This window comes from Misgurnus anguillicaudatus, chromosome 7 (genome assembly GCF_027580225.2).
Source record: "Misgurnus anguillicaudatus chromosome 7, ASM2758022v2, whole genome shotgun sequence".
Taxonomy (NCBI): Eukaryota; Metazoa; Chordata; class Actinopteri; order Cypriniformes; family Cobitidae; genus Misgurnus; species Misgurnus anguillicaudatus.
Genome location: NC_073343.2, coordinates 28,953,193 through 29,063,455, shown reverse-complemented (window position 1 = coordinate 29,063,455; position 110,263 = coordinate 28,953,193). Strand labels below are relative to the sequence as shown.

The 110,263-nt window shown below is 37.0% G+C and overlaps 1 protein-coding gene and 1 long non-coding RNA gene across 3 annotated transcripts; both read right to left on the bottom strand.

Moving 5' to 3' along the window:
* Nucleotides 1–38,394: 38,394 nt before the first annotated feature.
* On the bottom strand, nt 38,395–90,483 carry LOC129416996 (uncharacterized). Its single transcript, XR_008635651.2, has 4 exons — nt 90,252–90,483; nt 39,288–39,426; nt 39,109–39,185; nt 38,395–38,683 (listed from the first exon to the last, which is right to left on the bottom strand). It is a non-coding gene; the product is annotated as an uncharacterized lncRNA (long non-coding RNA).
* A 5,965-nt stretch (nt 90,484–96,448) lies between these two features.
* foxg1a (forkhead box G1a) lies at nt 96,449–110,006 on the bottom strand. Of its 2 annotated transcripts, none has more exons than XM_055171334.2 (2): nt 108,073–109,544; nt 96,449–96,810 (listed from the first exon to the last, which is right to left on the bottom strand). In XM_055171334.2, the coding sequence occupies exon 1, from the start codon at nt 109,349–109,351 to the stop codon at nt 108,095–108,097; it is 1,257 nt and encodes a 418-aa protein (XP_055027309.2). In that variant the 5' UTR covers nt 109,352–109,544; the 3' UTR covers nt 96,449–96,810; nt 108,073–108,094. The 2 variants fall into 2 exon arrangements, with proteins under 2 accessions (XP_055027309.2, XP_055027310.2); XM_055171335.2 differs by lacking the exon at nt 96,449–96,810 and adding an exon at nt 109,555–110,006 and having other exon boundaries at nt 107,143–109,433.
* Between the last annotated feature and the right edge of the window lie 257 nt (nt 110,007–110,263).

Here is a 110,263-nt window from a genome sequence, read left to right as displayed (position 1 = left end):
ACCTGTTTGTTTGTATGTCTGTCTGTCCATCTTGTCTGTATGTCTGTCTGTTAGTCTATCTATCAATCTAACCTGCTTGTTTGTTTGTGTGTCTGTCTGTCTATCTATTGATCATGTCTGCCCGTCTGTCTATCTGCCTGTTTGTTTGTCTGTCTGTCTGTCTGTCTATCAATCTAACCTGCTTGTTTGTTTGTGTGTCTGTCTGTCTATCTATTGATCATGTCTGCCCGTCTGTCTATCTGTCTGTTTGTCTGTCTGTCTGTCTGTTTGTCTGTCTATCTATCTAACTTGTTTGTTTGTTTGTCTGTCTGTATGTCTGTCTATCTATCATGTTTGTCGGTCTGTCTGTCTAAATAGAGCTACTTAATATTTATTAGAAAAAACAATTTCCAGCATGCATCACAAACACTTTACCTTCCTGACATCAATCTTAGTATGAAAACTCTAATTATAAAGTCACATGAAGTGAGCCGGTGTATTTCAAGCTTTAAACACTGTCACATGGCTCAAAAATAGCTGCTGTTTGCGCAGTGTGACTGCGGGAATTTTACCTGTATTTCAGCATATCAAACACCTTTTCAAACCGCTGCTTTGACAAGTTCCCCGGCTGTCACCCTGGCTGAAGTGACTGTGGCAGTAGCTGTGTTAATAAACAGGGTTACTGGTTAGTAAATATTTGTTTCACATCTGAATTTGAGACTTTCTAGTTAAAATGTGTTTTCCTATTTAAAAAAAAAATATTTACTTTTCAAGCACAACATTGAGTACATAACATGAACATACAGTACACCTTCAGTAGCTACACCATACTTAAAAGTCTGTTTCTTTCTGAAACAAACCGTGCCCGACAATTCACATGATACCTTGCATCGAACAACATGTGACATGTCATGCATTTACTGCCTGTTTACAAATATGCCAATGGCTTTGGACGCCTCGCTCGACATTGTTTACAAAGGAGATCCACTAGTATAACTCTCCCATCACGGAGAGGAATCTGAACAGACAGCTCGCATGGATGAAAGCATAAACAAACAAACCTACAGCGGCCTCATGCTTTTACAAAAAGACCTGAGGACAGGAGCTGTCAGACACTATCTGGGTCTGTCTTAAATCTTGAAATCGTACCCACATTCTTGGAAACCTTGGCGCTCAATGCTAAATGGACTATGCTTTATGGACATTCCTATGGGGTGAGACATTGTGTTATGCCAAACTGATATTTTTTACAGTAAAACATACTGTATGGGAAACCAGGAACATTTTATAAAATTTGCTGTTTGGGTCAAAAGTGGGTTTTTCTTGATACACAGTATATACAGTATGCAGAATAGGGGTCTCCAACCTTTTTTTAGACTTTACTTGTTGATTTTATTTTATTTTACTTGTTGATATGTTTTAGTATTGTTCAATACTAAGCCAAGCTAATATTAAAATATGTAATAAATAAATATTATAACTGAGACTATTAATAGAATATGATTTGGGGTAGCTGGTGCCCGTGGGCACCACGTTGGAGACCCCAATATATAATTTTTTAAATAAAATACATATGCATATAATTTGTGACCATGTCTGTGAAATTTCTAATATAATAATGATATTTGGATCATAAAATGTTGGTTTCGCTTTTTGATTTTAAAATTTTTACATAATGTTTTTTACATTATGTAGGATTATAAACAGTAAATGACAAAAAATTATTTCAGCTGGACTTTCACAGTCTGGGTCACATTTAAGGCAGTATTTCTATATCATCAGACTTTCAGAGATATGCTTAGGTCAAGTGCAGTTCAAGTTAAAATTGAAAATGGTTTACATTTAAGTTGTTTACATTGCAAAACAAAACAAACAAAAAACAATAAATAGGATGGAACATAACAATACAAAAAATACATAACTAAAGACAATAGAATAGAAAAATATATTGAAGAAGATACAGCAAAAAATAATAACCAATTAAAACAATATTTCTCAGCAAACATGTTTAAAACATTTTAATTAAAGAAAAGAAAAAGCTATTAAATATCTAAATGATATCAAAAGCACATGACAAAAACGACAAGATCTACTCAAACAAATTATTTATGACATTTTTGTTAATTTAACTGTGATAAAGAGAAAAATAGCTAATGATTGTCACCTTTAAAAAATTTTTTTTTAAGTTTAATAGTTCACTCAACATAATGAGGATATGCAAATAATGGTTAAAGTCATCTTCCTGTTTTTTTTCCTGAAAATATAAACCACAAACCAAATATATACTGAAATAGCTTGACACATTGAACCTACATTATGAATTTGTCTACTGATGGCGAACCTCTCAACACTTCAGTTGCTTTTCTTCAATTTTAATAGCATAAAAGAAACAAACAGCATGAAATTTGATTTCAGGACTCTCCTAAACTATTTAGTCATTAAAAATGACTGCAAATGGTTCATAGCCATTTTGAATTTTTCTTTTTGTCTTTGAGGTTTCAGCCAATCAGAAGCAATCATAGCTCATCAATGTAGTGCTTCAGAGACACTGACCAGTGATTACACTCTTATAAGATAAGTGTGTGTACAGTATGTGTGAATGTGTCTGTGAGGGGTTGGGAACTGGCCAACCATTGGCCAACTCAACTGCTTAAAAAAAGTTCAGTCTACTTTTTGAAAGTGTTCTTATTCCAAAATGCATTTTTTACATGGTTGTATTTATGTACTGTCAAACAAATGGTCACAAAACGGTCTCAGGCTGTCACTGGGGCAGTGCCTTTTGAAGGACCTAATACAGTACTGTATGTATCATTTAGGTACAGATATGTATACATGTATACATAACCACATCTTTAACATTGGGGGGACATGTCCGCCACTTAATGTCTATTGTGGTTACGGCCCGTGTACCAATATGTGCCTTTGGGGTACTAATATGAGGTACACTGTAAAAAAACATTGCACTTAAATGGACACTTTTTAAATATTCTCATTTTCCCTAGTTAAACATTTGATTTTTACCGTTTTGGAAACAATTCAGCTGATCTCCGGGTCTAGCGGTACCACTTTTAGCATAGCTTAGCATAATCCATTGATTCTGATTAGACCATTAGCATTGCACAAAAAAATAACCAAAGAGTTTTGATATTTTTCCTATTTAAAACTTGACTCTTCTGTAGTTACATCGTGTATGAAGACCGACGGAAAATTAAAAGTTGCGATTTTCTAGGCGGATAGGAACTATACTCTTATTCTGGCGTAATAATCAAGGACTTTGCGGCCGTAACATTGCTGCAGCAGGCGCAGTGATATGAAAAATAGTCCCCTTGGTAACTTTCAATAGCAGGGGACTATTTTCGGGCACTGCGTAATATCATTGCGCCTCCTGCAGTCATGTTACGATGTAACTACAGAAGAGTAAAGTTTTAAATAGGAAAACTATCCAAACTATTTGGTTATTTTTTTGTGCAATGCTAATGGTCTAATCAGATTCAATGGATTATGCTAAGCTACGCTAAAAGTGGTAGCGCCAGACCCAAAGATCAGCTAAATGGATTCCAAAACGGTAAAAATCTAATGTTTAACTCTAGGGGAGCTGGAAAATGGGCATATTTTCAAAAAAGTAGAGTGTCCCTTTAATTTTTTTTAAAAGTATAATCAACTTGGATAAACAAGTCATTTCAACTTTTATTTTTTTATCTTGACTAGTGATAAGTTGCAGTAAGTTTTAAAAAAGTTTTAAAAACTTAAGCTAATTCAACTTTATTTTATAAGTTTTATAATATAAGTTTACATTAACTCTCACAAACCATGTCATCTCACAAACAAGAGAACTACGTTTCTCATACTACTTTAAAAGAGTATGTGAGGTTTAGCAGCCTTACATTTAGCATGCAAGTTACATTCCTGCTAAGGTCACTTATACAAATTAACAAAAGTACTTGAAAATTAAACTTCAAATGCATATTTTAAAAATTCAGCAAGGTAGGAGGACACAATCACCTATACTGCTAACCCCAATGTACCTCAAAAGAAAAAAACACAAATTAATTACAGTAGATGGTTTTTAATATAATTTGTTCTGTGCATTTCCACAATAAACCCACCAGCTCCTCTTTTCTTATTAACAGGGTCTTATTAACACCCTGGCCTCTTCTGCATAGACCTGTGAAATGTTTTTCTTTAAAAAATCCTGCTTATTTCATCTTTACACACCACTTTTTAACACAGGTTTTCAAGCTATGCAACTTTTATGGTCAACAATTTACGGCTTTTATTATACTAATGGAACACTAACAGATACATCACCATTAACTAAATGATGTACAGTAATGAAAATCCTCTTTAGTGTCGTTTGTTTTTAAGCTTACCCACAGTGCAAAATTATAAAAAATTAAACATGTGCCTTTAAACATTTTAACAAACAGAACAAAGTGTTACACGATAGACTGGTTTATTTTTTGGACTATACCTAAACCCAAAACAACACATGGATGTAGCAAATCTAAAAATTGAGCAGTTTCAATATTTGACATGACCTTATTCTGTCAATATTAAAGATATCAAGGTTATATTTCCACAGAATAGTATTTACATTACGTATGTATGATTTTATGAAATATAAAATTTATTATAATATTTTCTGTATTATATTTTATACATGATCTATATTATTATTATATACATTATATTATAGATTACTATATCCCACTTATTTTTTCTACACATAAGAAGATGCACATAATGACAAATCTTCATGCTTTCCTTCCTCACTTTTCAAATCTCTATATGAAAGTCTGCTTAATGCCTAATGTAAATGTCATGTAAATGTAATGAGATGTCCAAACGGGTAATTCTCGCGAAATTAGACTCATGAGATGTCATGAAACATTTTGATAAAAAAAGTAAATCCAAAGTAAGAGTATTAAAATAAGAAGCATACAGTTACAAACATCTCTTCATTTACTATTTTGCACATGATTTCAAATTAAATCATACAAACCAATTTGATATTTTTTTCCACATTTAAGGGGAAAAGTTTCATTACCGCAACGTGTCCATGACTGGATTTGGTTTTTCTGACATGGAAATATTTATAATAAAAAATCGAAAAAATAAAAAGCTTCAGTGAATGTTATACTATAAACATTTACAGTAAAGAAACATGTGGTATTTGATGATCATTGGTAAATGTAGAGACAATAATAAGGAATATAAATGTGTCCAAGAAAAATGTTGTCATCCTCCGCAAAAATGTACAATCATTGCTTAAGCCCTCAATGAACTAACATTTTTAAAAAATTGTTGGAAGGGACATAACTGACTGTGACACTCAATATGGCTACCAGGTAAGCAGTTCTTATAATTTCTCTCCAGATAAAAGTTGAAGTTTTGTTTGTCAGAGTACCTAGAAAACTTTTGAGTTCTCATAACTGAAACATGCATATATTTAATGTAATATCATGTTGCGGTAATGACAATTTTTGATAATGATAATCTAAAAAACTTAAATAATTCTATAGGAAATATTTTTTAAATCCTCTAAAAAATGGTTATAGTAAGTTCAGAACTTAATCTTGTATGTGCAAAAAAAATTGAAGTCTGGATTTCATGAGAATCACGCAACTCACTTGATCTCTTGTCAATTTAATTTTAGATACAGATGCGCGTCTCTATCATATTAAATGTCATATTTGTTAACGCATCAAATACTTCTTTAATGTTTTTCGGTCGATGGACAGCACTGGCTTCCTCCAGCGACAGCAAAACCTCACAAATAAAAAATGCAAAGCAAAACAGAACTTCACCGATAATAAATATGATAATAGGTTTCTTTCCGAGCTCTTTTGCTTGACAAACTGCTCTACAATTTTCTGTGCACTAGCGCTGCAAAAAGCCCTTATATGGAGCTGGTTTGGGCGTATTTTATGCAAATTACCAACCTTGTGCACCTGGCCGCTTATGTAGAACACTCAAAATTCACTGACGTAAGAACAAGTACAAGAACAAATTTATGTGCGTACGCACGTGTTGTGAATTAGGTGGAAAGTTTTGGTGAGAAGGTCAAGTGCGAGTATAAATACGAAAAACAATTATTAGTGAATGAGACCCAATGCTTTTCGGTTATCAATTTAGTAGTACTGCAATTTTAAAAATATAAATCTGAATAAGAGCATCGATGGAATGCTGTTTTTTTTTTTGTTTAAGGGCTGCTATGTGACCCACAGAACGATTATTTGTGTTTGTGTCCCACACCTTTCCGCAACGGCATTTTGGAACAAACACGTATTTACGGTTCATATTAACCCAACGCACGCCACGATGTTTGGACCCTGGGAAAGGCCCATCTCCCCAAGGGCTTGCTGGGCCAATCTGGTGGTGTTGTTCTTAACCCTGGGAATCCTCGTCCACATTGTGCACACAGTGAGAAAGGTAATCCGGACGGATGGTCTCCATGAATCAGGGCTACATTAAGAGTCTCAGCCCCCTCATTATCCCGCACCACATTTCCCCCAGGGGGCCGGTACCGTGCCTTAGCCTCACCACATACAGGCGCTCATTACCAATCTGCCAGCCGAGACCCGGCTCGGCCAGAGTCCCTGGTCTTGCGCAGGTAAGGGGCCTGGTTCCTTTCTCCACCTCAATACAACATCCACGGACTCGAGGGTGAACAGAAACAGCATGCCTTTCAAAGGCGCTGCAGGTGTCACTATCCCAGAATCCACCAGGAGAACCCCTCCCCTTACATTTGCCCTCAAGAACAAACAAGCTGACGGGAGAGAGACGAGCGAGGCCGGAATAATGGTGCGGTAAGTGTTTGCCTCGCTCGCGCAGATTCCCTCATGAGAATTTATATTCCCACAATTTCGAGATACTGATATTGGTGGGAGAGTTTGGGATGAGCGGCCCTCTACCAATTAGGCTTCTTTCCCAAGGATGTTTCCCAAGGCAGAGATAACTATTATAGCACAACCAAATATATGCTTTTTTGTATTTTTCATGTATTCAAATTGAGTACGAACGTTTCGACTGTATTCGAAGTGGTTCAGTAGGTCATTTTACTCAAATTTATTGGCAGATGGCTATTTGTTCATGCTATTTATTGTTGCTAAGTAAAGGCGCAAATACAGATGTGTGTTGTCAGCAAACAATAATGTTTTTTAAACAAGAACTAGAAACTGTCAATAATAAACAAATAAATAAATGTGTGCTTGAAATCAATCATCCCTTTGTGTTTGGGAATAAACACGCCTCTAGGCACGCATATTGCCATTACGCACAAAATCTCAACATTACGGCAACATATCAATGAACAGCCTTAAAATAAAAGTACTCATGGGTGTTTTTAAAAGAGTAGGATGCAAGGTGCATTTATAATAAACTGCTAAGATTCTGTGTTCTCCATCAAATTGAGCAAACATGGTTGGGAGTCATGTTTGTTTCCAAACACATGGTATTGTTCGAGTGAAACTCGACACCAGCATGCCAGTTGAGTAAATGTGTGGCTTTACAGCGGCCGCTAATCCGACGTCTTCTGTTCCAAAGCCGAGTTTACCTGCATTGTCTACGACAGCCTCGGCTCAAAACTTCGTCGCTTCACCTGACTCGACTTTCCCAGGCTCTCGCCACTCCAATCCAACGTTCCCTTGAGTGCTGTTTATAAAGTTCCCTTAAGCTTTGTCGCTTCTGTCCGCCGGGCACCGCATTACTCAGCAGGACATGAAAGGGGACACTCAAGCTAAATGAAATATCCCTGACAATCTCACCCTGAAGAGACAACAGGAATACTAAACCGACGTGGTTTTATTAGATCTGGGAAATTCTAAATTGGATTTAATCAAGAAACTTTATTGAGTGAAGTGCTGAGCCAAGCGTCCGACAGGCCGAAAATCCTTATAATTGCATTACGACAAGTGATTACGCAAACGTTTCCCATGACATCTGCACAAGTGGCCGGTGCTGCGCGTCGGTTGTTCTCATCGGATGAGAACTGATGATATCGGTCGCATTAACCACACCCCTCCAGAAAATAGGATCACTCATGACAAGCTTGCCCATGACAATCTCTCATTAGGTTATTATGTCAATAATTTTGACGAATAAACCGTCTGATGAAGACGCTTACTCACTTCTCATGGTCTAGTGGTCTCAGGGGGTCTGACCTCAACAGAGTGGACTGTTGATGTGTCTGAGCCAGCTGCTTACATGTTACATGAATTTCATGGCCTAAAGTCCTACAAATAAGACAAGTTTATGTTGTGGCATTAATAAGAATTATAACAATCTTTTGATAGGGACTGTAAAATTACATCTTTAAAGGGATAGTAGCCAAAAATGAAAATGATGTCATCATTTACTCACCCACATGTTGTTACAAACCTGTATTAATTTATTTGTTCTGATAAACACAAAGGAAGATATTTGGATGTTTAAGGAAAGCCCCATTGACATCCATAACAGGAAAAATAATACTATAGAAGTCAATGGGGCCTCTGATCGGTTTGGTTATAAACAGTCCTCAAAATATCTTCATTTGGGTTCATCCAGGGTGCAAAAAATGTCTCTTAATAAACATCAGACGGTATAAACTTTGATTAAGCTCTATGATTCCTTACTATAAATTTGATCTAATAAATCCTAAATATTAAAAGTTAATGTTTGATACACTTTTAGGGGAAATCTGTACAATATTTGCTTTTGATGCACCCTGAGGTTAGATGAAACCCCTCAAAATATGAGGTGTATGGTACAAAATAGACAAAATACTAGGGCTGTCAAAAAATTAATTGCCATTAATCGCATACAAAATAAAAGTTTGTATTTGCATAATGCAATTGTGTGTTTATTGTGTGTAATTATTTTGTATATATAAATACACACAAAAATGTATACATTTAAGAAAAATGTAATGTATAAAAGTCTAAATATATAAAAATCTAAATAAGTAAATAAATAAGTAAATAAGTAAATAAATAAATAAATAAATAAATAAATAAATAAATAAATAAATAAATAAATCTATTTATTTATTTATTTATTTATTTATTTACATACATGCATGTGTGCTTTTTTATATATACAAAATAAGACACGGTGCACACACATATTATACGCGATTAATCTTTTGACAGCCGTACGAAATACTAAACCTTTAATTCTTTTTGTTTTGAGAAAATAATTTGCCAAAAAGGCAAACCACAGTGTATTAGGGAATTTTATTAAATGCATAGAAATTTTGCATAATATATTTGTGATTATTGTGTGTAATTATTTTGTATCTATAAATACACACATACATGTATACATTTAAGAAAAATGTAATGTATATATATATATTTTTTTTAGCTACATATAATATAAAATGTATAAAAATCTAAATAAATAAGTAAATAAATAAGTAAATAAATAAATAAATAAGTATATGTATATGTATATGTATATGTATATATATATATATATATATATATATATATATATATATATATATATATATATATATATATATATATATATATATATATATATATATATATAAATTAAATATATATATATATATATATAAATTAAATATATATATATATAAATAATATATATAATATATATATATAAATATATATATATAATATAAATAATATATATATAATATAAATAATATAATATAAATAATATATATATATAATATAAATAATATATAGTTATATATATGTAATATAAATAATATATATATATATATATAATATAAATAATATATATATATATATAATATAAATAATATATATATATATATAATATAAATAATATATATATATATATATATAATATAAATAATATATATATATATATATATATATATATATTTATTTATTTATTTATTTACTTATTTAAATACATACATGTGTGTGTTTTTATATATACAAAATAAGACACGGTGCACACATATTAATCTTTTGAAAGCCCTACGAAATACTAAACCTTTAATTCTTTTTGTTTTGAGAAAATTATTCGCCAAAAAGGCAAACCACAGTGTATTAGGGAATTTTGTTAAATGCATAGAAAACCTAAAACTTTAGAGGTAAAAAAGCAAACACTGATTATAATTGTATCTGTTATTAATATTTTTGATCCTTTATTGTGGTAATACTTTAAAGGGATTTGTCATATAAACTTTGCACACGTGATGAGTGTAATTTTTTTGGTAAGCTTCCTTAAATTCTTTTCAAAGCTGAGATGAACATGCATGTACAAAACCTTTAAAACATATTTTAATCAAAATAATGAATAAAAATTCAATAAAAAATTGAATAAAGAGTGAAGATGTTGATTGATGTTAATGTCCTACTTTGTATATATGAAGTAACACTGACAAAATTATTGGTACAACAAATTGGTTTATAAATATTTTTAGTTATATTTAGTTTTTTTTTCTTTAGAAAACATACATTCCAGAGAATAATATCATAATTTTTACTCCACTACATTTCATAAATACAAATTTTTGTTTTACATTTAATACTTAAGTACATTTACATTCTATGCATTTGGCAGACGCTTTTATCCAAAGCGACTTACAGTGCATTACAAGGTATACATTTTTATCGTATGTGTGTTCCCATGACCTTTTGCGTTGCTAATGCAATGCTCTACCACTAAGCTACAGGAACACTTAAATACAATAAACATCTAGTACTTTCTTACTTTTACTTAAGTAAAAAGTACTAAAGCATACAAGCTTAATGTATTTAGGTAATTACCAAATTTTTGTGTAGTGTAGTGAAGTATTTTTTTGTATGACAAACACTTGGAAAATGTTACTAAAATACTTAAGTACAGTCCACCTCTGCTTTTACTGAATATTTTCCTACTTATTTCCGTACTGGAACAGAAGTGCCAAGTGTTAATTTAGTCAAATAGCATCACATTAGCAGTGATAAACATGTATCGGGGCCAAGCACGTATCTTAATTCTTTGATGGACAGATGGCTGTCAAATCAGATGAGAGTGATAAGTGCCTTGCCCTTAAAAACAACAACTTCCTCTTCATGACCCTCTGACCCTTGACCTTTAACCTGACTCTTGTTCCGTTTTCTTAGCTCACAGAGGGGTTTCTCCACAGGTGCAGGACCGAGAGGTCACCGAATGTGTAGCGAGTGACCACCAATTGATGCCCCTCCCAAACAACCAGGAAGCAACAGGGATCTGACCCACAGGCTTTTGTTTCAGCTCAATGTCACCGGGAGCAAGAAAACCCATGTGATCGAGTGACAACAAGGAGGAAAGAGAATATTTCAGGCAAACATCCAATCAAAACAACATCAACAGTAAAGCGAAGGTGCAAGAAGCGATATCAAAGAAAAACAAACACCAATGTTTCACATCAATTCAGCATCACAGATGACTGCGTGTGTAGGAGGATTTCATTTCAAATGTTAGTATCTCGATTAATGTGTTTGCTTTCATTACTCTTATCCATAATCTACGGAAGTGTGTGTGTGCAGATCCTTGCTTTGTTTTTCGTCGCATTAATTCATGCATGTACTTGGTCTGTCACTCACCCTCTTACACGCTCACTCAGGCATGCACGTGTCCAAATGATAGCTACTGTAATACAGTACTTGGCTTTTGAGTTATCTGTATATTCTCAAGATGTTTAATCTGTATGTGTCTTTGCATGCATTCCTTGAATACACAGACATAAATGTGATTTATTCATTCCTAAGGTCTTCATGTGTGAAGGAACTTTGGTGTTTGCCACAATACAGAACATAGATGGGGGCTGCAGCCCAAAGCTTAAGCTAGGGCCACAATAAAAAATTTTTGTTTCTGATTTCTGATCGTAAATATTCAACATGATAAATATTTCCGATTTGGGACCGGAGCGCCTCCGACGTGCTTCCGAGCAGATTCAGATGCTCTTAACAAACCCCAACCATGGAAGCTGCTACCCAGTCTCACAAAGCTTCGTGATACAGTCACGCATTTTCTCGATTATTCCCCCGTGCTATTATCACGAAATTTCGTGTTTTTTCGTGATCGTATGACGAATTCCTGTTTTCGTGTGACTATCACGTATTGGTTACTCAACTGCTTTTTCCTATTTTTAAACCATTGTCGCTTCGGTTTAGGGTTAGATTTGGTGCTTGCATTAGAATGACACTTTATATATTGGTTTATACTATTTTTTCTGATTTATTTTTTTAAATGTCGCCTGGCATTAGGGTTAGAGTTGGGTTTGGTTAGGGATGTCATTTTATGTAAATCTAACCATAAACCGAAGCGACAATGGTAAGAAAATAGGAAAAAACAGTTGAGTAACCAATACGTGATAATAACACGAAAACAGGAATTCGTTATACGATCACGAAAAAACACGAAATGTCGTGATAATAGCACGAAAAAAGAATCAAAAAAATACGTGACTATATAACGAAATTTCGTGAGACTGGGCTGGGAAAATCAGATAAGGTTATCGGTTCAACCACGAAGACGATCGGGACTTGACCTAGGATTGTCGTAAGGGGTCAAATCAGCCCAAATTCAGCCCTGATTATCTTTATGTGCTTTAGGCAGCTGACGCGCTGCCCATGACTTCAAAGCCTGTGAAGGAATCCCTGGAAATGGGTTTGGAGCGGCTTTAGAGACGGCGTAATGGAACAATATAATTGGCAAAAAACAAATAAATATTTGAAATCTATGATACTAGTTTCTTGCTAGAAATGTTATGAAAAGTTTTTGAAAATGAAAATAAAACTTCATTTATACATAAGTGTCTTACAAACGCTTTGTTGGACGCCATTTACATTTTTTAAGCTTAAAGGGACACTCCACTTTTTTTGAAAATATACTCATTTTCCAGCTCCCCTAGAGTTAAACATTTGATTCTTACCATTTTGGAATCCATTCAGCTGATCTCCGGGTTTGCCGCTAGCACTTTTAACATAGCTTAGCATAATCCCTTGAATCTTATTAGACCATTAGCATCGTGGTAAAAAATAACCAAAGAGTTTCGATATGTTTCCTATTTAAAACTTGACTCTCCTGTGGTTACATCGTGTACTAAGACCGGCGGAAAATTAAAGGAGCAATGATATTATGCAGTGCCTGAAAATATTCCCCTGCTTTTGAAAGTTACTAAGTAGACTATTTTCGGGCGGTGCATAATATCATTGGACTTGCTGCAGCCATGTTACAGCAGCAAAGTCCTTGAATATTACGCCAGAATGAGAGTATAGCCATATCGACCTAGAAAATCGCAACTTTTAATTTTCCGTCAGTCTTAGTACACGATGTAACTACAGAAGAGTCAAGTTTTAAAAAGAAAAAATATCAAAACTCTGGTTATTTTTGAGCGCGATGCTAAATGGTCTAATCAGATTCAATGGATTATGCTAAGCTATGCTAAAAGTGGTACCGCCAGACCCAGAATCGGCCAATCGGCTGAATGGATTCCAAAACTGTTAAAATCTAACATTTAACTCTAGGAGAGCTGGAAAATGAGAATAAAGTGGAGTGTCCCTTTAACCATGCTCGGCCAATCACCAAACACACCATGCATACAGTTCAAAACCTTTAAAGCATAACTGATAAAATATTTTATTAAGAGCAAAAATATTAATTGTTCAAAGTTGGAAAATTGCGTTATACAATTTGTATAATAATTTATAAAAAAATATCTTTTGACAGCTTTCTCTGAAGCCATTTGAATTTTTTAAGCATGACCCTGCTCGACTGATCACCTTCCCTATGGACGCGCACTAATAGGATTGTGGGAAATCAAAGGCAGTGAAAGATACATCGATGTTGCCTTCAGGATTCTATCAGGTAAGTCAGGAGACAGGAAGTACACCAAACTTTGCATTTAGACGTGCTCAATACCTTTATAACTTGGAATGTGTCTGCCGATCGCCTAGCTTTCGGACGCAGCCATTGTAAGTGAAATCTCTGCTCGATCATCGACTGTAATTTCACTTTACTTTCATTCAGTCAGTCATGACAAACAGGTAGCTTGGCAACTCCGAGGTCTACATCCTCGTAACAGTCAAGTTAGTAATTAATCCTTGGGGGTTTTCATTCTATCGCGACCTGTAGCACATGCAAAACACGGGAAACGGCAAATTGGATTTATTTAAAGTGATTGTCGGCCAAATCGGTAGGTGGGTTGAAGCGTAACTTGCTTTTCGCATTATTTGTCAGTGCTCAATCAAGGTGTCGCTCACCTGTTCAAGTGGCGATTTCGAAGGCTCCGTCCCCCTTCGGCGAGTCGAAGGAGCGAGCGCGTGTTAAAACAAGCACGTTCGAGCCTTTTAAGATGTGTGAGCCGCACTTCAAGCATATCAAAGCAAATAACAACAATTATTTCTCTCTTTCAAACCCCGGCGATTATTTGTACTTATAGAGGTGTAATGAATAATAGCAGTTTACTACGGGAGGGGAGGGCTCTCTCTCCCACCGGAGAGAGGAAGAATGAATTAATAGGCATCACACCACTCAGCACAGTGCGTGGTGGAGGAACAGCATGATTACAGTATGCTATCAAGAAAATTAGTTGTTTCAATTGAGTATATCCCCAGCATGCCGAAGCAACATAACAACTTGCTTTTGTTTACAGAATGCTTCATTATGTAAAGACAAGCTCAAGATTCCAAACACCTGCTACCACCAAATCACATATTCAATTATTGTGCTTGCTTAAGATCATCCAAATATTTTGTCCACTTACCAAGAGCAAAAACAGTACTAAAGTGATTATGGCTGCGGAGTCAAATTTCTGCTCCGAAGCAGCAGGGCTTGGGAGCGGTGTGGCAGCGAACCTTTGTGAAATCGACTCGCCCATATCTCCAGAGGTCGTCGAGTGGGGTTAGAGGTCGCAACCTGCGGTCATTATTCACCCATAAAGTACTTTGATGAGTAATGCGACACTTTGTCGACAAGGTTTTTAGATAAATACTGCGATTGAGTTACTCCGGGACAGCACGACATTTTGATAGAGGCGTGAGAACTAATCCTTTTATTGATTGCGTTTTAATCGCGCAAATCAATCGGCGTCTGTTCGTGGATAATCGTCGATAGTGAGGCTTGTTCCTGCTCCCAAGCGACAATAATTCTGAACATTATATATAAGTGCAGGTTCATTATTAAAGATCCTTATAACTCCCGCTATATATTGCGGCACATACAGCATGTAGAGTCAAGACGGCAAGTTGGACGTTAATTTAGCCGTCTTCATATAGACACAATACTCGGCCAGGTTTTTCCACTGTGCTATTGTGTGGAGATTGGAGGGCACCATCCACGGATCTGCCAAGGTTGCCTTGTGTGGTTTTTGACTGACAGGAGGCCTGCGGAAACGGGCTGAGATTGGGGGGAAAGGCATTGGAATGGGAACTCCACTCAAGATTTGAATTGCCTTCTCCACTCCAATCAGCTTGGTGCAAGTTAAATGAAGTGCCTTTGCCGCTCCCCCTCCACCCCTCTCACTCCCCATCTGCAGAAAGAGCCCGTGCAGGAGGCTGACAGCGCTACAATCAGTTTGCCATTCACCGCTGCCCCTATTTTAACTCGTATGTGTGGAAATGGCATCGATTGTTAACTCCGACCTTAGCAATTAGAGCGAAGAGAAATATTTGAAGCGTTTCGAATAGAGCCATGCGAGTGTTTTAAGGACAGATCAGTTAAGTGTTAGATAAAGGAAAACACCGTGTTTGTTTTCTCTCTCCGTCTCGGTGACGTCGCCAGAGACCGCACAGAGGCCGCGCGCATTGTTTCCGAACTCGACGACGGGGGTGTCTTCGATATGACGAAACGTGTGTCTGGCATTTGCGAACGAGTCTGGTATTAAAAGATGCGCAAGAAAAAGCTCACCGTTTAAACAAATACTTCCCCTCGGCCGCGCACACAAACACATGCAAATGCATCGGCGCTCACAATAGATGCAACTCGGGCTCGTCGCAGGAACAGGAGGTGCCGACTGAAGTATTTGTTTAAATGAATTGGCGCTAGGAAAAAACAGATGCAGCAATTAGGAGCCCCATCGGCGCACACCGGAGACATGACAAGAGTGCATGACAGTGGCTTTCACCCCAGCTCCCCCTTGTCTTCAACATGAGTCCTCTAACAATCCCTGTCAGGAAAACTCTTTGAGAAGTGCTTGCACCAGACAATGGCTCTTCACCCCTATTTTGTGCTCTAAGTAGTGCTGCAGAATGCTGGAAAGAGCTGAAAACAGCGAGTAATGTGAGAAAGACGGGCAGCCATTGTGGGAAGTGTGAAAACCAGAAGGGCCCTTTTCAGAGGCTTGCCTGAAAGTGCTATGAAGACCTTTGGTCCTTTGCTCTCTCCGAATCCCCAATTAGACAAACATTAACATCAATTAAGCCTTTATAGGACACAGGTTCCATATAATTACCTTAATGGGTTGACGCTTTCTTTAGCAGCAAATTCTTAAACAAACTTGAGCCTTTGTGCGACGGGCTAAGAAAATTTTCAGCAGGGAGTATTTGCTTTTGTCAGACTTTCTAAAGAGACAGACGAATTGTTCTATTTAACAACAAACACCTTCAGAGAGGAGCCAAAAGCAGGCCCTGTTCCCACCACTTCTGACTTGAACGCTCCAAGCTGATTATCCGCCGGAGACAAAAAATCTGACCGGCCGGGGAAGCGAGGACACATGCGGTGAGGGGCAGCGCACAAAAGGGCCCGGTGAGCCCAGCCCAGCAATGTGAGCAGAGCACCAGAGAAAGAGCCCCTCCACTTGAATTAGCTCTCTATTTAACGTCCCAAAGAGCCAGATCCGTTCCCTGTCTGTGAAACAAAGGGGAAGAATTAGAAAAACAGGATCCCTCTTCATAAAACATCGTCGGCCAATCGTATAGGAGGCGCGGTTAATTAAACGCGGACCCCGTTTTGTTTCCTTTCCCTTCCTGTCCTGCTGCCTATTATCTTCTCTAATGTATAACGAGGCAGAAAAGATAAAAACTTTCATGTCACGCCATGAATCCTAACCTTTTATATCGCAGAAATTCTCACAAACACATTTATTGAGTTTTACGAAATACAGTCATAAATACCTATAACTGTACGACAACGGCACTTGAATTTAGGAGCGTTTGGGAACAAATTGTTCAGGAATCAGTAGCGCAAATAACATTGTAATCATGAATAGTTTTATTCTCCCAGCACTCGGGGGTCTTAAAATTCAATGACTGAATATTCAATTCTTAAGGTTCACTTTTAAATCTAACAATGCAATCAGTTTTCGGAAACGAATAAAATAATATCCGTATCGTAGTTAGTTCATATTTCATAAATGGTAAAATTTCAACATCACAATTTATTACAGATGTGGATGAGGGAGATATTAGGTGGCACTTGGCCTCTAGAGGGCAATGGTTACATAGCCCATTCACTAGAAGCCAACACCAGATATCACATGTATCTGCCCCTAATGTGTCAAGGGCTAAATATGTAAATCACACTATTTGGCATGTATAATTGGACATATCTGCTCTTAATATGAAAATCCTTGTAAGCCAGCACATAGAAATTTGTATATATTAGCATATATATGTTATATATGGATATAGATATTTTAAACAAGCTAGCCATGTAGTCTTCATTGAAAGTAAACTCCTTTATGATAAGCGAAACGTGTGTGAAACCTTGCTAATGGGAAATGAATCATTATATCGCCTCCAGTCTTTAAAAATCACAGTCCAGAGGGTGGTATTGTTATTTGTCTCGCACCTTAACAGTTGATGGAGTTGCAGAATAAAAAACACAAAACTGCTAGTACGGTGAAAAATGTCTGCTAGCATCAGGAACGAAATAGCATTTAACCCTTGATGATAAACACAGTATTTGTTTTTTTGACATTCATAAACAGAGCACGATTGCAGTAAACTATCAGAAAAAAAATCGAAACTTGACAAAATAACAGGCGGAAGCCAAAAATGTGTGCCATCACTACACATACTGGGCTTTGTCTGTGATCTAACACAAGTTTGGACACAATCTGAGGAACATTTAACAGACAATAATGTCTCGAGGCAATGCCGTTACTGTGACTGTGAGAATTTCTTATTTCAAAACAAAAGCTTTTCAGCCAAAATCGTGATGGCGCCAGCCAATGAATGCATTTTTTGAAATGTAAAACAAGACAAAGCTACTGATGAAAATGCAGCATTAAAAAGATATTTTAAAGTGCTTGTTTAACATTATAAAAATATATATTTTTAAGATCATAATTACTATTAAGATTTTTTTTAAACAAAAAAATTTATTGTTTTGTTCATGCGTCCAACAAAATATTTTATGTTTAAAATCTGCTCGCAATGCAATGCAATGCAAAAAAACAACATTTAAAATGAACTTCAGTGTTCAAAAAGGGTTTATATTTTTATAGTTTTGCTATTTATTCTCTATTTAACATAGCATTAACCTAAATTATTTTAATGTACAGTTACCTGCATCTTTGTCAAATCAACACATATTTTATGCTACTTAAACATAAAAAAATTAAGTTAACCAACTTCAACTAGTTTTTATAAGTTATGTCAGCTATTCATAGGTCAAAACTTAAAATAGTATGTTGAATTGACTTGAAAAACCAAGTTGTTTTAACTTCATGCTGCATTTTTTTAAAGGTGTGGATATATAGTGTACACAGTACAGGCACACAGTAACATTATTTGTATTTAAAAGCAACGAATGTCAATTGAACTGTTAAAACAACATTTAAAGTCAATGTTCAAATAGGGTTTTTATTACAATTTAGATTTGCTATATATATATATAGCCATGGGCAAACAGTGATACATTATTTGTATTTAAAAGCAACAAATGTCAATTGAACTGTTAAAACAACATTTAAAATCGAAAAGGTTCAAATAGGATTTTTATTATTACTTAGTTTAGCTATTTATTCTCTATTTAACATTACATTAACCAAAATGACTTTACGTGGATAGCTATATAGCAATGGGCACACAGCGCTACATTCTTTGTATTTAAAAGCAACAAATGTCAAAACACCTGAAACTTGGGTTCTTTCGACTCCAATAGGAGTTCATTATCCTTACACTAATGATTTATTTCCAGCTTTTAAAAGAAATATCACTGGCATTATGTCAAAATCACGAAGCAATTAATGTATATTTCGATTATATTAATGCTTTCAGAGTGGTAAAGCTAGTAGTACATGGCTAGGTGAATTGACAGTTCAATTGGAAATCCCAGCGTGAGAAGTCTAATGACTGACAAAGACGAAAAAAGATTATTACAGCTCTTTGTTGAAGCTCCATGTTTTCTAATAACCTCCAATCAATTGGAAATTGATTGCTTAATAACCATTTATTCAATCTCGTAGTAAATAACGTTTTAAGTACTGTAAGCGGAGGTCCTAATAATTACCCACTGCCATATTCTCTCCGCTAATCTGTGTGAATTTATGTCTTAATTCAATATGCACTTTTGTTCTTGCAAGTAAAATGAGGTTTAAAATGGATGTGGTTATTAGCTCGAAGCATTTATTACTTCAATAATTCTATCTAGAGAATAATCAGGCAGTTTAATAGCTTTATCTAATGGATTTTGGTTCTTCTGCTTTTGCATGCGGCACCCCGGACCCCCCACCCACACCACAGACAAAATCTCGCCTTGGTCCTGTTTAAATCACAGCTTGTCCAATCAAACCTACTCTGTGGAGCCTGCAGCATTACGGTAAGTCTAACAAATGAACACACGGGCGCAGAGATTACAAACACACTTTCATTCATGTTAAAATCTCTTGGACAATATTCATTTTGCAGTCCATCTCTTTCCCAGTCGGATGCACGGAGTGATAATAGCCGCCACCTTTAAAAGTCATGCTTCAAGGCTTAATCTTTACCAGCGGTAAGTGGCTACATGTCCTACAAATGCGGCGAGGTGATTTTTATCTGGGAGAAGAATGCCACTTGTGTTCGGGTGGTAAAGTAGTTACAGAGACTGGAATTACACGGTGAAACAATCCTGAGCTCTGTGTCTGTGCTTCTCCACAAACCGTGACACGATGGCAAAGCTATATGGGGCCATTTAATCAGTGCACAATAAAATGTATTACTACGAATGTTTTAGAAATTTTGCCGCAACCGAAATTACCGAATTTTTAGTTGATTCAGATCAGAGAATGTTAAGGTATCGATGTGCACAAAATGACACTTTCAGCATTCCTCCCCATCGAGTCGAAAGGATGATTGATGTCGCCTCATTTCTGTTGGCGACCGAGTTAATACGCAACATAAATAAAGCTTGAAAACAGCTCCGGTCCAGATTTGCTCAACTAAATAAACACATCAGCACAATCTGTCAAGTCTTCAAATAGTCATCATGCTCGACTTGCCAAAAAGGGCTGGAAGCACCGGGCCTTTTTTTGCCGACTGTCGGGCTTTGCTTCTTTAGGAAGTGTTCAAACATGGCACCTCTCTATCTCCATTCACACCCTCTCCTCCTCATCACCTGAACTGTCTGATGCCTGTCAATCTGGAGCCGTGGGAGGATATGAAATACGGCTTTGAGTTGTGGTGGCGTTGATGGGGAAGGGATGGAGAATAGCACACCAGTGGTGCCAGCAAGAGAAATGGTGCGGATTCCTCATTCCATCCCATCAGCACCCAGGGCACTGTGAGGCTCTTTTTAAAAGAGCAGATTGACTGCTGCCCCCCTCTTGAATGAAACCCCAACCCTGAGCAGATGTCAGAGATGGAAGCCAGTGACGGGCCGCCGAGTCGGCCGCGAGGTGTGAGGTTTTGTGACAGGTCCGCTGCTAAAGGACCAGACGCAGCGGGGTTTATAGCACATCCATTGGATATCTGAAGCCTCTCAGAAATGGATGGAAGAGCGTTTGGGACCGGGAGGGAGGGGGGGCGTGTACATGTGGGGGGGGTGTTTCATTGTGAGAACCCCACCGGTTTCATTTAGCCAATGTTTACAGATGTCACAGAAGTGCAGTTCGGTGTCGTGTCAAAACTATGATCGTTTTTAGAATCGAGGTTAAGAAAACGTTCGGCTGACCGACCGCCTAATGCTTATAATCCCACGAACAAACAGTTTTCTTCCGTGCGGCAACCTTACACTTGGAATTTTTCAGCCAAGCCAAAACGTACGACGTCTCGCGTATCCTTAATAAAACAAAGCATTAAAGTATTTGTGAAATCAGACCACAACTAAAGCCCTTAATGCGAGCATGACGGGGTCTCCTTGGAGCTGGTGAGCTGAAAACATTTCAACGTGGCACGATGGCAGGAACAGAATGTCTGTTATCATTTATGTATTCACGGTTGGTTCTGTGAACGCAAGGGCTGCGTGTGTACTAACCGAGTGGCAAACTGATGATCATTTGCTTTGATATCAGAGTTTACTAATCACTTGAGGTGATGGGACTCAAAATTATTTCGCTCCATCTGGAGAGCAACAACAGCAGATTTTGCTGCCCGCATGTTCATATTACTATCCTTAAGGATCGGAGCGGTTAAGATCTTGTACGTGTGTTTTCTCGATGTGTGTGTGTTCCTTTCGGAAAAACGTACCCCCTGAGGTGCTCTATCTCAGACAATACCTATCCATATCTCTTTTCTGGCGCATGTAGAGGCCCAGATGGTTTAGTATTCACTTGTGTGCCAAGCAGATGGACCTGCGATGTACTTCAATGGTCTCAATTATATATGCACACGACTACCGAGAAGGAAATCAGAACCAGTGAAGTTTAGGACCATGATTTCTAGTATTGGCCACCCACCAAGCTTGGAGACCTTGGAGATGTCAGTGTGTTCGAATGTTATGTGTAATTAATAGAAAAATGTACATCCCACAGGTGCTGGTTTGATTCGTTGAAACGACACGAAATTCGTTTGCCAACAGAGATATTTTGTCAAATTTAAGTGTAAGAGTTTATTTTTCCGGATAAACTAGGAACGGGGTGCTGTGATAGTATCACGTAAACTTGTTCAGAAATGACTTCCAAAAAGCAACCCATCTAAGTGTTACCGAGAAAAAAAGGAGGTGAAATCCCCAACTTCATAAAATCGAATGCTGTTAACTTTTCAATGCCAAAAACAGAATTTGCGTTGAACAGACTTGCTATTGCCGTTTGGACATAATAGAGGGTATCTATGTTTCTGTTATGTTTGGTTCTCAGCATCATCAAGTGTAAACACTGGCCAAACTGATGTAAACACTTTCTGTTTTAATAGAGACTGGATGGGCTCACTCTAATTGGACACTGTTGATGGACAAACCCCAAACGGAGAAACCCGAGAGGATGGAGGAAGATTTTCTTCCCCCTTGCATTTCCACACCACAACCGTTTGTCTAATTGTTAAAGTAATTTTTGTCTATAAAAACTCAAGTCCTATTAAAACCCCATATGTTATTTCGACCTTTATTCGTGATAAGGACGCAACGAGACCACAGTGACGGCTTTTTAAACACATAATTAAATGATATATTGCGTGCAATCCCTTGAACCAAGTAAGACGTGCCATTTAAATGAGCTAATAATGAAACCATGTCATGTTAAAAATACAGGCATAATTCTCCGAAACTGACAGCCTGATCGAGACAAATAAGTGTTAGCATTACTTACTGTTAGATTTGTGTAGACATGTCAAGGCTTGCTTTCTCCAAGTCTTGAAATTTCACCGAACAAACCTGTCAACTGCGACTTCTGTATTTTTGGTTCAACAAATTCTCGCTTAAGCTTGGAGTACATAACATGACTTGCCGCTGAATCTACAGTAGCTGGATGCTACAGATGGGAAAAATATTTCATTGTAAATCAACGTTACACTGCTGGGTTATTTTCAACCCCAAAAAGGAACCAATGCGGGTTGTTTCAACCCATTATTGTGTCAAATATACAAAAAAATTCTGGGTTAATTCAACTCAATGTATGCCTAATTTGGACCCAACATTGGGTTGCAAAAACCCAGCAATTTTTATAGCGTAAGACTTAATATTGACTAATAAAATGTCTTTCTTAAATTCATCTTTAAACACACTAGAGTTTAGTGATTTCCAGAAGCAGCTTTGGTTGTAATTGCAAACAGTTGACGGGTCAGTGGACGTTCTGAAGGCAGACATCAGACACTGTGTAATTAAATGGCTGTAATTACCACTATGCCATTTCAAATGTCCAGCGTTCCTGCATTATAATCAAAAAAGTAACAAACACCCAAAGCCACCTGGAGGGGTCAATGCACAATTATTAAAACGGGAAGAACTTCTTCTAATGACAAATGTTTTCTAGAGTTTAACTGGTTAGTTTTATTACTGCTCAGCATGACGAAATTTTACATCGGAGTTTAACAAGTTTATCTGACCGACTTAATGATAAACCAACTTCGAAATCTAATGGCACAGTAATTCTTAAAAATCTACTTAAACGTTATAAATTAATCCATTAATCTCTTTTGCAAGTAGTTTTGACGTGATAAGTTATAAATAATGTTAAATTACGATGTTTTATATTTTTCTAGCTAGTTCTTGTCTTTTCCAGCATAAGTAAAGAGACTTTTTTCAAAATATTAATTTATTTCCATGTAATGAGGTTCTGTTACGCACCTCCACAAGGATTGTGAGTGTAAACTTAGAAGCAATTATCAGCAACAATGCAATCTATGTTTTCTGTAAGTAGCTAATTATCTATTTAATTGTAATATATACACTACGCTACAAAGTTTAAGGTCACTATGCTGATACTTTTCTCATGATCTTAAAAGACTTCTGATCTAAAGGTGTATGCTTTTAAGACAAAACTTTTTTGATTACAAAACTAACATTTTTTTTAAATGGATGACTTAATGAAGAAAATGCAGCCAATTACAACCCAGAATAAACTGGAATGCATTAAATACTCTTAAAAACATTTAATGGTAATACTTTAACGAAGCTTGTTGATAAAATGCCAATAATATGATTTACAATTTTTTTTAAAAGGGTGGTTACACTGTAACAAATACTTTGCTGCCTTCAATTTTTCTGTTGAATCAACTCAGATTTACAAGTCATTTCAACTTACTATTATTTATCTTGACTAGAGATGAGCTGTTATAATTACAGGTGAGTTGTTATAACTTATAAAATATACTTGGAAAAATGTCAACTTCATCTCTAAGGGCTTCAGACTGCCACCAAAATTTGAGAGTGTGCCACTGAATTTTACATCCAGTCGCACATGTGCGACCAGTAAATTTGAACACTTTTTTGTGATGTGACACTGAATTTGAAACAGCACACTACTTTCTGCATCTATCATTAAAGTATTTATTAGTAATACACTGGAAATTAGTAGAAATGTGAATATTTGGTTAGCATGTTGATTTACAGTGTGTGCCCCTAAATTTTCTGGTTGCGCCCCTAAAATTTTCAGTTGGGAGCCACTGTGTTCCTAGTGAAAAAAGTTAGTCTGGAGCCCTGTCTCTTGTCAAGATAAATACGTATTTTTTACAGTGTACTATAAAGATAACAAAATATAATACTTAAAAAATAGTTTTGAGCAAATCCAGATTTATAGATGTGACATTTGCAAACAAAACTTTAAATATAATTTCTCAAATAATGCATTTATTACCAATATATTACTGAAATATGTTACCAAAAAACTGAATATGTGTTTAAATTTTCCTAAACCCCTGAAACCTCCAGACATCAAAAAATATCATGTGTTTTCTGTTTTAGAGAAGGGAAACATGCATCATGAACATGACAAAAATTCTGTAGGAATTTTGCAATGTAAAAATGCAGCATTTTTGTCAAATCAACATTGTTACTTTAACCTAAAAAAAAAATAAAGTTTCAGCAATTTCAGCTAGTTTTTTTTAAGTTCTGTCAACTTATCACATCAAAACTTAAAATAGTAGGTTGAATTGACTTGCAAAACCAAATTTATGACATATTTTACAGTGTGTGAATTAAAATGCACAAACCAGAACCCTTAATACTCGACAAATAAATAAATTTTCAAAAAAAGGATTTTCAAAAAAACATTAAACATTTTTTTTTTATTGTATGCCAATTTATGAGGAAAAACTATGTAAATGGATGTGACATTTCTTTGTGATGGACGCAACAAATCTTAAATTTGCACTTACTTAAAACATAATAAGAAATGCTTTAAAAACTTTAACAGAGAGTTTGCATGGATATTAAAATCACTGAATATTGAGATATCAGTATGGTTAAAAACTTGGAGCGTAACTTTTTATGATGCATGTTTGTCATTACGTCTGCACCCTCTTCACAAGTGCTTTCTGCATGAGCTCCTGTGTCTGATTCCAGCTACGACTTCCTTGTCAAGCGTCTGCTTCAGCACACACATCAGCACCCTGCTGTACCATTGTGGCCTGTATTCTCATTTCAACACTGGGCATTCCATCTACATTCGGCCCATTACAATGGAGGCCCCAGCATGTTTTCTCCCCAATTCAGCTTAGCCTCTACAAAATCTTCCATTCCTGTCCCTACATATTTTCTTTGACTTGACATATCATCTCCAGTCATTTAAAAGGATTTTCAGAAAAACCTTAACAACCTCAAGGATCTGACAGATGACTGGCCGAATGTCCGAAATCATCTCAGAAACACTATGTGAAGTTCTTAGAATCAAACACCATTTATGAAGAACATCCTGCACGTGGACGTTTTTCAAATTTTGTACATCAGCACATGGGAACAAATTTGGTTTCACAGAGGATGCATGTGAATGGACCTTCAGGTATTCACGGTCTAGGACGGAGAGTTGCCGCAGTTCAATGGCAGCCATGGAGTGGGACTCTGTGGGACTTAGCAGCAGGAACAACACACCGGGCCCTCGCATAATGGATTCGCTGAATGTCTACCATCTGGTGTTTGTTTAATACACAGAGAAGGTCAAACGGCCAACGATCCTTTTCTACTCTCCTGCATTCACTTCTTAGATTGGGGAAATCATTGATTTTACTCCTCAACCGGATGATCTTTGTGTGTTGAAGCTCAGTATGACAGTGACAACAACCTTATTGCTTAAAACAGCTCTCTGTAGGCCTGAAACAACCTGAATTCAGCTCGGGAAGTGAAGGCTCAGTGGTGCGTCTCGGCTTTGATTGAGGCCCAGGCGCACGAATTCCCCTCACGTCTTTATGCATTTAGACAGGCTGGAATTATTGGAATTTCACTCGGCTTGCATCTCACGTACGCACGTACAGAATTTCATCCTTCATCAGATGTCCCTTATACATTTTATTGGCCATCAGCAGGCGCACGCACGCACACATCTATCCAACCGTCGGTCCGTTCACGACACCTTATAGGACCTTGCGGTTTTGTAGGACTGAATGGACGCTTCATGCACGCTTCTTTCAGTTTTATTCACGAGACACTCGGTTGCATCGTGTACCCAGGCGGCGTCCTCGTCGGTGGAAGTTACACATGCTAATGATCTCTTAAGTGCTAGACTGGAGAGTAAACCATGACTAACTGCATAGCTGAGAGAGAACAGGACACGTGCACGGTCTCATTTGGCAACAAGGCAGGCTTTCCTCTCAGATGGAAGGCAACTAAATACACTTAATTGAGAGTGAGTGGACGCAGAGGACAGGGGTGAGCAATACAAGCTGTAACTTGGATTTACTTGATTACGAAAACACATTTAAGGACCCTAGTCTTTGCCGCTGTTAATGAGAGACTTAATTTAAAACTAATGAGATTGAGATATATTGTTACAACAGAACTTCTTCCGCTACAGATTAAATTAATCCTGCTACCAATCTCAAAGGGTGAAAAATAAATAAAACATTTTTGTTTTTATAACATAAAAAAAATTATTGGAAAATGATTAACACACATTGGGAACATGCGTCCATTTCCCTAATCTAAGGCCTTAAACTGCTTCATAGCACACCAGCCTCCTCAGGAGAGAAACAATGCAACTCATTAGGATGGGCAGGGCTCATCGGAAACTCACAATGCTCACAACCTCCACAAGCAGGAAACAACTTTGAGCCCAGTCCCGGGAGGTAAGTCGAAAAAAAGTGGTAAAATCATTTAAATCTCCTTAATGAACTGTTAATAGGTCAGTTTGTCCGGTCAATTTGTGCCCAGTCTGGGCCTTCCCCCCTAAAGACCTTGAGGTTCTGGGTCAGACCAGCCAGGACAGGAGGTGCACCATGAAAATAAATGCCTGTATACATTTTTATACGCTGAAGGTGTAGCTGAGAAATTAAGAAAGTTTTTTAGTCTTTAACGTTGTGATGATCTAAATATGGGGGGCTTATGAAATCCAGTTTCTTCTGTATGTTTAAACTATGAGGCACAATATTTTATTTTTTATTTTAAATTGTACCTTTTCTGTCACTGGGGTGGTACTTAAAGGTTCATTTTTGTATCTTTATACAACACATTGAAATGGTGTACCTTTTGGGAACAAAATTAATGGGGCCATGGCATGAAAATCTGACTTTCTCCATGTTTAAGTGCTATGATTGGGTCCCAAGTGCTTCTATCAACCTAGAAAATTTGTAAAAGAACAACCCAGTAACTTCGTTTTGGTAAACCATTCTCTATAAGCACATGAAAAAATAGGTCGTTGAAATTTGGCTCTCCTTATGATGTCATAAGGAGCTCTTATTATAATAATACCACCCCTTAATCTGCACTATCCAACCACAGCACTGCCATTTAGTGCAGAGAAAAGCACAATTGAGTTTTAATTGCAATAAACCACAATCATTGTGATCAGTGTTTGAATTTCATCAGCTCATTTGCATTTTAAAGGACACGCCCAAAACGGCCCATTTTTGCACACACCTACAAAATGGCAATTTTAACATGCTATAATAAATTATTTATATGGTATTTTGAGCTAAAACATCACATATGTGCTCTGGGGACACCAAAGATTTATTTGACATCTTAAAAAAGTCTTGTGCCATGGCCCCTTTATGCCCAAAAGGCCCATCTTTAAAGGGATAGTTCACCCAAAAATGAAAATTCTGTCATTTACTCATCCTCATGTTGTTCTAAACCTGTAAGAATTTCTCTTTTCTGATGAACACAAAAGAAGATATTTTGAGAAATGATGGTAAACATACAGCATATAGTGTTTATTGACTTCCATAGTAGGAAAAAAATATTTTGGAAGTATTGTGATAAATGATGAAGAGAATATTTTGATAAATGATGGAAAGCACACAGTTGACGGTACCCATTAAATTCCATAATTTTTTTTATTCCTACTATGGAAGTCAATGGACACTATGCGTTTACTATAATTTCTCAAAATATCTTCTTTTGTGTTTATCAGAAAAAATAAATTCATACAGGTTTAAAACAACATGGGGGCAAGTAAATGATGACAGAATCTTCATTCTTGGGTGAACTATCCCTTTAAGGACCAATTTTGTACCAGTTTAATGTTAGGGGGTCAAAACATTTAACGGTATCTTTAAAGTAATATTCCACTTTCATATTTTTTTTATATAATTTCCTCATTTGTCATTTAAGATGTTTATGTCTCTTTTTGTTCAGTTGAGAAGAAAGTTTTTTTTTGAGGAAAACATTCCAGGATTTTTGTGGACTTCCAGGATAGCTGACTTTAGTGGACCTCAACGCTTTGCAGTTTCAATGCAGTTTAAAATTGCTTCAATGCAGCTTCAAAGACCTCTAAACAATCACAACCGAGGCATAATGGCCTTATCTAGTAAAACGACCATAATTTCTCCAAAAAAATTACGTACGTACGCAAGTACGTTTTAACTACAATTTCTCGTCTTGCACTAGCCTTGTGATGCGCCAGACCTAACGTTTTATATCGAAAGGTCACAAAAGATATATGCAAAAATATCGCTCCAGTGTGGAGAAAGAAGACCGTTCGAAATTGTGGTTTAAAAGTACATATCTGTTTGTTTTTTTGGTGAAAATGACAATCGTTTGTCTAGATAAGACCCTTATGCCTTGGTTGGGATCGTTTAGAGCCCTTTAAATCTGCAAATTGTTGTGGTCCAGTAATGTCCACTATATGGAGAAAAATCATGCAATACATTTCTTAAAAATCTTAAATTCTTTTTGACTGAAAAAGACAAACATCTTTGATGAGTAAATTATCTGGATTTTTTATTTAAGTTGAGTAATCCTTTAAAGGTACAGTTTTAAACTTTTGTTCTGACAAAAAAGTCTGTACTGCCTTCAATTATTTAGTTTAATCAACTCAGATTTACAAGTCATTTTAACTTACCATTATTTATCTTGACTAGAGATGAGTTGTTAGAACTTATAAAAATGAATAAAATGAAGTTGACATATTTAAACTATATTTAGTAGCAACTCATTTCTTGTCAAGATAAATAATACTAAGTTAAAATGAGTTGTAAATCTGAGTTGATTAAACAAAATAAATTAAGGCAGCAAAGTTTTTTACACTGTGGATGAACGGGTGGACGCACTGTGCTAAAAAACTGCCGTGATCATTTACTAGTGATAAAAGCAACCACATATTTTTTTCGAAAGTACTGTGGAAAAAAATTACCAAGTCTTTAGCCAACATGAACTTTTATGGATTTTAATTATAGTATCGTGTGAAATTCAAATGAAGCCTTCTGAGAATTTCATTATTTAATCAAGCAAGTTTTGTCTAGAATCTTTGGACTCTTTTCCTCAAAGCTTTTCACATTCATTAGGATTCAGTTGATGAATCTTTTACTGCTTTATCGTGTCATGGGATCTAGCACATTTTTCCCAAATGCACTGATTTCATAGATATTGTTATGTTTACCATGCTTAATTGTGCGATACTGTGCATTACATGGCACATTGGCCACTCCTGTTCTTATATGGCAAAGGAAAATGTGCGGCAATATAATCTGTACTATAAAGAAATACAGAGGCAAACTGCACATCTTTCTCATCAATCGAAAGATATCGAAAGTTGAGCTTTAACAACTCGTTTTCAAAATCCCAAATGGGCAAACAAAATTAAGATCTCAGCTTAAGGGTTTTTAAAATTCTCGATCAATTAATTATTCAAGCGTTTTAACATTTTTACAATGTCACAGAAGAAACCATTAGTTCTTTTTTTTAAGTATTTTTTCATTTCAATTTGCACCGCAGAAACATTTGATGAATTTGACGAGTGTCGCGGATTTAATGTTGTCCCACTGGGAGGAATTATTTGATTCCGAAAAGAAACATCATAATGGAAAATGTGGATCGAAAGAGATTGCAATAGATTGCTGTAATTCAGACTCTTTGGCAACGTCTTAAATCATTGCGAGCTCCGGTCCCAACCTTCAAAGAAACGCTTGACTACAGTGAGAACCACTGTACCACTTTTCACCCCAGGTAGCGATATAATGCAGCCAATGATTAATTTTAATTAAACACATTTCGGAAAATGATATTGAATGTTTGAACCCCCGGTGCTTTAATTACTTTATTGCCTCTCAGCTCTAACTCTGAAATGCTTTGGCTGGATGACATACTGGAATATATCCTAAAAAAAAAACTCACAGCTGGCATGCAGAGAGCTTCTTCTAATTTTCTATAGCGCGTTTGCTATAAGCGCGACAAAATCCGAGTATGTTGAAAATTAATATACCGCTATGATTGCTAATTTGCTAGCAAGCAAACAGCTGTTTTGCATTCGCAGTTCAATTGAAACGAACATCTAAGCCGCACGTTGCTTTGTGTTCAAATAATGAAAAGAGGAGCACATAACCATGATCGCTTGACCTCAGAAGACCTTATAACTCTGCTCCCATTACATCTGCTGGACAGCTGGAGAAAGTGAAGCAAGACACTCGGGTTTAAGCACACCTTAAGTGCGGTTAAGGAGGTAAAGAGGGGCCAGCACTCCAAAAGCTTGAGTTTGGTCTTCATGAGCTCTAATGACCTGACAAAAGTCAGGATTATTGGATGTGCGGAAAGACAAATGGCATCTACAAAGGGTTCGGCCTTAAGCCTCTTGAAGATCTTCTACCCGAGCAAGACAATTCCAACAAGCTCTTTACCCATCCTTTGTCTATGGCCAGAGAAGTTGAAACAGTTCAATGGGAGGATTACCCCCACTTGAGCTGGTCTAAGAGAGATGAATTGATAAGTTCCTGTTGAGGTTAAAGCAGGTGGGAACAGCTTTGCTGATGTTTTTTGTAAGCACTTCCACTACGGTCAAAGAGGAAGTTGTTTCACTACGGGGGAGCTGTTTGTAGTCTTTAACTCGGAAGTATGTCAACTAACGACAGTTAAAGACGCCTTCTTGGAAATCAGTAGGCGAAAGAGACAGACACATACAGTAGTGGCCAAAAGTGGTGCCTGGATTTGTCTTGTTTGCTAATGCATACTCAGGTTGAAAGCATCAAAATATGCGGTGTATAGTTCAAAATGGACATTAAACTTTAAAGGTAGAGGTCAAAATAATTTGGCAAAAAGGCAAACCACATGCAATCTGGGTTTCATTGAATATACAAAAAATGCACAGGTAAGCAAAAAGCTTACAGGTAATAAATTGACTATAATTTTATCTTTTATTAATATTTGTTAATCCTCTTTTGGAAAAGTATTTTGTAGTCATTGCCCTGGATGTAAAAAGACTTTTTAATTCATTTCAAAGCGTCTATATCATCCCAAAGAGTTTATACTCCCAAGACACCAATGCAACATGCATAAAAAATGTTTAATGCACTGTAAAACAAACTCTGCTGCCTTACATTTTTTTGATGATTCTCAGATTAACAAGTCATGTCAACTTACTATGATTTATCTTAACAAGAATTGAGTTGTTACAGCTTATACAATGAGGTTGACTTTTTCATCTGTAGTTATAACAACTCATCTCTAGTCAAGATAAATAACAGTAAGTTGAAATGACTTGTAAATTTGAGTTGATTCAACAAAAAAATTATGATTTTTTTATAGTGTACATTTTAAATATCTATATAAATATTTGATTTGATTATATAGTGTAAAGATGACAATAGTTCAAAGCTGGACATCACTTTTGGCCACTACTATATTCCAGCTCATACACCTTGGTTTTGCAAGTCAACCACAAGCGTGTGGAAAAAAATGTATAATTGAAAATTGGCTCCCCTGGTGATGTCAGAAGGGGATAATACCACCCCTTAATCTGCACTATCCAACCACGCCACTGCCATTTAGTACAGAGATCAGCTCATTTGCATGTTAAAGGAAAAACCCAAATCAGTGACAAAGTGACAATTTTAACATGTTAAAATAAATTATCTATGATATTTCGAGCTAAAACTTCACATATGTACTCTGGGGACACCAAAGATTAATTTGACATCTTAAAAAAGTCTTGTGAAATGTCCCTTTAAAGTTTTGGCTTGTGATAAGTTGACATAACTTAAAAAGTAAGTTAAACTATTTCAACTTTATTTTATAAGTTAAAGTAACATAAAAAATGCATGTTAATTTGACAAAAATGCTGCATATTTTTACAGTGTACAAACCAAGCGTGCCGCACAAGCCTTGAAAAGTGAAGCCAAAACGTCTCGATCGCCTCCCAGTGACTGGTCCCAGTATAGGTCATAAACCCCGCCTCCCCATGTTATTTAATGTGACTTGAGACCAACTAAACAATTTAATTACATTTCAATTATCTTTTTTCCAAAGCTGTTTTCTGTCATTAACTGTAGTTTTATCACGCTGATGTAAATTCAAGTGTTGGTTTTTAAAATAAGTTTGTTTTTAGTTAGTTATTTAATGCTATAAAAACGGTGGTGTCACGTCACGATTGACAGCTGTGATATGCGCATTCTGCAAGAGCAAGGGCGGGGCCTTGCTTTCGCGGCTTTACTTCCTGCTCACTACTGTGCAGGACTGGTCCAGAAAACGCTACTGCCCAGACACAAGACCCAAGATGTCAGCGCCGTATCGGGACACTAACGGCTTCACTTTTCACCAATGGAAGAGAGCAAATGGACGTCGTCCATCTTTTTGTACAGTCTATGGTACAAACGTACAGTCAACATTTGAAGTGGATCAAAAATGTTGTCCAACTTTTATGAAAGATTTTGATTCACTTCAAATGTTGACTAGTGTGTTTTCAGTCAAAAGAAAGATGATCATAATTAATGGATTATGTGTCATGACTTTATCACTGTTTAACATCTTGTTAAAAAAACATTAACACATTTATCAAAAGTTGCAGAACAGATGTACAGTAAATAGCACCACACGTATATTATCTGGATGTCACGAATGAATGCCTATACCTGGTTGTCGGAACAACATTTTCCTCTTGCACACTGATACACCGGCGTCTATCAAAAGAGATTTCCGTAAACCAAGCCGTTCTGGTCTGAAAAGGCCAGAGGCAATGGAACCAAGGGCTGATAAGATCTTCATACTTGGCTAGAGCTGGAGAGGCAGTGAAGAGTTAGACAGGGAGGGCAATACATCAAACCTCGCTCCATATAGCTACCATTGAGAAAGAAGTATAAATAGACAGGTTCTCAGGGTGCCTCTTGAAGACCAATTAGACGGACTTGCACTTAATACCCGAGATGTCATTTACTAGCTTTTTGTAGGACGGGGTTTAGTCCCTACAGTATGTATTTTACCAAGTCAAATATTGGTTGATGACTGGTCAGTATTTTATTTTATTGTGGTATTGGATAGCATAATCTCAATGGGTCTCATTCACTTATCATGCGTATGCAAGAAATTGTGCGTGAAATGTGCATATGGACGTTTTAGCGAACAAATCATGATTCATATTAAAAATTCTTCTAAATGTATGCAAAAATGTAAGAACAACTTTACAATAATCATAAACAAGGAAAAAGAACCCTATAATATATATATTATATAAATATATTTCCTTGTTCATGATACATGTGGTCTAAGTACTTACATTTTTGCGTACATTTAAAATACATTTTTGTATGAATGTTTTTGTTGAATCATGATTTGTTCGTTAAAACGTCAGTACGCACATTTCATACGCAATTTCGTGCGTAACCTCTGACCTGCTGACAATATAGTCCCAAACGGCGCAGGACTTATTAAACATGAACTACGAGATTTTAGGAATAGCTTCTATTGCAATGCTATACACAAATTCAGGACCAACAACATAAAACTAAACACAACTTCCGGTAGACTTCCACATAGAATCAAAAACTACTGTAAAATTACTCTGTTGTTAATGTCTGATAACAAGGGCAATAAATGACAAGTAAATTACCTTCCTTCATATATATTATATGATCTAATGCGTATCTACTATCAGCTAACGTTACTGTGTAAAATGAATACAATGTTAGCTACAGGTCCTTGAATTCTTGCCTGGCTGCCAAACCTCTCCGCACAGTTGTGATCCATGCTCGTCGTCTCCCATCATCTTTAGCAAACCAAAACATTTTATTTTTTTGAAAAGTTATTTGTTTCAGAGGTCAGTTTAGCCACTAGTCAGACCGATAAATAAATACAGACTGGAAGTTTACTTCGGTTCATGGGCGTAACCGTGACAACGCGTGTGTTTCAATGAAACCGTCTATAGGAGACTGCTTAATACACTGTGTTATAACAATAATGGGTAACACTTTATGTTACGGTGTCTTTGTTACACATGCTACATGTAATTATTATAGTAATAACAGTTAATTATGCATAGTTACATGCAACTAACCCTAAACCAAACCCTAACCCCAACCCTATAGTAAGTACATGATGTTAATGATTATTACTTAGTACTTAAATGTATAATTACACTGTAACAGTGATGCCGTAAAATAAAGTGTGACCCAATAATAATAATACTATCACTTTTATAAGTCAACAGTGTTTACTGTCTGTTTGTCTAGCAATGATTATTATTTTTTACAATTTTGTACATTTCTGTGTATTTTTCTGATGTGCACAGCAGTGATGTCTGTTGCATTCTGTTTTGTCTATAGTCTATGAAGGCGCATTCAAGAAAGCATTCAGAAAATGTTATAATACTTGATCATATGACAATAAATTACTTTGACTTGACTATAAACAGTTAATGTAATTCTTTTGAAAATGTAACATTGTCATGAAAGTGACCCGACAAAAGATATTTTAAAGAGGAAAATGTTAATTGCTCAGGCGAGATTTGAGTATTTCCTAAAAGATGTTTCTCCTAAAATTGTTAAACTAAATTAAGAGCGCTGAGCTGTAAAATTGCTGTAGATTGTTTAGGTAAAATGTGACCCTGAACCACAAAACCAGTCATAAGGGTAAATGTTTTTAATTGAGATTAATTTATCATCTGAAAGGTGAATAAATAAGCTTTCCATTGATGTATTGATGTTTGTTAGGGTATACAATATTTGGCTGAGATACAACTATATGAAAATCTGTTTTAAAGTTGTTTAAATAAAGTCCTTAGCACTGCATCCACACACAAAAATAAAGTTTTGATATATTTACGGTATGAAATTTACAAAATATCTTCATGGAAAATGATCTTAACTAATGATCTTTGGCATAAAATAAAAATCATTTTGACCCATACAATGTACTTTTGGCTATTGATATGAATCTACCCATGGTACTTAAGACTGGTTTTGTGGTCCAGAGTCACACATATTCCAATTTGGATAAATCTGTTAAGAAATGTTTGAGTTCATATTGAAATCTTCAATAATATTGACTTTTATATTATTATTTTATAATATTGACTGGAGACTTGGCAAATCTGAGCTCGGTTTATGATCTCTTCTAAAACTATTTGAGCCATTTCTGAGATGTCTCTGTCTTTTTCTCATTAGAAATATCTGGGTGATTCTCACGAAATTAGACTTATGAGGTGTCATGAAACATTTTGATAAAAAAGTAAAAGCTATCAAAAAAAGAAGCATACAAACATCTCTTCATGTACTATTTTGCACATGATTTCAAATGACATAATACAAACCAATTTTGCTGTTTTTTCCACATTTAAGGAGAAATTTTTCATTACCGCAACGTGTCCGTGATTGGATTTGCGTTTTGACATGGAAATATTCATAATTAAAACATCTAAAAAATAACTTATACTATAAACATTTAAAGTAAAGAAACATGTGGTATTTGGTGATCATTGGTAAATGTAGAGACAATAATAAGGAACATAAATGTGTCCAAGACCAATTTTCTCATCCTCCGCAACAATTTTCAATTTCATTGTTTAAGCCCTCAAGGAACTAACATTTTCAAAAATAAATTTGTTGGAAGGGACATAATTGAGTGTGACACTCAAGATGGCTGCCAGGTAAGCAGTTCTTATTTAAAATTTAGTTAAAATTTTGTTTGTCATAGTACCTAGACAACTTTTTATTTGTCATTACCAAAACATGAGTTTGTAAATGCATATATCTATTGTAATATCATGTTGCGGTAATAATAATTTTTGATAATGATAATCTAAAAAATGTTAATAATTCTATAGGAAATATTTTTTAAATCCTCTAAAAATAATGATTATAGTAAGTTCAGACCTTAATCTTATATGTGCAAAAAATTGGGCTTTTTAAAAATTCTGATGCTGAACACCTTCTAAATTTGGATTTCGTTTGAATCACCCATCTGAGATGCATGAGACAAAATTAAATTTTCCATTTGCTCTATTTTTAATCTCACTGATGTTTAGAAATAAATGAGATATTAAAAAAAATCTAATTTGTGAATGTATCAAATCATGATACATTCCTTTATGGCCAACATGGAATATTTTTACATAAAAAACTGCATGTGTCACACCACTAAAATGAAAAGACTATAGGAAAGGCAAAAAGACGAATAAAAACGAAAATAGGAACGATGACCAGCTACACAACATCAGATATAGATTTTCCTTGGAATATTTCTATACATTTTCCCCTACAGTCCAGTGATATGCGTCAACTGCCTATAAATAAACAAGCTTGTTAAACAAGCTTAGTAAAGAATTTTCACCACAAGGTAATATAGATCCTGGCCTTCAACAGCCAAAAGCAGAGATTGAATGTATTGATCGAGTTAAATGGCCCAGTCTTTAATAAATACTACATTATGACGGCGAGGTTGTGTCAGCGTGTTGGCTGATGATGGCAAGCCCCTCAAAGTCGGTAATCAGAGGAAGTTTGGGGGAAAGATAATCTTTCGCTCCTAGCATCCTCGGAGACGCAGGCCAAGCAATCAGGGGATAGCAGTGATTGCTTGGGTTGCACTTGTGAAATCACAGCCTGCATTGGTCCCAGACCTGAAGGAGATGCTAAAATCGACCTCTTCTGAGTTTCTCTTTTCAAGTAAATACTGATTGGGGTCTCCATAAACCATCTACCACCTTCTTCTTCCTCTGGCATACAATCTGTCACATACACAACAATAGGGGTAATTTATTGTACTTCGAATACAAATGTATGGAGACTGATAACGTGGCTTTTCGTAGTTCGGGGAGGAAAATACAAATATGCCCGGCATTTCGTGATAGAAGACAAAATTAACGTATAAGTCTATCCGAGCATAAATTAAATATAAATTCATGCCGTCAGCTACATGCGAATAAGGGGGAAAAGTACTGTATGTAAAGCGTGGTCCGTGTGTAGGTGGCAAACTGGCAAGTACGCAAGAAGAAAAGCGAGAGGACCTGCTCCAAGATGGGTTGCGTTAAGATTTCACACATGCGGAAAAAGCCAATAAACAAATAGCTATCCCTTGATGGCCTGAAATCAGATGCTAAATGAAGTCACTTGGGAAGAAGCCGACAAATGTAGCCAAGGCTCAGAGAGCATCTTAGACTCCGCTGTCTTCTTCTGACCCGACCCCTTAAAAAGCCTTTCTCTGTTTCATACTTCTATGATTCAATTCGGTAGGATCATGTATCCCAAAGAAAAGGCAATTAGTAGATGACACTGAAATGGCAAAGGAAACAAGCTCTAAACACGGCTCAAGACAGCTGTCCAGATATTACCCGTCGCTCGAGCAAACTGCACCCGATTAAAGTTTAATGCGGCTTTTAAGCGAGGATTTTGCTTATCAGCGCGAGGGAAAATATTGTTATTGATTCCATCATTTTAGAAGTAACCGATCCTTTAAGTAATTTCTGCGGGTCAGTTTTTGAGTGTCCGCTTCGGTTGGATCACAGAAGCCCGGGTTCATTTAGTATGCAGGGCTTAATGCACAAAGCGTTCCCAATACGATTCAGTCACATCTGTTGAAGGACAACACTCGTTTTCGATTGGATGGCCAACGTAAACATTAACTACGGTTCAAGTCGGAGCAGTTGAATTATGAAAATTGAATGCTGTTCAGAGGCGTCTTAATTGATCATTCCAACGGAGAAGAACATTTTAAGATATTGATCCACCACCATCTTAAAAGTAGCTTTTATTTAGCTAGTAAATAATGAAGTGTTTAGTTAAAACTGTTTGGTACATTTATTTTTAATTAATGCGTTTGGCCTTCAATTAATTCTCAAGACTCAAAAGCCTGGCCTAACCTATGCATATCAACTATAGGTGGACTTGAAATGAAAGTTTATCAAGAGCAATTACGGCCGATCCCGAAATCTCCCCCAAAACGGCAGGGCGTATTCGCTTTTAAAGCGGGACGAGGGAGACTTGGCAATAAAGTTGGGCTCATTGTGCATGTCCCTCCACTCCAGCAAAGAGACTGCGGCGATATACAATAGCCCTGCTCAGGAATGGAGGTGTGGGCTAATTTGTCCATCTCCTGCAGTAACTCTCCACTGCTGTAAGAGAAGAAAGACCACATTCAGACCTCAACTGGATTACGCGGGCCAAAAAGAGCAGGATGTTGAAAGAATGGGAAGCTTTTGTTACATTCCCTTTCAGATCATATAAGATTTTGATTAAAGAACAGTGGTTTTAATGCATATTGGTCGATTCAAATCCAATCTGAACTTTTTAGACATTAACGTACAAACCGACAACAGTAACCCGAGCCTAAGTAGTACATCTTTGGCACATTAAGGGTCCTTCAAGAAAGGAAACCAAAGACAGAAAATATAGGTTCAGGTTTCAGCCTTCAGCCAGTGTGAAAATATCGTCAATTCGATCAAAAATTTATAATGCAACTTTCCAGGTCTTAAATTTCCACGGGCTGCACTTGAAATGGGCACTTGTTTCCCCATTATGGCTTTCTTAATCAACTTACGTCCGAGTTGTCTTGCTTAAAGATCACTCCGACGTATTGGATGTTCAGTATCTAAGGTATGTGTTCCTCAGCCGGGCCTGATGAAATAACACAACAGTTTACATATTTCTAAACCCGATCTGCAGACCGATTGAAAAATCCATACCGACAATCAAATTTCCTTGAAAATATATACATACAAGTCTGCTTTGAGGTGACTGAAATGAGGCAAATTCGGTTTCAGGAGACAGGAAGAGAGAAAGTCTTAAGGAGCACAGATCGGGCGGTAAATGGCTACTCATCGCGACCAGGAACGAAACTCATCCATCCCAGGAGACACTTAGAGAAGGGTGAGAGAGGCAAGCGGTGAGGAAGGAAGAATATGTGCTGCTCTCTTTTCCTTGCAGCTGGTATGAATTATTCAGCTGGGGGGTGGGATCGCCTTACATTAGCCATCTTGTTTCTTGTGCCTTTAATGACAGTTGTTGTAAACATACATAGACAAACACCATTCGCACTCCTACACGGCTCGTCTCTCGTCTCACTCGGAGAAATATTTCAATTCCTTCGACTCCGAGATTTCGAGAGCATCCCTAGTAAGATGGCTTCCGTCGTCCGGTTCTCATCTGCCGTGCCAGTTTCTATAAGGTTTCTATGTGTGTTTTGAAAAGTCGGACGGGAGGGGCTTCGTACAAAACTGTCAACACCACCATTTTCAATAAAATCAGGGTGGCGAATGACACGTAAGTGTTTGTGTGCCCCTCCTCTCGAAATCACAAGGTCAAGGGGAGACATTTGGCCCCTGCTAAGAACTAAAGCCCTAGCTATTCAAAACATTTACCCATTCATGTTTAAGAGATGTCCCGCTAAATAAATGATGACTGTTTATGTTAAAGCTAAAGTGTCTGGCTTTTCACATAAAGGTCTCACTCGAGTTCTTGTGGCCATGAGGGCATCGCAGACTTCGAATGAAGCGTTGAAAACTGCTACGCCGTCTCCGAGAGATATTGTAAAGAAGGACGTATGTTTTACTTCCTACCTTCACCTTTGGTCTCTCCTGTTTGTTAATTGTTAATGCTTATTTCAAGATCAAGAGACGATACAGGATATTTGAGATGGCCAAGATATTCATCTTGTCTACTGCACATTTCAACAGTGCTGACTGTTGGACTGAAGACTCATCACAAACAAAAACAGAACCTCAAGTTCCCGCAAAGGCCTTAAAGGTGCCTCTCAGACCTTCTAGTACTTCTAATACACAAAAGAGTGCATGCTACAAAGTTTAAAATGAATAATTTCTGCTCAAAATGTTTAAATGTGCAGAATTTAAAACCGTATTTACCTTGAACAGGTTTTGTACATGGTAATGATATATTGTGAGCCTCAAACACGATTGTTTCCTCCTCCTTATGTAAACCTCATTAATGCAAAAGACAGCTGGAAAACAGCCCAATCTCAACATAACACCAACTGTTACGTTACAGTCATGATGTACGCCCCCAAAATTAAATTACAATTAAATGAATGACAATATTGTTACAATGCTAAAAAACAAAGTTGTGACTGCTGAGTTAGCGCTATATGCTATTTGATGCTATATGCTAGCATTTAGGCTAAAGTTCTACATTTGATGTTACAGTATACGTTTTGCAGGTCCATACTCAAAAAAACACAAACTAAATACTCAGAAACGCTCATTTCCAATCTCCGAATAAAACATAGGTCATGGGTTCGATCTCAAGGAAAATAAAATGCACAGCTTGAATGTGCTAAGTTGTTTTAGATGAAAGCATCTGCCAAATCCATAACATAAAATATAAAGTTTTTCATCAAATTAAAGTGGTGCCACAGTTACAATACCTTTTTGGTGGGTTTAAAGGCAGGGTGCATGATCTCTGAAAGCCAATGTTGACATTTGAAATCACCTAAACAAACACGCCCCTACCCCAATAGAATCTGGACCTTCTTTTGATAGACCCACCCCACACATACCCAACCCAGGCAATGATGTTGGTAAGTAGACACGCCCCTTACTGCTGATTGGCTACAAGTGTGTTTTGGTAGTCAGCCCAACTGCCTTTTCCTAAGTGTTTTTAAACATCACGCACCCCGCCTTTAAGCAAAAATGAATTACAGTACGTTACAAGGTATACAGTGTTTTATCAGTACGCACCCCTGTATCACGAAATTATGTACCTATAGTCACGTAAATTTGTGATGCCCCATTCAGACAGCCAGTGACCAGCAGTAGCAGAGCGACGCAATCTCATTCATTTCAATGGAAACCAGGCGACTTTCGGCGGCACGAGTGAAAGTGACCGCTGGCCACCGTATGGGCGTGTCCAGCGACGCGAGAAAGTTAAGAAAAGTTTAACTTTATGCAAATGTCGGGCAAATTTCTGGAGCGACTACCAATGAGAACGAAGCAGTGGAGTTCCCGTCATCCTTCTCACGTCAGTTACTGGCGCGGATGGTACTCATTTGTTTATGACAAGCAGATTTAGAAATGCCTCATTGAAAGAGACGGGCGACACACAGCGATAACATCACTGGCTGTCTGAATGCGTCTTCAGTCTTTTGCGTGACACTGACACGGTTTTCCGCCTTTTTGCATGAACATGTCACGCATTTCTGTTTACGTGTCACTGTCACATATTTGTTATTCAACTGTTTTGTCCTATTTTCAAACCATTGGCGCTTCGGTTTAGGGTTAGATTTGGTGTTTGCGTTAGGATGTCACTTTAATTATGGGTTTATACCTTTTTTCATGATTTTTTTTATATTTTATGATTTTTAAACCATTGTCGCCTGGCATTAGGGTTAGAGTTGGGTTTGAGTAAGGACGTCATTTTATGTAAATCTAACCCTAAACTGAAGCGACAATGGCAAGAAAATAGGACAAAACAGTTGAGTAACAAATAAATGTGTGTCATATTCACGCAAAAAGGCGGAAAACCGTGTCAGTTTCATGCAAATTACTCACAAATTTACGTGACTATAGGTACGTAAATGTCGTGACACTGGGTTGCAGTACATGTGTGTTTCCTGGGTTCATACTCATGACCTTTTGCGCTACTAACACGATGCTCTATCACTGAGCTATACAGGAGCACATATGAGTAATCACTTATAAAACTCAAAATTTCTGTTATTACAACATACTATATAAGTTACTAAGGTATATAGTGTATACTACTTGTATATGTTTCGTGGTGCTTAGCACTCATGAGGTGAAATTAGAAGAAACATCCAGGGATTTGGTCTGCAGGCAATCATCTATCAACGGCTGGACTTTAGGCACTACCCCTAAAAAAAAGCACTGAGTTCTCATTGTCCCGATCTGCCCTTCGCACTCAAGCGGACCAGAGGAATGTCAGGTCTCCGAGGTGAGATTGTGCGGATAGCTTCAGCTGATCACTCGAGGAAGTCGCATGTGTTAAAGCGAGCCTCAGAGGCACCTCGTAGCAGCTTAGGGAAATTGTCATATTGATACATGATGAAAACCGGGGGGCCCGACGAGCCCTCCTTAATCCTATAATGCAACGCTGCACGGTGGATTTGGTTATCGCCTAGTTCTCCGGTGCCGTATCTTTGTGACCTGACATGTTGACCGCGATCGTCGACTGCCTATTCACCAGCTTAGATCTAGTTTCCCTTTCCCTGGCTCGCCTTTTCTCTCTCTCTCCCGTTTCTATCTGAGATCTGAGAGCAATGTTACCACACCGCATCTTGATTTGTTTGCGTCGAACCGCAAAGGAAACAGAAGCAGAGAGCCTGAAATTATCTCGCATTATTTTCGAACGCCTTGCCAACTAGTACGAGCTATTTTAACTCTATTTACTACCCGACCCAAGATCAGAAGCTAAGTGGCATATGTATGTCCATTAGCCGCAGGATTGAAGCTCGTGCTCACCCACCGCCCTGTTTTCATAATTAGCCCTTCCCTGCTAAATGTCAGCGTTTACTGCCGCACATGCATCTGACAGGCCCTTGGCAGCATATGCTAACTCCTAAACAACACTGATATGGCTAAGTGTTTCAGGAAGCGAGGCCTCGGTTCCAAGGGGTTACGTAATGGAGCCGGCTTCTTCATTAAAGGCTTCCTGCCTGCAGTTTAGTGTGCCTCGGGTCCCTTGGCTCCTTGCATTGCCATTCATGCTGCCCACATGCAAACAAATATTAATTTTACCCCAGCACAAACAATAACAAAAGCAGATGTCAGTCAAACACTCTCGAGCGCGCCGGTGACCTGCAGTCTTAGGGAGGATCGGATGAGGCCGGCTTTGCAGAGGCTTGGTTATGCGTGAGAAGGCGGAGATTCTCTGGAGAACTGTTTGCCGTCTCCGCCATTAGATGGAGCGCTTGCTGTCAGTGGGAATACAGTAACAGGACCCTGTCTGTTTCTGCTTGCCTCTCACATCAACACAATGAAGTCAGACGAAACTGATTAGATAATTAGCATCACCATTGATTATGATCATATTATTCAAATGATAATGCACAGACACAAGAGCCAAATGATTAGATGATATGCGTTCTCTAACTTGTTATTTAAAATGAAATCTAACAGTTTTCTATAGTTACTAATGCTTATGTATGGATATTTTAATTTGTTATGAAGTGATTCGGCATAGTATGTGTTGGTAATGTTACATAAATATGTTCTCATAAATCACAAATTATTAAAAATATGATGCAAGAGTTAAATTTTTCATTAAAAAGTGACAAGAAGGGACAAACTCAGCTGTTGGGTTAAATTAACCCCGAAAATGTTTATATTTGACCTAACAATGCTAAGTCTAAAAACAAACAATGCTAAATAGCACTAAAACTGGTTCTTGGTTCGTATTCATAGAGGAACGATTTTAAGTGCCATATAGCACCTTTGAAGTACCTGTGTAGAACCATATAGTGCTATGTAGAACCATATGTGGTGCTATAGTGGTGCTATATGAAAAACCAGAGGACGAAAGATGAAGGGTTAAAAATAAGTTTTGAAACACCTGATTTGACTTTTCCTCCTCTTTTCTCCACCAAATTAAACATATCATGGCTTGGCAAACTATATTTTTAAAAATGTAGCCTATGTTCCTCTGGCAAAATGTTATGCTCTCCTTCCATTAATGTTGTTTCTAAAAGGAAAACTTCTACAAATGCATATGCAAGAAGGTCGTAAAAATAAGACCTTTTTAGAGCTGAATATCTACTGTCTTTAGTAAGTTCAATCATTATTTAACGCCAAAATGATGGTTTGCGCAAGCTGTTAGTAAATCTGGCCCTTAAAGGGGTCATACGATGAAATGTTTTAATTTGTAAAATAAGTCTTTGGCGTTCCCAGAGTTCGTATGTGAAGTTTTATCTCAAAATACCCTACAGATAATTAATTATAGCATGTCAAAATTGCCATTTTGTAGGCCTGAGCAAAAAATGTGCCGTTTTGGGGTGCTTCTTTTAAAATACAAATGAGCTGATAAAATGCAAACACTGATGCAATGATGGTGGTTTGTTGAAATAAACATGTTTCATCAGTCAGTGATTTTTACTTTAATGTTTATTTAATTAATTAATATTACTAATTATTTGTCTTTAAAACACAGCTTTGGTTTAGTTTCGATGAAGGGATACTTGAGCCTTACTGATAGGGTTGTGGGGGTACTTAGGGCTAAAAAGGTTGGGCACCACTGACCTAGGAAACCAAAACATTTGTTATTTTCGACGAGGTATTTGTTCAAGAGTTTAGTTTAGAAACTAGTCATACAATTAAACAAACAGAAACCGGAAGTAAAGTTCGGACCTGATGCGGTACTTTTACTCATTTTAAAATAGAACTAAATCACTACCTGTACACAATAAAAGAAAAAAGAAATAACAAAGCAAAAAATACTTTAGATTACTGTAAAGCCTTAACCTCCTAAGACCCGGGTTTTGGTTTATGTTTTTTTTTCCAGATTTCTACCAGCCATTTTGGGGTTAGGAAGGACCAATAAATATAATAGCCAAATTGTTTTCTAAGAACATGAAGCAGTGTATTTGTCCATGTTTGTGTACAACAGGTTCCAGTTACACAGAATTAAGTATTATGGTGCACATATGTGGACATCCAGGTCTTAGGAGGTTAAATCTATCATTTGACTAAATTTGTAATATGTTATATCCATTTCATTGTGAATTTTTTTTTATTCCTGTATCTGTCTATTGTATTTGTCATATTTGATATAAGTTATTGATTAGGGCTGGGTATCGATTCAGATGTGTTCCAGATCGATTCAATTTCGATTCACAAGCTATCAAATCGATTCGATTTCGATTCTCGCTTCAATTTTCGATTCCGTTTCTCGGGTCGGTTTTTATACTCGATTCAACTCAATGAATATAGATTTAATACAAAATACAATATTAATAAAAATAACAGTGAACAGCAGTTTACAAGTGGGTAATTAAAGCCGTTCTATGCAGTTTCTGCGTTTTTGTCAAACAGCGACCCCTAGAGTCGCTGGAGAATACTTGCAACTGTTGTAATTTCCCACTCTAGTACTCCAAAGATAATGACCAGGTAATGTTTCACAATTTCATGCAAATATTAGGCTACTGCATAGTCTACTTAACTTCAGATGATGGTAATAGGATAATAAGAAGTTTATTCCAAGTGTAGAGTGCGTATAACAATAAAGTACCGCGTTTGCTAGCTTATAACGTTTTTACATGATTGCAGCTAAATCACAAGTAAACATTACAAAATGCCACGACAAAGTTAATTGTGTACGTTGCATTATTTCATAACGTTGTTCGTTATAATGTCACTACACATGATTATTGCTATTTATCAAAATAGTTTGCAAATTGTGCATGTTTACACTATTTACAACCTCTAGGCTTATTTATGTCCTGATAATTATGTGAGATATTGACAACTGTTGTCATGATAATCACATGACATACTACAAGCAAGCGCAACAACATACAACATAGACCGCAAACAAGTTTACAAATGAGAGATTTACTTACTAGTCCATCAACAAGATCACCAGATCAGCATCCCATCCAGTGCTGTCTTTTAGCTCATGCCAACGAGTAAAAACCTGACCGAGTGGGCAGTGGCGCCGTGGGACTCTCGTCCGGTTCCTAACGCGGTCAGATTCTCTTTTCCTACTCTCTTCCGAACGCGCTTTCTTAACTTTTAAATCGTTTAGCCTCACGGCTCAAATTCGCACGTGCAGTTGTTGTTATAGGCTTGATCGACTTCATGCAGCGCTGCAAGAACCGACAGCCGGATGACGTCAAAGTGCCGTCTCGGATCATTCTCGCGGTACTATGACGTCATCCGGCGGTCGGTTCTTGCAGCTCCACACGAAGCCGAACAAGCCTAACGTGTGTGACGTTGTTGCCGTAAAGCAAGTCGTGATTCTCGCAAGATTTGTCAGGGGCGGTTCTCTCAAGCTTGCATTGGCGGTTTTGCTAGCGACGTCCTCCCCGAGCTTCAACAGGAGGAAGATTCGCCCTACTATGACTTTGTTTACCACTGAAATAACTTTGAAGCTGTTATATTAATGTACAATAACTGCATAGTGTGTCTTTAATAAAAATAAATTAAAAGCCACAACACTAACGTTGTTGTCTTGCTTGCGAAATCTAAAATGGTTCCAAACCTCTTACTTTTTATGTGAAGGTGGCATCAACGTCGATGAAGCACCTGAAACCGCCTTTTTAAGCACTGAATGAAAGAATGACAGGCGGCTTGGTAACATCGCGCAAGGCAAAAAAGAGGGTGACATCTAGTGAAGAAGACTAGTAATTTGATTAACGTTAATCTTACATTCAATGTTGAAAAATATGAAAAAAAAACTGATTCTGCTATTTGAGAATCTATTCTGAATCGACCACGTTTTAAAAAACGATTAATCGAAAAATCTATTTTTTTGCCCAGCCCTATTATTGATACTGTATTGCCCTTCTATGATCACTGTTCAGAATAATAGAATGAATAAAAAAGCTGTTCTGAACCTGTATTCATTTCTGAACACAAAAGAAGATATTTTGAGAAATTATGGTAAGCACACAGCTGATTGTAACCATTGACTTCCATAGTAGGAAAAAAATATTATGGAAATATTGTGATAAAGGATGAAAAAGATATTTTGATAAATGATGGTAAGCACACAGTGATGGTACCCATTGAATGCCATCATATTTGTTTTTCCTACTATGGAAGTCAATGGTTACCATCATTTATCAAAATATCTTCTTTTGTGTTCATTATGACAGAATTTTCATTTTTAGGTGAACTATCCCTTTAATAAAGAAGTTAATTTACTAAAACCAATGCCCTTCACTGACTCAGTAGAGGAAACATAATGGCGAGGTTGCCGATAGATCTCCGAGGTGCTGATGCAGAGAGTGGGGACTTACTGCAATGATGCTTGACAAAATATTTTGGTAGGAAATAAGTCATTACCAGAGCCAATGACAGGCGGACGATGAGTCTGGCATTGATCGGGAAGGGGGGTGACGATCTAATCTGTCCATGCTCGCGAGTAACTCCATAGGGCGCAACTCTCTCAGATTTCATCGCTCTGCCCCATAACCAAGAGGTGACCAGTGAAAACGACCATATAAAAAAATCTTCATCTCCGCTCCACCCACCCCCCAATCGCACTACGACCCCCCCCCCCCCCCCGCTTTTCAGGGCAGGGCACGAGCTTCTCTGTCTTTGTGCAATTAAACACTCCATCTGTCTGAGGAGCCCACATTCTCCCGGTGCATTCGCAGCCTCTTCTAATTGCAATTCTTATTAGAAATCAAGACACAATGCACGCATTTCGACATCCCTTCTGCGAAAGAAATGTAGACAAAAAAATCAAGCTAATTAATAATTACACATAAGCTGCTGATCTACATAACCACAGCCATCCCTCCAGGGTTCAATTTAAGCTTGATTATGATGCCATACATCAGCTTACATTGTGCATCATACAGACAAAAGGTGAGCAAACACGCACACTTGCATACTTTACGTATGTGACAATGTTGCCGTGCGGCACAAAGAACGTGCATCTTTTTGATGTGTTCTTTGGGTGAAGTGTGAATTGAGGAAGGCTGGCGGCCAGATGGGACTGCTGGATCAGGTTACCTGTTAAAACTGCGCATCTGCCCCTACAGTCAATCTCGCTGATGTCTGTGACAGGTCGATGGAGCCCATGCAGGAAGGGCTGAAGCACAGGATGGTAGGACTGAACCGGGACGGGCCTGACCAATACCCCCCCCCCCCCCCCCTTCTCTCTGGGGTTTCGCTGGACTCGGCAGGAATTCTGTCAGGCCACTTGGTGCACTGGAGTCAATGGGGCAGAGGGACGGTTGAAGAGTTCAGTTACACAGAGGCCACAGGGCTGTGGCACCCAGTCAATACAAAATAGATTTACAGAGTCTCTTACATAAGTTTGTGAAATGTCACAGGCTCCTCTGCTCCCCTTTGTCTGCAAACACGGTGTCGAGTATTATCGCACATTCGCTCGCGGAATCGCCTTGGGGAGGACGAGGCCTTTCTTATCCGGTTGACATTTGCTCATGATAACAAACCGTTTTCAAACCAATATTATATATTTCGTGTTCCTTAGTCACGTTTCACAGTAACCCCACAGTTAAATTTCAATGTAATAGCATTATAGACAGACATCTTTGGAGATGTCACTTATAGTATAGATGGTTTCAGCAGTAACAACATAAACAAACGGCTTTCGTGGAACACACGTAACTTCCGGTAAACTCCGCAAAGAATCAATAACAACAAAATCCTGTAAGAGTAGTTTATTTCTGATAACAAGCAATATAAACAACACATAGATTACCTTAGTTCAAATAATAGCTAAAGTGTATCAAAAACTACACTTAGCTAATGTTACTGTGTAAAATGTGTATGCAATCTTAACTACAGATCGGCTGCCAAACCTCACATCAAATGCGGTGATCCATGATCGCCGTCTTCCTTCGTCTTTTGAAAACCATTTTTTTTTCGACGAGGTATTTGTTTAAGAGTTCAGTTTAGCAAGTAGTCAGACCATTAAACAAACAGAGACCAAACAGAGACAGTAAGTTCCGTCCAGACGCGTAATCGCGTCACCGCACATGTGTCTGACGCACATCAGACGCACATGCTTTTTCGCGGTTACCCGCTTAGCCCGAAGTTAACTTCCGGTCTGTGTTAGTTTATCGGTCTGGCTAGTGACTAAACTGACCTCTGGAACAAATACCTCGTCGAAAATAAAAAATTTTGGTTTCCTAAAGACAAGGGGAGATGGCAAGCATGGATCAACGCTGTGCAGAGAGAGGTTCGGCAGCCAGGCAAAAAATCAATGATCTGTAGCTAACAAGATTAATTTTACAAAGTAACGTTAGCTTAATGTAGTTGATACTCTTTAGCTATGATTTTAACTAAAGTAAGTTACTTGTTATTTATTTAGCTTATTTTATCAGAAATAAACTACTCTAAAGGGACTTGGTTGTTATTGATTCTTTGCGGAAGTCCACTGGAAGTTAAGTTTGGGCCGTTTGTTACGTTGTTGTCGCTGAAACCGTCTATAAAACACAAATAAATGCAATAAATTCTCACAGATCAGTATTTATAATTGTTTATTTTCTAAGTATTGTCAAATTTACAAAACAAAAACAACATTTTATATTGGCGAAACATTACAGTTCTGTGCTTTTCTACTTTGTAATGCAATAGAAATACACAATGGGTGATTCTCGCAAAATTAGACTTTTGAGGTGTCATGAAACATTTTGATAATAAAAGTAAATGCTATCAAAATAAGAAGCAAATTACATCATACAAACCAATTTTGTTGTTTTTTCCACATTTAAGTGGAAAATTTTCATTACCGCAACATGTCCATGACTGGATTTGGGTTTTTTGATATGGAAATATTTTTAATTAAAAAATCTAAAAAATAAAAAGCTTCAATGCATGTTATACTATAAATATTTACAGTAAAGAAACATGTGATATTTGGTAAACATTGGTAAATGTAGTGACAATAATAAGGAATATAAATGTGTCCAAGACCAATTTTCTCATCCTTCGCAACTATTTTTTTAAGCCCTCAATTAACTAATTTTTTAATTTTCGGAAGGGACATAATTGACTGTAACACTCAAGATGGCTACCAGGTAAGCAGTTCTTATTTTTTCTTCCAGATAAAAGTTGAAATTTTTTTTGTCATAGTACCTAGACAACTTTTTAGTTCTCACTACCGAAACATGAGTTTGTAAATGCATATATTTAATGTAATACCATGTTGCGGTAATGATAATTCTTGATAATGATGATCTAAAAAATGTTAATAATTCTATAGAAAATATTTTTAAAATCCTCTAAAAATTAGGGTTATAGTAAGTTCAGACCTTAATCTTATATGTGTAAAAAAATTGGCTTCGAGGGCTTTATAAAAATTCTGTTGCTGGACACCTTCTAAATATGTATTTCGTGAGAACCCATATACGCCTAAAATAACAATAATTTAATAAAGGTTAATTTCAAAAGACTATCGTTTTTTGTTACTTTTAATATTACAGTATTGGGCGCATGCAATCATCTCAATAAAACATGGGGGTAAAAATGAATTTTGACAATTCCAGTCAACTTATTTTTCATGTGATCATTACTGTCTAAATACCTCTGCATTAACAAGATTTCAATGGATATGTGGAATTATCTATAAAGCATTTCAGCTGTCACTCACATAAAGGTAAAAGACCGATCTTTGGTCTTTAATGGTCTCAGACGAGAAAGAGGCCCTAACCCCACCACCGGCCTTCCTTGTCTATTTTTGATTTTCCACTTATAAGTGATTTGAAAGTTGATTGTGAGCAGACAGTCTGAAACTTTCCTGTCAGCTACTTTAAGGGCAAATAGATAGCCTCATGAATTATGCATCGGAGACAATTTTCTCTCAGCCACTGAGTCATCAATCAGAAGCTTTCCGAGGACCCCAGAATCAGCCGACCTGGTTACATTCAAAACCTTTAATATACAGCGGGTAGTTTGGTGGGCATTTACGAATTCTTCGCTCAAAACGATGCAAAGAATTTCTCTCTTCGCCATCACCGAGTCAACTACTATACCTTTTCGACCGTTAAGCTTTTAGCATTGTTTAAAACGAACGAAGCGCAGGTGCAGAACGCTAGCGTTTTTCAAACAAAGATGTATTTTCGTAAGGAAAATACATGCAAATATTTGCACGTTTTGTCTTTTTTTGTTGTTGCTAACAGAGACGCATGGCTAAAAGGACCCTCCAGAGCAGCAATTTGATCCATGATTGCATGCATTTACCCATGTAATTGAAATAATGAGAGATGATTGCTTTGAGCTATTAGTCATAAGTTCCTGATCTTTTTGTTTAATCCTGGCATCAGCTGTCAGCGTGCCGGTAGGAGCTTTGGGGAAGAGACACTAAGGATATCATTTGCATCACCTCAGACTGTAATTTTTCCCCCCTATTTTCTTTTGTCTGTCTATCCGTCTCTCCAAACCGATGTTCTTAATTTTTCCAAGGTGCACGGGAGATCTCACGATGTTTTGATGGGACCGAGCCCAAATATTCACGCTACCCATAACCAGGATGTTGTCAGCCGCAAGCAAAATAAAAGTCTTGGCAGCAGGTGCGAAGAAAGTGTAATTCTTTCACAGAGGCCATTCTGCCCTAATGGGGACACGCAGTATAACACCGCGTTATGTATCACTCCGCCGACGACAAAACCTCACAGCGTTTTGCAAACCAAGTAATAATTCCCCATTGTATCGGGCCCAGCTGTCTGTGACGATCAAAACAACAAAGGAAAAGAAGCAGGAAAAAGATAGAACGGCAATTAATCACAACCATTATCTTCAAGACGAATCAAAAGGTGTCAAGCTGTTTTCTAAATATTACTGTGCCAGCATTATTTGATTATGAGTTTGACACAAGACAGCTACAGCAGGTATCATAAACATCTGGTAATTACACAGAGACAAAACATTCGCCTTGTTTATATCAGCTGCGGCAGGCAGACTTGTTTAATTGACTCGTGTTTCATTGTTAGGCTTCAACTTGTTTAAAAAACACATGGTATGTGCATCAGGTGGTTGAAAAAATTGTTAAGTTATTATTATTTTTTTTAATTAACACATTGCATGTTTGTTTTAAGTTACCTTCGATATAATAAGCATTGTTTAATTTCTACTCTGAACTTTCTCTTATATTTGTTGTTGCATGTTATATGCTATGCATACTTAAAACCTAAACAGTACTGTTAAACTTATGTGTATTTGTCTGTGAAGTAGGCCTGTCAAAATTTACACGTTAACGCTAATGTATTTTAACGCCACTAATTTTATTAACGCGTGATTAACGCAACACGCAATTTATGTTTGACCCTTGGTCTAGCCAACAGCTGGATGAATAGAGACCCAGCAACTGACCCGCGTTAGATGAGTAAGAGGTTTTCATAAAAATAAGAACATTAAGTTCTCGTCTAGCGAATCCAATGCTCTAAATGGTCATTAAATATCTTAAATTATCTTTTTTTATGTTTTCTGAGAGGTGTACCGTCCCAAATCCATAATCTAAAGCAAAGATGCGTCTTCGTTCACTTGCTCGTATTTTGGTTTCGTTTTTAAAGCATGCAGAAATTATAGAAAATAGACTGCAATACTTGCATGATGTTAAAATAATTATTAAAAGAGATAAAGTTCGGGACCTGATTGATGATAAAAAAGTTAATTAAGAGTGACAAGACTCAAAAGCGATCTTCCTGACGCTGATGTCTGAAGCGCATGCACACAAACACGCGAGTGCGTGACCCCGATATTTATATTAAAAATATCTGTTTTGACAAGAATTCACGCAGGTATGACCTATAATCTGTTATATCTATAGTGAATGTTTGGTTTACTGTTGAGGAAAAGTATCTGTTGTGCAACATTATATTAAATCCTTGCATTAGCCTAAAGAGCGGTCTGTCTCAATGTCAAAATTAAACAATAAAAGAAAAACATATATTTAACATATATTGATATTGTTTTCGCTTTGCGTAAACAGGTGTAGTTCTGTCATGTTTTGTCAGATTCCAACAAATCATGCATTGTTTTGAAGTTTTTTAATAGAGAATGTTAAAATATAAATAACAAATTTTTGAACATTTGCTCATCCAAACTCAATTTGCCAGCACAGGTCACAAATGATGCAGCAGCAGACAGAAATGGAGAAAGAACAAGGTCTTCTAAAGGGAAAATCATATATAAAACCATGTTTGATGGTTCTGTTAAAAATGTAAACAGGCTGTTGTAAACATACATTTGCATATAGCATATATATTTGTCCAAATCCATGTTGATAAGTGCATTAAAAACTATGAAAAGTGTTACATTTAGGTACATTTAGAACAGATTAATTTGCGATTAATCGCGAGTTAACTCATGCGATTAATCTAAATATTTTAATCTATTGACAGCCCTACCATAAAGTATACAATAGTGGCCATCTGAGAAGTAAAGTTATCCCATGTCTAATCATAATACAGAAGCAGCACTTTTATGAAAGCTCTGCCAGGTAGGTACGAACGCTCCTGTATTTTTGTGCCGGAGAGATGGTGCATTAGACAGAGTGACAAATCCGGCAGGTGAATGCGTGTCAATTCTCGGATGAATGCTCGTGTGCCTCCCTATACTCTTTTTGAGCCCTCTCCCGAAGGTAACGGGTATTAGTAAGAGATCTCTACATATTCCCCTGTAGGCTTTCCTTTAAAGAGCATCCTCTTCAAACGCCTTCCTATTCAGGCGAATCTTTCATCTAAAGCATCCACTGCAGGCTATTATGAACCTTAACACTTACAAAAGACTTTTATTTTTTATCACATCCACCTGCGCGTCAAAGAAATGATGTGACACACACATTAGAGACCCCATTTCTCTCCGAATCCGGGTTCCCGTCTCAAAGGGGAAGGCTTTTTTTGTTACGAGGCGGTTTTTGGATGGTTCAGTGGTGTTCTGAAAGCGTCGCTGTTTGTCTGACGGTTGGTTTCCGTTCTGTGCGAGTCCTATTCCTTCTGTCAGCACGACTGTGAGTGTGGGCAGGTATACACATGTGCCAAATAACCAAGGTCACCTCAGAACTCTCTGAAATGTATGAAATCTCTCTACTTTCTGGCAATTTAGTGTTCTTTTCTCTTTTTCTGTAGGAGAGAGAGTGTGAGATCCATAACACGATATGCAATACAGTCTGCGGTCACTCGCCTGAACTCTCGCATTCCAGGTGGCCCCAGTGTGCTTTTCTGCTCAGCGGTGTGAAGCTTTTTAGTAGCGTCGTCTTCCCCCAGACACAATTTCAATGTTCAAAGCATTATGGAAAGTGATGAGAGAGATCTCACTGTTATCGCCTAACACTCCTGCTACCGTAATTAAATAGAAATGCAAAGCACAGAGCAATTTGGACCCCGGTGCAGGCTAGATATTTCCTTTAACAGTTACAATTTAATTGGACCATATCAATTTATTTCACATTTTGAAATGTCATGGCTTCGCGAGAACTAACAAAATTTGCATCCCGCGCCGAGCGTTATTGCACGAGAGCGAAATAAATATATAAGTCTAAATGCCAGTGTAAATGCCAAGTATTTCGAAAGCCGCTAAAGTAGGCTTGTAAAAGCACAGCGTCCTCTCTCCTGTGTCTGCTCTTGGCAAAGTTTGCCAAATGCTTTCAGTGCAGGCAGTCGAGCTGGCTTAAAAGGATAGCAAACTGTGTCACGCCATTGTTAGTGTTTTGACATCTGTTTTCAAACTCAAAGAATTACTCATCCACACAACCAAGGAGCCGCAACTCTGACACGCAGCCAATGAGGACAAAGGACTCGCAATTTGTCCCGTAACAAATTATAAAATACACCAGAAGCCGCACTGTAAATTAGCCAAGGTCTTTCGACTGCGCTCCAATAATGAGATAAAATGTGCTGCGGTAATTTAAAAAGGATTTTATATCATATGCTTTCTATTGCTGTCATTACACTATGACCTCCAAGTGTGCGTTTAAAAACAGAATTCCCAATTGCAAAGTGTTAAACAACTTTAAATACGAACCATTCGAAAATCTATTGCTGTAACGTAAGCTCAGTTTACAAAACAAATCTTGCACGTGTGGCGTGACTAGCGCAGGTGTAATTTTTTTAATACACATTTGAATGCATAACATTAATACTAGGGATGCACCGAATCCAGGATTCGGCCGAATACTGGGCTTTTTGACAGGGTTCGGGTTCGGCCGAATCCTAGATTTTTTTTCCACCGAACCCTAGGCTTGCGCTACGCTGGTCGACGTCAAGCGGACGTTGATTTCACACATCATGTTCTGACGTGGTGATGAGCTTTTTCTTTCTGTGAGCCTTAGGGGTGGTTCACATTTCGCGGACGCACCTGAAAAAACGAGCGTGTCGCACCGCATTGCTTTCATTATGCATAGGCTTATGTAAATTGTCAAAATAGTTTTTCCCACTTGTCATCCTGGCATAATGTTGCCTATGCTTATTTTTTACGGTTAAAATTAAGTAAAATGAAAAATACACTGCTGTGGACGTTGTTTACTTCATTAATGTGTTTTACTGTGTTAATGGAATAACGATGCGAGTAGGATTCGGTTTTCGGTTTCGGCCGAATCTTAAACAGTGGATTCGGTATTCGGCCGAACCCAAAAATCTGGATTCGGTGCATCCCTAATTAATACAAACTAAATCTCAGCCTTATCAACTAAATAAAAATGCTGCTGATTTGCACTAGATATTTGGTAACCCTGAACCGGAAGACCTTTCCTCGAATTCTCTCGGCCTCGCTCCATTCCCAAGTTTCATCTGTGACGCTCTAACGCCTCTAAAACTCAATTTTGGAGTCGGTCTGGTGATGTTATCACCCGTGACCCCAACTTTTACAAGTTGGCGATTTCACTCCGTTCCTTTTAACTTTTTCAACACACAATAGATTTAAAAGGAACTTCATTTGTGAACATCCTGCCTTCTTGGACAGCAGCAGATGAATCTGTCATAACAGCCTTCACATTTATTTCTCATCTGTGCTTTTGGGTGGCGTCTTTTTGAATACAATTATAAATACTGATTAATTCATTTCACTGTTTTGCCATTCCAAATAAGTTGAAAGATGAGCAAACTGTCACTTCGGCATGCCGCGCCGGGGCAGCCGAGGAGACAAACCTGCCCGGGATAAAAAAAAACTGCCTGTTCAATGAGGCCTCAAATTCCAAAACAATTTATCACCAGATTAAATATCCCTGAAGAGGAGAATGACTTGTCCAAGGGCTGTTTGTAATTCAATGCAGCAGCAACATTGTCAAGTGCCAAGGCTAAACTGAGAGACCTATTACTCCTCCGTGACAAGTTTAGCCCCCGGGTGTCTGCAGAAAGCCTCTTGTTTCTCAAAAAAAAGTACCCCCCCTTGTAAAAGTGTTGTCTGCGAGTATTTAAAGTCATTATCGCACGGTATTTACAAAACAGCCCATCAGAACAGTTTGACATTTGACCAGCTATTTCACTGATTGTGTACAATAGAGGTGTCACGGTCCTCAGAAAAGCTCTTTGGAATGTGTACAAACTTTAGGCAAAGTTTAGGTTATCATGTAGCACTCAGCAGAAATGAAGACGTGCTAAAGGAGAGATAAGACGGTACGAGGGAACGTTTTCGCCCACATTCCTCACCTGCGCGCTGCGGTGAGGAACTAGTTCACTGACACATGATGAATTAGCTAACTCATTACTGAAGACAGGAGTTTTTCTTTCTAAACAGAGGAAAGGGCTCAGAGAAGCTTTCTTTTGACACCGCCCTAATGACTCTGTTGAAATGTGGAAGTATCTTTTTGGTAAGACAAATAAGCCAGCACAGGTTTCAAAATACTAATAAAAATGTATGCTGTGTTATAGCATTTCACTATCATATTTATTTATGTGTTTACCTGTTTCAAGGTATACCGAGGTTTTAAAGAGTGAAAGTTTCAAAACCACTTACGGTGTTACCATTTCCGAGCTGTATTTACACAAAATTAATTAAATCATTAAGTCATGTAATTGATTTGATGTTAACATTTAATATAGATTACATTTTTTTTAAGAATATTATGATGTTGCTTAAAAATAAAATCTATTGTGTCGAGCTGAAAAGTTCAAAATAACACAATTTTAGTGTTGCAATGGCAATACCGCAACATCGTGAAACCATTGTATTTTTAGTTAAAGGAGACATATCATGGAAATTAGACTGTAATTGGGTCCCCAGTGCTTCTATCAACCTAGTAAGTGTAAAAAACAACAACCCAGTAACTTAATTTTGGTAAACCATTTTATGCAAGCATGTTCAAAAATAAGTAATTGATATTTGGCTCCCCTTGTGATGTCAGAAGGGGATAATAGCACCCCTTAATCTGCACTATCCACCACAACACTGCAATTTAGTGCAGAGATCAGCTCATTTGCATTTTAAAGGACACACCCAAAACGGCCCCTTTTTTCTCACACCAACAAAGTGGCAATTTTAACATGCTATAATAAATTATCTATATGGTATGTTGAGCTAAAACTTCACATATGTACTTTAGAGACACCAAAGATTTATTTTGCATCTTATAAAAAGGCTTGCGAAATGTCCCCTTTAAGGTAACACAGACAAATAAAATATAGATGGTACAGATAATACAGATAGCTATAAAGATCCATTTAGTACAGACAAAATCTCGTGGCAAATCGTTATGATTTTACAAGGTGGCTAATTTAAATAAATTAGCTTGATCTCACTTATACAATGTTGTTGGATTTACTTTCACACCTGTGACATTAGATTTAGGGGTGTGGCTTCTTTATGGCTCTTTTTCTAATAATTGTACGTTTTGTACGATTCAAGTTTGTACGAATTAGCATTTTGAAATAACTACAGAGGTCTGACGTTAAGTCTGACGTGTTTTCAGTCAAACATCACAAGAGTAAAAAGAACGAAAAGCCTGGAAAACACTGCAGGATTTTTGCACTGATATTAGATTATTGCCTTATCACACTGTGTGACATGGATCGTTTAAACTTGGGTACAAATAAAGCGGATAAAGCATGTAGACTGTACGATGATGACACAGAAGCTTAGACGGCTGCGTCACACGTTAGCACAATGTCACCAGCATGTGGTAAACAAATACCGGTACGCAGATCGTAGCAGCAAACACACTGTGCGTTGATCATGCTGACTTTCTGACACTCTCAGAAAAAGATCGTAGGCTAGTTCAGGCATCTTTGAACATCTCTCACTGTACGACATAGGACCACCGATGAAGAGCCACGATCACAGAAATCGCGACGATTGTTTCAACAAGCTAGCAATCTTTCGTCTGGGACAGCCAAAAATCATGCAGTGTATCCCGGGCTTAAGACAACTTCATCTAAAATATGTGAATATGTTTCCATTACCCTTTAAATTGTGCAAATTGACATTGTGAATTGAAAATACGGCCAATGGAAACACATCAATTTCGTAAAAACTCCCATAAATACGCCTTTACGCTCGCATGAGGTGGTTTTTCAGGCAATTCGAAAAAGGTGTATTTTGTAAAACTTCAATAGAAACCTGGTCACCTGAGTCACATAATTATTATTTGAAAATGACGCGGTATGTCCTAAAACCTCCCAGACACACCTCAATACGTGTCTGCTCCCAAGTATAAGAGTTTTCCTTGCCAATAATGTTTGGATAACACTCCTACATCTCTTTTGATTTAAATAATGTACTATTACCTCCAAGAAACACCTTTAGTTTGCCGCTCCTTAGTAAAAAGGGCTTTCCTTGGCATAAATGTTTGGATAATACTCTTACGTCTCCTTTGGTTAAAAATTATTCCTTTTGTGGTGGATGTAGTAAACCTATCAACATCAGTCGACGTGATGTTTGGAATGACTTATCGCTAGTGCTGCCTCACGATTAGTCACGACTAATCGTTTGCAGAATAAAAGTTTTTGTTTACATAATATATGTGTGTGTACTGTGTATAATAATTATGTATATATAAATACACACACATACATGTAAAATTTTAAGAAAAAAATATATTAATATAATAAATATTTATATATAATATAAATTATATAAACATGTATATACACATGCAAATATTTCTTAATTAAATACATGCGTGTCTGTGTGTGTATTTATACATAATTATTATACACAGTACACACACATATATTATGTAAACAAAAACTTTTATTCTGCAAACGATTAGTCGCGAGGCAGCACTACTTATCACGAGAGGAAAAACTATGTTCACACTGGAAAAAATGATTCATTGAATTTAATTAATTTTTTAAGGTAAGTGGTTGCAATCAATTTATTTAAGCTACATTTAAATAAAAGTTTTATATTTTATTTTACGTTAATAATCTTTTTTGTTTAAATGTAGCTTAAATAAATTGATTGCAACCACTTACCTTAAATTCAATGAATCATTTTTTTCAATGGAAACGCCATAATTTCCCAGTTAGAAAATATCGCTAAAGTTTTGGGCAAATCTAATGGAAACGGAGCTTGTAAAAAACAGGTCTCAAAAACGAATTCTGAGATTAGGGGCATAAAAGTTTGATTTCAACCATTAATTTCACTCATTTTTGACATGACCATACTCAGTCAATATTAAAGGGTAAAACTTCAAATAATAGCCCGGGCTTTTATTTTCCCAAACCTATCGTCACAACAGGCGTCTAAAAGAGACAGGCGTTTACCACATATTACGTTTTATTTATAATTTAAATGTGTTTAACAAATTAGTTCGTGTAAGAATAACAGTCTTAAATTATTGCCAGCATAAATAAAGCAAACGAGGATATGCTTTGTTATTGGTTGTTGCGTTAAATCTTACACAGATACAACAGTGCTATTTTCTGATTGGCTATTGTGCTATTGTGATTGGCTATTGTGTTTTTTTTGATTGGCTGATAAGTGGCACGCAGCACGCTCGACTAGAACTCCAGGGGAGATGGGCTTGATAGAGAGAGCGGTGCAGCCAGATACATTTTGGGCGCTGCAGCATATTAAATATGATAGTTTTTCCGCGTGAGAAATACAATGTGTGGCGGGAGTGACTGCATGACAAAAGACTGAAAGCCCTGCTATTATCAGCGGCCTCAAAACACTCAAGTCCCGACTCTCCCGATTGCCACTTCGCCACTGTCATCATCACTGCAATCCTGATGACGAACGTTGTTGTGTTGTCATAGTGATGAGTAACGGAACGATTGCGTCTGTCACGTGACATCTACCAGTAATCAAAACTTTAGCGTGTGCAATCTGCACTATAGAACTGGCTTAAACAGACAATCTGACAGGTTTTAGAAGATTAAATACAAACCGAAACTAAAAAACAGACCCGGCCTTTATTTGAGAGAGGCGTTTATTTACTCAAACCTGTCGTCACACCAGGCGTCTAAAAGAGACAGGCGTCTATTTGGGACTCGGCTATTATTTGAAGTTTTACGGTAAGTGCTATAATTGGGTCTCCAGTGCTTATATCAACATAGAAAATGTGAAAAAGATCAAGCCAGTAACTTAGTTTTGGTAAACCATTCTCTGTAAGCATGTGAAATAATACCTCATTGAAATTGGGCTCCCCTTGTGATGTCAGAAGGGGATAATACCGCCCCTTAATCTGCACTATCCAACCACGCCACTGCCATTTAGTGCAGAGATCAACTCCTTTGCATTTAACAGGACACCCAAAAACGGCACATTTTTGCTTAAACCTACAAAGTGGCAATTTAAACATGTTATAACAAATTGTCTATATGGTATTCTGAGCTAAACCTTCACATATGTACTCTGGGGACACCAACGTTTTATTTGACATATTAATAAAGTCTTGTGAAATGTTCCCTTTTAAGATATCAAGGTTATTTTTTTCACAAAATGTTCTTTACATTATGTAGGACGTTTTTATGTAGCAAACAGTAAATCACAAAAAGTTACTTTAGCTGGGTTTTCACACATATTTATCACTTCGAATGGCTTTGGACTGTCTCATAAAAGACTACATGATACCCATGAAAGAAACCTATTGTCTTTAACATGACAGAATATGGCAAAGGACACACATAAATCAGCCTTATCAGTTTTGCTAGTCATCGTTTAGCAACAATGGCTTGTCGAGAAAAGAAGAAACAGCCCAAATATGCCCTGAATCTGTGATATCCATCTGTTTGGAATTAGTCTTAGGATTTAGGAGGCAGTCAGTCATAATATTTGGCTATCTTGGAGCGTTTTCGCTCAAAGACCTCCCCCACTCCGTCCTGGGAATCGCCCTCCATTTGCCACTACAAATAAACTTCGGATTCATTCACCAAGTTTGGTGACAATTGGACGTAAACTGTTTTCATCACTTTAAAAGAAAGATTTGCCTCCTTGCTCTCTAGTGAAAACATCTTTTGACTTGAGCCAACAGTGCAAATTATCAAGGAAAAACAAACAATCTGGGAGGGAGCGGACCTCTTTGTTCCACACACACACGGATATGGGTGAAAAGCCCCTGTTTTGGCCGACGGAGGGATGTGGTCGCAGCGTACACACCTGTTATTTCGTCTTTTTTTTTCATTATGAACGCCTTCATGACAACAAAGCTGCTCGGAGCAAAAGACACCGCCCATTCTTTCGACCACTGTACTGTTTTCTCCACAAGACTGAATAAACCCCATTAGCACCTTGAGGGTAATTATATCCTCTCAGGTGTCGCTTAATGCCTCAACTTGACAGCTTTTCAAATCTTTGTGTCATGTTTTGGAAGGTCAAAACCCTTCACCTGACGTCAAAGGATGGGAAATTTACATTTCCACAAAAAAATCTACAAATCTGATTGACAACCATGATAATTTCAATGTTTTGAAGTGTTTTAAAATGGGTGTGGCAAACGAACACATGTATCGGCATACACACACACACACATTGTTAACCTGATCCTAGCCCTTGTTATCGTCTTTGTTTCCCCTCCTCTGACAAAGAGCCCCAACAAACCGTGTTTCACCTGCAGAAACACAATGTAAACAAGTGACTGATGGCTTCTAATAATGAATGTGAAGAGCCATTGTTCTGTGCGGAGTCATTGCCTCATGTAAAGATTTAGTGTCAAGCCTCAGGGTTGCTACCTAATGCTTGTCTCACTTTTCCTCATAAACTTCAAAGAGAAGTTGTCTTCAAAAGTCACAATAAAGAACATAAGTAGAGCCCCGAGTTTGCAGAGCGCTCATTCAGCGGACACCCACCCATGTCATTGTGCCGATGGGAAGATATCTTAGATGTCAGGGGATGCCCTGCGTGGCTGAACTCTTCAGCCGAGGTTTCTGCCAAATCCCAACAGGAAAGAATCCATGTTGTGTGTTTGTTGATGCAAAGAGGGCTTGTCTTTTGTGAAGGTAATTATCTAGTGTACAAACATGATCTTTTACCGATGTGCGTGCTTGTTTGTCTTAGTTCTGAACGATCTCTGCTGCAGGGAAAGAAAAAAATCAAAACACGTTTCAAGTTCAGAAGTTCAGAAGTGATTATACGGCAACAAATTGATGCTTATGTGAATTTACCGAAGTTTGTGCTAAGTTTGTGCTTTTCCAAATAAACAAACATCCGTTTGATCATTTCATTTGGGTGCAGCACGCCGTCACATTTGCGCCGTATTTAAACGATTTTCCTCTCCCTCCACGGAGAAGGGGTGGGGACTCCAAATGCTGTCAAGGTAAAGATTGAGGTCGTGAGAGCTCACCTCTAATATGTGCTTTGCAGGACAGTTGGCTGTGGGGGCTACTGGTATCCATGGCAACCACTGATAAGGATCATTAGTGGGGTCACTGGTTACTATGGAAACCCATGAGGCTGTCAGCAGGTGGGGGGCAATTGGTCAGATTCGTGCTTCGAGAGCGCACCACATCCTGTGAGAAGACGGACGAGAGGTTAACTATAGCAGGGAATGTGGCTGTTGCGGGTCAGAGAGGCTGTCATTGGTGAATCTGCGCCCCTCTTAGCAACACTGCCAAAAGCAGAGCTTTGATAAGTAAGTCTCAACAAGCAGCACACTTGATACTACGCTTTGTGGTGGTCTGTACCTGTCCAGGCATGCAGATGAAAACAGGGGTCTGATACTACACTCTTAAAAATAAAGGTGGTGTTACAAAAGGTTCTTCACAGCAATGCCATACACCAGTTTTGGATATTCAAACCTTTAGACTTAATAAACAAACAGGTTTTATGGATGTTAAAGCCAAGAATCGTTTTACTATACTGTCGAAATGTGTAGCACATATATTTTTGAAGAGTATAACTCATAAGCAGCCCTAAGAAAAGCCTATGTTATTAGAATATAAAGGAACAGCACTGAAAAAAGAATTGAAAGAAAACACGAAAATTATAAAATACATTGTAGTTTATTGCCAGTTATGCTTCTTAATAAAAAATTATCATTAATATTTGGTAACACGTTTTTATTAATTAGGGCTGTCACAATGATTAAATAATCATTTAATCGCGATTGTTCGACCTCATTGCGATGATTTCAGATCACCACAATGATTGCACATTTCTTTAAAAAACACAAGGGGGAGCTGCAGCGCCGTATAAGCCAGACAGTATCAGATGGAGGCTCCTTAACTGACAGTGTAACGCGATACATAACGTGATACATAAAGAAATGCTGCAAAACTTTTACAAGCAGTATGAACTGCCAGGTAAAACATACATTAAAACATACATACTTTGGGGCGGTTTCCCTGACAGGGATTATCTTAAACCAGGACTAGGCCTTAGGAAATATAACTAGTTTTAACAAACATGCCTTACTAAAACCATTACTTGTCTGTATTTTGAGGCAAACAAAAGGCACTGATGTATTTTAAGATATGTCAGTGCAAGTTGTTTTCAGTTTGGACGGATCTTCAATTTTTTTAGTCAAGGACTAGTCTAATCCCTGTCCGGGAAACCGCCCCTTTATTGTGTTTATATCTTATGAAGAATTTTCATTTTTTGAAAAATATATGTATTAAATAATTATTTTTAAATCTGTATTAATATTTAAATAGGACAGCCGTGGTTGGATAGTGCAGATTACAGGGCGATAGTGACATCACAAGGAGAGCCAAATTTCAATGACCTATTTTTTCACATGCTTGCAGAGAATGGTTTACTAAAACTAAGTTACTGGGTTGTTCTTTTCACATTTTCTAGGATGATAAAAGCACTGGGGACCCAATTATAACACTTAAACATGGAAAAGTCAGATTTTTTATGCTATGGCCCCTTTAAAATAGCAGGCATTGGTGCTTTCTAATCATATTGATGGCATGTTTTCAGTCGTATTTTCTGACTTTATTTAAGACAGTTTACTCATTTACCTACTAAAATATTCATGACTTGCAGAGAATTACATAATATTAAAGAAGACAACACTTTAAAAGTTTTAAAATAAATAACATTTCTGTAATCATTTTGTAATATTTAGTTCTTTTCCCATGACACACAAAAGGTGTATTCTCCCATGCAACAATAATTACACTAATACACAACATAAATCCACAAAATATAATTTTATTAATTCGCTGTAATCTACATTGTAAAAATTCACACGATTGCGAGGAACAGATCCAAATTCAGCCCTTTACCAAGCGATCTTGATTCCAGTTCTCAGTAGGGACTGTAAACATCAAATCTTGAATTCGTTATGAATTTGAATTCAAATATTGCGCCTCAAGAAGCTTTATAACATATTGCTTTACGGCAGTGATGTCAAACTCTCATTGGCTCTTGCGTGATACGTCACAGATTTGCGCCCTTGTCATCTTTCAGTCGATATAAATTTGAATTTTGAAACGTTATCGTGGATTAATAACTTTACTCTGTACTTCATATACTTCAGAGAGGACCGCTGCTGTAGCACATCCTCATTTTAACTACTTTTTGTACTGCTTTTGAAAATTTGCAATAAATTAATTATTGTGATTACACTTGTGTCTGTCTATTATGCTTTTTATTTTAACAGTACATGGACTGTATTAGTGGCACAAAATATATTTTAAATGTTATATAGTCCTACATATTTCTATCCATTACGTTGCATAATATAAAATGAATACATTACATTCATATAAATTTCTGGTATAAAAAGGGTTTGGGGTAAGCTTTGGAATAGGGTTAGGGTGGTAACATTATTGATAAAATGATAAAAGGGAAATTATACAGTAATCTTTAAGTATGAAAGATTTGTAATTAAATGTTTTACATTTTGTAGCAGTAAAAACTTAATAATGCTACTATTAAATGTTTCAGATACGTCTACATTTTTGAAAGTTGTGTATTAATACTACATATTTATAGTGAGACTAGGCAAAATAAATATTTGGTAACATTTAGTTTGGAGACCAGTTCTCACGTTTAACCACCCTGCCTATTAGCATTCATATTACTTGCATATTGGCTGTAATTAGCACCAATGAAGCACAAAATAATGCCTTATTCTGCATGACCATGTTCTACATCCCTAAAACCTACCCACAATATAGAAAATGCTGGGTTAATTTTAACCTAACGTTGGGTCAAAAAGGGACAAAGTTGGGTTGTAATTTAACCTATGCTGGGTTGTTTCGACCCTAAATGCTGGCTTGTTTAACTCATTGTTGGGTCAAATATAAACATTTTGTTTGGTTGACCCAACGCTGGGTTGAAAATAATCCAGTATTGTTTAGAATGCAATAGCTAAACTTAACAACTATCTTACTAACTATTATTAATAAACAGAATTTAGGAGTTTACTAAGGAAAAAGTCATAGTTAATACTTGGACCCAAGACAATTCCCAAAGATAAAGCATGACCAATTATTTTTACATTGACTGTTGACTTTGTCTTTAAACAGCAATATTGATAGTTTTTTTTTTTCATTTGCGGCGGCCCTTATTTGTGGTTTATTTCTCCATGTATTTAATAATTTGATTCACTAAATTGAATTGGTTGTAAGCAGAAATGCATACAATTTTAAATTGCTTTGATATGGAACTTTTTCTATGTAAATGCATATTAAATATAAAAAGTGTTGGGTTTTGAAGTTCATCTGGTAGAGCATTGCACTAGTATAAAGGTTGTGGGTTAGATTCCCAGGGAATGCACATATTGATAAAATGTATAGCTCGAAAGCACTAAAAGTCACTTTGAATAAGCCAAATTCATAAATGTGACCCTGTCCGTCAAAACCCAGTTAAATAATTTTTTCATGATTTACAGTTTTCTGTACTAAAATCATCATCATACATAAGAACATTCTGTAAAAACATTACCTTGATTTTTTTTTGTAATTGCTTGTGTAAGGTCATGTCAAAGATTATAATTACTTTAAAATCAATGATTGAAATCAAACTTTGATGCTCCAAATCCGAATTTTACATACAAGGTCAAAAATGTAATTCATAATTCAAGCAGAGAAATGTAAGGATTTTATCAACGGTGATCATACTTGAGGAGAACAAAACAAGTTCCCTTTTTCACATTCCGAGTACTCTCTCAACATTATTTACCATTTACTGGTGTTTTTAAGAGTGCAAAGCATCCATCAAATACTGTAGACATTTTTTACTATTAATTTGAACCCTAAATGGATTTTTTCCATGACACAGAGCATGCAAAGTTTCCATGGTGACGGAAACCACTGCTCAGCATCTCCTCAGTAAAAGCCACAGTGATTGACATTCAGTGAATACCAGTGAAAGAACGTGAGGAGGAAATGTGCACATTAGAATATGCACATAGCATTTACCCTGTGACAACTCCCTGATGTGTTAAACCACAATCTGCCTCAAGTTGGGAAAGAAACAGACTATGTTTTAAAAACACGCACCCACCAAACTAGCCATACGTGATAGGAAAACTGATTAAACACGACTAAGCCCCTGTTTAGAATAACTACACTGTGCCAAGTGAATTGAAACCTTTCAGAATAACAGATCACAATGCTACGGCTAAAAATAATTTTTACCCATTGTTGACAATTATATGTAAAGCGTTCGAACTGACAGCATTGTTAGAGATGTCTGACACTTCCTCTGGGAATTTAAAACAGATTGCATCGTAAGCAGTAATGTATTATTGTGAATGGTGAGAAATGCAGAGAGATCAGTGTGCATATGCAGTATGTCAAGTACTACACTGTGTATCATTTGTTACTTTAAAAGTGAAAATTTGAAATGATATCTCTGATAGGAAAACAAGTAGGGCTGCAAGATCAAAATCACAAAAAAAAACATTAAAAATGTGCATATTGCAATGATTTTAAATATCCGCATGATTTTATTACTTCAAAAAGTTATGAATATTCATAGTTTTAGGTCGATGATGAGAACTGGTGAGACAGAGAGAGCGATGCTTTCTGTTTCCATAAAGAATATGAAACAAGTATGTTGGTTATGTAATTATTAGTTTAAAGTCGCCATGAAACGGAAGTTTCGACTGCCTAATTTGCCTGTGGTGACGTATATCCGTCCAAGTGAAACCGGCTTTTAAAATGAAATAAGGCAGAGCTGGATCTAAATTTGTCCACTTAAATCTGATTGTATCGTTTGAAGTTGGGTCGTATTGCTAATCGCTCACTGTACTTATCCAGCAATAGTTAGTTTGTCTAGAACAAAGCATTCACTTAACTCAACTGGGTAATATACTTATGTCGCAATAGTTAGCCTGTCTGGAACCGAGCTGATTTAAACCACAATACTGTATGACACTTGCACAACATGTGAACTGCCCCTACGCTAATAGGATTCTGTTTCTCTCTCCTTGTCTCGTCCTTGACCCCGAGGACAATGAGACAAACAGACCAAGTTCCTGCTGCTGTGAAGGTCATCACACCACTGATCTATCTAACTTCCGGTAAACTCCGCTAAAAATAAATAACAACAAAGTAGTTTATTTATATAACAAGCAAAAAAACAACACATAGATTACATAGGAAACCAAAACAGTTGTTATTTTCGACGAGGCATTTGTTCAAGAGATCAGTTTAGCAACTAATCAGACCATTAAAAAAAAAACCCCGGAAGTAAAGTTCGGATCCAGACGTGTATCGCGTCAGTGCATGTGCGTCCGATGACTATTTGATGATCTATATTAGGAGCATTTTAAAAGGTACTGTTCCATTAACAGCTTTTGTACCTTTAAAAAAAAGGCACACTTATTAATAATGTGGGTGTATATGAGACATAAAAAAGTTAGAAAACACTAAGGCACCTGGGCTTCACCACAGACATCATATCAACCAAGCGCCTATGGCCATGTCAGAGAAATGGCCATTGCTGACTACCATCCTGTCTTTTTCCTGGGGGACAAAGACTGTTGTACCTTTCAAGGGTGATTCTAGGTGTATCTCGTTTCACCCATACCTCTCTCCCGCCCATTTGTAAAGCCAAAGATCATTAGCCTCTTAAATTACGTTCCTCCTCTGCTACTTTTTCCAACAGCCCGCTTCTTCTCCTCTCTATGACACCTAGACAAATTAAAACATGCTGCAAATGAGATGCTGTCGCACCATCTCATAGTGTTTATTTTCATTCGATAGCAGGGGGTTATTCTGAGGTCTCTTTCTCAGGTAATCTTTTAAATCCTTGCTTGTCTTTTAAATCCGGTTTGATGTGACCCTCTAAAATGCCACCCACATAAGGAAACAATATCGGCGTTTGAATGATCAGCTTGACTTGTAAACAGTGTTGCGTTGCAAATCGCTTTCAAAATTCTTGGCAGTGTCATTTGTGCATGGTGGTTCATGGTAGCTGGCAAGAATGTTCACAGGCTTTATAGGTGTGTATACAGGTTTGGCTATAATTGTGAGCAGGGCTCCAGACTAACTTTTTTCACTAGGAACACAGTGGCCCCCAACTGAAAATTTTAGGGGAGCAACCAGAAAATTTAGGGGCACACACCGTAAATCAACATGCTAACCAAATATTCACATTTCTACTAATTTCCACTGTATTAATAATAATTAATTTGATGACAGACGCAGAAAGTACAATGTGCTGTTTCAAATTCAGTGTCACATCACAAAAAAAGGTCAAATTTACTGGTCGCACATGTACGACTGGATGTAAGACTGGTGAGGGTTATATTTTACAAATACAGTCAAAAACAAACTTGTTATTGGACATTTTAGAATAGATGGTTGTCACTAATAGTAATGTTACTGAATATGTGATCTAGTTTGTGAAACCCCAGCTTTAAGTCATTTTTGGTGATTCAAGGTGTTTTCACACATGTTGTTTTTTACCGTACTCGAAACGCCGCACCGTACACCAAGTGACAACGGTCAGCGCTGTCATTGGTCTCTGACAGCTCTTACCCCATGATCACCCCCAAAAGCATCGTTAGCCAACTACTCTCTTAAGTTTCGTCGTTACTGACAAAGTTCAACAATTTGGTGTTTCCCGAAACCATAGTTCAAACGAACATTCGCAAGCTGCATCGCAAACTTGTGTGGTTTGAATGACAGCTCTTCTTCTGTCGTTAGAAGTATAGTTCTTGTTATTATAATATGTAGACTTACGTTGATCATGCTTTTGAACAAAATAAGCAAAAAACATGTAGGAACTTGCGCATGAATTAAATATCTTGAAAATAAACAGATAACTAAATAACGATAAAACCAGTCTTCCGATGCAATTTATGTTTTTACAGCAATAATCTGACATTAAATTGTACTTCAAATTGTATTAGTACTTCACCTCCAAAGTGACATCATCAACTATGTTGTTAAACCAACATGGTTCAAACGACGAATGTGCGACAAAGTTACTATGCTTTCGAGAAACGTGACAAGGTAGTTAGTTTCTCCAACTATGCATCGTACTATGGTGGTTCAGCAGCGAGTTACGTCGTTGTTCAGGAAACGCACCACAGCATGACACGAAGAGCAAAGTTAGCAAGATATGAAAATAAACGATGCACGTCTTTGCGAAGTTTCTTTGCTTTTATGCGAAATTGCGCAACTGATCTATTAAAGCCTTCCCATGGAGCCGTTTGCTAAAAATACCGCTAATGTCACTATTTGTGTGTATGAAGGACAGCTGTGAATTTATGAAATCATCATCTCATACCTCCAGGAGACAGCGAATCTCTGCAACGAACCAAGATTGCCCTATTTGTTGTTTACCCACAATATAACACCCGGTTCACGCCACAACGGAAGCCCAGTGGCTCAAACATTTCGAGAACTTTCTTTCTGTTTGTAAGGAGCTGTAGCTCATTTGCATTTAAAGGTACAGACATTAAAACTCACCCAAATACGGGCATTTTGGACATGCTATAAAAAATTATCTGTGGGGTATTTTGATCTGAAACTTTACAGACACATTCTGGGAACACCTGAGAATTATATTACATCTTGTAAAAAGGCCATCATAGGTCCCGGTTAAAGGGATTTCAGTGAATAAGAGGTGGTTAAAATAAAGCTGTAGAATACTGTGTTGCTTTTGCTTGTGTGTATCAGACCGCTGACCAAAATATTGCTGTTATTTTTTTAATCATACCAATTTAGGTCTTTCATTTTACAGAGATGCTGTTCAATTAGTGGATTGTTTGACCCATGGTGGTGCCTTTTATAGCTATTGACTGTGTCTGTGCCAGTCCTGGGGTCAAGTTGTTTCAGTTGGCGGTGCCAAGGCAGGTGCCAAAGATTAGTGCCGAGAGCGTTTCTGTACCTTGAGGAAGCGATGTTTTATTTGCAAACTGAATTGGACTAGACTCATTCAACACAAACAGTCGGACACTGCCGTAATACTGAAAGGAATTTTTTGTTTATATTTAAGGCCGGTAATCTGGACTGCCACGAAGCCAGCTGTAGCTGTTAAAACATTTCGCTTTTCAAAACAAAAACTGAGATAACATGATGTGTGGAAAAAACCTTTAAGCTTTCCAACAGTAAATGACAGGTGTTTTGCCTCAGCTCATACAGCTCATATTTTGCATGCACTTACGGAGAGGGATTTCGAATCCCAGAAAGGCTAAACAAACAACGCATGTTCAAGATACAGTAATTTGCATTTCCTATTGCTTTGAAAAACTTTTTGAGGTACAAAACATGTTATAAATGTAACTGAGCAAGAAATTCCCATCATTTCACTGTGTAGGTTAACTATAGACCCCTATGAGTGGTGGCTATGAGTAATTCATTTCTAGTCAAAATAAACTTGAATTTGTTTGCATGTCGTTTATGCCACAATAACTTGTGAGATGCATAATATTCAATCATGTTTCATTATTTTATTTTACTTATATTTAGGCTATAGTTAGACCAATGTCTATTAAATTTTGGGCTTGTTTTAGCCTAGAGATTTAGGCTGTGTTTGGACAGCTATTAAAGGAAAACACCATCGTTTTTTTTATATTTTACTTTGTTCCTACCTCAACTTAGACAAATTAATACATACCTATCTTTTTTTTAATGCGTGCACTTAATACTTTGTACAGCGCATTGTGAATGTGTTAGCATTTAGCCTAGCCCCATTCATTCCTTAGGATCCAAACCACAGACTCTCTTCTATTGGTGAAAAGTGAAGCCGCCAGTGTCCCGACATGGCGCTGACATCTTGGGTCTTGAGTCTGCGCAGTAGCGATTTCGGGACCAGTCCTGCGCAGTAGTGAGCAGGAAGTAAAACCGCGAAATCAAGGCCCCGCCCTCACTCTCGCAGAATGCGCATATCACAGCTGTCATGACGTCACACCACCGTTTTTATAGCATTAAATAACTAACTAAAAACAAACTTATTTTAAAAACAAACACTCGAATTTAAATCAGCGTGATAAAAACTACAGTAAATGACAGAAACCAGCTTCGGAAAAAAAGATATTTGAAGTGTAATTAAATTGTTTAGTTTGTCTCAAGTCCCAATGAATAATATGGAGGAGGTGGGGTTTATGACCTATACTAGGACCAGTCACTGGGGGGAGATCGAGACGTTTTGGCCTCACTTTTCAGGTCTTGTGTGGTCCGCTTGATCCAAACAGGAATGAATTTAGAGGAGTAAAAAAATCATCACGTTTTTTGTGCCATCGTGTAAGTACTCATCATGTAACAGTCTTTAAATAGGGAAAACATGGAAGTGTTTGGTGGCTTCTAAATTCATCCCTTTTTCGATCCTAAGGGATGAATGGAGCTAGGCTAAATGCTAACATATTCAAGACACGCTGTATGTACAAAGATTAAGTGCATGCATTGAAAAAAGATATGTATGTATTAATTAATCTAAGTTGAGGTAAGTACATAGTAAAATATTGAAAAACGGTGGTGTTTTCCTTTAACGCAAAATTGTTTGCGGAATTTGCATCATAGACTGTAAAAAAGGTTTGCATAGCAAGATTTTTTACAACACTGTGTAATATACAGTAAGCTTTATATGAACGGTATGTGCCACTAAACCATTAACCAGCATTTGACATCATTTTGCGGGTATAATGCTGTGTGAGGGGAGAGAGGGAACCAGGTGCTCTCCTCTGATCAGATACTGTATTTCTCATTGAGACCTGAGGGAATAACGCTAGCCTTTGACTCTCCATTGGGACGATTATAATGAGCAGCCAGTTATGTTCTCCTGAGGGTGGAAGATCTTACTTTGTCTTCATTCTGCTGATTTGTGATGTCTGAGGTTTAGTCGCTCCCTGTCATACTCGGTAATCACCTGTATATTGTGGACAGACACACCGATGCCCGACAGATCTGGTGATTATTTTTTATTTTTAAGCCTCGGTGGCCGAATGAAAAAATTGGCTTTGAATGAAAAAATTTTTAAGCAAATGTTAAAAAAAGACACCTACAGTTAAAATAGCTAAAATTATGTTTTAACGGTAATTTACTGTTTGGTATTTTTTCTGTAAAGGCAATTGAAATTACAGAACTAGTTAGCGAAGCTTGTGAATCATTTCAGAGTGAGAATCTTTATCCTTCGCACTGTTTTTTTATCATCTGTCTTTGACAATAAATGCCTGGCACTGAGAGACAGAATGGTTCATTCCTAAAGAAGGGATTTGCCATCATGGTTTTCCTAATGAGCACAGAAGGAATTGAAAAGTGAGAGCCACAGATAGGGCTAGTGCCCTCAAGCCATTTTAGAGAGGTGGGGGGAAAAACAACCTCCTTAAGGAAAGGGTTTTGCTCACTGGAGTACATCCATCCTTAGCTCACTCCGTCCTTTCATTCAAACTCAAGGAAGACCAACTCAGACATCAACTGCTTCACGGCCCTGAATGACAGGGTCCCTCTCATTCGCACAAAGCCAACAAAGCTCCCGTCTGCCCTTTCCCACCCCTCCTGACCCAGACAATGCAGGTAAGGAAAACGTCACGCATTCAGCGGGCCAGCCTTTACCCCCACAGGTCAAGCCCTCTTAAGCCACTCGTTCCTCCCGTGTTAACAGCAATTAACTAGAAATGAAGCAATTTACAAACAAAACCGGCCGATCGTATAGGAAACGTCTTGTCTGGGTGCAAAGGGTTGCCGTTCGAATCACACCACCATCCCACCTCATTGCCCCTTCGCTTTTCCTAAAAAGAAAGGAATTCTCGAGCAGCGGAGGAGTGTAAATTAGTTTCCCTTTCTCTTTCCTGGTTGCCTCAAAAAAGCCAACAGAACACCTCTCGCCCCATTCCTCACGTAATGAGGACGGCTACACAAAGCTCTCCAAGTCTGTAAAGGTGCCATGTGCTGTTAAAAAATCTAAAAAGATTCCTTACAATCAGTTTAATAGTTCATGAAATTATTCTAAAGTAAATATTTAAACATACTATAGTAGCACTAGGGCTGGGTATTGTTAGGAATTTCACAATTCGATTCGATTTCAATTCTTGAGGCTTCGGTTCAATTCGATTCGATTCGGCATTGATTTGCTTTCTTCGGTATCGATTCAATAATAAGTAAATACACAAGCAATTAAGTACCTGAGTATATTTTTAAATAATGTGTGTAGTATTATTAATGTTTGATCACGTTGATGGTGCAGGCTTGAAAGAAGTGCTGCTGTTTGACATCTTTGATCTTTCTGTTTTGATAAAGCGCGTCTTGTACAATGCTGAACGCTCTCACTAGAGTGTTGCCCACAGCGCCACCACTGGCCAGGGGGGCTGAATCGATTCATAGGATTTGATGAATCGATATTGAATTGAGAAACAAATAATTGCAATGCATTGATGAATCGATATTTTAACCCAGCCCTAAGTAGCACGTTAACATATGCGTTTTTATTTGTAAATAAAGAGACAGCATGCTCATTTAATTTGAGTGTTTGTTTTAGGGATGTATAACGATTAATCACGATTAATCTATAGCAGAATAAAAGTTTTTGTTTACATCATGTATGCGTATGAAATGTGTATAATAACTTTGTATAGATAAATGCACACACATGCATTTATATACTTAAGAAATGTTTTCATGTGTATATACATTTGTATATTTTGTATTATATATAAATACTTAATATATAAACATATATTTTTTCTTAAAATTATACATACAGACAAATCGCGATTAATCATTATGCATCCCTAGTTTGTTTAGAAAAGTTTTTTAAGAGACAACGCAAAAAATTTTTGTAGAATAAGCACCCAGATTTTATAATAGTGAATACACAAACATTAGCATCGACAATGTAATCGCATTGTTTTTGCATCATAAGAATTAACGTTATTATGGGGCATACAAACCAAACCCGAGTTCAGCGATTTGCACGAGTAAATTACATACAAAGTCAATGCAAAGACTCGATCAGACGCGTCCTCACGTGGGGCGATGTGAATGACACAATATGGGCAGCACGTTTGCCGCGAAAACCTGCACTATTCATCTCAAACGCCTCAAAATATTCAACTTGAGCGAAAAATTCACATGACACGGAGTAAAATCCCGCAAGTAATCTAGAACGAGTAACGCGATCCCCTGCGTTTGGTGTGTACATAGCATTAAAGTAGACTGACACATCACAATTGTGATGCACACATATATAACAAGAGCCCATGTTTTGTGTCACAGCACCTACTTTGCTTTTTTATATACCCAGAGTGCATTAAGATCAAATAAATCAATTGTCACAGTTCAAAATCAATATTCACACTTCGTGAGTAAATGACAAAAATTTTGCACTGAAAATAGTAATACACATCTGTTTTTGTGTTTTATTGAACATCAGTCCTGTCCCACGGGAGAGGATCCACACAACTAACATCAGTATTGTCGTCTAAACACCTATCGAGATTGACAAGTCAAACAAGTGTAGAAAGCGACTTTATGCAGTGACCGGAAAGATGTGTTGAAACCAAAAAGAGTGGGTGATGTCTTCAAAAGCCGTGAGTTAAGACAGTGGAAAAGGGAGAGAAGAGACCTAGATCCTGATTTTGTAAAATCTGAAGTGTGAATGTGTTCTTGGCTCAAGTTGTAAGGCGGTTCACTGCTGTCAAATTCAGACGCGAGCTACTAAATAACTCCAGCTTGTTGTGGTGAGGGGACATCTCCAGAGAGGCTATTAATTTTTTACCTCCTAGTTTCTTCTGTCAACAGGGCTGAATATAGCATATGCAACTGAAATGTTCACTTTATGAGTTAAAAGGCTAATTATGAGATGTTTAATGTCATTCAAATAAGCACCCGCTAGATTTCACATGTAGTTGGACACATACACTCTATGCTGGGTTATTTTTAACCCAGTATTTTAACCCCTGATTAGGGCAAATATAAACATTTTCTGGGTTAATTTAACCCAATGGGATGGGTTAGACCCTTTTTGCCCAAACGCTGGGTTGAAAATAACCCAGCATTTTTTTATAGTGAAGCCAGAACTCTTTTGAACGTGCACTTTTAGAAACAAATTGTCAAAATATGTACCACCCCTGGAGGTTACCGTGATTTCAGCAAGTAGGATGTGATCCTAGATCAACACCATTGTTGGATCAACATTTTTACTAACCAATCATATTGCAGGATTATGATTAGGGTGTATGTTAGATTTAGGTTTAGGATTGGGTTAGGGGCTTAAAAAAATTTGTCTCAAACTATTATTTCACACTAATTTGAGGTGTAAAATATGGTTAAAGTTTGAGTTAAGGGTAAGTTGGGGTTTCTTTTAAAAACGTTGATCCAGGGCCAACAAAAAATGTTAATCCAGGATCACATCCTACATGGTGGAACTGGGGCAGCATCCTTAAAAAGGTCCTAATATATGTACCGTATTTTCCGGACTATAAGTCGCATCAGTCAAAAAGGCGTTTTGTAGAGGAAAAGGCATATAATAAGTCGCACTCGCACTGGACTATAAGTTGCATTTATTAAAATTAAAATTAAATGATTGCACAAAATCCAAGTCGAAGAATAGACATTTAATCTGGAAAGGCAAGTTATTCAATTAAACAATCGCACAGAACAGCAGACTGAATAGGTGTCCGTACATGTTAAAGTAAAATAAACATATTTACATGACATTAAAAGTTATTTACATGATACACAATAACATACAGAACATACCTGCACTGTAAAAAATACTTTGCTGACTTAAAAATTTTTATTGAAACAACTTGGATTTACAAGTCATTTCAACTTACTATTATTTATCTTGACTAGAGATGAGTTGTTGTAACTACAGGTGAGTTGTTATAACTTATAAAATTAAGTTGACTTTATCAACTATATTTTATCTCTGTTGACATGACTTGTAAATCTGAGTTGATTTAACAAAAATTTTAAGGCAGCAAAGTAGGCTAAATTAACACGACATGCAAATCAAGTTCAAAAAGATTGGTCAAATAAACCAATCAGAACACTATCCAACATTCCCTTTAAACGCAAGGGCGCAAGTTCCATGGCGGGTTGCTATTACTATGACGGATTTACCAGGCGCACGCCAGGAGCGGTTCACAAACTAGTTTTTTTTGGTCAGTGGCAGTTTTTTGAAACTGCAAAATAGCATCAGGGATGGTTTGCGCCGGAACACGCCTCCTTTTTTGCGCTGAACCGCCCAGGGAGCGCAAGTTCATTCCCTAGTTTGCCGATGTGCGTCTGCGGAGGGAAAAACCCGCTGTGCGCAGGTGCAAAATACGAATGATACATGCGTCACTGACAAAGTCAATTGCGCTGGGTGCAAGATAGGGCCCACTGGCTGCGTGGTGTGAGCCTGGGGTTTCTGTTGCGTGTCAGTTGCGTAGCTGCGTCGTGTAAAAAATAGGCATCGGTTCTATTTCTAGCATGCAGGCGCTTTCCGCATCTCACGCAGGCAGTCTGCAGGCTCTAACCTGTTAACATGGGAGACGAATTAAAAATGGACACGCCACGCATTCAATGTGTCACCGGCATTATTCGCACCTGACTATAAGGGCCAATTCACACCGGCTGCGTGGCGTATCTGTTGCATGTCAGTTGCGTGGCGGCTGCGTCGCGTTTTCTGTGTCTGTACATATCAGAAGCGTGCCTGACGCGGCGCTGACGCGCTGCTGTTGCTATAGGTGACATATATTTTGTCTGGAAACGCTTCCAAGACGCTTGCGTGTGGCGTGAAAAATAGGCGTCGGTCCTATTCCTAGCATGCACGCGTTTGCCATTTTTGGGTGTGTCCTTTTAAATGCAAATGACGTGCGTGTCATGAGACGTGCGTGTCATGCAGGCGGTGTGAACTGTCAAACCTGCTAACATGGGAGCCTAAATAAAAACGGACACGCCACGCAGCTGAGACGCACACCCCACGCAGCCGATGTGAATCAGCCCTAAGTTTCCGGACCAGCCAAACTATGAAAAAAATTGCGGCTTATAGTCTGGAAAATACGGTATACATTTTGCACCAATATGTACCTTTGAGGTACTATGAACTTTTCAGATGCATAGCTGTACTTTTTGAAAGGGTGCCGCCCCAGTTACAGTTGAGGTATATATTTTGACAATTTTTCTGACAGCGTGAACACCATTAAGGTTATAACAGTGATGCCAATTAATCTGATGGTAGTAGCTAAGTCAGGCCAATATTATTGCTTGTTTGCAAAAACATATGTTAGCATTGAAAATGCAGGGTTCCCACAGCTTAGTTAACTTCAAATTCAAAGCCCTTCAAGGACATTCCAGGTCCAATACCCTCAAATTCAAGGACTTAATGTGGGGACACATTTCAAGCGAGAGCAGGGTTACATTGTGTTACCTTTTAAGATACATTATACAGTTCCCTTTCAAGGGAACTTGCGCTGCGTCACTGCGGTGACACTTTGAGTACGCCTCCAGGGGGAAGTGTGTCTGAATGTGTATATCAAATTCAACCAATAGTGAGGCTTAACAACATTTTCAAAAACTTCCCAGGGCCTTGAATTTTTTCCCCAGATTCAACAACTTTCAAGGATTTCAAGGACCTCTGGGAAACCTGAAAATGTTTTGGTTTTGCAAAAGTAGCTACGTTTTTTAGGTGAAAATGTATCTAAACACACAAAAGCAAATGCCCTATTCTTTTTCTTGACTATCTTGACCAGCATTATGATTATAAAAACTATATTATTTTCACTTAAACTGTTGATAATGGAAACAATGATATTCATAAGTGACATACCGAATATTCTACCGTAATCAATTTTTAAAGTTTGCACAAAACTTTTCGAACACTGCTGGGAATCACCTTCATAACAACTAGATAACAGTTTCATCCCTGTCATACCCAATGTGTGCGCACAAACTGGGGATTGTTATTTTCAGGATAAAAATGTGTGCAAATATTAAAAATGGAAAATAGCACACACTCATCCTCCCAGCTCCCACGGGGGCAGGGTGATATTGGGCACACTACTCTGGTGTCAATTTATGCAGTCCGTGCTTCTGTTGCTTCGATTCATTAAGATGATTCACGCTGCTGAAATGCTGTGTGGAAAGAGACGGAGTGCAACAGGAAAACATTAATTATTACATGTGACTCCATACTTTAAAATATACCAGAAGTGCATTTTTTTCAGGAATAGGGTATAAAGGAAGAGCCTGGAAGTCCTTGAAAATTAAGTTTTTAATGGATGGTAATTAATCATCATCAGTAATTAACTATTGCAGTTTTTTCAACCTAGTTACCAAAATTTTGGGACATATCAAACATAAAAAAATGTAAATCCCTGATGCAATACACAATTGTCTATAAATAAATTAAATATTTAATTTAAAACAAAGCCTGAATGGATTTACACGGTTGCAAACGTATTAGGGATGCACGATATATCGGCCAACATATCGTTATCGGCCGATAACTGCTTATTTTTAATATTATCGGTTATCGGTCTGATAGCAAAATTAGGTCGATAAATGAAAGGCGATAAATGATGGATTATTTTGGTTTGTTGAACCACTTCACTTGCTCATTGCTGGCCATGTGAAGTTTTGATTGGTGCTTTCTGTGACATAGCACAAAGATGACACGTGTTGCGGGCTTAAGAAGAGTATGCTAGTCTAGCGCAAAGACAAGATGTCCGCGGTCTGGGAGATTTTCATTGTGAAAATAATAAGAATATTTATCGGCCTATATATAAAAATTACGTTTCGAATAATGAGATAAACTACATATATACATATATATATATATATACATATATACATTAGGGGTGGCACGGTTCATGAAAAAAATCCGAACCGTTCGGTTCGCTTGTCTCGGTTCGGAGCGCGTGTGTGCCATACGGTTCAACGGTTCATGGCATGCGCAATGTAACCTCATGCCCTGTATGTGACCCCAGATAGCGTGTTTCCCTTTAGCGAATAGCGCGAAAGAAGAGGTGACTGATGTGGAGAGTGAGTGCTGCCGGTCATGTTACGTGTAGAAATGTCAAGAGGGAGAGAAATGGAAGTCTGCCCGGAGTTGGAGGAAGCCCCAGCGTCGTATAAGTTTGGTGTGTGGAAACATTTTTTATTTCATGTTACCTATGATGATACAGATATATAGAACTGCAGGCTATGGGTTGAATGTGTTCAAAACAGCCACACGCGACGACAGCCTTCTCTCCGCCCATTTATCTAATCTGAGGTAATGAACACTGTTTTACGTCTTTTTGTATTCAGCGCTATTTTTAGCCTTTCATTGATAAAACGAAAGCGGCTGATTTCCGCGTAGTTTCATTTTGCTACCGCGTGAAAGTTGCGCGATCTTATTTCATAAACTGCCCCTTAAAGTAATCAGGACAGAAGTAGTCAAAAGTGGACAAAAGATACCTATTTAAATATAACAGGTATAAACGTTATGTTTCTCTCTCGTCCACATATACTCTCTGCAGTAAAAAAGCAGCCTCTCAGTGATAAATCTTAGAGCTACACTGAAGTTGGGATTTTGATAAATGCAAGTTATCTTTGTGTGCTAAAAAGGCACATAAGTTCATGTAGATGGCAATACACATTCTCTTTTTTGCCAAATAAATGAAAAGCACGTTGAAATCATCAATGTCTTCCCTCTTGCTGTATCAAAATCTCACCTGGCTTTCCTCAGGGAAGGTCCCAATAATGTGCTTAAAGTCAAATTCAGTTTGTGCATGATTACATGAGATAACTTTTTTTAATACTGTATCCTAAATTATGGATAATTAATACATTAATAAGATAATACATTTCTGGAGTGTTAAAAATTAAAAGAAAAAATAACAACAAGAACCGTACTGAACCGAGAACCGTGACCATAGAACCGTGATACGAACCGAACCGAGGGTTTTGTGAACCGTGCCACCCCTAATATACATACATATATATATATATATATATTGTACACTGTCAGATTGAATTGTACACTATCAGATTTTTTTCCCCTTGTATCTCTAAACAGGAAGAGCAAAGACTGTAACATGATCAGATAGCAAAACAAACTGTAAATGAACAAATGGCTTCAGTATTTGTATTAGACAATGTCTTATGTTCCTAGCTGTTACTGGTGCGGTACCCTTTCAAAACGTACACCTTTGCACCTAATAACGTCAGTATTAGTACCGTACCTCAGAAGACAGCTTAGGACCATTTTTTGACAGAACACTCCTACAATAAAAGGGTTGAATATAGCTTCACCAATGCAATCAATGCTACAATTTCCCTTAACTGGGACATATCATGAAAAATCTGAGTTTTTCCATGTTTAAGTGCTATAATTGGTTCCCCAGTGCTTTTATCAACCTAGAAAATGTGAAAAAGATCAACCCAGTAGCTTAGTTTTGGTAAACCATTCTCTGCAAGCATGTGAAAAAATAGGTAATTGAAATTTGGCTCCCCCTGTGATGTCAGAAGGGGATAATACCGCCCCTTAATCTGCACTATCCAACCACAGCACTGCCATTTAGTGCAGAGATCAGCTCATTTGCATTTAAAAGGACACACCCAAAAATGGCACATTTTTGCTTACACCTACAAAGTGGCAATTTTAACATGCTAATAAAATATCTATATGGTGTTTTGAGCCAAAACTTCACAATTTACTCAATTTTTTAAGGTAAGTGGTTGCAATCAATTTATTTAAGCTACATTTAAACAAAAGTTTTTTGTTTTGGGTTGTATTATATTTGTAACAATATAAAAGTGAGTAAATGACAGAATTTTCATTTTTGGGTGAACTATCTCTTTAAGACACTTTAAAGATATTTTGTGTAACATGAAAAATGTGTTTTACATGGTTGCACACAAAATGTGGAACACAAAAAATTGAAGTTTCAGTTTACTAAATTGAATATAAATTGAATAAACTGACAAAATTCTGACATTGCATGAGCTAAGGTAATTTTATATTGGATACTAGTTTATCAAACATATCCAGTAGGTCTCACAAAATAAAAAAGTGAAAATTTGTGCCTAATGCTTTACCGCAAGTCATGGGATACAAATACAAAGTGTATTTTAAACTTGTTTAAAGAATTATTGGATTAAACAGAAATACAGATAGCGACCACCAGGGATTTCTTAGTGTAAGGTAAAACGTGGTGGAGAAATCTATACAAAACCATTTAAAAAAGAGAGTTCATAAAGAAGGAGTCTCAAAATACAGTGGAGAATCTAATTATAACCTAATAAACATAGTGTCTGAAGCCCACCACAAAGATGGCAATACAAATGGAGCTGGAATTCCTGCTAAGCCACTCAGGCCAGTGATCTCGGATCACAGATTATAAACATCAGGAGAAGTCATCAGCAATATCTCAACTCCAGATAAAAACTCTAAGACATTGTCTAATACAAATACTGAAGCCATTTGTTCATTTACAGTTTGTTTTGCTATCTGATCATGTTACAGTCTTTGCTCTTCCTTGTTTAGAGATATTATGATAGTGCAGCATTAAAGGATTAATCTGTTAACGTCTGGAAGTTTTTTTTCTGTTTAACACTCATGTTCAGTTGAAACTGATTTTATTTTCTTTATGTTGGGGCCAGAAATGACACGTACACTGTCAGACAAAATGGTCAAATTATGTACCCCAGCTTTCACTGGGGCAGTACCCTTTAAAGGGACACTCCACTTTTTTTGAAAATATACAAATTTTCCAGCTCCCCTAGAGTTAAACATTTCATTTTTACAGTTTTGTAATCCATTCAGCCGATCTACAGGTCTGGCGCTACTACTTTTAGCATAGTTTAGCATAATTCATTAAATCTGATTAGACCATAAACAGGTCTGCTGCAGGAGGCGTAATGATATTACGCAGTGCCCAAAAATAGTCCCTTGCCATTGAAAGTTACTAAGGGGACTATTTTCGGCTGCTGCGTAATATCATTGCGCCTCCATGTTACAGCAGCAAAGTCCTTGATTATTACGCCAGAATGAGAGTATAGTTCCTAGCCATATCTGCCTAGAAAATCGCAACTTTTAATTTTCTGTTGGTCTTAGTTAACGATGTAACTACAGAAGAGTCAAGTTTTAAATAGGAAAAATATTGAAACTTCTTGGTTATTTTAGCACGATGCTAATGGTCTAATCAGATTCAGATTATGCTAAACTATGCTAAAAGTGGTACCGCCAGACCCGGGGATAAGCTGAATGGATTCCAAAAAGGTATATCAAACGTTTAACTCTAGGGAAGCTGGAAAATGAGAATATTTTCAAAAAAAGTGGAATGTCCCTTTAAAAGGGTCCATATCAGTGTTGGGGTAATGGATTACAAGTAACATGCATTACGTAATAATATTACTTTTCTGAAGTAACGAGTAAAGTAACGCATTACTTTATAAATGTACACATTAACATTTGAGTTAATTTTTTTTTAAAGTAATGTGAGTTACTTAAAAGTAACATAAGCATTACTTTCCATGAAAGTAACTAAGTAAGCAATTTGTTACTTTTTTGGGGAGTAACTTAATATTGTAATGCATTACTTTTAAAAGTAACTTTCCCCAACACTGGTCCTTATATATGTACTATTAGGTACAGATATGCACCTTTGAGGTACCAGTATGTACCTCTAAAGTGATATAAACTCTTTGGAGCAGTTTCCCAGACAGGGTTTAGATTTATCCAGGGCTAGGCCTTAGTTATATTCATTTTATACCACAGGCCTGTAGAATATTTTATTCTGATTGGTTGAGAAATGCTTCGCGTCGTGCCATATTACCACCTTGGGTTGGGTGTGCATTATTTTCTTATAATTCAACGGCCCATCATCAATTATTCCTTACATATACAATACAAGTAGTTTTTACAAACATACCTTATAAAAAATAAAAAACATTACTAGTGTCCATCTTGAGACAAAACAATTGTACTGATATAAGTTGTTTTTAAATTAAGTCAGAAAAAAAGCTATGGCCAAAGCTGTACTTTTTGAAAGAGTACAGCCCCAGTGACAGCTGGGGTACATATTTTGAATTTTTTTCTGATGGTGAATTGTATTTGTAGTTGTATTTTATTCCGATTACTCATTAATACAGCAACCTGGGCTACATTCACTAAATGAAACTAAGCACATGTCCTTGCCGAAACTGGAGTGGTGTCATCATAATTACAAATAATTGCCTAAATATTTTTCTACTGATCTCAGAACAGTCCGTGACTTAACTCTTCTGACCCTGTCTTCCTCAATCATTACTTCATCACAAGTAACAATGTTTTGTAATGTTTGGTATCATCCTTCTTCTGTTGCCTGATAAATTCCTCCCCGGGGATTTCGGGCTAATGCTCTCAAGCACCGGCCCGCTCCCCAGCCCGCTCTTCTCTATCAACAGCCACTTGTTCAAATAATTACAGAGTTATATCTCACTTTACCTCCTTTTTCAAAACTTCTTCCCCCGGCCTGTTGCTTAGCGTCGGTGTAAAGCCCAAACCTTGCTTTACACCAGGTGTACTCGTCTTGTGTTTATGTTAAAAGTGCAAGTTAAGGACAAGACAGTTAACAATACTGTGCTTGGCCTTTCTGCGATGTCTAAGGTTCTCGTATATCAAAATCTGACCATAATCCTAAATATAACCCAGCGATTTCTCTATATTTATGTGTAGAAATAAATACAGAACATCAAGGTTTTTCGCCTCTTGCTGTCACTCTCGCACTTCTCACCTCTCCAATCAGCCAATCCAGAAGGTCCTCATTTCTCATTGCCTTGTATATAACATCTGGATTTGAAGGCTACAGATGACAACCATCCATTGCACTGAGGGCCAATATGTGTTTAGATGTGAAACTATGCTAACTTGAATGAAGTATGTTTGGCTCTTTCCGCAAGTAAAGAAGTTCAAAGCTGGCAGTCAAGCAAAGGCTCATCCAGGACAAAACGATAACGAAAACAGTTCTTGACTGGATAAACATTTTAATAGATGTATTGGTGTCCACCAAATAAATCCAAGAACTTGTCTTAAGATAATTTATCCTTTTGTGTAATTATTTTATTTATACATCATTCCCTTCTTGAAAATATATATATGCAAGGAGCAATGTACAACATTAAAAAATACAACTACAAAAATAAAGACATTGTGTATCCATAAATTAAAGTTTACGGCTATATGTAAAACACTGCCTTCTTATATCCATTTAATATTATTCAAATGCCAAATATAATGGACTGAACATTACAAAACCCTTATCTCTTTACATCGTATTTGCATGATAACATTACATAAGCTTCACTGCTAAAAGCCATTTCCCATTCTGAAAAACATATCGACCACAAACAATCCTTTTGCACTTTGAAAAAAGCAAAAATCTATTGCACTTAAACTCCTTGATTGTACAAAACTATTGTCTTAATACAGTTAACAGCGTGCCATTTCAGATCTTTGACTTTTAAAACATTGTAAAATGACATCTTTCAACAACTGCACGAGAAAAAACCTCATCTCTCTCCTGAAATTCGTGACAGTTTTAAAGGCTTTAAATGATGCTAATGTATGCCCTCCCTCGCCGTGCAAAACCTTTAAAATTGAGCATAACAAAGTAAAATGTCTTTAACGGTGCTTTAAAATAACAAAACATATTCCTCCCACAAAGGATTCTCACAGTACTTTTGAATTAAAAATGAAGCCTTAAATCACATTTTCTACAAAAACTGACTGTGGTCTGCTGAATAACATTGACACAAAAATGAAGATAGAAACTATCAGGAATAGATTTAATATATTACACTTGCAAATCTTTATCTTTCAAAGCTGTTGAACTATGTAAAACAAGCAGAGTGTTAAAAATCTTGTAGTTTGTATTTAAGTGTGAAACAGCCCAGTCTTACGAAATTTCGTTATATAGACCCCTTCACGGTTCACGTCACAGGCGGTTCCCACTGCGCATGTCGGGGTCAGAAAAGTCAGCAGATTGAGTTGCGTATTATTCGGTATCGTAAAAAATGCCTACTTACGTCGTGGGGTGTGAAAATCGCACCAGGTGTTCCGTTACATTTCCGCGATTCATGCAGAATCTCAAAAAAAAAAAAAATACAACATCTGCGGCTGCAAGCAATCAACGTGCAGACTGGGACAGTGCAAAGATCAAAGAGGCTTGTGTTTGTAGTGCTCACTTCATTTGAGGTAAGTCATCATTTTTTAGCCCTGTTAGATTAAATTATAAAGCCTCGATTGTATAAACAGTTTGACCCCATGCTGCGCGTGCACCCGATAGTCATTCAATGTTTACAAACCTTGAAGGGGTCTATAGTCACGTGATTTTTTGATTATTTTTCATGATATTATCACGAATATCCGTGTTTTTTCCTGATCGTATAACGAATTCCTGTTTTCGAGTGATTATCACGTATTGGTTACTCAACTGTTTTGTCCTATTTTCTTACCATTGTCGCTTTGGTTTAGGGTTAGATTTACATAAAATGACATACCCAAACCCAACTCTAACCCTAACGGCAGGCGACATATAAAAAAATTTATCAGAAAAATTTTTTATAAACAAATGTATGTGAAATTCTAATGCAAGCACCAAATCTAACCCTAAACCGAAGCGACAATGGTTTAAAAATAGAAAAAGCAGTTGAGTAACCAATACATGATAATCACACGAAAACAGGAATTCGTTATACGATCACAAAAAAGCGCGGAAATTCGTGATAATATTCGCGAAAAAGAATAGAAAAATTACATGACTATATCACGAAACCTCGTGAGACTGGGTAGCAGTAGGTTTAAGAACATATTACATCAATCTTCAAGCATTGTTTGCTTCAATACCTGGTGGATTACACTAATGGGCAAAGCAATCTGTCAGTGATATCTTTATCTCACAGCTGTTCCCAGGTCAGTCAGGGCACCCAGTTGAGTGGTCAGCGATACACCACTCGTGCATGCTGCAAGGGACATGAGCCCCAGGACATCAGTCTCAAAACTATGTCAGGCTCGAATATCGCCCTGTCCTACCACCTTATCTGTTGGAAAAGTGTACGATTTGTACACGCAGCGGAAAGCACATCTGTGCGCCAAGCACTTTTGTGTGTACTTCTGCAGTTTAATTGTAACTTTTACGCTTTGGGGCATCATCCAAGTAGTCTACATGTCACGAGTCACTTTGTTTGCAATCAGCAGATTTCCTAAATAATCATCAAACTCTGCCAAGTTAGTCTTCAAACTACATTGCAAAAAAGTGAATGACTGAACTTTAACCCTACACTCAACTATTTTTATTAGATGAAAGATTTGCATTAATGTAACTTCAAGACGGGAAAGATAAAACTGTTATGATCTCACAGCTGAAAGCTTATTGAAAGCCAACAAATTCAAATCTGATGCAGTAACTAAGCCGATATAGTTAATACTGAATAAAAATAACCTTAATGAATAAACATGAAAAAGCCTGTGGTAAATAGTGTGGGGGTGTGGACATTTATTCATACATGTGTATTTTGTTTCAGAACATCTGTTTCTTTGCCAATGCTGTTTACATACAGACTGAAACATATGTGCGTTTGTGATCAAGAGTCGGCCATCCATCAACTAATTTTTTATATCCACGTAAGCAGTGTTGGAGATTCACTGAGGGACAACAGTTTGTGACATACTTTATATTTATAAACTACATAAGCGGACAATCCCATTATTTTCATGTATAAAAATCTACTTTTGGAGACAATTCTGTGGATAAGATAAAAATCCTCTACATTTTGAACTGGAACTCCATCCCCCTTTGAAATTCACTCCATGGAGTCTCATCTCCCCTTTAGTCCTCCCATTTCTACCCTGCTGGACAACTATATAGAAATAGATAAAGATAACCACACTAAAAATGTTAAGCTGCCTTAAATGTTTAAGTTTATTCAAACTGGCAGTGCAAATCATCTTAAATTTCTATTTTAAGTTTTGACTACCCGCAGGGCTCAACATAGGGCTCAGAGTAAAAGATGTTCGGGCCAGTAAAAAGTATTGTCACTTGCCCGATCGGGCCAGTGCTTTACCCTAAGTCACTAAAATAAATTTTCATCAATGTATATTATTTAACATCTTGGAAGCAGACATTTACTTGGGTAAAACACATGAAAGAAACTATGCAATATTTTGCACAGTTTGCTGTCAATTTACAGGTAAAGCAGAAAAGTTGGAAGCCTTTTTTCGTTTCGTTGTATACAATTATATTTGTCTTTTGAATTATTATGTTTAAATATGTGACACTGACATTTTTTATTGGGGCCAGGGAAAATTTTGGCAGGGCAAGTGAAAATCTGAACCACTGGCCCGACCAAGCCAGTATAAAAAATTATTTGCGTTGACCCTGCCTTACTTATCAAAATAGGTTAAGCAATTTCACCTTGTTTTTAGAAGTTATACCAACTCATAAAAACAAGCTGAAATTGCTTAACACTCTTAAAATGCTGGGGCTTTTTTAACCAAGCGTTGGGTCAAAAAACGACAAACCCATGCACTGGTTTAAATTAACCCAGAAATATAACGTGTTGGTCTCATCCCCTTTTGACCAAACTCTGGGTTAAAAATAACCCAGCATTTCTGATAAGTTCAAGCGCAATAAAAAATTTTAATAGTAAGTTAAAAGACTTGCACAGCCAGTCTGATTAAACTTAATTTAATGCAGCTAAAAAGTACAGTACAGTTTTTATGTACCGCAGGTCAACTCCAACCAGTATTTACAATTAAATGAAATCCATAACTTATTAACATAGGTGACCCTCATTGTTAACAAGGCAAAACAAGAGTCCAGCACTAAACGGGAAACTGCAGCTCAAGTCCATGTGACACAATATCAGAACAGCGTGCAAATCGTTCCCTCCTGCTTCGTCTCAATTTGCCTACTTATACTATGCTCTAAATGTGTGTAAATTTTAGTGTAAAAAATAATATGTAAGTACTGTGATATATAACATTTTTGCCTTCAGGGGTTTTCAAAATGTGGGTTGGGACCCACTTGTGGGTCACACAGTGAGGTAAGTTGGGTCAAGGTGAGGTGAGTCACGCAAAGTCGCTTGGCTGTTTAGGTTTAGTCTAGCCATGATTAGCAATCTCAATGATTTTGATATGATATCTCATAAAGTAGTTTGAGTTAGCAATTAAATTTACATTTCATTGAAAAAATGACAAGAATAATGAAAGCTACTCAAATATGAAAGAGAAAAATGTTTTCCTCAAATTTCAATTTAAATATATGTTGGTGGGTCCTGTGACAGGTTATACCTATTTAAGTGGGTCATGAAATTAACAGTTTGGCCTAGATGATATTGTAAGAGATATTGATATTAGTTGTGACCATATGTGCCATTTTTCCGGGACGCGCATTTCGGGTGCATCCTCTAGAGGTCGCATTGGTCGACAGCATACGTCATCAAGGTTTATTATTTAAGGTTCTATTTTAAAACAAAATTTAATTACATTCCAAGGCAAGAATGAAACTACAATGATTGTATGTTTTAAATGAAATGTAAGAACCTCAATGACTTATGTGGTCAACAAATACGACTTCCAAAAGACGGACCCGAAATCCTGGCCAGGACGCGTCCCGGAAAAATGGCACGTATGGTCACCCTTTTGTTGGAGTGTGCATGGATTTGCATTTTTTAGTTTTAACCGGAAAAAGCAGACCATGGAGATACTTTACAGGCTAATTAACATTGATCCAACAAACTTGTTTATTTCAAATACAACAGTCAACTTAAAATGTCAGTGTTTCAGCCCTACAAATAGACAGTTTCAGCGGTAACAACATCTTTTTTGACCCAAACTTAACTTTCAGTAGGCTTCCACAAAGCAAAATAAATAATAAGTAAATTACCTCATTTCAAATCATAGCTAAAGCATAACAACTAGCATACTTCACTGAGATAACGTTGCTGCATAAAATTTATGTTGGCTAAAGTTACAGATCCTTGAATTTTTGCCTGGCAGACAAACTTCTCACAGTGATTCATGCTTGTGGCCTCTCCTCGACTTTAGGAAAGCAAAATGGTTTTATTTTCGACAAGATATTTGTTCCTGGGGTCAGTTTAGCCACTAGCCAGACAGATAAACAAACACAGACCGGAAGTTAACTTCGTGCCAAGTGCGGAACCATGGTAAGGTGCACGAGTCTAATAAAACTGTCTATTTTCATTGTACTACGATTTAAAACAAAAACTCTCATTTGAAATACTTACTAGGATGGATAGTATGCGAACTGGGAAGCAGGTCTCACTCGCTTTGCATTTATAACACGTTGAGCTGCATGGCAGGCTAATGTAGAAGAAGTAAAACTTACCTTTGAACTTCTGTCATGTTTATCCAGTAAGCATCAGTGTAATGTTTTCCGTGTGAAACTTGATTTTTATATCAGTCAATCTTTCATATGTTCATCCATGATTGATGTTGATTTCGGGTTAATTCGTTTTTTATTTTATTTTTGTAGGCTAAGCTAATCAGCGCAACACCGCAGAAACGGAAACCAGCGTTGGACAAAAATCCTCGCCTTGATGCAGCACCGCAAGAACTGACAGGCGGATGACGCGTCAAAGTACCGCGAGAACGATTCTAACAGACTTCTTTGTATGATTTCTCGAATCGCTCTCACTGTACTTGGATGTCATCTGTCTGTCAGATCTTGCGGCGCCGTTTAAACTTGAACTCAACTATCAAGATACGTCTTTTCGGTGCGTTGCGTCTGGTTAAAAAGGCAAGGTGTGTACTTTTTTAATTCTGTATAGGATAGCATAAGTAGTTTTATGATGCGTGCTTATATTAAATGATTATGAATGATGAAAAGGAGGATATTTACACACAGTAATAAAATTACGTAGGAAAAAAATCTAAAATTATGAAGTTTGATTTCTGTAATCTAAAAATGAAAATGTTAATGGGTTTTAGCTGTATTTATATTTATAGTGCTTGTGAATTTTTCAGTCAAACAATGACCCCAAAATCCAATTTTATTTGAGATTCAAACACACTGGACCACTTTTCAAGTACCTACTCAAGTTTGCAGATAAGACCTGTTGTTTTTAGATAGCCTATCAGTTGCTTTCCACAGTTCTTATAATTAGAGGCTGACTCTGATTTAAGACAAAAATGCTTTGAAAGAAAGCTCAAAACATTAATTTTGTCCTTGAGTGAAATAGACAAATCAAGCTTTTCCTTTTTTTTCAATAACGGGCTATTGTTGCTTGTTTGGTTTGTTCATATCCTCACCTCACTGTGAATAATACTAGGCTAGGCCCGAGAGTAACTGTCAATTGTGTCCTCAGTTTTCATAAATAATCTCCTCAGTATAGACACTTATGCATAAAACTTTTGCCCTCATAATGTCAAGTTACACCTCCAGCATGTCAGGTATATATTAATCTGTCACATATTGCTTTGAAGGTCACCTAATTACTCTCTAATCAGATGTGTTTCAGTGGCTGAATGACAGATGTACAATATTCTTACTGATGTTATTCCATTAGTGGTCTCTGTGACATACTGGTCCCTCCCTCCATTACATGCACGAAATGATTGTCATTGCATGATAACCGCACAGGTGCTTTGGCGCTGGGGCTCAGGTGATTCTTGTGTGACGGCAAACAAGAATAATGATCAGCTGGCACTTTGTAATAATTGCAGGTAGCACAACATCACTTCACTTGTAAATAAAATCCATACATAAAGACAAAGCATATAAAAACTATGATATACTGCAGTTTCACAAATGTTTGCCTTACCAAATGTCTTCTATCCACCCTAACTGAACGGATCTTCCCCTTATGACCTCACAAAAACTCCAAATGCATTTGATTCATTATTTGTCTCTCCTCCTCACAGATTAGCTGTCTGAAAACAGATACATATTGAGCTGGGGTTGTGTATTCAAGCACATCTGTTTTGAATAAAGACTTCTCCTGTGGTCTTGCCCTTACTTAGCAAGACTCTCTGGTTGAATCTGAGTCTAATTTTCAGTATGACACCCTGAGGTATCGCTTACCAGACTTTAGTGGTGGAGCGGCGGCTCTGTGTGGCCAGCAGGTCGATATATGAGAGTGTTCCTGCTGGAGCTGGGCACAGGTGAAAGCACTAGATTAAGATAATGAGAAGAGTGAGGCTAGTCTTTGTGTTCCCTGCACACAATCTGTGGAGTGAGCATGTGAGAAGGTGGTATGTGTAGTTTAGCTGTGCTATTAGAAAGGTGTAACATGGGAACAGGCATTTGCCAGGCGATAAAGGGACAGAAAAGATTTGTAGGTTAAAGAAAGTGTGCAATCAAGCTTATAAAGAGCCAGTGACAGACAACACAAGAGCTTTAGATGGATATCATTTTTTGTTTATTGAATGATCGTAGTAAAAATAACCTTTAGGACCTTTTAGATGATCACATTTATCAAAAATACACTATTTTATCAGTTATGGAAAAATCATTTGGTAACACTTTTTAATGAAGGTTGTATTTGTTAACATTAATAAATGTTCATTTTAGGTCAATTAAAATATGATACATTTATTAACAGGTGTATTTTAATTGGAGAAATGTAACTTGTTCAGCTTGTACATAATGTGAGTGAAATTACTTGGATTAATAAATAAAACGAGATGTGTGCCCAAGTTCTACAGCATTTATTAATCTTATAGTTCATCTTTAATTTACTAATATTGTTTCTAAATAATAATTTGTGTTTGTTAACATTACTTAATGCACAATGAACTAACACAAACATTACTATTGATATTAACAAAGATTAATAAATGCTGAAAAGGATATTACTCGTTGTAAGTTCTTGTTAGCTAATGGCTTAACGAATGTTAACTAATATATAACCTGTAAAGTGTTAGACCAACAGAATGCTTTGAAATGTGTTGGATGCGTGATGCAATTTACACTGAAACATGAAGTTAGGGCTCAACATAATAACTGGCCCCTCAATCTTTTTAAATAGCCAGTAGCGTTTAGTTTACCTCACAGCCTGGAATCTGATAAGAAACTGAAGTGCAGAATGACGTCATAGAAATCACCAATGCCGTTTGGTGAATGTGAGAGAGGTTAGGTTTTGCATGCTTTAATCTTCTTAATTTGTCGATTTTTTTGAGAGCACACTGTTTATAGACACCCTTAATGCTAACATATTTATACTAAAAGCCAAAAAGTTTTAATTGTCATTTTTATTGTGACTAACACAAACGCCTAATGATAATTGACAGAGAAAATAAATAATAATTTGCCGTAGATTTTTTTTTCAATTACTACCTTCGTATATTTGAAGTAAAATTGTGACATAACTTTTAATAGTAGGCTATTAGAAAGTTTTTTAAGGCTATTTATTGAAAACATATCAGTTGTAGAAAAACCTAAATTTTTGCAGTAGTATTTTAAATGTCTGACAAAAAAAGAGTCACACACGTGACCTTAAACGAACTCCAAAGCCAACAGCAACACCCAATACAACAACCAGGTTCTACTTTTTCTCCGTGTACAGTAGGCCTACCCCTCGCCAGCTGAAATAGCAGTGGTGTTAGTTGGGCTATTTCTAATCCAGCCGACCACGACAAAATCCGGTTCAGTTGAGAGTTCAGCTCTCCCCTCGTTTGCCGCGAGTCGACAATCATCGGAAGCGCGCGCAACTTCGTAAGTGAGGGGCTGCCAGCTGCCGCGACGGGTAAGAGCAGGTTGCCATGGCAGCCGCGTTTGGAGGAGAGCTGCAGATTGGCAGGAAAAAGCGTGTCAACAATTGCCCTGTTGCAGCGCGCATCGTAGCCCTGCACTCCTGACGGCCCTGTTCCTCGCGCCTCAGCCGCCTCATGCTGTTTAATAATATCCATTCACAGAATGTGATTGATCTTGGACTGTGTGGTAAAGATCAACAGTCTGAGACTTTCCATTTTCTTTCTCCAAAACTCTCCAAACAAACATAACTGCCGCAATTTGTAAACAAAGATCTGGCGCGCTTAAACGCACGGACAATTATAACAAATCTGGCGAATCGTGCGTGTCCTCACAGGGATAAACTAAAAACTTTAGGTGACAAAGACTGTAGGTGACAAAATATTTTTTTCAAATGGTCACTAGTGCTTTGACGTATTTTCACAATAGTTTCTTGTTCAATATGTTCTCGTTTTGTCATAAGAATACCCGTCTTTCATTTTTTTCTGTCTTTATTTTGTGTCTTGGTTCTCTGAAGTTGACGAAACCAAACCTGTCGGTCAATGCGGGCCTATTCACTGACTCAATACACAATTGCTTTAAAAATTGCCAAAAATATTTTTCATAAAATGCTGGCGACGAAACAGCTCGACTGTCCCTGCTATCCTGCAATCATTTCGTATTTTTACACCTTATAAACAAAGACCGGGGGATTTTTCCTTTGTGTGCAGACAAGTGCGACTTATTTGCTATACACCTCGTCTCTTCCTGAACACTCTCGGATGAAACTGTGAATTTGCTGTCATCGGTCTAATCACGGTGGCATTGATTTTTTGGGCTCTGGAGCCATATCTGCCCTAATAACCACACAAGTGCAATTGACTGTGTCTGAGTATGACAGACTGTTAATGTTGTTTATTTAAAAGCGAGTCAAAAGAATGTCATTGATAAAGGTTAGCCTATAAACAACAGCATCATGCAAAACAAATGAGTAATTACGCCAAGGAAAAATATGCCTGAGTTTATGTATAGATGTATAAAATAGGCACCTGTTTAAAGACACAAAAATAATCGATACGTGGAGGTGATGAGAGTGCAGACAGGGTGATCATCGGTGGCGCTTTGTGATGCAGAATTGATCCGTGCCGCAGCCTGAGAGGGGCGCAGCGGGGCTGCCGTTTGTTTAGTAAACTCCCATGAATCCAAGTAGATAATTGCTCTGTGAAATTGGTGGCAAGGGCAGCTTGGGTTCCGTGTTCCGCCCACCTAGAGAGGCGCATGAACGTCTGCATCTCTTTATTTTCTCAAATTATCAAAAACCATCGCAGCATGACTACAGAAGACAGTGGACTGCAGGCTGTATTAAAAGTGGGGCTTTCCTGTTTCTCATTGTTGAAAGTTACTGATGACTGCAATTGTTTTATTGACTACCACACATGGGTTAAGCAGGTCCCTTAATACCTTAACACTTATTTAGGAAATTATTTTCCTTGTTGATATATTTTGTTTAAATAACAATTTTCTTTTTTAAATAATATTTTCAGCATACTATTTTTATACACTGTAAAGAATATGCAGCATTTTTGTAAAATCAACATAATGAGTTTCGTTGCAAAACGAGATAAATCCGTTTTTTTAATCTTTCAGAAATCTCGTTTTTTGTTTGTGCATTCCAATTAATATCAATTTAACTGCAGGTGGTTTTTTGATTTAAACCTTCATAACTTAAAAAATGCAGCTAAGTAGCACCATAAAACAAAATAATAACATGATAACATAATAATAAACATGTTTTGACAAAAATTTTAAAAACGGAGTTATCTCGTTTTGCAACGAAACTCTTAATATATTTTGTGTTACGTTAACTTTAAAGAATTAAGTTAAACAATTTCAACTTGATTTATAAGTTATATCAACTTTTCACGAGCCAAAACTTTATAGGTTGAATTGACTTGCAAAACCAAGTTGCATTTTTTTACTGTCTACATTTTCATGCTGAAAGTTTTTGAATGTATACAGTGGATATGTTTTGTTTTAGCTCAAGAAATGGCATACTATTCTGCTCAGATTCCATTAATTCCAATAAGATATAATTATATTGTAGATAAGTTATTCAATACATCAGAATTAATTTTTAAGTGAAGACCGAAAAAATAACTTGTGTATCTTAGGCATATATCATATATAATTTACATTTTGAGGCATGACTGTTGTTTCACACGTTTCCATTATGATGTTTTCTCACCTACAAAGCCCCTCATTATCCCTTTCTGTGATGTATTAGTTGGTTTTGAATGAGACATGTGTTGTTTACTTTCAAAACTGTAGACAATAAAAGACACCCTCAAGATGATGTCTCTGGAGACCTGCAGTAAATCAAGCCTTTGGGTGTTGAAAGTGTGCAAGCTAAAACCTCTCATATCACATGAGAAAACGTGCCACGGCTGGATACACTTTTTATTATAAATAAATACATGAGATCGCTCATTAAAATAGCTGCTGTGACATTGATCCTGTGTGTGTGTCTATGGAGACCTTTGTTCAAGGTTTCTTTAAGTTCACAATTCACACACACAAACAAATCAGATATTATTACACATCAGTCTCGCTTATGTCAGCAAACTGGCCAAATAATAAAAACATTTAAATAAACAAAGCATGGTGATGCAAAGACCTCTCTCACCAAAGAAATAAATGACAACAGACATGTTTTTATCTCCCAAAGTAACAATTTACTGGGTCACAGTAGATCAGCATGTTTTCTCCTTTACAGCAAAAACATTAGCAACAAGGGAATACTGTTTCAACAACAAACAAAATGTCACAAAACATTGTTTGCAAAATGTAGAAGATCTTCATATGCAAAGCAAAATGTTGAACAAACACAATGCCAAGGTGTTCATATTTAATTCAAATTGTAAGATTGTCTAAAGGGAGAAAAATCAAACTCATTCTATAAAGGGATGCAAAATAACAGTCTTGGGTTTATACAAAGCCTCTGTTTTCTCTTTCTTTTTTTTGTACTGACAGCAATTTAATCAAACTGTGACTTCATGCCCTACTATTTGCAAATTGTATAGCACCTCTAAAACATAAAGGCAAAACATTTCACAAACAAGTTACATGGACCTTGATTACAACTGTAAACATTCTCAGCATGGGTGAGTAACGCATCACAGGGTGGATTCGGGCTACTGCAGCACACACTGCCAGACATCTAGGAGGAAGACAATGACAAATTTAAGACTGTTATTTTGTCTTTTCAAATTATGCACATCCTTCTATCCCCCTCCCCCTCCCTCTTTGGCACTAAGAGAAATGGTGACACAGTAACACTAACAGATGCCAGCTCATCATAAGGCAAGATAACAGTAATATAGCTAAATTTACATTATATTTTAAAAAAAGAAAAGAAAAACATATGGCACTAATATGATACTGATAGCATACTGATAACAGCAAATCTTACAAAAGGATGGGCACAACAAAACACTTGGAACATCTGTAAAATTGAAATTAAGGTTATTTTGAATAAACCTGGAAAAAATTGTATTCACAGTTAACAAAATATATCAATCAATACAAAGATTTTATAAACTTTTTTGTAGATGTGAAGTGATACAGAATATACATGCAAAAAAAAAGTCATATTTGCAATCAAAAACGTTTGAACTGTAATAAACATAATATTTTTCATTGTTAAAAAATCACATTATTATATTTGGGCAAATGTACATTATATAAATCATTTTATTTCTAATATTTTTATTTTTGACATTTTGTACAATTTGAGTTTATTTAAATTGAAGCATTTTTTTAAGCATTAATGTTTATTGTCTTTTACGATGAACATTACACACTCACTGTAAAAAAAATCAGCAGAAACTACAGTGTCACTTGCAGCCGGTCGCCGGCAACTCACCGCAGATTCAAATCTATGTCATTCACTGGCAAGAGTTTGTCCAAAGTTAAATGAACATTAAACATGTACAAGTCCTTGTCTTTACAGAGTAAAACTAAAATAACAGCATCAAGCAAAGCATTCTGGGAAACTAAATCTGCACTGTAAAAAAATTCAGTAGAAATTACAATGTAAGCTGGGCTGCCGGTAACCTACCGTAGATTCAAATTCATGTTATCCACTGGCAAGTGTTTGTTCAAAGTTAAATAACCTTGAAATATCAACAAGTCTTTATCTTTACAGAATAAAACTATACAATAACAGCCTTATGGAAAGTATTCTGGGAACCAGAAATCATCCTCAACCTTTTTCTGTTTTTTGCTTCAGATTTTGTTTCCCAGAATGTTTTGCTTGATGCTGTTTTTTAAGTTTTACACTGTAAAGACAAAGACTTGTAAATGTTTAATGTTCATTTAACTTTGAACAAAATGTTGCCAGTAAAAACCATACATTTAAATCTACGGTAAGTTACCGGCAACCCAGCTGCAATTTCTACGGAATTAAGGTTGATGATGATTTCTGGTTCCCGGAATGCTTTGCGTGAGGCTGTTATTGTATAGTTTTATTCTGTAAAGATAAAGACTTATTAATATATAAAATTTATTTAACTTTGAACAATCTCTTGCCAGTAAATAACATATATTTAAATCTACGGTAATTTACCGGCAACTAGCTGCAAGTAACACTGTAATTTCTACTGATTTTTTTTACAGCTACATTATAAACAAGAATCTCTGTATTACATCTAATTTCATGTTTGGTGCATGTCCCCACATGCTTCATTTAACATTATCATCATCATATCCAAAAAGTAAGTGTGACAATCTTTCTTCTTTATATCCTTTCCTTCTTCTGGTCCTCTTGAAGTGCAGTCGCTGTGACTGGGACGAATACTGAAAACTATTCAACATGTCACGGGCTTGTGCACAGAGTATCAGAGGGACGGAGTTGAGGTCAATAGAAGGCACCTTGAACACTCTTCTTTCCTCCCAACCTCAAAATCCTAAACTCATAGCTCAGACTTCATGTAAAAGTTCAAAACTCAATTAGAGCTGACAAATACCGTTAAGCTGTACACATTTCTACTTCTCCATACTGGACCGTACTTCCTCAAAACTTTTTACAAAAAGGCAAAATCTTCCTTTACTCGCTGTTTAAAACCCAAATAGCTCTCAATACAGGCATTATTGTTTGTCAAAAGAAGATCTCTTGCACCTCAAGGCAAACAGGCAGATTTTCTCACAATATCAATACTCCCGTTTCCCCCTTATATATACCTCTTTAACCTGGGAAAACTCTCAGAGAACGGTTTCTCTATTGCGGCAGTGCCCTGGATGGAGGAGGGGTTAAGGGGACCAGAGTAACATGATGCAGCACTCAACGTGGGGTTAAGTGCTTTGCTCAGGTGCACAACGGCAGTACTATACACTAGGACCCTTCTGTTGCCCATTCATTCTCTTTGGTGCCCCACTGGGGAATCAAACCCACAGACCCACAGTTTGTAGTCGGTAGCCCTGTGTGCTCAGCTAGCTACCCTATATAGACGTGCATGCTCCCTCAGATCCCAGCATCCTGCCTCCCAATCTCTCCGGCGGAATTCCCCCTTGATCTTAGTCAACAATGCCTCACAAATTAGGGCGCTACTGGTTTGCAATCTCATCTCTAGTCCTTGTGGCCAAATCCTTTGGGCCTATCTCCGTAACATCCTCAAACAATCAGACATCTTAACACATCTTTCTGTATACAATCTCCAGGAGGCTGGCAACAGAGATGTTTGCCTTGTCTGTTGAGATGCTAAAGCCTGGCTGCGAGGCACCTTTTTATCAGTATGATAGAGTGGCCTCTTCAAAAGCCGATGCACTGATGAGATACTCCATGAGCACGGATGACCCACATCTATCTACTATCTTTGGATCGATGCCAAAACCACCATTTGGAGTTTTGTCCATTCATAGTATTTTACAGGTGTATGGATCATCATCAAGCAGCATGACAAGCCGCGACATTTGCATATCAAACTTAAGATCTCATACAACACTTTGAACTGTTTGAACAGACAATGTTTGTTTTATTTATTAGTTTATTTATTTACCATAAAAATTGCTGTAGTTTTGCAGCTGTTTGCCAGTAACTTACTGTAGATTTAAAGTGTATGTACGTATTTACTGGCAACAGATTGTGCAAAGTTAAATAAACATTAAACATTAACAAGTCTTTCTCTTTACAGAATAAAACTCAAATAAAACCCTCATGCAAAGCATTCTGGAAAAAAGATTTTGACATTCTGTTTTTTATCTTTAGATTTTTGTTTCCAGAATGCTTTGCATGAGGGTGTTATTTTAGTTTTATTCTGTAAAGATAAAGACTTGTTATTGTTTCATGTTCATTTTACTTTAAAATAAACTGTTGCCAGTAAATAACATAAATTTAAATCTACAGTAAGTTACTGGGAAACTTTCTACAGAATTTTTTACAGTGTTCAAATTGACATTTTATATCTTTTTAAATAAATGCATTTGGCAAACGACAAAAACCTTTCATCTCTATTAAGGTACCTTTATCATTAAAGGTAGGCTTATAATACAATTTATCAGTAGGCCTATGCGTGTTACCTGGGATCGAACCTATGACCTTTGCGCTGTTAACAGTTAAGCAACTGGAAATTATTTAGCAATTAATAAAATAATAGAATAAAGGAAAACAAAAATACAGGGGAATATTTATAGAATACGATTTATTTAATATTGATCATCGCTATTTTGTAGTAAGTATAATCGGGAGGCCTGTATGGATTTAAAGCAAGACATGTCAACTGCGTAATTCCCAAATTTAGATATCTAGGCTATAACGTTTTTTTAAAAAATCTTTAAAATATGCATTCATATTTATTTATTTTTTGATACATTTGTGTGACGATTCTGTTCATATTTATTTATCTGTGTAAGATAAAAGCAAATGTTGTATACCACGGGTTTTACACCTGTTTCTTTCGGCTGACGTCTGTGGTTTGTGTGTAGCTATATGTTTCCGAATTAAAATGGCGTAAAATGTTCGCGCAAATTATGTGAAATATTACGTTCTAAAAAAGCACAAACGTTTGCATTGCATGACGTCCCATTAACAAAGGAATCAGATTAGTCAAGGCAACATTTTCCTCTCCTGCTAAGTTGGCTGTCTGTCAGCAGCACCGTGTTCAAGGCATACTGATAAAAGAGGTGGGCGCAGGGTTGTATGAATGAATCTGTGCGCCACCATTGCAGGCGAACAGTTGTACAAGATGAGAAAGTAATCTTGATATGTTTAACAAGCAGCCCAAAGCGCGGCCTGATAAATAATAAAGGAGCTTTTAGTGGATCCAATTTATGAAACATTAACTGGAGGGGCATAATGGAGTAATTAGTTTTATCTCACGTCGGATGTTATTGGAAACTGCCGCTGAATGAAAACTTTTATTTTCCGGCCTAACCGTAAAGACAAAGGGGAGTAATTTTCTGCATCGGGAGAGAAGGGTGGTCTCTAATGCTGCTGCTGATATCTGGATGTTCAGGTACAACACGGTGTTTATGTAGTACTCCCAAAAGTGTATCAAAGTTCGGATCCATGGAAATAAAAGAAATGTCAAACAAAACAAGCATTAGACGGCATAAAATAAAGTATGGACAAGGGAAACAGGTGAGGCTTTGTTTAGGTGGCTGAGGTAGATCAATATCTCGGCTTGCAGGCCAGGAATCTTGCCCGTTTTCCTCTAGCACTCTGAAGATCAGCTTACTGCTTGTAGACAGGCTGTCGCCTATACCTCGCTGACAGACAACCTGCCTCACCCCAAAAGACGGTATAGGGAAAATATCTGCATGCTTTTCTAAGAGCGACGCGTAAATTAGTTCATCTAAATAACCTGGAAATGCATAGGAACACTTGGGGTAAAATTATCAAGATTAATCAATTAAACTGTGAGACTCGGTGGCCATATGAATCTATTAATAGCAAAGGCCATCCTCCTTTGGGCCTCCTCCGCCTCCATTGATGAATGATCATCTTCAATAGTTGCCTAAAAGAGCTACATATTGGATAAAAATGCACACTTGTGTGATAAATATTGATTTACAAGTTTTTTATTTAAATTTGGTACGACGTCATTGGATAACACAAGACTGGGCGGAAGTATACAGAATCGATAGAAGCATCTGTGCTGGATTGGCCAAACTGATAACGAAAGGCACTCTCCATCTTTTTATCTCATTAACTAATGGTATTTATTTACTATTAAAATGGCTTGGTTTTGAAGGGTCCATACTTAAAAATGGATAATATATGTTACAGACCATTTTACCTGATATGACCCATCTTACGTTCGCTGGTGTGGCATAATGTATACGAATTAATTTAGTTATATAAAGTAATAATATTTTGGAACTGAATACAACCAGTTATGAAGCAAAATTTTAATGTCACCTGACAAATAATTGTTTAAAATGCCAAATTTGTTTATATCAAGGATGAACCCTTCCCGTGATGCATGATATGCCATATGAACATGTTATTATTATTATTATTATTATTATTATTATTATTATTATTATTATTATTATTACTATTACTATAGTATTGGTCGTTTGCTGGTGTCGTTTATTATTATTTTTATTTTTGTTGTTATTATTTAACAATTTCTTCCCATCAGCAAACATTTTTAACAATATTTTAAATATTATAAAAACAATGGATCATATGATTAATATTTATATGTTACATTCGATGTAACTCTAGAATTCTAGTGTAATTGTGGGAATATAATGTGAAGCAAAGCTACACATTTAGCTTATAATGTTTTTAAACACTAGCCACAGAAAAAAACACCTCAGATATCTAAGAGCTCGCACCGATGTGACACCACAAATAAGATCTTGTTGTATTAAGTTATTAGTCCATCAGTCGCTCGAGAGGGGCGAGTGAGAATTCATTACAATCAGCAGTTCTATTTGTAAGCCTATTGGTTCCGTTTCGGACACCCAACCGGCACTGGGAGTTTGCAATCTGATAGCACGAATGCTGTGATTCCACGTATTGTCTCGAAGCGGCATTTGACAAATAGGCCTTCATAACTAAAGGAGTGATGTCAGGTAACGAAAAGTTTGGCACCTAAACAAAACAGCTGTTATTTGTAGATCAATAAAAATGTACAACTCATACATACAACAATGACGCTATTGTTATTATTATTATTATTATTATAGCTGCTGTTCGTTAGCTTGAATGAATGTTATTACATCATGCATCCCAGGTGGTGTTTCCTTCTTGTGACTAAATACATCAGACTAAACATATTGGTTTGGCGCATGTCTTTATGTGTCACACTCTCCAAACTCACCAAAACGGCGTTGGGTTTTAAGACGCTTAACATATAGTATAACCAACACTTAAACTATTTTAATTTACCAAAATATTTGAATTCGATTTAATACTGAGATCCAAATTGTTATCAGTTTGAAGTAGTCAGACAAAAACAGACAGACAAATTATTATCTCACACAGATCGTTGTTAAACACCAGCAACGTCAAAACGTAATTTGCACGATATAATGTGAAATACTTAAAAGTAGCTATACCCTGGGGCATTTTAACACTTTTATTGTAAGCTACCACAAAATCTGTCAAGGCATTTGACAGATATAGAGTCGCTCAGAACCTAGTAATTATGTAACAGAATTATTAAAATTATTAATGCACTAATTGTGAACCTGTTAATCTACAATTTTGCCAAAATGTAAGCATTTATGAGAAAGTTTTCCCTGGAATACAAACTTGGTGTTGCTAACGACATGGACTAGTTAAGCTACAGAGATAGGGAAAGAGATAGCAAACATGGATAAAATAAATGAGGAACTCGGGTACAGTTCAAAAGAAGCGCCAACTTTAAAAATCGAAAACACAAACAAAACTTGTTCAAAACGATGCTTTGACAAACCATTAACTACAGAAAATAAACAGTTATTAATTTCATCAAAAAATAATATTAACTCCACTTTGTTATGATATATTATAGTACACTGTCGTAAGTTTTAAAAACACTAATTTTGCTCAAGTTTATTACAATAATACTCAAGTATAGTATTTTCTCATGTGGGCTCACTTTATTTTTTTTAAGCTTTATTATTAGGGTCATCGTTGAGGGGCCTGAAATAAAAATAATATTTTTACTACTTTATAACTGTGGATAAACGTAAACAAAGACGACAATATAGACTAAAGAATCATACATAAAATGATTGAAAATGAAGTGATGTTGCCCTTCTCATTATGAGCAGCCTACATTATGCCCTAACAATCTGCTTCACCAGTCACACCTTACTGAATGCGCATAGGCAAGAGTTTATTCGCCCCAAGACCCTACAAAGAGCAAGCCTGTATTTGTATATTTTACTGATTAAATTGACCAATTAGAACAATAATCCTTATCCTTTTTTTATATATAGATTAGGAGGCTTAAATATTTTGTGATATTGTCATTGCGAATATGTCGCCTTAGGCTACACCTTTAAACAATGCGGTTATTTTCAAAGAAACTGGTATGATTTCAATAACATTTGGGAATGTATTTTTTTCGAGAGAAAAATTGCATAATTTAGCTGTTAAACAATCCAATATCGTCACGATATAAGTTGTTTGATTAACCCGACAGCGACAGGTCCCTTCGCTTCTCTGGAGTCGTGAGCTTACACACACTCATTAAAGCGATTATTCACGATCTGTCGAATGTTTTCTTTCACTAGCAAATATTTTACTACAATATAGACAGGATATATCGCAAAGGATTATCAGCCTGTTGAGCCATAGACAAATAAGATTTTTTATTATATAGGCTATTATATATACAATAAAATAACTACTTACTTCAATTGTTGGATATTGCTCAAAATAATATTTTATATAGCTTGTCCTTTTATTATGACTAATATAAGAGTTACAATGTTGTTAGTATGTTTATTGTATTATTATTATTATTATTATTATTATTATTATTATTATTATTATTATTATTATTATTATTATATTAACATAATCATTATTGTTGTTGTTGTTGTTGTATTTTAATAAAAACCACAATAGGCCTAATAAAATAATAATAATAATAATAATAATAATAATAAAGCTTTGCATTCCTCTGTGTTTTTCTGCATCCATTTCTAAAATGTTAGAATGCTAATGTGGTTTAGTGGTTTAGTGGGAGCAGCATTCTGTTTTATCCCTTGTGATTTTTTCCACAGCCTGTAAATGATATTACAGTTCTTCTTGCCACAGGGAAAACTATGTTTAGAGGCCATGTGTTTTACAAAGATATTACGTTTATGTCACTACAGTTCTGCGTCATTCTAGCGCCCTCACTCTGCCTGGCTCATATTACTCGAGAGAGGAAATGTCCTTTGCGTTTTACAAGTATTTTAATGGTTCAAACTTCGTTGCTTCGCCACGTTTGATCATACCGTGCAACATGGCAACAGTTTGCTCTCACTATGACCCCTTATTTTTAATGCAAACACTTATGTCAAAAAAGTTGAGATATCCGCAAAGGAGTATTATATGAATTGTTTATATCACTTGACCTATTTATATAGAGTTGTGGTAGCATATTTGATAAGACAACTGATACCCAGGATTAAGGTGCGCAGTACTGTCTTAGGTGTCAAGAAAATACTTTAAGATTTGTTTTACATTTACATGTAATGTACAAATAGCAAAAACCAAACAATTCGCAAGAGCTGTTGCACCTCAACCAACAGATTTGACCATAGGGACAAATTATAATTTCCCCTTAGCCTTTGGTTACAGAGACCAAATAACTGTTACAGGGCCATTCATGAATACATTAAACTGCTGTATATTTATCATCATAATTATAACAGAACATGATTCAAAAAATCAACAGAAAGCATACAGCCTGAAAAACATATATAACTTTTACAGATAGTTCCTTGTGTTAACGTTTTATAAAATGTACTATTTCGCGTCATGCGTTAGTTTTAGCAGTAATTCTGTACTGATGTTCTTGTTAAATTTCTCTCAAAATATACGTTGCCGTTGGTCTTTATATTCGCATAAGCTCCATTGATTTATTTCGTTTTTGTGTCTTTGGGGTTGGGAGGTTGTCCCCAGTTCCCCCTACACTCTGCGCCTCAGGGTAATAACCAGAAACCACGCCTTTTGTGTAGCCATGACTAAACCCTGCATACAAGATGTCAAAAGACAAAAAGGAAAAATAACTATTATTTCAATTACATCGCATATGAATGTATGTGAAATACAATACAAACGTCTAGTTTTTTTTAACAATTGGTCCAGTTTAGCCGTGATTGAATTCCTTGAAGATTTGACAATTATTGCTGCGACTCTATAGCTTTTTCTGGTGCAGGTAAATTGATTGTTGGTCGCTGTGGATTGAAAACTCATGGTGTAGATCGGAAACATACATGGAAATGTAACAAACCCAGAACAAACAAAAAAACACTATTCCAAAATCATAATTTTGCGGTCACGAAACCCATAAAAAAATAAATGCATTGTTTATGAGGCTACTCATGTTTAACATCCATGATGTGCATACACTACATCAATTGATTTGAAATCAATTTAACCTCTATTGAAAAATCTTAGATGTGGAGGACATTCCAAAAATTGCTCTTTTATAAAATAAACATTTTAATGAAAATACATGTTTTATTAAACATCCATGTCAAAATCGTTGTGTTGTAAATTTACTATGTTAAAATGCTCCGACCAACCAGCAGCCACCTAGGTTATTATTATATATATAACGATTTTTTGTTGTTGTTGTATTAATTGTTTTTTGAATTTCTTACTAAATGGAAAATATTTTAATTTGACCTCTGCTCTGTATCCTATTGTTTTTGAGTGGCCACCCCGTTTAACATTTGGGCGATAACATCTTGCGAGAAGATATTAAGTTGCACCGGTCTATTGTATAAAGCACAGGGGTTATTGCATTACGGTCAGACACATTTAATACAATGTCTCTTTCAAAAAACGAACAAATAACTGGACTTTAGGTGTTGAAAGCTAAGTTTATCTGTATTATTGTAACTAATGATTCTATTGTTGGCCAAGGAGCTAGGGCTGATAGTGATTATCAGGTGTTATTCATCTGTGTGTATGGCCTCAACGACCAAAAGAAACATGTAAACATGTGTAATATTTAAAAAATAAATATTTCACAAATAACGTAGCAAATCATCCCATTTAACGATTACGGGACATGAGGGATTTCGATGTTCAGGCATGTATCGTAGTGACCTAAGATGGTAGTAGATACATCATAACTGCATCGTTTGCTCTCTTTTTTTTTTTTTGCTTAGCCCTAAAATATAAAAAAGCCCAAAATATTGTTTTTGTGTGTCTCGTTTTTTATATATACCTTCTTCGTTAAGATATATAATTTTTTAAACACATTAGAAGGCTAGGGCCTTCAAATACACCCGCAAACTGTCGCTTAAATGTTTTTATTAAACACGCTTTTCCAATCAATATAGTTTCAGACAGCCAAATGCTAGCACTTCAAAAAAGACAAAATTTTCGTAATAAATGTGCCTTAACCTAATTTTTTTATTTTGTTTGGTTAACAGTTTAAGCGACAAACACGGGCATAAGACCACAAAATCACAACCATGGAATTTAAAGACGACATAAACAATCACTCAATATTTTATGAGGCATTTACTCAACACGGGTTACACGTTCGCAAAGTTAACCTATAATAACAACAGGTATTGACAGTTCACTAATTACAAAAAGAATGTGACCTGCATGGTGGTGACCACATACATTAAAATATGCAAACACAATCTTTGTCCCCTTCAAAACTGCATGAATGTAAAGTTATGAATATTGAAAACTATGTTTGTTTGATACCCATTCTTTGGTCTACAAAGAAACTGTATTGTTAATATAGCCTACGTAATAAAACGAATTGTAGATGCATGTATTCAGTCTGCATTAAAAACAATAAAAAAATAACAAGAGCCACGGATCTGAACGGGCATTGAGCACTTATAGAACATATTTATTTAAAAAAAAAATGAAAATAAAACTTTGTGTTAATTTTAAAAAATCTCACTGCACCAGTGCGTTCATGATACGTGATAATACTGCAAACATGATGACTGGTGGTCATTTTGTAATGGTATTAGATATTTTAACATTCAAAATTGGACAAAACTGCAACCACTATTTAAATAAACATTCTAAAGTAATCATACTGCCTTTGAAAAAAACCTATACGCTTCAGCCTTTTTTATTCTGGTCACATTGCACGTTGCTGACAGTGGAATAATAAACCATTTTGCGACACTTGACGTTTGTATACAGAAATAAATGCATAATAATAATATTAATAATAATAATAACAATAATACAAAATACCTGGAATTCGGCTTGCAATGTCCTTTCTTTCTCCTTAATTTTTTCATTGATATATATTACAGTGTAAATTGGTGTAAAATGTTCACTTACAGTCTGATCCTGTGGATGTTAGTTAGTGTATAAGGGGATTTGATGTTGACCCTTGATTCTGATGTGTGAAGTAGTCAGAAAGTCCGCTCGAAAGTCCGGATGAGAAACTGGGTAGGGAAGGCCTTAAGGAGTCACACGAGAGAGAGGAGGCCGTTTGCGGGGAGGAGGAAGAGGCGGCCCGGGAACTCATGGACGTGGTGCTCTGGGAGGTCATGGATGGGTGAGGGACGTGGGGGAAGAAATAACTGGTCTGGCCCGCAAGCAGGTTCACCGAACAAGGATTCAAAGAGTATGTCCCGGAACAGGGTACGGAAAGCCCACATGGCACTGAGGCGGCCAAAGCGGCCGCAGTGAGGTGGTGTGTGGCGTAAGGGATGTCTCCATTCACTAGTCTGTCAACACTCAAACCATTGGAGGTTGGAAAAGAGTGATTGCTCCCCAAACTGTTTTGAGTCAACATTGTGCTATAAGACATTGGGTGACTAGGATAAGGCGACGATGTGCCGTTATAACTCAACGCACTGCTTGCCCTCGGATGGTGTAGCGAGAGGAACGGCGACATAGGCCAATATAAAGAGCCAGCTCTATCCATAAATGTCAGTCCGGTGGAGGTAAGCCGTGCGCCCCGTTTAAACGCCAGTTTTGCCCTCGAGGTGGTCGATCTCCGCCGAAGTTTGCCCGTCGTTCCGCCAATGAACACGTCGTCACTAGATGGGTCAAGCATCCAGTAGTTTCCCTTTCCTGGGTCATCGTAATGCCGGGGCACTTTGACAAAACATTTGTTAAGACTTAAGTTGTGTCTGATGGAATTCTGCCATCCCTGTTTGTTCTCCCGGTAATACGGGAAATTTTTCATAATGAACTCGTAAATGCCGTTAAGGGTTAACCGTTTCTCGGGACTCTGCCGAATGGCCATCATAATCAAAGCATTGTAGCTAAAAGGTGGTTTTTCGTACTTGCCGTTTTTCTTTTCGCCGTCTTTGCCTCCTTCGGCTTCTTTGGGGTCCCGTTTTTCTTCCGGTTTCTCCTTCTCGTCCGTGCACGACGAGTCGTGGGATGAATTCTCACTTTTAGCGCAAGTGTTCTCCGACTTCTGCTCCAGCACTTGGGCAGGTAAAGGAGTTTTCTCCTCTTCCTCGTGCACCGTTCTGTGGTGTTGATGGTGGTGGTGGTGTTGGTTGTGGTTGTCGCTTTGGACGGCTTCGGGAACCAGGCTGTTTATACTAAACGATGATTTAGGAATCATTTTGACTTCTTTCCTTTCTCCCATATCCAACATCACAAGTAAGATAGAGTAGCGACAACCAGAAGCAGCAGCAGCAGCACAGTTGGTCTTCAAATCTCTTGCTCTGGCAACTCCTCTAATTAAAAAAAAAAACACAACAACTATTTCATGTTCCTTAAAAACACGTCGATATGAGACAGCTAGCTACAATTAATTACGGAGCCACAGACACTAAGCTGTAAAAAAAGTGGTTGAACCTTTTTAGAGACTGCAGCCAACCACAGCAGCATAAGTATTAACCGTGCAGCCAATCATTGAGCAGTTCTTAGCGCCTGTTCCAGTGCGTAAGGATACACAAGATCCACCAATGCTCATGCCCAGTCAACAATAGCTTTCGTTTCCCCCAGCAAACTCCTACCAAGAAAACAGACCACATAACCTCAATCAATTTTTTTTGATAATTGTAGAGTGCTGTTTCAACATATCCATGCGTCCTCAATTTGTTTTCATACCGCAGGGGGAAAAACAAAAGGGACTCAAAGGTAGCCACAAAAACAGGTACTACTTCCTGTATCCGGAATTTCTGGCTTTTAATACATACAGCTAAAGCACGCACACCATTAATTCATAATACGCATAGCACGACGACAGTGTGCGTTACAGTTTTTCTTTTTTTTTTTGCAAAACAAATCCTTATTGAAAACGATATATTAATTCGTTATCTATAAGCCAGCATGTTCGATTTATAATAATTTAAGCATTTTGCTGGAGGCTTCACGCCCGTACAACATATCTAGTTGCAAGTTTATCTTAACGAATTTGAACGTGAACAACATTACTGACGTTTATTTGTAGTGCAGTAAGATGCATTTAGTGTCTTTATTTTTGGCGTAATTACGATGTTACAAACAAGTGCAATGCACGGCATCGACAGTTTAAGCAAAATAAAACAACAAAAACAAGTTT

Excerpts from the sequence above, each read along its gene's own strand:
- foxg1a (XM_055171335.2), bottom strand. The coding sequence starts at position 109,351 with ATGTTGGATATGGGAGAAAGGAAAGAAGTCAAAATGATTCCTAAATCA.